This window comes from Oreochromis niloticus, linkage group LG19 (assembly GCF_001858045.2).
Source record: "Oreochromis niloticus isolate F11D_XX linkage group LG19, O_niloticus_UMD_NMBU, whole genome shotgun sequence".
NCBI classification, from domain to species: domain Eukaryota; kingdom Metazoa; phylum Chordata; class Actinopteri; order Cichliformes; family Cichlidae; genus Oreochromis; species Oreochromis niloticus.
This window is the reverse complement of record NC_031983.2, coordinates 12,446,562-12,566,699: the sequence shown is the minus strand read 5'-3', so window position 1 is coordinate 12,566,699 and position 120,138 is coordinate 12,446,562. Positions and strand designations below refer to the sequence as shown.

The 120,138-nt window shown below is 40.4% G+C and overlaps 6 protein-coding genes and 2 long non-coding RNA genes across 13 annotated transcripts; 4 read left to right on the top strand and 4 right to left on the bottom strand.

Annotated features, from left to right (window-relative positions):
• The first annotated feature begins 825 nt into the window (after positions 1-825).
• Positions 826-5,991, top strand: lrr1 (leucine rich repeat protein 1). Of its 2 annotated transcripts, XM_003453240.5 has the most exons (5): positions 827-1,387; positions 2,798-2,896; positions 4,098-4,350; positions 4,565-5,039; positions 5,140-5,991. In XM_003453240.5, exons 1-5 carry the CDS (start codon positions 1,205-1,207, stop codon positions 5,393-5,395), a joined length of 1,266 nt encoding a protein of 421 aa, XP_003453288.1. In that variant the 5' UTR covers positions 827-1,204; the 3' UTR covers positions 5,396-5,991. The 2 variants fall into 2 exon arrangements, with proteins under 2 accessions (XP_025756867.1, XP_003453288.1); XM_025901082.1 differs by lacking the exon at positions 2,798-2,896 and having other exon boundaries at positions 826-1,387.
• dnaaf2 (dynein axonemal assembly factor 2) lies at positions 5,990-8,625 on the bottom strand. Its single transcript, XM_003453271.5, has 2 exons — positions 6,607-8,625; positions 5,990-6,510 (listed from the first exon to the last, which is right to left on the bottom strand). The coding sequence occupies exons 1-2, from the start codon at positions 8,368-8,370 to the stop codon at positions 6,130-6,132; spliced, it is 2,145 nt and encodes a 714-aa protein (XP_003453319.1). The 5' UTR covers positions 8,371-8,625; the 3' UTR covers positions 5,990-6,129.
• Positions 8,626-11,118: 2,493 nt separating this feature from the next.
• LOC100700125 (Krueppel-like factor 11) lies at positions 11,119-14,756 on the bottom strand. The gene is made up of 4 exons (XM_003453272.5): positions 14,573-14,756; positions 13,443-13,739; positions 12,139-13,078; positions 11,119-11,909 (listed from the first exon to the last, which is right to left on the bottom strand). Exons 1-4 carry the CDS (start codon positions 14,609-14,611, stop codon positions 11,608-11,610), a joined length of 1,578 nt encoding a protein of 525 aa, XP_003453320.2. The 5' UTR covers positions 14,612-14,756; the 3' UTR covers positions 11,119-11,607.
• A 494-nt stretch (positions 14,757-15,250) lies between these two features.
• Positions 15,251-19,531, top strand: LOC112843132 (uncharacterized). Its single transcript, XR_003215277.1, has 2 exons — positions 15,251-17,562; positions 18,597-19,531. It is a non-coding gene; the product is annotated as an uncharacterized LOC112843132 (long non-coding RNA).
• Positions 19,532-24,975: 5,444 nt separating this feature from the next.
• On the bottom strand, positions 24,976-40,976 carry grhl1 (grainyhead-like transcription factor 1). 3 transcript variants are annotated; one of them, XM_005477078.4, is made up of 16 exons: positions 40,789-40,975; positions 38,525-38,717; positions 38,179-38,252; positions 37,514-37,647; positions 37,177-37,409; positions 36,473-36,555; positions 36,034-36,187; positions 35,610-35,721; positions 35,104-35,198; positions 32,167-32,410; positions 31,570-31,697; positions 29,887-29,915; positions 29,597-29,682; positions 28,059-28,144; positions 27,145-27,209; positions 24,976-26,258 (listed from the first exon to the last, which is right to left on the bottom strand). In XM_005477078.4, exons 1-16 carry the CDS (start codon positions 40,806-40,808, stop codon positions 26,144-26,146), a joined length of 1,851 nt encoding a protein of 616 aa, XP_005477135.1. In that variant the 5' UTR covers positions 40,809-40,975; the 3' UTR covers positions 24,976-26,143. The 3 variants fall into 3 exon arrangements, with proteins under 3 accessions (XP_005477135.1, XP_005477136.1, XP_005477137.1); XM_005477079.4 differs by having other exon boundaries at positions 26,144-26,258; positions 38,525-38,714; positions 40,789-40,976; XM_005477080.3 differs by lacking the exon at positions 40,789-40,975 and adding an exon at positions 40,513-40,765 and having other exon boundaries at positions 26,144-26,258.
• A 22,299-nt stretch (positions 40,977-63,275) lies between these two features.
• LOC109195927 (uncharacterized) lies at positions 63,276-67,978 on the bottom strand. Its single transcript, XR_002057366.2, has 4 exons — positions 67,570-67,978; positions 67,033-67,133; positions 66,791-66,842; positions 63,276-64,532 (listed from the first exon to the last, which is right to left on the bottom strand). It is a non-coding gene; the product is annotated as an uncharacterized LOC109195927 (long non-coding RNA).
• A 9,342-nt stretch (positions 67,979-77,320) lies between these two features.
• Positions 77,321-85,753, top strand: LOC100700668 (14-3-3 protein beta/alpha-1). Of its 2 annotated transcripts, none has more exons than XM_013276391.3 (6): positions 77,321-77,466; positions 77,965-78,372; positions 82,188-82,311; positions 82,499-82,662; positions 82,766-82,861; positions 84,184-85,753. In XM_013276391.3, exons 2-6 carry the CDS (start codon positions 78,079-78,081, stop codon positions 84,247-84,249), a joined length of 744 nt encoding a protein of 247 aa, XP_013131845.1. In that variant the 5' UTR covers positions 77,321-77,466; positions 77,965-78,078; the 3' UTR covers positions 84,250-85,753. The 2 variants fall into 2 exon arrangements, with proteins under 2 accessions (XP_013131845.1, XP_005477134.2); XM_005477077.4 differs by having other exon boundaries at positions 77,321-77,476.
• A 939-nt stretch (positions 85,754-86,692) lies between these two features.
• adam17a (ADAM metallopeptidase domain 17a) lies at positions 86,693-102,370 on the top strand. Of its 2 annotated transcripts, XM_025900769.1 has the most exons (20): positions 86,693-86,930; positions 87,206-87,338; positions 89,090-89,223; positions 89,381-89,469; positions 90,020-90,209; positions 92,521-92,651; positions 92,827-92,913; positions 93,492-93,611; positions 93,987-94,131; positions 94,420-94,511; positions 94,911-95,063; positions 97,020-97,219; positions 97,318-97,421; positions 97,545-97,679; positions 97,992-98,119; positions 98,291-98,369; positions 98,547-98,635; positions 98,759-98,818; positions 99,646-99,682; positions 100,661-102,370. In XM_025900769.1, the coding sequence occupies exons 1-20, from the start codon at positions 86,825-86,827 to the stop codon at positions 101,074-101,076; spliced, it is 2,628 nt and encodes an 875-aa protein (XP_025756554.1). In that variant the 5' UTR covers positions 86,693-86,824; the 3' UTR covers positions 101,077-102,370. The 2 variants fall into 2 exon arrangements, with proteins under 2 accessions (XP_025756554.1, XP_003453323.2); XM_003453275.5 differs by lacking the exon at positions 99,646-99,682 and having other exon boundaries at positions 86,694-86,930.
• The last annotated feature ends 17,768 nt before the right edge of the window (positions 102,371-120,138 follow it).

The following is a 120,138-nucleotide window of genomic DNA, read 5'->3' as shown; positions in this document are numbered from 1 at the left end:
TCTACGGAAGCGTAGAGCTGCCACCCAGGCAAAAGAAAAATAGAAGTATATCACGTTAACAAGATACTTTTCATGTTTGTGCAAATTTATACAATATTGTACAAATAAATATTTGTACAATATTTATATTGTACGAACGTGATAATTATGCATATTGTAATAACGTCATATTATATTGTTCAAACGTCAAAAGTATATTGTACAAACATGAAAAGTATCTTGTTAGAACAATAAACTTTTCACGTTATAACGTGATATACTTCTATTTTTCTTTTGCCTGGGTGGCAGCTCTACGCTTCCGTAGTAATCTGTTTATGTTTAGTGTGTCTAAACACTGGCTGATCGCTTTTTAAAATCCCGAAAATATCAATTAGTCTTAAAAATCCTGTACCAGTCAGGCTCTAGAAATTATAGGAATTCTGCGTTATACTTTGGCCAGAGTAATACAATAAATAAATGGGCATTCATACCAAATCTGTTAAAATAATAAGTATTCATTTCAAAGTACAAAATATTTCTAAAAAACCAAGTAAAACTAAACATTTTCAAACAATAAAAACTACAAACTCCCCCCAAAAAGTCAAAACAAAATAAAAACTAGTAAGATAATATAAAAGTATAATAAGTCTCAATGGAAGATTAGAAAAAACTTTGGATGGTCTTAATTTTTACTTTTATATTCTGATCATAGGGTTGGAATTTGTTGTAAAAAAAAAAAAACCCCACTAAAAAATCAAGAATTAAATCACTTCTGAAGTCAAACTGAAGTACCTAATGAAGTGGCCGGTGAGTGTACATGTGTACATGTTTATCGCGGGCTTGGTCTCGCGCCTCCCTGACGTCACTTCCCTATGCAGGAGAGGTTTGTGCTAACGGCAGCTAACAAACCAAGTGACAGCCGAGAACGTTCCCTGAGCTCTGTAGCTTAGTCAAAGTAATGCGAGGAAAACCCAAGTGACTATCCCCGCGGTAGATGCCGGCTCTTTTTTTCGACAGCGGTTTAAATGCAGCTGCGGCTCCTTGAAGAAGGCTGGTCTGTTGTTGACATCCATAACGAGCACGGATGTGTCGCCAGCCTAACCACAAACGCTTCGAGCTAGCCTAACTTTCTCACGGAAGTTTTCCACCTGGTATGCTTTTCAAGCATTTGCTCACTGTGACGCGGCGTTAGGCCGGACTTAAGTCTGTTACTTAAGAGATTGCGATGAAGCTCCAGTGTGATGTCGAGGTGGTGAATCGGATGCTGCCGACGTTTGGGATGAAAAGTCGAGGCAAGGGGACGAGAGCAGTGCTCTCCATTGGGAAGCATTTGGACAAGACGACTCAGCGCAGCAACATCTACTTGATGATCTGCACAGCCAAAGACAGAGCCGGATCAAAGTACAAGGTATTTACTCTTTACTTTAAAAGCTATTGTACACCAAGTACTATCTGTTCAGTCTGGAGCTAATGTTTATCTCCGGGTGTGGTGCGTCTGTTTTTATTTGGTCTCCAAAGTAAGCAAACTACAAGATGATTAAAGCTAATTATTTTATTTAATTTACTCAATTTTTCAAAGTACATTTCAAGGCCAGAAACGTGTAATTTACTTCTTCTGGCATCCGTTTGTTATGTCATGGATGGCATGAGAAGTGAAGTGACGCTATCCCATCATGCCTTGCTTTTCAGACACTCAGGAGGAAAAAAGTAAATAAATAAATAAAGAAACCCAACGGCACGGCTCTAAAAAGTTAATAACTTAATAAATCGTGAAAACTATCAGTTGATCCGGCGACTCAGCATTGTTTAGACTATTTAATAAAGTAAAATATACTTGAAATGTTACGGTGTTGTGCCAAAAAGTGATCGCTGATGTTTATATGTGTTTTTAAAATCTAATGTCTTTCCTTAAGTTGATGAGTAGACTATAGTCAACTTTATTTAGTAAAGGGGTATATATAAAATAAAGAAACTACCTGTTTTGCTGCTCTCTTTATGACTCTGTTCTGTATTATAGTGGCCACCTACGATATCTTTATAGAGCTAGTATGTTATATTTGTTACAATTTCTGCTCTCCTCTTGTTTAGACCTGTCTTGGTAAAAGGCATTTTTAATGTCAGTGACACTTTTTACCTGGATAAATAAAAGACACTTTACCAAAAACTTATGACATTATTTTTGTCTCAAAATGTATTTATATCATTCATGAGAGATATGTTTTAGATGTGTTTGACAGATTACATCCTAACAAGTCATTTAAGACAGTTTTACTACCAGCAATCTTTTTTTTTTGGCAAATAGTAGAAAACCACTGCCTGTGCTGTTTATTGGTCAATGAGAACATCCAGACCGTTTCTTTTCATTTTCAAGCTCCAGCAGCTAATATATTAACCATTTAGTTTATTGATCTATGGCCAGTTTTCATAGTGACTTAAAGATTGGATCATTTTTCAAATAGAAATTCACTAGTTCCTGGGTGTATACACACCAAATGATATTTAAGAAAAAGAAAAAAAAATCCCAAATTTACCTAAAGAACAAACATCAGGAAAATCTCACTGGAAAGTACTGCTGGAGTTGATCAGATCTGCCTTTTAAAATATTCATTATTTTTTCAATAGTGACCTAAACTGGAAACCCTCGTCATATTGTTTTCATTTTGTCAGCCTCTGATGTAAACGTTTGCAGCTGTTGTCACCTAGCTGTTGAATGTTGAAATTCAGTATTCCAGTCTTAACTTGCTTGAGGCACCACCGCCCTGAAGTTGTGTAATGTGTTTTTACATCGCTGAAATTTGCCCGTTTATTTCTCTTCTAGCTAAAAGGCAACATAGAGAAGTTCTTCACTTGGTTTGTGGAGGAAGGCAAGGCCACTGTGAGATTAAAGGAACCTGCTGTTGACATTTGCTTGAGCAAGGTATGACATAGAGCACACCGTGACTGCAGTCTTAGTAAGGAGTATACAACTGAAGACCCTGAATTAAATTAGAAGATGTGTGTACATTACGTGAGTGAAACAAATTGTTTTGCATTAACTAACTGTCCAATTCCACTGTTACATGGTTGTTTATTGAGCTTTTAGTCAACTAGTTAATAAAAGTTTGACTGTGACATGTCATTTTTACATTGCTTTTACATTTGTCACAGCAGAGTGATGTATTTTATGAGGATGTTTAAACTGTAATATTAGAAAAATACACATAACATGCTTCTGCCGCCTAACCAGTCTTGTTTGAGTCTGTGTAATAGGAAAACTCAGAGAACAGAAGACACTTTGTTAGATTAACAGGCTGTTGTTTGATGTGCCTGGGATAGTCTTAGCCTTATTCTTTTAGCTGGTGTTCAGATTTCTGAGAACACTGAAGAATGAATATAAACACAGAATTCAAGCCAGCAAGTAGGCTTAGCTTACTTCCCTGTCATAGGATCATGTCACTGTATTAAAGTACCCCCCCCCCCCCCCCTCCCTCACTAAGTACCTCGCTAAGAGTCTAATTTTGCATTGTAGCGCAGGCCCTTGGAATGGTTGTTCTTTGTCTGTCCTGGAAAAAGAACTTTATGTTCTCTGACTCATTTGTCAACCACACACACACACACACACACACACACACACACTTCAGTTTCAACCCCAGTTCATGCCACAGCAGAGAGCTTAGATGACTTATTGTTTGTTTTTCTTATGTTGCACAGCCCTCCGAGGTGTTTAATGCATCGCACTCTTAGAAAGCACACACCTTCTCACAGGCTTTTCAATTGAGCAGGTAAACATGGAGAAATGTGTAAATCAAACCTCGGTTAACCTGCTTGGCCACAGTTTTGTAAACATTCTACTTCTGCTACAGTAAATGGATTAAATTACCTGTCAGTGTACTGTACAGGTGCACAAACCTGTCTCCAACTCCTCTGTTTTCTATCCAACTGACAATCTCTCACTCCCAGCTGCATACAGTCCATCCTGTTCATTCAAAAGAAGTATGTCAGAGTATTCTAGGTCAGGGAATCTGGGTTAGATATTTCAGTGAATCTAGTCATGCACCACAGCGACCTTTGAGGACCCGTGAAACTGCTGTTTCCTGTTAATCTACTGATCCAGCGTAACTGTATTTATCTATCTCTAGGCTGACTCCAACAGCTTGAAGAACTTTCTCTCGGCAGCTCGTCTAGCAGACACAGGGAGTGACACGAGCAGCCTTCCTCTGTCCACACTGACTCCTGTTCGCGCCAGAGACGTAGAGCAGCCCAAGAAGAAGCTCACCATCGTCTCCAAGAAGGATTACCCACTCACCTCCAACTTCCCTCACTCCCTGGAGCAGCTGCAGGTGTCGTACTGCAAACTGTCACGCGTGGACATGCGAATGCTCTCACTTAAAGGTAAATAAATAAATAAAATAAGTGAGTCAAGTTGGTTAAAGGTACCATGTCTCCTTGTCTATGCAAATCCAATAATAAATAGTTGGGTGTAGCTCCAAGTCACGCATGGGGGAAAAAGCCATTTCAAGACCCCAGACTCCTAAAAAGTGAAAATTTGTATGTCAGAGTAGACTCTGCTCTCTAAGCTGAGGTGTTTCTGTTTGATTTTTTTCAGCTCTGCGCAAGCTAGACCTCAGTAACAACCATATCAAGAAACTTCCCGCCACCATCGGTGACCTCAGCTGTCTTTCCGAACTCATCCTCCACAATAACCACCTGGAAGCCTTCAGTGAGGCACTCTGTCTGTCCACCCTCCAGCGGACCCTCCAACACCTGGACCTCAGCCAGAATCGCTTGCAGAAGCTCCCTGCTCAGTTCTGCCAGCTCAGAGAACTCGTGAACCTCAAACTGGACGATAACGCACTCCTGTGTTTGCCGTTCCACATCGGCCGACTCTCGAAGCTGAGGTTCCTGTCCGCGGCACACAACCAGCTGGCTGTACTGCCCGGTGACTTCCGCAAGCTGAGTCTAGAGAACCTGGACTTGTTCGGAAATCCATTCATCCAGCCCAACCCTCTGGACCACAAAATGCAGCTTACATTCCCACTTCCACTTCAGGAGTTGGCCTCCAGAGCCGTGGCCAATCTCAGGTTAGATTTACATGCTGCTCTACATCCAATTTAGACCTCGTTGTGGTTCTCTAGCAAGTATAAAACTCATTAATCCTTTATTCTTTCTGTCACTTTACAGAATCCCATATGGACCTCACCTTATCCCTGCTCACTTGTGTCAGGACCTCGAAATAGCCAAGACCTGTGACTGCGGTCGCATCTGCATTAGTTTCTACATCAAGACTGCAGTGAGCATGAACCTCCACCAAGTCTCTCACACAGTTGTACTGGTGGATGACATGGGAGGCACAGACGCACCGGTGGAGCAGCACTTCTGCTCGCTTTCCTGCTACTCCGAATTCTTAGACAACTCCCTCCAGAGAGGAACCAGATGAGGACAGAAACTTATTTGATCGAAAAACGTTGCCGCCTAGAAACCTCTGTGTGTTTGTGTGTGTGCGCTGCAGTAGGTAGCATTGTGGGATACAGTCTTAGAGTCTGTGAAGAGGAAGCTGCAGCGGTAAATGGCTCCGCCATAGTTTCCTTATGCTGCCTTTGAGTGAAAGGACAATATTGAGTTTGTTGTTTTTAAAAAGAGCTTCAAGCTGTTTGTTATATGCTTAAATTTATGTTCTGAGGCAGTTTCCGTTTATCAAAATGGGGTCGGAGACGAGCATGAATATGTTACCTCTTGCTCCATCTGAAACAGAGTGGCACTTACTGTACGTTATGATTGCAGGCAGCACAAAACCTTGTGCTGCTGGCAAGTCTCTTAACAGTATTTATTTTCCCTTCCTTGTGTTTAAAGAGACTGCAAGTTCACCCACTGACCTACTTCCATCAGACAGGGGAATTACAAAATTAGATAAATTTCCTGAAAACAGTGCCTCAGGGTCAATGACTAACAGCCAAAGGGAGGTGGTTTTTACTGTGCAAATGACCCACAATTTTTACATATATGTGAAAGATTAAATAAAAGTATTCATTGCCATGTCTTAAGTACTTTATTTTGTTGGATCCAAATTATTTATTCTCCATTTTTTTTCACAAGTTTGCATGAAATCAACAAAAAAGGAACGTCAGGTTTTTTTAAATTACAAGCAATGTTTCTGCATCCTTCACAGCACCATCAGTCCAGCTCGTACATTAGAGTGTTTACGAAGGTGAACCCAGCTGATGATGTGTGATCACTGATCACTATCTCATTTCCATCCTTATCAATTTCCCTCAGTAATACAGGTAGAGGCTTGTTACGTTGTAAGACTGGTGAGATTTGCTCCGTCTGCAGGTCATCTTCATCCATTTCCTGCTTTGCTGAGCCTACAGTGACGTCTTCAGAGCAGAAGGTGACCCGCTGGCCCGATTCTCCTCCGCTTGACATCTTCACGTTACATGTTGGACGCGTATCCCTGGACTTCACAACCCTCTCAGAAGTGTCGCAGTCATCCATAGCTGTATTTCTGGCTTCGTCACTGGATGTCTGGTTTTGAAATGCTGCATCTTGTTCCATCTGGCACAAAAGTGATGAAAGAAGAGGAGGGAAAAGGAAAAATCAGTAGTTTGTAGAAACTTGTACCAACAAACTGACTTTTACAATTGATCTCACCTGCGCCTTTCCTCCTACATTTGATTTTTTCTTTTCAGTCTTCTCTTGGATATCTGAAGGCTTCATTTTGGATGTCTCCTCCAAACTAGAGGCCAGATTTACACCTTCCTCTCTTATTGCACCATGGGATTGTTCAGCGGAGATTAAAATGTGCTGATTTTCAGTCACAAGGCCCTTATCATCAGCCACTGGGCCTCTTTTCGGGGCAGAAGCTTCACACAGAGTATCATCATCCTCTGCTGCTCTGTTGCATCCACCTTCACTTGACTTCTCATCTTCATTCTGATTACCTTGTTTTGCCCATTGCTTCTCCTCTTTTAATTTATCCTCCTCCTCCTCCTGCACTTTTCTGCCTTCGTGACCTTCAGTTACTGTTTCCTCCTCCACATGTTCCTGGCCCTTCTTCCATTTTGCCTCATCTGCACCGATCGCCTCTTCCCTAATTTGTTCTTCTCCTTTCTCTTGAACTTCCTCTTTTTCACTATTTTCTCCCCCTTTCTCCTGCATGGGATTTTCAGTTTGTCTTTCTTCCTTTTCTTCAGCCCCTTTCTGTAGCTCCTGCTCCCTTTTCTCCCCTTCCCTCTCTTTCTGTTTGTCTTCTTCTTCAACCTCACTTTTGTCCTCCTCGCTCTCATCACAACTTGCACTCTTATTGTTGGCCATTGCGGGCCCTTCAAATAAATCACAAGGCAAATTATGTGGAAGAACAGGCAGGGTGATGATGAGCTGCCCTCTTTGTTTGTTGAACTTGGCCTCTCCTTTGTCTTCATCCACGGGGTAGGCTAAATGTAATTCCAGTCTGTAGGCTGGTTTCTTGGTCTCCAGCAGCAGTTGCTTCTCTTTTACTTCAAGGCTTGTGTCTTTGACAGATTTTAGAAGAGGCAAATCAACAGTCACCACAATCTCTTTGGGCCTGGGGCTTTGGGCTGAGTCTCTAGAGCATCTAAAGTCCTGGAGATCAATAAGTGATCGATACTTTACTGTATAGTTCGGCTTGGTTGGCTCTCTGATTTTCAGTAAGCTTTGAGGTTTAGAATCAATACTGTTTTCTGTTGTTCTAGGTGCCTCTGTGGGCTTTGATTGTGTGCTAGGTCTTTTTTCATCTGGGTATGGAAAGGCAAGGGGGTCTGGAGGGTCTGAAGACTCCTTGGCTTTGAATCCAGGTATGGCTTTTCTTATAACACAGGGCTGTGGGGTGCCTTTGTATTTTGTTTTCATTTCTCTCGTGTTCTTTTTGTCCAGAGTCACTTTAAAAGTGTCCTGGATTCCCTGGATAGCTATGCTGTCCACCATTTCCAGAAAGCTCTTGTTTTTGCTTGCCATGCGGGTAGTGTCAGGGTGGAAAACAACATCATAAATCATCATTTTGTTACCTTTAGGATCTGTGTCCTGCCTCCCAGGGTGCAGACTGTGAGGCAAGGACCAACACTGCCCTCTGCGGCCATCCTCCGATGCAACCCAGTTAGATGAAGGCTTCCCAACTTTATCACTGGCGCAGATGTTGATGAAACATTTCTGCTTGCCGTCCACGCTGGTTTTGATGGCCCTAAACGGTTCCGGGTGGATAAACTCGACGGTGTTGCCTCTCTCCTGCTCCAGGATTTTGATCTCTTCTTCGTACTTTTTCCTGTTCTCGGGGTCTGATATTTCTTGGGTGTAATCCCGGAACATTTCCCGGAATTTCTCGTCTTTGAAAGCTTTCGTAAACCTGTCGACTTCATACGCTGTCAAGTTGAGCTCTTTGAGCTTCTCCCCGAGCTCCATGCTGACACTGAGAGAACAGAAGCGCTAAGCTGAACGTAGCTAGGAGGACAGATAATGGCCACAAACTTTCGTGACTTTAAATCTTTGGAAAAATAAAGAGGTGAAATTCAAAACACATTTACCACCTGGTCTTACTAATGTGAAAGATACGCGATATATTTTTCTTCTTTAGGTCCAATAATAGACGGTCCAGCTTCAGTGACAGTGTAGCGGAAGCAACAGTTGTGTTGATGTAACTATAGCAACGATAGACCGGCGCAACCAAAAATACCGCCTGATACGTTTTTTCCCCTTTCTTTTAACGGATTAAAGGTTAAAATACAGTAATAAACAATAATAAATGTCGTCATTTAACGAATAAATACAAAAAAATGAAAAATGAATGAGAATATGAGACACTTTTAAATGCCATATTTAGGAAATTCTTTTGTTAGAGCAGGTGAAATGATGATGAAATATGCTAATAATATTAATATCATTATTATTTTATGATCTTTTTATTACTGTGTTACAAAGTGTGACAGCATGCGGTATCAAAGGCTCTCTACATCTGTCTTAATCAGTGTATTCAGTCTGTTGATGCCACAAGTTCCAACTATGGCAAAGTGCACTGCCTTCCCTGAGTGTTAGAAAATCGTCATCATTTTGCTTCATGTGCACATGTTGAAGGACCTCAGCTTCCTTAGGAAACTGAATGTGCACATTACTCTTCTTATAACAGCCTCTGTGCTGTTCTTTCAGTTCAGCCTGTTGTCAATGTGGACATCCTGGTACTCATCCACATGCAGGCCATGTAGATGTCCTTGTGCTGAAATGTGCACCATCTCTCTGATGTTATTCGCATTCAGAAGCTAATGATTCCTGCCAGACCACTCCACAAAAACCTCCCCTTATGCTCGGTACTCTTCCTCCTGGCCATCACTATCCAACCACTGTGGAAGTCTAAGAGTACATGGCATGACTTGGAGTTGTCCTGGAAGTCTCAGCTGTAGAAGGTGAACATGGATGGAGACAGCACACGCTCCCTGTAGAGTCCCTGTACTGCACATCACCAAATCAGACCGAGCAGGTAGTCAGAGATGGTAGATATGTTTTCTGATATTACTACCAATTCGCTCCCAAATCACTTAAAATCAGGTTTGTAAAAATAATGCGTTCAAGTGAGTGACTCTGAATAGGGTTCATAGGCACAGGGTGTTACCTAAAAACACACTGGAAGAGACTTCATCAAAGAAACGCCAGATGGACTTTAGTATTAGAGCATTGCAGAAAATATTTTCAAAGTTACATTAAAAATTTCCACTAACAACTGCTGACCTTAAATGTGTAACAACGTAAAGAAATTGATAAATTTTATTTTAGGTTACAAAACAACATTTACGTGTGTCAAGGTTTGTCTTCCTATTTTCTTCTACAATGAAAAATTCCATAAACATGCCACTGCTACAGTTTTTTAAAACTGTTTTTCCTGACCTTTAATAGTTTCGTTTTTACTGTCATTTCAGAAAACTCTTAATTAACATTTTGATCATTTTTTAAAATATGATCTGTTAAGAACTGTGATGAAGGAGACATTGTATTGTAGATGCAATTGATCCCAACAATAACTCCCAGTAATACCTAAAATCTCGTCATTAGAGCATGCCACCTAATCACAACCTATGAATTAAACAAATTCTATTAAAGCTTTAAGCAACCAAATTTGAATAAAATGGATAGTACAAATAATTAATTTGCTACCCTTGAACTCTATACAGTATACTTTTTAATTTCTACATTTATTTGATGTTGAAATGTTAATGGTGACATAATGGGTAGACCGCTATTTGTGAAATATCCTTTTTTATCCCGGCGTGTTTTCTTCCATCGTTGCAAGCAATAACATTACACAGTCCCACCAGCAGGTGTCTCTGTAGACCACAGTTCAGGTGGAACTCAGCCAGTTAGTATATCGGTCAGTAAGGCAAATGGGCGGGTGTGCGAGCAAGAGAGGTGATTGGTCGCACCCCCAGCAGTTCCTGTTCCTCACTGTGTGATTGGAAGGGGTGGACTGTTACTAGGTATGGGACCACTGCTTATGAAACTACGTGTGTGTGAGAGAGAAAGCGGCATCACAAAGAGACAGTACATCTTGTTTTTTTGTTTATGATTCATAAAAAATAAAGTTCTAACAGTTTCTCGGAGCTATGCACGAAAAAAGGTCAGGCATGTGACTTTATTCGGAACACCAGTCCACATATGCTAAATACACCAGGGACATTATAATTAACTTAGTAGAGTATTATGCAAGAGCTGTAACTCGTGCCCTCCTTGCTCCCATGTGACAGATCTGAATGTGCTCAAATATGCTTCTAATGAACTCCAGTACAGAACAACCAACTTGCCTGCCTGTTCTGACTCATCTGGCTCTGTCTCTGAGTTAATGAACAGGACGTGATGTCCCCAGATGGATTCGCCAAAAGAGCTTTTATAACACCCAGAAAAAACAGGAAAAAAATCATTCAACCAGCAGGAAGCTACCCACAGGCCAGTCAGCACATTTGAAAGAACATGAGTGAGCTTCAGCTGACCAAAGAGGGCGGTGGCGGTGGTGGGAGTCAGCGTGACACACATGCACACAGGATGTGGGCAGGCACCACTTTTCTGTATTTGTGCATGAGTTGACTGGGAAAGATTGCTGACTTCATCTTGATCCCACACACGATTTCTTTCATTTTTAGAATAAGGGAAAGGTCACAAGACTCATGATCACGACTCATTTACCCTTGTTTTTATTACAAATATGTATTAAATAATATGAAAAGGTAGACAGGGAGATACAATCAAGGTATAATTATGGTACTGATGATTACTATTCATATGTACATTTCTTTTCAACCCCCCCCCCAAAAAAACCAAAAAAACCAAATTAATTTCATAGTACAACAAACAACACATTCACATACACGTACATGAATATCAACACAAACAAAGGAGAGGTGCAGAAGGTGAAATGTATAAGACAAAACTTCATACAAAGGCTTTGGCAAGAGTGCATACATATCATCAATTATATAAACAAAGAATCTTTTAGAGAAAATATGTGTACAAATGAGCAGTAGAGCAGGAAGAGAGTCCAGTGCATGATTTCTTTTTCATTCCCATGATTCAAAAGAACAGCAGTCCCATGTGCTTGACTGCTTCCTGTGTGTCCCTCTGGTATCTTGGGAGTGGGTCGGGTGGCAGGTTGTTCATTGTTTACTTTGAGCCGACAGGTACCAGCATGCTTAGCGCTGCAATGCCAGATTTTGAGGGAGGGATTTTTCCAGCAGCCATTTTGTTCAAACTCCTGACGTCAGCCTGCCAGGAAGGAATTTTCTTTGTGGTCATGTGGCGGCGGGCGTGTTTGGTCAGGTGATCGCTGCGCATGAACCGCCGGTCGCACACGGGACACACAAACTTCTTCTCGCCAGTGTGCGTACGCCTGTGACGGGAGAGCTCGTCAGAGCGGGCGAACCTCTTATCACACCCGTCCCAGCTGCAGCTGAAGGGCTTCTCACCTAAGGGAGGACCAAGTGAAGAAAACAAGTGAGTCACATTGTAGTCATAAAAACTTGACACATAACTGAGTTTGGCTTACACTAAAACAATGAGCTCACTCTCTTTCCCGACAAGAATAACAAGGTCGGAGAAGGAATGTTTTACAAACAGGATGCAACACTCATCATCGACAGGCACATTTTCATTCCACATTCTCACAAGCAACTCTGAAGGCAGTAAACCCCCCACCTGTGTGTGTTCGAAGATGAGCTTTGAGGTGTGAGCTCTTGAAGTATGTCTTCCTGCAGCCTGGGAAGTTGCAGACATAGTTCCTCCTGCGGGAAAAATCCATCTTTGTGGCTGTGGTGCTGCTGCTGGGTCCTGTTGACACGTACACAGGGGCTGGGGCCAGAGGTAGTAGCTTGGTGTTGCCCAGGGTCATGACAGTCTGAGGGCAGTGGGGGGCCTGAGAGACGGATGACTGAGGGAGGACCAGCATCACTGTGCCTTGGGGCACTGAGGAGCCCACAATCAGGGACTGCTGGACAGGGGGGTTGTTAGCTGAGGTGGGTTGGGGGAGGATGGGTGTGGCGGCAGTCCGAATGCCAGAATTGGATGTCCGAACCGCACTGGGGATGAAGGCTGAGATTATACCCGATTGGCTGCTGACAGGGAACATCTGGCAGATGATTTGAGGGCTTGCAACTGGAGGAGGGGACACAGTTGTGGGAACAGGGGGAGAGGGTGGGCTATTTTGCGGTTGGCTGTTGACAGGAGTTAGGGTGGGGACATTGTCCAAACAGGATTTGGGGGGACTGGGTGGCTGCTCTGTTTTTGAAGGTATGAGAGAAGCAGGAGGGGATGGAGGTGTGGTTATCTGCTCTGTGTTTGTGATGCACTGCTGCTCCCGCTGCTGGGAGACCATTGTAGTAGCTGTTGCCATGTCCCTAACTTTCTCTGGATTGGGGGCCACTGGAATGTGGTGCTGGCAGAGGGTTCTGTCCGCAGTGTGGCGGATCACACTTGTCGCCATTGCTCTGCAGGGCTGTGTGAGGGGGAGAGAGGGGGTCTTTTCAGCAACGGTTGCCAGGACAGGTTGCTGAGTGGATGCGACCGAGCCAGAACCTGACTGCGACGCAGTGCCTGATGATGTTTCAACAAAGCTGGGACTGTGGGGCGGGGTCATACACTGCAAAGAGACAGTCAGAGAGTTAAAAAGTGCATCTACTGTCTCTTGTTGCATAAGAACCTACATTTGCAGTGATAAGCATCACAGGTGGCAAGCAGATAAGACATAAGAATAACCATCATAATGAGCTATAAAACAGTGATTTTTATGACCCTGCCTCTGCAAGAAGGAACTCTGCCTGAGGGTCAAACACCTTACTGTAACAAGGTTTTTCTTGTTCTAGAAATTGTCAGCTGCCCCAACCTCATATCATTAACACATATGCATCACAAGGTCAAACCTTTCAGTCCTTTTAGTTAAAACTATGATGAAGAAATGCTGCAGTAGTGGTGCCCATATGTTGGTGCTATATGATATGTCTTACCAGGGAGGAGAAGGACACAAAGTCCTTTGGGGGGTCTGGAAGTTCTGATGGTGGGAGGGAGTCACCGGAGTCTGAAGCTGGGGTTAGGGGTCTTGGTTTGCAGGTCTTTGGCTTTGGCTTTTTGCGGTTATAGAAAAGATCTGTGCCCCAACAGCTCATGCACACCAGAGCCTCCGCTGCTTCCAGGTCAGTGTACTCCAGACCAGAGCAGTCGAAACCCAATCCACTAGAGTCAGAGTGCTCGCTGTCATGCCTCCTTCTCTTTACGTTAACCTCACAGGCATCCATATACTCAGTCTGGAGGGGAGGGGGGGGGGGGGGGGGTGAAATTAAATTACATTTGTGTATTCAGGTCACTGACAACGCGCGCACAAACACACAAAGCTACTTTCCCCGCCTATTCCACATTATGTTTATTCAACTTTTCTCCGATCGCGCTGAGTAGGAGACATTTTTTTATTCTATGAACCCGAATGGAACAAAAAAAAAAAAATTCTATTTCCAGTTATCATCTGCTCAGTCACTCTTCCTGTATCTGAAGTTCCCGGGCCAAACTCTGCACCGCTGCCAATAAGGGAGCGGGGGTGCTGGTGACTACACCCCACCCCATGCACTGCCTCTGGCCCAAAGCCAGGACACCTCCCATTACCAAATATAGACCAAACAGTGACGTGCTGCCGAGATGAGCCATGTGAAATCCCCATAAAGCGGGTTTGCATCAGGAAGTAGGCTTGTCACGTTCCAACTTTTATTATATATTTTTAACAGTAAACAAAGCATATTAGTGCTTCTCCACAGAAATACACCCGGACTAAAAAAAATTGACAGCGACAGAGTTCCGCGTGTCGTTGCGTGATATTTTTTATTTATCTTATTTTATTTAAGGTTGAATAAAATGCTAAAAAATAGTGCTCATGTTAAATATGTTTTTTGTAGCACTATTGCAAAGTTAATTAGACAAAAAAATATAATTGATATACTTTTAAATAAATGTCAAATTAAGCTTATATTTATGCAAGTGCTGAAATGTCAAAGTAAACAAGTGGACGTTAAAAGGATTGAAGTGAAAACAAACAAACAAAAAAAATGTTGCGTAAAGCTAAAGTGACAGTTTAATAAAATTGTCTTACCTCGAGTGAGTCCATTTCGTTGAATTTTCGCGATGGCATTGAGGAATAAAATATTTAGATATCGCGTTTTTGTTTTTGAAGCCAGTTTAGAACAAAGAGACGGCGGTTGCCAGAGCTGCTGCCTGTTCCGATAGGGTTGAGGTCGTCTTTTCTCTGACTGGCTCCCTTTTCTCTCAGCTGTGTGTGTAAAACGTGGGGGGGTGGGGGGGTAGCAAGGAGGAGGGGGAAGGGGAAAAAAAAGAATAACAAAACTCACAACACGCAAAGGCGGGTGGCAACACTCCACCAATCGCGAGCGTGCGTGTGAAGAGCTTCAGCCAATGGGAGAGCAAAAAGCGCGTGAACAGTGCGTGCTCGCTGGGCGGTTGGAGGAAACAGGGTGCGTGGTCGTTGGTGGGCGTGGTCACAGAAGTCAGCAGTGTCAGGGTAAACCCGATGAACTGCCATCCGCCAAACTAGGCAAAAGGTCGTTTCAGTGTATGCTGCATTCACGGGCTGTAGGAATAATCTCTCGGAAATCACACATAACATTAATTTGGAGGTTAAACACAATGTATATTCTAGAGAATGATAAATCCAATATATGGCCAATATATGTTGATAAGTGATGACTAGTGATTAAAAATTATTATTTTTATTAGATCTACCTTTCACAGTCTAAAAATTTCCTCAGACATTTTAAAATATTCAAATAATAGCCGCTCTCTCTCTCTTCTTTTTGATATTAAATAAGAAATTGCAGTGAACCCTCTTATATGAAATTTCAACTGTATTTTTTCTGTTTTTTTGTGATGCTGCACGATATTTTTTTATAATCTAAAATAGAATAATTAATTCTACAGAAAAAAGTCCATGTCTAGTTGATTATTTTGAAAAGCATTTGCAATAGCTCATAAGCAAGCAAACATTTGAATTTGCAGTTGACTATCTAGAAAAAACATTTCAGTAGGCATATTAAAAAAAGCTTAAAAAACAACGACTTATTTGTGCTTTATACTTAGCTGATTTGACTGCATTTATGGAAATTGGTCTATCTGAGAAAGGTAGCGAGGTCATTTTTACCAGTTTTTCCCACAATACCTGAATGCAACACGACTGCCTGCCGAAGCGCGGGTTTCTGTCTCCCGCGCGCGTGTGTGTTTTGTTTTGTTTTGCGGTGTTTTTAAAGGTGTTTATGTCGTTTTCTTGCACAACGAGCTGTTAAACAATGGATTACGTGTTAAATTCACGTTTTATAACACAATGATACTCAGCCACAAAGCTTTGTTTCCTAAAGCTTGTTGTTGCGATCTTTAACTTTGTTGCCAGAAATAATGTATCACTCCCATGTTTCAGTTTCCCCCCCTCCGCTTACTGTAAACTAGGCCATCCAGGAAAACACACCAATTCACTGTCAGTCATGTTTTCCTGTTTTTTTTTATCATAATCCCGAGTCTTCTTTTGTCTTATTGGGTGTTTTATTTTTATTGAACGTCTTCATATATATGAAGACATGCTAGAGCTTAAAATAATTCAAGTCTCCACAGGGCAGTGCATGCTTATTTGTCCTGTATGTAGGCCAAAGGGCTTTCTGTGTTATGCATTGTGCTTCTGACTCTAAATATGTTCTGAAAGCTTTATGTAAGTGTGCGCTGCGTGTTTTTCCTGCGTCCTATTGTCTGACCATTTGTATGAGCACATCTACATGTAAGAGAAACCAAACTGGTCCTGACCTACATGTGCTAGTTACGTCATCACCAACTGTATTTGGAAAAAAGGGGGAAAAATGTGTCAGAACTTCTAACAAACTTCTGGAAACCACAATATGAAAAAAAAAGTAAATTCAGTGCTTTAAAAGCATTTTTTTGTTGTTGTTGTTGCTGTTGTTGTTGTTTTTATTTTTAGTTTAATCACAAACTTTGAAGGTAATAGCAGGTCTACTGTGACTGTTATGATCACCATTGTATTTTATATTTTATTTCTACTCATTGGTGCTTACACAATAAGAATCTGAGCAAAGTTTACCTAACTGTTAAGGTGCTGCTTGCTTGCAGCAGGGAGGGGAGTAGCAGGTGTGTCGGCTCAGCCTTGGCAGCGCATGGCTGCTAAGGAGGGCCTGGTCTCAGTATGACTCACATAAGCATGACCTCAGGGAGCATTGAGGGCTTTGGAGCTGTGGCAATGCAGTTTCAGTGCCAGCTGTTAGAGAGAAGAGAGGGGAAGAGGGAGGAGCTGCTAGGAAAACCAGTTAGCATGCAGGCATGACAAGCAGCCGGGCCTTAGTACAGCAGCCTGTTTTGTGGGCCAGTTCACTTCGTCTTACTTAAGGGAATCTGGAGGAAAGGTTATGCTGGCCCTATCTGGGCCTCTGCATGCACAACTCCCCTGTCCGGTCAACTCCCCCAACTCAGCAACTCCTGGACCGAAGTCAGAAAATGGGGGAGTTGCCCCAGTGAGGTTAAATATATCACCAGGGGCCACATTTCACTAAGAGCCCCCGAACTCTGACACCCATCCACGGAGAAGGGTTTCTTGTCTAAAAATGTAAAATATCATTTTTACATTATTTTGATTTTGTTTTGTACTCACATTAATCCAAAAATATTCATCTGATTGCTAAAATATGAGGGCGTGTGCATTCATAACTTCACTATAAACAAACTTAGCACGATCTCAATTCATTTTAATGGACCTGAATTCAAAGTGAAGCCTGCAAATATGTGGCAAGATTGTTTACCTCCCAGTTAAAGCAGACGTGCACAGCCAGTTTGTAGTTCTTGCTGTCCTTTGCAGAGCTACGTTGTTGTTTGCAGATCACTGTTGCAGCTCGAATGTTGCAACACTTGGCAACACTTGCATGGTTTCCTGATAGTCACACATGCTAATGCTAATATTAAACTACTCAGAATGCTTTGCGGGCTCATAGAAGCACTGTCCAGCAGTTGCTCCTTTTCACCATAACTACAAACTGGCATCTGGGTGAAAGGACACAATACATAACTCCATGGCTGGTAAGGAACATTTGTAGTATGTGTTGAAAATGATGAATTACACACTGAAATAAAGACACTATTTTACTTTATTATATGTGAAGCTGAGATTTGCAAAGTTATGTGAAAAATGTGCATTAAAAAAACAAACCAAAACACATAGAATGGATGTTTCTTTTAGAAAAAATTATTAAAGTGTGTTTTTGTATATTTTAGAGTCTCTATTTAGTTCCTAAATGTATGGGTTTTGTTTTGTTTTTTAGCTTAAATATTATTTTGAATGGGCCTTCCAATGGACTCTGACCTGTTTAGGGTGTACACCACCTTTTGCCCTATGACAGCTGGGGCAGGCTCCAGCCCCCCTGCCCCCACAACCCTGAACAGGATAAGCGGCTAAGAAGCAGCTGTACAGTGCTTAACAGATACATTAGACCACACATCATAAAAACAAGAAAACACAAATATTTTAGAAATCTGTCAAAAATTTATTTAAAACTAAATCCCACTGAATTCACTGAACAAAATTCAGGTTTTTGTGCACAGATTTGAGCAACTGTACATTTTTGAGAAGTGAGAAATGAATCATGTAGAACATTCAACCACTAAAATATTTTTTTTCTGTTCAGGAATGCAACTAAATAAATTTAATTTGGCATTTTAATTAAAAAAGCCAAATTATTATTTTTTCTGCTTTTTTGTAAAGCATTACATATGAAAGCTCATGGATAACAACAATTATTATATTTTTAGTATTAAATATATCATTTCAATTGAAGAGGTCTAATAAATTGTTCTAATAATTTTTACAATTACCAGTTATTGTGTCAATTACTGGCACAATTACTAGTTCTAAAGGAACTTCACTAAAAGAATCCTTTGAGCGTGCATGAATGTAAAAAACAAAAACAAAACAAAGCAAAAGCACTGAAATATGACTGAAATCTTCATCTTAATAATCACAGTTGGTATGCAATCGCTCTCAACTTTATTGGAAAAAGAGGAAAAACCAATTTTATTTCCTGCTCCTGATGAAATTTTTTGGTGTTTATTTCCAGCCACAGATGACCTGTAGTGGTCCGCAGTGAAGGATGTTTTGTGTACCTCACACCATGTGACTCCTCCCCCTCTCCTCCTACACATAAGAGTGGAGCAACAACAGGGAGTTCTTATCCAGCAGCCGACTCCTGATTGGTCGGAATGGGATTCTGAAGACAATCTGTTGCTATGAGAGACTGACTTGTGTGCTGCAAGCTTGCTGTCTGTTGTCCTGGCAACATGAGGAACAGGAGGCAGGTTTGAGGGCTCCCTGGAGGAGCTTTCCTAGAGGAGACGATCTAATGATGTGTGGTGCCTAATGATGTGCGCTCCATGTTGTTATTAAATATTACACTTTGAATTTTGCTCTGTGCGGCTGTCGGGCCACTCAGTTCTCTGTGCTGCTCTATTCATCATCCCCACTTTCTAACACCTACATTAGTTACATTACAAACTATTTCTGTGCTCCATTGTAAGTCTGAAAATAGCTCAGGTCTACTCAGTGTATGCTCTGAAATGTTTTCAATATTAATTCACAGTGGCTGCTTATGTCTTTATTGTTTTGATCTGAGTATGGAATAAACATTTAATGAACATGTTCAACGACACTTCAAGTCAGCTGGAAAAAAAAATAATTATCTTGAACCTCACTATCCTATGTGCTATCTGTGTTTTTAAGATATGGACTCCAGCCAATCATCTTTCTAATTCTGGGCATTCGATGGAACTTAAAAGATACGGCATCAAAAAAATAATGAATAGAAAACAACTGGCACATTTTCAGGCTGACGTGCAAACCCGAGACCTGGCCAAGTGGGCAGCACAAGTTACAACAAATACAACACATAACAATATAACAAGTAAAAATAAAAAACAATATTCCATACAGACAAGTGAACATAAATGAAAGATAAATGAAGTGAATAATATGCGATAAAAGTGTGCAATAATCACACTGACCAAAAAGGCTATTCGCTCACTCCTTTAAAATGGACTAAACTCCCCCATTGTAACCATTTCTGACAATTTCAGCTCCTTCTGGAAATTTGTATGCTGTTGTGAGAGCTTAGGCTATATTGGTTGTGGCTTTTACACAAAGAAACACACAGATAAGAAGGAACCAGCCAAAGTGGAGATTTATAGATAAAAGCCAACCAATGGGAAAGTCTGCGGATATGAAGAGCTGGCCAGTGATGTACACAATTTCCACGGGCAATAATAAACCGTAAAGAACAAAAGCACAGTATCACTACTGCACAAGAGCCTTAAATTTATTGCCTTGTGGTGTGGTGAAATTATTTGGAACCTTTACTTAAGGAAAAATCATAATCCTACTTAGGTAACTGTTAAGATGCTTTTGTGCAGAGTAGTCGTTTTCACAATATTAAACATTAGACTGTATCACTGGATCATAATTATTGATTCATTAATGTACATATTACTTTAACACTGCAGCAGGAGGTAATTGTAATTAGTTTCCTACTACTGGGCATCCTTCCTTGTGGTAATAAAGCATCCATTTATCACTGCACCTGGGTTATTGACTGAATTTTAAATTTTGTGGGTTTATGAGTTCTGCTGGTTTTGAGAAGGGACACCCACTTTGGATCTTATCAGTCCATTGAAAGGGTTTTATTAGAGGTAAACAGACAGATAAGAGCCAGAATGGGCCCTCTATCATCCATTCAGATGGATGGCCACTAACAGAAGTATTATAACAGAAGACTCCAGAATGAAGGGATTATGTTCTATTTATAGTCTTCTTTTAGTGATGCAATTTCACATTCCCTGATGTTTTTAAGTTTCTTTGCTTGTTTATACATGAATTTGGATTTATTAGTTCCTGTTTGTGATTCCAGTCTCGTTTTACTGGTTGTCTTTCTGTGTCTAGTTCGTATGTTTGAGTCCTTGCCTCTGTGTGTCTGTGTTAGGTTTTTGGTCTCATGTGTTTTATATTTCATTTGACTTCCCCTTGTTTGATTATTCCTGATTTATTCCGGCTGTGTTTCCGACCTGCTTTCCCCTGTCCTCGTTACCTTGCGTATATATTGTCCGAGTCTCCCTTTGCCCTTTGTCGTGTCCTCCCTCTTCGTAGTGTGCCTCCTTAGTTCCTGTGGAGTGATTTGGAGCTTTTGGTTATTCCTGTCAATGTTCAGCCTTAAAGCTGAAAACAGTTGTTTTCTAATATTATTAGTAGAATTATATCACAAAATCTGCAAAAAAATACAAATGTAATCAGAACTTTAAAAAATGGCATGGAGTGTAACGTATAGTAAAGTAGAAGTAAAAAATAGTATAAAGTATAACAAATGTACTACAGAGTAGTAGTAAATTAAGAAGAATACGGTGCAAATATATTAAAACTGCTCTTCAGTAAAGCTCTTGAGTTCCTGTAGTACAGTTTCTGTACTGTAGCAGGAACTCCGAGGATCTCTGCAGCAACAGCCAGAGCAGGCTCGCTTTGGTTCTCCACTATATGTGGTAGCAACTCTTTGTACCTAAGAGTATTTTGTAAGTCTGTTGAAATTACATTTACTAAGCTGTAGTCTGTTGGGTGAAAAGAAAAAGGATGGTGTTAAAAATGCAATGAACTCATCAGGAGCGGACACGGATAATGTTCATGCAGCAGGGAGAGGAGGGTCTTCTGAAAACTCCTCTTCATTCGCACGTTTCACAAGAGATGACTCAGCTTTCCTATGCAATATCTCTTTACAACTCTACACAGCAGTACTTTAAACCCTTCATTTTAACCCTGAACTGCTTGTTGTACTTTACACTTTGTTTACTCAGTCACTTTAGTTGTCATTTTCTGCTACATTTAATAACCTGTTGTTATCTGCTGTTGTAACAATGCCTTATGTAACTATAGAAATTTGAAACCCAGTGCCAAAGCCTCACCTACTCATTTCTCTAAAATCAATTTCTTTAAATCATATAACAGAAGAGTTGTGATCAGGAACCGCTTTCCTGATCAGTCATCCATACTTACAACAGAAGCTCCTTCGTGACACCAGCAGTCGGTTTAATGCAAGACGCTATGCTAATTCAAACTAGTTGAAAGAAAATGTCCAAAACACACATTTTTATTTGTCTTTACAGGATATATCCATTATCATTTATGCAAATTAGTGCATTTTAATGAGAATAAAAATCTCATTGTGGCTTCATAATGTGGTGGTTTTTGCCTAACAAGCAAAAGATCCCTGTTTTGCTCCCAGGAAGAGACAAAAATCCCTTTGGGGTTGTGTCAGAAAGAGCATCTGCTGTAAAAAAAAAAAAACTCTGATAAATCAAACATGTGGAGCTACCTGCTGTGGTGACTTCCTGTGAATAAGGGAACAATTGAAAGTAGCTTTCAGGGCATTTTAATGAGATAATTTGCATATTCAGCATTTTAGAATACAAAAAAATTGCACATAATAACAAACAGTTTTATTCAGTAAGTAAATAATTCAAGTTTATTTATATAGGGCTTCCACAGCCATAAAAAAGTTTCATCATGTGTAATAGTAGATTTTTTTCTAATCTATTCTCCTGCAGAATGAGAGAGTAAAAAGACAACAGATGGTGGAAGGCACTTGAAGGCATCGCAGTGTGGCAACATGGCAACAGTGGCGTGGCTGGTTGGTTAAATTCTAACTAAATGAGGGCTTTCTCCTCTTTATAACTGCACAACTGAACCATAAGAGAGCACCCTCTTTTATGATTATATGTTTAAAGAGATCAGATTGCTTCTGTAGCCACAAACGGTAGTAATGCATGAGTCTACCTACTTACTGACAGCAATAAGCAGGGCCGGGTGGGTAACTATGGTGGGACAAAACTGGAGGTTAGAGCAGGCAGCTACTAATTTGCAGGGTTTTGCTTTGGATCCCTGTTTAGATGCTGAAATGTCTGCTTTTGTACATGACCACTAATAAAAATAGACAGACTAAACAACTAAGTTCAATAAGCATGACCTGCATTCGCTCATCTGTCTGCTTTCCCAGGTGTTTGGCTATTCTTTGCATAACTTTCCCACACTGTAAAACTCAATGCTGACATCATGGCTCTAGTCCAATCATCTTTCTGACCTCCTTCTTTAAGCCTTCACTCTCAACCTAAATCACACTGCTAATCTCTCATTCTCTCTTGCAGATTCCTTCGTGCAACTCGCCTCCTCTCCATCTCCGCCTTACCCAAATCACTCCATCCAAGCTTCCATGTTATCTTCTCCACCACCAGCTTCTAGACTCTGGGGAGCGGGGTGAGGGGGTTGTTTGCCCTAATTTCTATTAATGCTGGGTTTCTATTCAGTAGTGATGGACCATCCAAGCTTAATCACCAGATAATACATTCTGTATATCAATAAATCATGTTCAGCTCCTTCTTATGATCTCTCCTTATTGAGCTAATATTAAGAACATTAATTTGCTCCTGTAAGTGTCTCCACAGGCCGAGGAACAGCAGGAATCAACATCTGCATCTCTTGATAACAGTAACATAGAGAAAGACTTTCTCCAAAAGCTGTGCAGCCTTTAGTCCTACAATATACTGATTATAAATACAGTTATAATTAATGCTGTTATAGCAAGCTGTAGGCTGTTCGCCCAGTGAGACGTTAGAAAGGGTATTTCTGTTTTCTGTGATGTTTTTTTTTAATTGGCTGAAGAAAAAGAAAAATATTCCTGTTTGGTTTTGGTTGGGATGGGTGGGCCAGACAACTTGCTTGCCTGGCAAGATTCAGTAGAACAACCTCCAGGGCTGAAAAACGAAGCAAATGCAAAAGTACTAAAACAAAAAAACTGCCATTAATCTGACCAAGGCAGCTTGAGGTCTATGGACTCAGTGGTCTCTATCGAGAAACGACTAAAAACTATTTTTTTAGACTTGTGTTTAGTTAACTCTTTTTTCCCCCATTTTAAAAAAATACTCTGGTATTTTGTGGGGAAGCATTTTGTGATCTTAGTCTTTAAAAGTGATATATTTCAATAAGGACAGATCATTAGAAGGAAATGAACATGATTTATTGATGTACAGAATTCAATTTGAGGTATTTGGCCCAGCATAGTGGTGAGAGGGTTTAGAGCAGGACCCTCCCAGAGTCTAGACGCTGATGGTGTAGATGAAGATGGAGGCTTGAATGGAGTGAAGAGAGGCAGTGATGGAGAGAAGGTGGGTTGCACGAAGTCGACTGCAAGGAAGAATGACAGCTGCGCAAGGAAGCTTAGATTAGCTGCCCCCAAAGGTTGATTCTGTTAATCTGGACGTAGCGTTTTTTAGTGGGAGAAACGTTTCGTCACTCATCCAAGTGACTTCTTCAGTCTCAGCTGACTGCAGGTTTCTCCAATCTGATAAACAGTATATTTGCATAATGAATGAAACTAGCACCACTGAGGGAACAATGGGCTGGGAGGTCAGTTCCTTGATCATTAATATGCAAATTCTCATGACCATTGATTAACAACCACTGATCAAAGATCATTAATCAAGGACCGCTGATTAATGGCCATGAGTACCATTCACAGAGAGTTGGGGAATGGCTGCAATAACCTGCAATAACCAGACTCTGCAGTCTATTTACACCTACAGGCCAGTGGACACTCTTTCAAGGATGAGGATGTACACATCCTGGACAGGGAGGAACGCTGGTTTGAGTGCGGAGTCAAGGAGGCAATTTACATGAAAAGGGAAAGACCATCTCTGAATTGAGGAGGGGGCCTAAGGGTACATCTTTCGCCATCTTACAATTCCGCATTTATACACTTTCTAAATCACCGAGTTAATACATGCAGATTTCTGTGACAGTGTGATGCACACTTTGTACTTAATTCAGTGGTTTTAGTAATTTACAACTTGACAAGTTGCACATATAAAACATATTCTCACTTACACTTAAAACATGCTTGAAATAAAAGAATCAGTGAAAATGAATCAGTGAAACGTAATGTTTCCAAATGATTTTAAACCGAAACACGAAGGATAACCTGCTCCCGATCAGGTTTGATATAGCTCATTGAGTCATTATTATCGCTTTGTAGTACACCGCTCTGGGTAGTAAACTTTATTTTAAAAGCGTGGGTACTGTATTTTTCTACATTTAAAAAAAAATGAGTAATTTAAATGTTAATTGTAGCATTAATGTGTCAAATTGTAGGACCTGGCGCAATCAAAGCATGCCAGCTACTGTATGTGGAAATTTGTGGCCAGGTTTCCGACAGAGAAGCTTCTCTGCACCAGGCTATCCTGTCATGCCCACTTCCTGCCTGCAGGGTTGGAGTTGATGCCCAGACATCTGCTCCTGTGGACCGACGGTTAATCTCTGCCACAGCCCAACAGATCAACCACCATCATATCTGATATTTAATAAAACACATCTTATTAGAAGAAGCAGAAAGAAAAAAGCCTTACACAACCGAAACAGCAGCTATAGCAGAGCTTTTATTAGGGAACTTTGTGGATTAAATCCTTAACAAACAACAAAAACAACAAAAACATGTTAACTTTGTGTCCCTGGACATGTAATTTTTGAATAACTTCATATAAAAAGAAAACAAAAACATTATATTATGATGAAATAGAAATCTATATATGGTTAAAAAACAATGACCCACATCCATTCTCTTAATAAATATATACACAATAAGTACTGAGATACAAAAGAGAGATAATTTAGATCCCTTTTTTCTTTTTGCTATGTACAATAAAAAAAAAACATGATTTCTATACTATATGTTATGGCAATTGATGAGATTTGTTTTCTGAATGTGACTCAATCTAATCATCATATTGCACTTCCAGGACAGCCATTACAGACTGTGCTAGATATTAATTGACCTATTTTTATAGCATTTCTGAATCTACTCTATAGGAAAAGGGTAGTTCTGTTTTCGCAATATTATCAACATATTTAGTGACCATTTAATACTTGCAAGGAGACCATTATTTAAATTGATCTGAGGAAAAGCATTTTTTAATGGCACCTAAAAAAATATGATGGTTTTACACACTAAATACTGCCACGTTTTGTTAAGTATTAATACACTGAACCTCTGGAGCTTCATCAACAATTTAAGGGCATTTTACTATAAATTTCTGTGTGCTAAACTTTGCAGATCATCAGCGCTGTAGCTTTAGGATGGGAAAGATAATCTCTTTCTTCTGATGAATGAATGAACTCTGCTGCTTTGTATAGCATGAGGTATAGCAGCACTTCAACTGCTCTGCAAGCCTGAAGAAAATATACAACAGCAGGCACTGACATTTGAGGCGCAGCTCATATTCTCACTAAATGCAAAAGTGTCATGTCAGTGTCAAACATGTCCTCACTTGTTAATTCTTATGCACAAACAAACAGCTTTATAATGATGAAAATGTATAACTTACATCTCTAACCAGTATCCGTTAAGAACTATGGCTTTTTAAAAAAAGGAAACAAACAGACAAAAAAAAACATCTGTTGGACGCTAATACAACACACAGACAACATGAATGACAGGTCCATAATCACTGCATAGCCAGAAGTGTAAACTTGACGGCTCCATTTGTCCTCTGCCCCTCTTTTCAGGGTAATCTACGACATCTCCGATCAGATTTCAGTGAGGGTGAGTTTGTACAAGCCGCCCAACTCCTCCATGGAGATCTGGAAGGTGTCTTCGTTGGAGTAGTGTTTGATGATGTTGTCGTCCATGTTGACTAGAATGCTGTCAATAGAGAAAATAGTGTGTTGAAGTGAAATATTTTACAATGTTTTTTAATATTATTAATTATTGTGACATATATGTAATTTTGCAGTGGTACATGTTCATATGAATCATAGCCAAAGTTTTAAATAAGACAGTGTATCCACAACAGATCCATATGAGCCAAAAACTTGGGCTTCAGTATGATCCAAACAAATAATTGTTTTTCTACTCTTAGCTCTGTATGACATCAGTGACAGGGGAAATACTTAATATGGTCATTTAGGCTCAGTAACCCCTCCCACCTACTTTCTTTCAAAAAGAAGACAGCTGTTTTATAAGGGGAGGTGAAAAGACTGATTTTTTGCTTCACATAATGGGCTAGTATACAATAAATGCACTTATTTTGAACTGTGACTCACGCAAAGCTACTCTAATGGAGTTCAAGAAAAAAGCAAATTGCTTTCTAATAGGGGCATATTGATTGATTGATTGATTGATTGATTGATTGATATACCTTTATTAATCCCACAAGGGGAGTATTAGGATTAGAAAGCATTAACGTTTGGGTGCGTGCAGGACTAACCATGTCAGAGCCAACAGCTGGTTAGCTTAGCATAAACACTTTCTCCCATTATGTGGCATGTGGGTCTTTCCTCCCAGGTCATGATTACCTCATCTGAATGTGTTAATTGCTGATTGGTCAATTAATCCCCAAGTTATATATATATATATGGTTATAACTAAATGATCTGTTTCATCTGCAGGTGAAACAGTTCAGTAAAGCACCAAGAAATATAGAAATACATTTTATGAATTTTGTATTAATTTGTTCATGGTATCAGATTTCCTCCTTCACAAAGTTTCAGACATAGTGTGGGAATGTGATAAACATGTATACACTCACCCTTTCTTGCACTTCTTGTAGACCTTTCCAACCTTATCATAAGGCAGTTCATACTTCTCTGAAATCTGGTTGGAAAAAAACAAAAACAAACACAAATTTGTGTTAAGAGAAATACAGTAGCTCTAGGACGCACGATCTGATATCGTCATGTTGGTGTTGTTCCCAGATCATCATGAAAATGTTGTTCCAGGATCAACATTGCAAGTGACCAATCAGAATGTTGTGACTTCGGGAAAAACCGCCGTAAAACAAAAAACTGTACTTAAGCTGCAAGAAACCGCCTCTCTCCGCCGATCAACGGACCCTGACCCTAATCCTAACCCTAACCTTTTAATAAACGGTAAGCAGAATTGATATTGTCCTTGCAACATTGGAATTTCATAAATGCACGAATGGCTTGGCGCGCAAAAGAATAACGTCACAACATTCTGATTGGTCACTTGCAATGCTGACCCTGGAACAACATTTTCATGATGATCTGGGAACAACACCAACACGACGATATCAGATCATCCCTCTAGGACTGTCAAGAAAATCAGTTTTGAATCTTATCTTTCCAAAACACCTTGATTACCTGTTATCTCACCCACTCCACATAAGTACTCCATAACTAATATCCATGACCTTCGCACTGTTTTTCTTCTTTTTAAACTCGATGACCCCTGAAGTACCCATTCCACTTTTTTTCCCAGGACATTTCCGCTTTCCATGTCTTTTCTAAATCTTTTCCCCTAACCCTCCCTTCCATTAGCACCTTTTGTCCCCTGTGCAATTCTAAAAAACCCATTTTTCTTTTCTCCCCAATCACTACTTTGCATGATTCCTGTGTTAGCGGCCCATCAAAGCTTAGATGATGCAAGAAACTGTTCTCTAGTACAATCCATAGCTAGTTCGGTGAACTGAGGACAACTTACAGCTTCCACCAGGCCTTTCAGCGTGGGATTCTTCAGCATGAGGGCATCGAACACCTCGTCTGTTTCCTTGCGCACGTACAGCAGGACTGTGTGGTGAAAAAAGCGAGAGGAGGCAAGCAGGCGTCAAAGAAAAGCATGCACGCTCACGGACTGAACACAAACACAAATTCAACCTCAGACAAATGTCAGCAACAGTCATAAAAGAGTTTATCTGCGTCAGACCAGACAGCTTAACTGATGCATTGGTACATTTTTTGTGTGGGTTTGAGGATTTGGGGTTTTACCACATCTCCAAATGACTTTCAGAGTGGTGAAGCTCAAGCACATATGTACACATATGTCTTGAGCCATTAATACATTTGCAGCTATACTATATATAACACTGCAAGCCATCTCTCTGCTAGACTGCAGAAGAACATGCACAGATCTCAGACAGAGCACCCCTTGAAGGTTCACTGATACTACACTAGATCAGGTTCCAACAGATTTTTAATACAATTAAAAAATAATACAGTCTGCTGCTGTAATCTGAGTATGTGGCTAATTTATCTACTTCGTTATGTGGACTAAAAACAAACAAGACAGGGGAAACTGAGAGATGCTTTTATGATGATATTTGGCAAGCCAGATTTACACATTGTGGTCTGAAGTAGCCAAACATAATAACAGATTTCAGTTTAAGGAGCCTGCACAGGAGCTGACTGACTACTCTCTACGTCACTGAGACGTCAACAAGTCCCCAAAGCTTCCAGTTTACAACAAGGAAAAACATGACTGCTGTGGAAAGGTTATAAACCTTGCCACAACAGTAAGCCAGTACAGTAGGGCTTGTACCACTTGCAGTGTTACACCACCTTCTAAGTGTAGTTACTTCCACTTTTCTGCCTCGTGTCCCCTTGAAATGAAGCAGCGTGTTTAAAAACCACAGAAGAGAAAAAAAGTGTCCAGTTATTGATGAAATTATTTTGAAAAAACATGCAATCGGTGACTCCTTCCACCCCTCTCTGTGGTTAACATCCTTCCGCAAGAATGTATTTAACAAGGTCGAGCGTGGCTTTGTGAAGGTACAAGAGGTGCATTTGTGCAGAAGCACTTTGAAGGAGGCCTGAAAATTTAAAACATTCCTCCCTAAGCTACAAAATATTTCAAAACATGCATTTACAGATTTTTAATGTATTAAAAATGCCCGTTCTTAAGTCTATGAATGGGAATTGCGGTGAAGGGCAAATGCTTGTTTGCATGTATGTCTGCATGCACGTAGTGATCTGTGGTATTTCGTTGGGTCAGTGGAGGGCTGGGGCACGTGTATATGTTGAAAGACCTGGAATTATCACATGGCCCAGAGAGAGAGCGCAGGAGAGTGTGTGTGTCTGTGTGTTTGTGTGTATGTATGTGTGGAGCTACAGGCGCTGACCACAGCAAACACACATGGACACGCATGTGCACACGCAGCCGCACAGGGGAGCATCACTCAAAGGCTGCTGATTAGAACATGAGCAGTGTGGACATAGCACTACAGCAGCAAACACACGTAGTACCTTTCTTTGGTTCCTCCACTCTTGGCAGCTTATTTGGGGGTGAACCGAACTCGTCGTCGCTGAAGGGTAATCTCTTCATGCCCGAGCTGTGGTTGAAACACACACGCACACAAACAGCTGCTTAAATGGTCTCAACAACCGGCTGACAGACTCGACAAAAAAGCTCACGTACATTTCCTAGGAAACGCAACCCTGTATGCATTTTACTGGGAAGAGTCAAAGGTCACGGCAGTTCAAAGCTACCATGAAGCAAATGTGAAATTAGGGTGGGGGGGCTTAAGTGAACTCACCTGTCTTCTCCATCTTCTGCGGAGAAGGGCTGCAAAACAGAGAGAAAAAAAGAATTTCACTCAAATGCAACATAAAGGTTACAAACTATATACAGGATCTCACAATACATTTATTTGCATTATAGTTAATTGTCATCAAATATTTATGATGATTTGTGAAGTTAAAATATATCCAAACACGTTTTTAACCAATTTCCTGCCTTCCGCAGGCTGCAGTTGTAACTTTTCACGTAACTCTTCATGGTAGTGGCTAAAACAGTCAACTAGGCCAAAGGTAAAGTCAACAGCCGAGTCCAAATAGTTTACTGTATTGCCCCATTTATTCTTCCTTTATCACTGAGAACTGGAACTGGTCAACATAAACCAGTCTGTACAGCTGTGGATGGTGAAGTGCAGGTGAAATGGACTGACAGCACTCACTGGTATCTTGTGGCTCACGCAAACTGCACTCCTTGTTATCTTGTTACCAAATATCGATAACTGTCATTATTTATCTATCAGCCAATTGAATAAATTTGACAGCAAAACGTGAGAATAAAGTAGAACTTGTCCATTTAGTCTCAAACACATCAACTTGATGCCTTCAGATTGCAGGCTTTTAATAAATATTAGAGGTTTTTTATCATATAAAACAAAGTAAAGAAGCAGACCCTCTGATTTAAAATGATCCATCTCTTTTTTTTTGTAATTCCTGGAAGGCTGTTGTTTTTCTAGCCTTTTGCCCTTTGACTGTATCGATTACAGGCGTTGCTGTGAATAGATTTTCTATTCTGAGAGGAAAATCAGTAAACCCGTTGGTTATCAAAAACTGATAGCGAGGCTGCAGAGAGTTCAGTCAGGCTCAGTGTCAATGGCATCCCCAAAAATAACCAACCTCCTGTCTCTTCCCCTGCTTTCCTGGTATTAATGTAAACTTCACATGCACGAGAGAAGGGGGAGGGGTTGGGGGTGTTGGTGTCCTATTTGTATCATTTTACCAACAGGGGGCAGTCAAAGCTCACACCTAGTGGAATTTCTCAAAAACAGTATTCTTTGCCCGGTAAACTCATGTGAGCACGTCAGGTGTGCATGCTTCGCCGTGTGACATGCTCATCTTGAAAGTGCCATGTGACGTGTTCACTGTGGCAGAGCTCAGAGTCCAGTTCTAAAGAAGAGGCGCTCCTTCCGTTTAAAACTCATAAAAAAAAGCCAGATAACCTGCATGCAGACTTCATGTAAACTCCTATATCTCTCCTCATCCTCTGCAACATGTTTCCACAAAACGACAGGAAAACCACACTCCTCTCTCCTGTGCACCAAGTCTATTTTTTGCTCTGAGCATATGAACGCATAAATCAAGGTGGTTGTACGCCGGTTTGTTTTGAGTCACTGATAAATGAATCATGGTGTGAGTAACCAGTTTGAAAGCTAGCCATCAGTATGTAGGACTTGTATCAAAGCTCAAAACCAGAACTCTCTGTTCTTGCCAACTAGCAAGCAGGCAGGTCACCTCGACCCAGCTGGCAGCCGAGTGGGCGGAAGCTGAAAAACAAACTGTTTATGGACCACCTAAGATGCTACGAATGTTGCAACAGACACATTCGTGCTTTGGGAATGGCAGAGAAACATACAGTTTTCAGTGGTGGCCTAAAAGAAAAAAAAAGTAGGTGTTGTTACAGTTTTGCGGCTTTGATCGGCACTCACATGACGCTGGAAGGTGGAGAAGTGAATGTCGGGAATGAAGAGGACAGGCTGGGTCTCGAGATCAGTCATCATCTTAAAGATGGTCACATCGTTACGTTTCTGGAGCATCGGTACTTTCACGTCTCCAACTTTGAGGAGAGGACAGCAGGAAGTAATTTAATATTCATGCAGTAGGATTAAGTCAAACATAACACGACATGAGTGAAACAAGGTTTGATTGAATACATGTTTGCTGAAAGTTATCCAGCAAACACAGAGGAAAACCTCCTGGACACATGAGAACCACATTTACTCTTGTCTTTGCTCTATTCTGGTTTCCAGTATTAGAGCGTAGTTATAGTGAAGTTGTAGCATAGGTCTTAAAAATAAAAATGTTTAGTTGAAGCAAGCTGAAACATGCTGCAGAGCTCAGAGGAACTACAGCTTCAGGGGGTAAACACACTAAGGGGTTGTTTTCATCTACATACTGGAAATAATTTTAACAAATACACGTGTCAGGGCGACTTGAAGGGGAAATTGATCGTACTGTGGAAGCCTCTGGTCATTTTAGTAATGATACATTGTAGCTGATTATCCTAAAACTTAAAAGCAACTTACAAGCCAGCCCAGTGTTGAGTTCGACAACTTTCCCTTTCCTGCGGGACTGTTTCCTCTCCTCATCTCGGATCTTCCTCTCGGCGCCTTTGTCACAGAAGACTTTGATCTGGCAGTAGGCACGGTGGATGGGCTTGTTGCTGCGGTTGTTGTAGCTGTAAGTGTCGATCTGCAGATTCAGGGGAAGACCCTTCACCCCTTTCTGAGAGGAGAAGTCTGTGCTCAGACAGTTGACGGAGATGAAGATCTGTGAGGGGAGGAGAGAGGAAGAAAGTTGAGGACCGACGCAGACTAATGTACAACTTTAAACTTAAAAATTTGTTTATTAAAGTAGAAACTGCTTCTTATTCATGAAGCCAATGTGATGACGTTTAACTTTCAGGAAGGCCTTTTTGCAGCAGGTACCTCATAGGCAGGCCTCAGATGCTTTCAGTGTCTTTTGCTGGCCTCTTTTGGTGGGCTTTAGTAATTACATGCTCATTTTACTTTCCTTTGTCCTGGTTATTTGCTTTGAAAACACACTCTAACTGTGTTAACACAACACACAATCAAGACAGAATGTTTAAAAATACCATATAGAAAAGTCTCAAGGGGAAAGTGCTTAACAAATTTATTAGATCACCACCAAATGTAAGGTTTCTGCCACACGTGTGCGTTTTCTTGTCTATGTATATAATTTACTGTTTTACAAAAGAGCAGAAACAAAAGTAAAGTAAATCATTATTTTTATTAATATGTTAAATTTCATTATTTACTTGCATTTCTTTAACAGAAAAATAAATAGTTTTAGTGGTTGAATGTTATGCTCGGTTTATTTCTGACTTCTCAGAGAAGTCCAGTGTTGAAATTTGGCTCTAACCACCTGAACTGATAGATTTTAGTTTGAATTGATTTAATTAATTTGTTAAGAAGTGTACAAATAAATATAGTCTTTGTCATTCATTTGGTGTATTCCACAAATGAAGACATTTAACTGTCTTTAATGGGCCTGAATGGTCAACAACTATATTTTAAATGTTAAGGAAAAAGTCTGTTTGGAGTAGAAACATTTTATACAACATTTTATATCCATAAAACTTAATTTGGGACAATAATTAATAATTAATTTAAAAAATCACACACACACACTAAAGAAATACCAGGTGTTACTTTGAATCCAAATCATTCAGTATAATGTCTTATAGGTTACAGTATTTAAAATGTAACCAGTTAGCATTACTAGTAATGGAAGTCATGGAAATCATATGATAAAACTGCGCTTATAAATCGATGAACTCGACTTGATAACAAAAGTACTTTTAAGGAGAACTGATGCAGTGTCACAAGCTTTTCCATAGAGTATGTGACTGTGGATGATCTAATACCCTTTCTTCCTTTTTTGAGGTGTTTCAATCAATAACAACCACACATGCAGACAGTTTTGATGTTGGTGCTGTTTTGATGTAAATATACTAAAACTATATGATTTGCAACCTTGATTTGATATAGTAAAGTCATGACATATATAACCTTTGCCTTTGTTCTTCATCTTATGACTTTTATTACCCCCATCATCACAGCACTATATAAGGGTTACATATACAGTACAATTTGATATATGCACATATACTGCTATGCATTCAGCCCAAGGGCAAACCACACACATGCAGGTACTTCCTCTAACTGACTTCTCACCTTAACACACTCCAAGTTTAATTAATACAACCAAATGATTAAACTCCTAATTGTATCCTGAAATCCCATCAGCATGTAAAATGACCTCACTTCCCAAGGTCAGAAACCCAAACTGATCCTCTCAGACATCCATCCAAAGACACACACGCCAAACACCTTCATCTGTAACCAAACACTTCGCTGATCAGATGCTCAAACAATGTGGCTGGGCGGTTATACAAATGGTGAAGTAACAAAAACACACAAGGATGAACATCCTATGAATGCATGCCACCAGTCATGAGACAGTTAGACCCACATCCTGGTATGCAAGCGTGAGTGTGTGTACAAGTGTGTGTATGCTTAGGAAGGTCTGTTCATGTGACTTTATTTATCCAAAGTGTAGCCTAAAGAAAAGTACGCCGGTGATGAGCGGCAGCGCCGTGTTTCTTTGTCTGTTTGCCAGCTTGTCAGTAGTCTTCCATCTCAGGCCGAGAGCGGAGCAGAGCCACAGGGCAGCACGAGGGTTAGGAACAAAGAAAGACACAATCACAAGTGGAGATGAGGACAGGAGCTCCACCTTTCTGCCGGATTTTACTTGACAACTGTCCCATCTGGTCACCTCCCCTCCCAATGAATTTCCTCATTCCTGCACTCTTTGTCCAAAAATACCTAAACATGCGACATCACAATAAGGGTGACAGGCAGGTTGGACCAGTCAAGAATATAAGAACAGAGTGCAGGAATAACTCTCTCTTTCACACACACACACACACCTACAACACCTACACCTGTGTGTTTTTACACAACCTGAGTAACCACACAGGAGAGGAGTGACTGCGACATGACCGCATCCTCACTCTTCTTTATTAAAACCACTAATTATATTTAACAACTGTTTTTGGGGGGATCAAAGTGAGCAAAGGGGATGACGATCACCCATAAAGGGGACTCGGCACCTGACGCTGTCATTCAGGCACAGGGCATCAACAAACAAACAAGAAAAAGGAGGACTATTTTTAGGTGTCTAGGTTTGTTGCTGTTAAAAGGTCAAGCCTCATATTTAAACGTTCAAGACCAGGAAGTACGCGGAAGCCTCGGATCACCGGTGATCCTGAGAATCAAACAATGTTCTTGTTTTGACAGGAACGCTGAAGTGCAAACAGTGAACCGTCATGTTTGGACTTGGTCCAAGGGACAACCTGAGATGTCAGCGGGGGTGTCAGGCAGCCGTATACCTGTGAAGGTGTGGATGTGGGTGTGGATGCGTTCAGTCCATTGACTTACTTTGGCCTCCTCGTTTGTGTCCCAGGTGAAGGAAATGGCGTTATATGAAATCTCCTCAATGTTACCGATGGTGTTGAAGCTCTCCTTGTAGTCAGCTGGAGCAACAGATGTTGGTTATTAATAAATGATGTATTGAAGGCATATTAACTGCTTTATGCTGAGCCTAAAAAGGAATTAGCCCATTTAAATAAATATAAATAAATGATAAAAAAAAAAAAAAACCCAGAAAAAGTAAGAAAGGTAAGGTAACTTCAACATATGCTGAGATTTATGAAAGTTACAGATTAACAGTAATCCATCAAAAGCAAAATGAGCTGTCACAATCAAACAACACACCTTTTCCTGCTAAGCTGTGCTTACAAACAGCTGCTTGAGTGTGCATACAGATGAGGATTAGCGTGTCCGCTACGTCTCAGCACTCAAACTGGTAGCGTGACTTCTTTTTTGGGGGGTTGTTTTATTTCATGATGTGGTTTATTATGGAAATATCTGTTTTCAGATCTTACCGATGTCAAGGCACCTCTGTTTAGCCGTGTGCTGTCTGGAGTGCCAGTACTTCCAGTGTTTTAGCTGGTCGTCTCTGCACTTCTCCTCTCCAAACACCACCATCACCACGCTCTGGGGACAAAAAAGAAAGCACAGTGATGACTGTAAATAATCATATTTCACAATACATTTTATCCCTTCACCCCCAACCTGTCATGACAGATGGTTACCCCACACTGAGGTTTCTTCCTGTTAAAACTGAGTTTTTCCTTCCCACTGTCGCCAAGTTGTTTGGTGTTTCTCTGTATTATTGTAGGGTCTTTACTTTACAATATAAAGCACTTAAGACAACCGTTGTTGTCATTTGGCGCTATATGAATAAAACTGAATTGAACTGAAATGAATTATATGTCATTTCCTGTTTTTTTAAGTGCTCTTTCTTACCCTGACTTTGGTGATGGGTTGCTGCAGGCCTTTGTTGTCAATCTCCCTGAGGGTGATGGGGTAAAACTGGCCCTTGTTGAGGTACGTCATTGTCCCGTCACCTGTCTTCTGACGCAGAGATTTGGATGCCTCGAGAGTGTACTCAAAGTTATTCCTGAGACACACAAAAATAAGGGTCAAATCTAGTGAATACCATAAACAACAAGATGCTGCGTTTTAAAAAAAAAAATCCCTTCTGTAAACAAATCCGAGGAGACGAATGAAACAGCAGAGTAACACCTAGCGGGCTTTAAATATGTGCAGACTCTTGTGAGACACACAGACAGGAGTCTGGTGTCTCCCCTGTGACTGCGATGAATGAAGCCATTCTGCTGTGCCGTGTCAAAAGCTGAATGGCGGTGTGGAAGTTGGACGGTGGGCCGGCGGCAGGGCGACTTACCCCGGCACGGTGTCAAACTGAGTGTAGTGCTCGGGCGTCATGGAGGTCATTCGAAACTGGAGATCTCCTGGGAGGGAAAACACCTGAAGCGCAAAAAAGGAAAACAGAATCAAGCAAAGCAGGAACAGAAAATAAAACAGCTGCTTTGCATAAATTTTAGATGATTTTCTTCAATTAGCAAATTGTGTAAGCAACTAGATGAGCACTGTATTTCATTCTAGTCATTTATTAGGCTAGGCTTTCTCTCATCACGTATAACAGTTTGTTTTGGTGTTATTTATTCCCCTTCTACTCCATTTTGGTTTTTGTTTAAAAAATGGCTCTGTGGCCACCTCCACCCCCTCCTGTACAGGGGTTTTGTTGGCTTTTCTGAGGTAATTCCCCTCCAGGTTAAAAAGAGAAAGAGGAGAGAGAAAGGGCTTTGGCTATTGTAGGAGAAAAGTACAGCACTTTATTGTGTTGGTGAGACAATGGCATAATAACACACTGGCCACTATTTTGGCATGTTCAAATAAAACCAGGGAAGGTTGAGCCCACCGCTGGCTCCATGGGATCGGGTGAATATCCTATTGTCTGATGGGAGAGATCTGAGAGGGGAGAGGAGAGGAACGTGAAGGAGAAGGAGGAGGGGGGTGGGGGTGCTGGGAGAGCATTAGCAGGGTTTAGACAGAGGGGGGGGGGGGGGCGGGAATCGAAACACTCACTTCCTGGGAACCATCCTTAAAGCTCTCGGGAAAGGTGGAGTCAGGGGGCGTACGAGCCTGGGTGCCAGGGCTGAAATGGACCGCGTTGTGGGTGAGCTGGCGGTCAAAGACGCCCACGTGGCTCTCCGTTTCGCTGCAGTTGTTTGGCACAGTCACCGAGAAGCCGTGGGTGGGCACCTCTGTCTTGATAGTCTGGTTTGGCACGGTGGCAATGGAAACTGTGACAGTAGTGTCTGAACAAACAAAACAAAGCAAAAGAACCCAAAACAGTTAACTCATCATCAGGTTTCTAGATTTTTCCGGGTTTTTTTGTTTGTGTTGCTGAATCAGAGCAGACCTGGTGAAGAAAAGTGGGCTCTCTTGTCCGGGCCCAGCTGAAGAATATTGAAGGCAGGCTTGAGTACTGGGATCCTGTTTTCCATACTGGCTTCCTGGAGTTGGACTATGGAGTGTCCGGCCTGGATCTGGTGCCTGTGACGAAGAAGAAGTGCACATAATACGGCACATCATTGCTTTGATAAACCTTGACACAAAGGGTTATTTATATGGTATGTTTTTGTGCTTCTCCCTTTTCTCAGTCCTGGGTTTCACCTTTGGTGTTGCAATGCCTGAGAACTGATTAACAATCTATTGATAACACAAAGGAATTTGTACATCAGACATTTTCCTTCCTTTTTTGAGATTTTAAAGATGTCTTCTATGACAACCGGAGCAGCTGTTTTAGTACACCTGACTAAAGCAGCAAAAGAAATCCTAATGTCAGTGAAGCTACCTGATTAAATTAGATGAGTAAAACCCTGCTTCAGCTGAATAACCATTTTTCCTTGCTACTCTGGAGAAAACAGGTGCACCCCTGAGGATAAATGTGCATACAGTTTTTAAACAGAATTTCAAAATCATATCACAAGAGCTTGAATCGCTCTCTGGTTTTCCTGCTGTTGCCCTCTGCTGTGCTTTTATTTTTAAAGGGGGAGGTGGTACGTGGAGAGGACTGCTGCTTACCTTTTGTTGGGATCCACATCAGAGACCAGTGTGTCTGTCTTGGGCTGGTGTATTGTTCTCTTTTCCCTGGGCACCTGTATACGAGAGTAAACACAGCCGCTCAGCGTCTGACCACATCACATCTAACAGACTGGGTCATCCTGCTGTTTGTAGGCATAGTTAGATCAGTTACATGACATAATGTAGGCTCTGTCTCACAGATGTTACTTAATGATCAGATGTCACTAAGGGTGAGGATCACAGAGGGAAAGTTTGCAAGAATCTGGCTATTCCTCCAGTATGTGATTTTGCACTACTCCTCATAGAAGGATGGGAGAAACTATTCCCGCTGAGCTTTTCCTGATACCTTATAGTAGTCGTAGAGCAGGCCCAGAGCTGCGGCACTATCCTCGTCTCCATTTATGCTCATCATCGCCTTGGTGGCAGCTGTCAGCGGGTTCTCCAGAAAAGATTTCCAGGCTTCATCCTCTGTGGTGAAAGAGCGTCGCTGGCCGCCATAACCCGGCTCGTTCTGGAGAACCAGGACCGCACGTTTACTGCTAAAAGGGAGGAGAGTGTGTGCTTTAGTTACTGCATACAAAACAGTTAATGACATGAAAAAGGGAAGCGCCGTCCATACTAGAAGGGATTCATCTCCTGTTATGGACTTATTCTCCACAGTGACTCCACATAAGCTCGCCAAACCGAGACCTGAAATCTCAGCGCCGCTCAAAACAGACAAACAGGTTATAAGAGCGAGAGATCACCCATGTAGATGTTTTTTTTCATCTGCAGGACCAGTTGGTCAGGCTTTTCGAGGATTGTGCAACAAATCTCTGCCGCTGAACCACAGAGGCAGAAGGTGTATCGAGAAAAAGATGCTCTACAGGATCGTCCAGTGTAACGACTCTAGTTCGGGGATCACTCATTGGTTGAGAAGCCGCCCGCATGTGACGCATCTGACCCGGCTGCATTCCTGCGCTGTGCTTGCAAACGAACTTGTTTGTGACAAATAATCATGAGATTTTAACGCTCAGTGGCCGCCTGCCTCGCGCTCCTTCTCTTCCTCTTCAAAATTCTACATCGCCTTGGTATGCTGTGCACAGTGTGCAAGCTTAACCTATTTGAACCTGGGTGCATTACATTTAAAGTAAAACAAAAACACCTCTGTGTGTACGAAACGGCCGATGATGAGCCTGCGACGTTTGCACTGAAGTCACCTGTTTACAGTAAATTTTAATGTTTGCACAGCTTCTGTTTGCTGAGACGCGTTAAGCCCCAGTCAAAGTAAAGTCATTAATGGAGCTCTTGTTATTAAAGTTTCTTCCACAAATTTCGGAAACCGCATATATCCCCTCTTCAGCCATCCTGCCACCACATCCAACAAAGTAATTATTATAAAGTGTGAACGGACTGGATCAGTTTCCATGTTGAGTATCTACAACAAATACAACTTTTTTGTCTCCCAGTGGTCAGAGAAAGTGATAATTAGTAACCCTATATCTAAACGCAACCTGATATAATCCATTATGTGTTGGCTATAAAAGAATATATCTAAGGTAAGGTAATATAAGCCATTATTTACTAAAACAATGAAGAGTCTGATTGCTGATCAGGCAGAAATTACACTTAGATATCAAGAAATAAAGTGAGTAAGGCAGCATGAGTCCAGACTTCTGTCACTTTAATGTACAGGAGCAGTAACCCCCCCCCCAACTTTTTTGGACATTTAGAGAAAAGAGCTTTAATCCCTCATTTTAATTTATGACCCTATAAATTAAAAAAACAACAACAACAACAACACACACAGCAGTGTAGAGTAAAATCCATGAAAACCTCAGATAGCCCTGTGCTCGCTTGTCTATGTTAGTCGTGGGGCCAACGCCTAGCAGGTGTACGATTTCACTCCCCTCAAATGTCTCCTTGTCACTGCCCTCAAACAGAATACAGAATATATCTCACACTAAACATTCATAAATCAGAAAAATACTGATTTATTTTTAATTTTTTAATTTTTTTAAGCTTTATCTTCCATTAAAACTCTTTTACACCTGTGCAGAGGCAGTTTTCCTTGGCTGACACCTTGCTGCCGGAGACTTGTGCCTATTCCTGAGCAAACATCATTTCCACTATCCACATAACAGTTAAAGCTTAAGGCAAAATCAAACAACCGCCCATCTCTACTCCGGGACGGCTCTTATTCCAACAGTCGCCTCCAGCTCGCACGACAGGTGGAGGTACACCTGTACAGGCTCGAACATGACAGGTGAAACGAGCGGAGTTACAACACCATGGGAAACTATGAGACTACGCCAACTCCCCGCTTGGCAACCCGCTGTAACAGAGCACACTTACCCTTTTAAAAGGAGCTATAATGATCGTAGAATAGGCTCATGCTTATATGCGACACGAACATCAGGATTTGAGAAAAAATACAGAAGGCTGCAGCTCCAGGTCACAGTGTGACCCTCGGCTTTTGAAAAATCCGTCAGTGCAATGAATTTATTTGTTTTAAAAAATAAAGTGCAAAAATAATCAGAAAATCCGCAAAAGCAATTAAAGTCAGTATTACAAGCTTATAGTGTCAACATGCTCGTTGTGCGGGCTAACAGAGGAGTCAGGACAACTTACTTGTCATGCTCCTGTGACATCTCGGTCGGTCGAACTGGACTTTCTAGTTGGTACTGAAAATCCGATCCGTCTTCTTTACCACCCTGGAAAACTCCGCTGCTAACACTGGATAAGGGCCACGGCAACAAACAAGGTGTCCCCTCCTGAGAGAACGGGTTTTGTCGGCTTTTCTCGCTTTTTGGGGCAATGCTTAGAAATTAAGGCCGGTTTTACCTGTGACAAGGACGCGGATTGGATTACAGGTGGACGGGAGGCGGGGTCTTACTGTCAATTGCCCTTGCCGGGCTTGTGATTGGCTCACCTGATGGCCTACCTGCAGCTGTAGGGTGAGTTTGGAGAAAGCAGTGGTAAAACTGGGTTTTAAAAGCTGTGATTTTATGATATTGGAATATTAAATGAGAAATATATCCCCTCTACCCCTAAAAAAAAAGGCCAGTGCAAAATTTATTGGGATGACTTAAAAATTAAAATGATTTACAAAAAAAAGAAAGAATTTTTTTGTAGGTTTCATCTTATTACAGTCACTAAGGAAATATTCCCTTATTTGTACAAACCTGCAGGCTTCATACTTGTCGCTGTGTGGGAGTTACGATACTGGAGATTATTGTGGCAGAAAGACCTGATTCACTTCATAAAGACATGAACAAACGCGCTTTTTTAAAGTCTACACCGATAACTCCTGTATAACACGGTAATAAGACGTTTAGTAAACTAATAACTTTGCTCACTGATAATCAGCATTATCCACTGCATGCTGATCATCAGATCAGCATGCAGTGGATAAGTGGAGACCTGTTTTTATGAGCATGAAGTCAATTCAAAGGTGACAAATTTAAGGAGAAGCCTCTGTCTCTGTATGGTGGCTCTGTGAGAGTTTTTTGATAACTTGGGTCTTCCTGGAAATCCTTTGCTATCCTACATGATGCTGTGGGAATTCTTTGTCATTGTTATTTATTTATTTCCTCAGTGTTTTGTGTTAAGCTGTTGGCCAACATGCTGTTGGCTGTTGTCTGTGTTTGCATTGAAAATGTGCATTTGAGTATGACTCAGTAATGCAGCTCAAATCTATCTATGGGTGCAAATAAAATAATCTAACCTGATCTAACCTAACTTGTGCCCTTAGAGCAGGGGTGGGCCATTCATTCACTAACTGTAAACACTTCTTTTATTAGTGGCAGTTTATAAAGACTTAAAATTGATGTTAAGCAGAAGTGAGTTCAGATTATAGGTGCGACCCTCCACAACAGTCCCAGATTCTCATGCAGCCCCTTGGGAAATTTAATTGCCCACACCCGCCACCTCTTCTTCTTTCATTCATGTTGAACTATTTCTGTCCTGATGGGATTCACCTCTTCCAGTATGACCTCTATCCATAAGGCGAAAGCACTCCTTGAATGGTTTGGAAATTATCTGAATTGTGTGTTATGGCCTGTATGAAAATTTGGACCAACCTTTTAGCCAGCTGGCTCCAAGAAAGATGTTTGAGTATCAGATTATTACAATTTTGCAGCAACGATGCCAAGTCACACAGAAGCTCCTGTGACAACATCGTAAGAAGATAGTTTACACTAATTTTTTGGGGATGCACAGATATAATAGTGAAACATGGGTATCGCCAGTATCGGACCTGCTATTGAATGATATCAACAAAAAAGATGCCATCTACTGACATCAGTGGCCAATATTTACCTGTGCTGTCAGATTTATGAATAAGTGACATGACAAATATCACAAGTGGTGTATCAGTGTTCCTGAAATAAAACCATGTGTATCAGTATTTACTACATGAAACATCTTTGATGATTACAAAAGCTCACAGCAATCTGTCTTAATGCAATAAAACAAGATGATAAAACTGTAAAGCAAGTAAAGAGTTATGCTTTGGGCTTTTTTTGTGTCAGTTTCTGGGTATCTTGAAGGCAACAGGAAACCGAATTTAAAAAGTTCCAGTCATGGGACCCCTCACTCACCTAAACGGATTCCCTCACATAGCTGGGGGCAATTTTTCCATTCTGTTTAACTGTAAGTACACCTTTCGTCCCACCTGTGTCTCTACTACTAGATGATGATACAGAAGCTTGTTTACCTTCTTCCAGAGGACAGATAAGCATCAGTCTGCACAGCTGCAGGTAAGAAACAGGCAAATTAGTCCTGAAAGCCACATCAAGAGTGCAAATAAAGTGATGACACCACTGAACCAAGAGCTTGGAATAGATGCACACTAGCACTGGCAGTCACGCATAAAAGTTTGAATAAATTACTGGTCATGTGTATATACAGCGCATTTAGGATTGTTTGATTGCCAAATGCTCTGCAATTAGCTGTGAGCTATGAGATGACTCTAAAACAAGCAAGATGAAAAGCAAGTCTGAGCGAAAACAAACAGCTTTGTTAGCGATAGAAGGGTCTTAAGAGATGCTATCAGTTATATTCAAAGTTTCCCCCTCACACAAACACTTACATAGAAACTCTCCAACGACCCCACCCCACCCCACCTAGCCTAACTACCTACCCATCCCCCTACATCCCTGACACACTCCCATGCAGACACAACCTCCTGCTCCTGGATCCTGGTGTACTGTTTATTTATCCCAGTGCAAGGACACCTGCTTCTGCTGGTGCTTATTTGTGTTTGCATTGAAGACATGGGATAGTAGAATAAGGGAGGGATGTGAGGATGTGTGTGTGGTGCTTTGTGTGTGTGAGAGGGGAGGCTGGGAACATGTAGCTGCGCTGTTGATGGTAGCTGCCACTTGATGCTGACTCGACAGAGCACATATAGGGAAAACAGACCAAAGACAGCAGAATGTGGATGAAAGCACGGGTTCAGACCTGAGAAAAGACCTGCTGAATCACTTTTGGGACGTAGAAGACACATTTCATCTGGATAGTGGTGAAAGAACAACAGTGTAAAAGAACAAGCTTAAAAATGTGTTGTTAAGAACTGCTGAAAGGTTTAAAGTGAACTGAATGTCTTTAAAACTTCTTTTCGTTTTAATTTGGGGATGTCCAAATAAGCCTCTCCCACTTTACAATTCTCCTTTGATGCATCTTTTTTGTCTCTCAGACTGCCTGAAGGACAGTCAAAGGGGACTTTCTATAGCTTAATGCTTTGATTCAGAGCTGTTTGGTTTGTTCTTCTTTCTATCCAGACTTTTGAAAGTCCCTCTTTGTTTGAAAAAGAGATCTATGTCCACGCCACCAAAAAGCATCTCATATAACTTAAAGTTAATCACCTTCAAATAATGAGATTTAAATCAAATTTAACATTCCTGGGAGGACTTTAAGAGATCTGTTTGGTGACATTTGTGCAATTATTTAAATTATCAATAGGTCTCTGTTCTCAGTGTGGTCCAGACAGGAAGGCGTGGGCTTAGTCACTACGTAGTTCGATTCTTTTACTACATGACAACATCTGATGACGTGAGCCGAGTATTACATGGCAAAATCTTTTCATGAATGGTGCATTTATTTTCTTATGTTTACAACAAGAGCAGGAGTAACAAATCCTGTCCTCCCGCCTCCAAATAAAGCAGAAATTATTCTTGAAAAACATCTGATGTCTTCAGTTTTTTTGCTTCAAATGAAGTGTTTACCTCCAAGTGATGCATATTTCCATTCAAAATTGTTCAGCCACCCCTCATTTCTTTGTATTTTGCTTCCAAGGAGCCAAACTTTCTTGTAATTTTTATGTAGTGGGCTTGAGCAACAGTTCTCCAGGCTTTGTGAAGGTCTTTTAAAGGTTTTCTTTGGACATTGCCTGTTTTGTTTGTTTATTGAGTCACTTAACACTGACCTATAGGTCATTCAAGCATAAAAAAGACGCCTAACCTAAGGGATGAGCCAGTGTTGTGTCGACACATAACAGAGAATTTAGCAAAGAAGCAATTTTGAATTATATCTTCAGGCACTTTGTTACTAGCAGCCTGTCTCGCAATTTGTGTCATTTTCTTTAGTAGAAATTCCAGTTAAACTGGCATAAAATTGTATTTTTCCATCAACAAGGTGATTCCTAAACAGCTGCAAACTTGTGCATCCTTAAAAAAATTGAAGAAACTGGACAAGCAGGGAAGGTAGGCCTAAAATGATCCACAGCGGATGAACAGTATCTGAAAGTCCTTAAGAAATATTAAAAAACAAAGACATGACACAGGACCTGAAGGCCTCAGCAGAAATGTTCTCAGTGAAAGGGTGGCTGCCAAGAAGTCATTCTTCAGAAAGGGAAACAGGGGAGAGGCTGAGGTATGTCAAATTACACAAGAACTGGACTGAAAATAAGCGTCTTATCGAGTGAGTTTGACACTTTTGGTTCAAATTGTCATCAGTATGAACGGAGGAGGACAGCAGAGAGGCTGTAGAGGATTGTCTACAGCCATCTGTAAAACACTGTGGAAGCTCTTTATTGGTTTGGGCCTCATTTCAGCCAGTGGTGTTGTTGATCTCGTCAAAACTGATGGAATTATGAACACAGAAAAGTACAGTCATATTTCAATTAACCAGTTGGAAAGAATCTGATTGGTAATGGCTTCATTTTGCAGCATGACAATGATCCAGACCTCAGCGTTATTGATGCATTTAAAGCAAAAAACTGAAGACATCAGATGTTTTTCAGGAATCATTTCTGCTTTTTTGGAGGACAGGATTTGTTACTCCTACTCTTGCTGTAAACTCAAAAAAATAAATGACTAAGAATGGATTAAAAAGCAGCCAACAGCTAAAAAAGAGCTTTGAACGTCCTTCAGGAAGCCTGGAAAACTATTCCTGAAGACTGCTTAAAGACATGAGAAAAAAACTTGCCTAAGAGAGTTCAGGCTGTGTTAAAGAATAAAAGTGGTCGCACCAAATACAGACAGTCAAGCTCTTTTAGAATTGCACAAACTCTGTTTTTATCTTGTGTGTACTGTATTTCCATGTATGTTTGCACATGTTTAACTGAATCACTATGTCTATTTCCAGTTTTCCTAACAACATCAAACTGTAATGATTGTAGTGCATCTATCTCTGTTTGTATGTTCCCCATCGCCTCCTAGGCAAGTGGAACACTCTTGATGAGATTTTGCATAAACACTGCCTAGGGTACCGTGAGTGCCGACATCTGTACGGCACATACAAATATTTTATAAAGAGCCCGCGATTGTATGTATTTGTGCACTTCACAGCTCAAATGAGCAGCGAATGAAATTTAGTAGTATGAAACACTCTTTGCCCTACATGTAGCTTCTTAGAGTCTCGTCACTTTGCGTCTCATAATTATGACTTGTTATGAAATACTGAGGAAGCATTTCAAATTTCTCCTATTTGGAATAGCACAAAAACTGAGCACTATCTTTGAACAGAAGATACATAAGAGAACATATGGGCACGGGGGGTTTATTTTACACTTATTAAGCAGAATGAAGTAGAAATTGCAGGAAAGCCAAAAAGGAATTTCGCCATACCAGGATAGGGGCTCAGGGTGTGAAGTTCTAATAGCTTAGATATCATATTTATGGCTTTGTGTCCCATAAAAAATGGTACAGTCCCATATTAATGAATTTTAATGGCTTGATGATCTAATGACATTTTCTCATAATGATGAGTTTATATTCATGTGCCTAAAAATGAGGAAATATAGTGTCCTCATTTTGACTGGCTTTCTTATTTTGATCACAAACTGTTTGACTCGATTTTATTTATTTATTTTTTAATAACTTTTTGCAGAAAAGAGCTTCCATAGAACCCACACCCAGGCCAGTCTCCTTGTACTTGTTCAACAGCCTGAGGCAAAGTGATGATGTCATGAGTGTTTGGGAGAGACAGAAACATAGAAAGAGTAGAAAACAAGACGGCCTAAATGCACCTTTAGTTTATTTTTCGGTGCAGTTTTCCAACAGTTTCCAACGACTTCAACTTGTCAGCATGCTCGTATCACCTGCCTCATGTGCCCACTTTTTCCATCTTCCTCCCCTGTCATACCTCTCATCTTCGAAGTCGGTTGGTGTTTAACGCTATCCCTAGCACACTCCAGGCACATAACTGGGATGGAAATCAGATGCAAATCCTCACCCCGTTTGTCCAGCATGTGAGCACTTGTCTGAGCAGGCGGCATTTCTAACTGTAGTGAGGTCCTACGGTAGAGGGTGTTATTATTGGTTAAACAGGTGGGCGACCCTTTGCGAACAATGAAACAGTGTTGTAATGTGTCTGAAGATCATTATCATTTTTTCTGGCTAAATGTTAACGGACGTATGCGTGCACAGAGCCTTTCGGCACGGAAAGTGATGCGAGCCGCGTAAATCTATTTACATGTATTAAACTGGCGACACATTAGTTTGAGCTACAAATGTTATATTGACATTGTGGGATGGTCACCCTGCCTATAAAACTGCAATCAGTCATTATTCAATGAGTTCTTGATTTAGGAGCTTTAAGTGAAGGACAGTTGGAGAGTCTGATGGAAACAGCACAGTAATCTTTTATGCTGAGGTCGGGGTTAGATGGTATCACGATGTTTCCCACTGATTACAGTAAAAACAGCCACGAGGAGTGAGGGCACAGCAGACCCGCATGCTGCTCCGTGGCAACTAAAACACTTGCACTAATACTAATAACACGCACACACAGAGAAAGAGGGAAAGGAGCCGGTGTTTTTTCCAGGTGTTATGGGATTCTGGGATTCTTGATGATGTGTTCGTGTGTCTGTGTTTTGCTTCACAACACTGCGGATGTTTTAGCCCCGAGCTGCAGATATTACTGACCATTTTGACCTGTTAAAGAGACCCTTTTTTTTAACAACATTTGAATGCAGAGCACTTCACTGAGCTATACTTGTCATGAGAGGAGTTTGATCAGTACACATATATGATATATTATATACATATATAAATATATATATATATATATATATATATATATATATATATAAGATTGATTTAATATACGCATACATTATGTACAGCTGTAAAGCTCAATCAGATCCCTTCACTTTTGCCAACTTTATTGCTCTTTAACTTTGATTTTATCAGACTAATCTGAGTAATCCAAAGTAACAAAAATATTTGTTAAAAAACTCTTAAGGACACTTCATGTAATCCGTTTATAGAAGCTCTGTTATCAGCAGTTGCAGCTTTGAGTGTGTTTGTCTTTACAAGATTTGCACGCATGGATTTGGAGAGATTATCCCTTTTTTTTTCTTTTCCATATCGTCTCAGTTTCTCTCAGAGTGAAAACAGCACAGTGACATCTTCAGGAATTTGGATTAATTTGTCTGTTTAAGGTTCCTCCAGTGTGTAGTGGTTAGCGTAGTTACTTGGCAAGTGAAAGGTTGCTGGTTTGATTCCAGCCAGTGAGACAAAAATCAATTTTTTTGGCATAAAACTGCTAAATCAAACATGTGGAGCTGCACAGTTTGTCTGAAGTCCAAAGACCTCCTGGGTTGTCAGAGGTGAACCATCTCCCATATCTCACAGCGATGAGTTTCCTAAAAAACGAACTGTATATAACTGCATTTAATTCTGTGCTGAAAAGCAACGCAATAACACAACCCTACCACCACCACAGTCATCAGATCACATGATCAGAGATCCCTGCTGCTCTCAGTCTTTTTATTAATGTTTCACAAACTCTGAGATAGCTCATTTAAATAATTACTAAACAATAAAAACTGAAGCCAAATCCTGATTTTTATCCGTTTAAAACTGCATTTACACCATTATGAAGCATCCAGATATAAGATTCAAGATTCTTTATTGTCATTATAAAGAAATATACAATGAAATTAAGTTGATCACACTTAATGAATATATAAAAATAAGAATAAAAAATAAGTTATGCTATAAATAGAAATAATAACACTTAATTTAATTCATGCATACACAGCATACATCACAATCTCCCAGTGTTTCCATCATGCAATACATTCACTGACCCTGTCTGTATTGATAAAAAAGTCCATTATTGTACATTTAAAGTCCCTCAAAGTGCACACTGTGATTTACTCCTGTACCTGTATGTTTTGTATATGGGGGGCTGTGGTGTTTACTGTCCATGAAAAGTACCCAAGAATTTAAATGTCAACACTTTCTCCATCTTCTCCCCATTGATACAGTTAGGTCAGTACATATTTGGACTGTTTTTATAATTTTGGTTCTGCTCATTACCTCAATGAATAAATGAATATGAATGAATTTTAAATGAAACAACTCAGATGCAGTTGAAGTGCAGACTTTCAGCTTTAATTCAGTGGGCTGAACAAAAAGGTTGCATAAAAATGTGAGCGACTAAAGCATTTTTAACACAAGCCTTTTATTTCAGGGCCGCAAAAGTAACTGGACAAATTAATTAACTGGCAATACAATATTCATTTCTAATACTTGGTTGAAAATCCTGTTATCAGCAGATTTCAGTTGCTGTTTGTTTGTGGGCCTTTCTGTCTGAAGTTCAGCAAGTGAAATGCATGTTCAGTTGGGTTAAGATTTGGTGACTGACTCAGCCATTCAAGAATATTCCACTGCTTTGCTTTAATAAACTGCTTGGTTGCTTTGGCTGTATGTTTTTGGCCATTGTCCATCTTTATTATGAAACGCATCCCAATCAATGAGTAGACAGCATGTCTCTGAACACCTCAGAAATCATTTGGCTGCTTCTGTCCTGAGTCACGTCATCAATAAACATTAGTGTCTCAGTGCCACTGGCAGTCATGCATGCCCAAACCATCACACTGCCTCCGCCCTGTTTTACAGATGATGTCGTATGCTTTGGATCGTGAGCTGTTCCACGCCTTCTCCATATTTGCCATCCTTCTGGATTGTTTTTCAGGACCTGTGCTGGCTCTTTTAGAGGTCCTTTAACAAAGTTCAATCTAGCCTTTCTATACTTGAAACTTATGAGTGACTTTCACCTTGCGGGTGAGCCCTCTGTATTGACTTTCATGCAGTCTACTCTTTATGGTAGACTTGGTAGACCTCCTGGAGAGTGGTGTTCATGGTTGGCTATTGTTCAGGTGTTTCTCTTCACCATGGAGATGATTCTGTGATCATCCACCGCTGTTGTCTTCTGTGGACGTCCAGGTCTTTTTACTTTGCTGAGTTCACCAGTGCTTTTTTCCCCTTCTCAGGATGTACCAAACTGTAGATTTTGCCACTCCTTCTATTGCAGCAATTTCTCAGCTGGGTTTTTTCTATTTTCGCAACTTAAGGATGTCTTGTTTCACCTGAATCAAGACTCCTTTGACTGTATGTTGTCTTTTAAGAGCAAAATCTTTCAGATGCAAGCACCACACCTCAAATCAACCCCAGGCCTTTTATCTGCTTAATTGATAATGACATAATGAAGGAATTGCCGACACCTGCCCATGAGTTAACCTTTGAGTTAATTGTCCAATTACTTTTTGGTTCCTTTAAAAACTGGGTGGCACATATCTGAAACTCATAAACCCTGCATCCAGTTTCAATGTGGAAACCCTCAAATGAAAGCTGAGAGTCTACACATTATATCCATGTCCATTATATAACTATAATTAGAATATGTTTCAATGGACAGGTTAAAAAAAACAAAACTTGTTCAGCATCCAAATATATATGGACCTAACTGTATATATTGGTGCATGGACATCCAGCTTCCTCCTAAAGTCAATAATAATTTATTTTGTCTTTTTGAAGTGTAAGATTATTGACAGTACACCACTCTGTGAAACCTCAGTATCTTCTCTCTATATGCAGACTCATCACTTTTGGTGGTGAGCGCCACCACGGTTGTGTCATCTACATATCAAACTATAGTGTTGTATCTTTTGCTGCTACTAAAAGAAATAAACAGATTGTCAGAATACCGTGAAATAAACCTCAGGCTTAAACTAAAGTGTTGCAATACAGTGGAAATTATGAGACTTACGTAATGAGTTTTTTCACAGTAGAGAAGTCATGAAATATTTTCTGGGATATTAAAGAAGAATTGTTGTGCATGACAGCTGCACAGCTCGAGATTCAAACGGCCATCAGCTCAATTAACAAAATATGTATAAAATATGAGGAACAATGACCGTCGTCAAGATGAGGTGATAATCTGTGAACAGCTGCACAATCAGTAGTATCAACAGTATCAATCAGTAGTAACCTGATCACTTTTCCATCATCAAATGGATGCTTCAGAGCTGCATGCTGTTTACCCAAGCTGCACTCAAATCTTGAACACGAGGACATTATTTTGTACACTTCCTCCCCTTCATCGCTGCTCGCTCTGCGCAGCCTCTTCCATTTCCTTTTGATGCTTGTTTATCCCCTAAAAAGTGACAAGTTGCAACTGTTTTGTATTCACAGTAGCGCGAGGCCTTTATAAACAGCCGAGTCCACTTAATGTTGGCTGTTTGAGGAATGCTGGTAAACAGAAGTCGCAGCATTCCTGTGCGATCTTGACCTCGGCAGCGTGCTGCTTTAATAACATGTACAGAAATTTTTCCCAACTCCACTTAAAACATATACAGACATGTATTCCATAAGCAGAGCAGGCGTTACTCTTGAGATAAGATGAAATCTTAAAATTCACCCACTGAAAAGATAAAGAAATCTCCTTTTCAGTTTAGTGTTTTGAGATATTATCTGTCCAAAACTGCTTTTTTCTCTGTTGTCAGGCTCTGCGCTTTTTGAGAACGTTTATAGTTAAGATGTGAGTTCAACTATCATTTTCTGCTGATCTAAAATCCTGATCAGATGAGCTCTCAGTGAAAATGTCTTGATCTTATCATGTAGCTTAGGTGAAAAGTGAATCTGTCTTGTTATGTCAAATTTAAAGCATGAGGTTCAATCCAACTGAATGAAGTCCTTTTTTCTTGTCTTTTTTGTTCGTCTTGATAACACTTTAACCTTACTCGCAGTCTTGTGACTTACAGGTGCCTACAGAAACGCACAAACAACAATGCGAGGATTATTTCTCTCTATGGGGAAGACGTGCATAGATGGGACAGGCCTGTTGACTTCAGTGAAGGCGGTTATTGTTGAAGAAAGCGTGAGAGACTGCCAAACAAGCTCTGCCACTTGTCACCTAGTTCAACCTCCCATTCTGCCCAGTCCAGTTTTGTTTCTGCTGTGATTGATTTTACTTCACCTGCACAAGCAGCAATCACGGCCAGTGATTTTCCTTTTTTTAAAAAGTCAGAGTACATATAAATATGAACTAAATGCAGATTATTTTTGTATTGTAACTGATCAAGACGGCGCTAATTTCAATCATTCTGTATATTGTCAGGAAATTAAACGTAGCAAATGTATCAGTCACAAGTCATTCTGCTTCTTTTCCCACTTTCTCTCATAGCTATAATTTATTTTGTGTAACTTGTCACCAACTGGCCCTCCAAGTGCACACCATGAACTGACTGAATACTGAGTTAATGTCCCTGCTGTGAAACCACTCACATGATCTCAAGCGAAGCCTCAACAACTGGGTTAAAGAGGCCGAATGTGTACAGAACACACGTACACCAAACATAATGCAAAAATACAGTTATTATGAATAACACACATACAGTTAGGTGCAACTACACTAATTAGATTGAGCATTGCTAAAGTCGACTGACAGATGCATCACTAAATGCAGGGCGTCTTATTACTGAGCTGAGCCAAAAGACCTGGCTCACTGAAAAATGCCAGTATTCCCATCTAATCTCATCTCCCTTCATTATATCAGTGTAGTATATCTTTATAGACTGCCACAAATAACAAGTAATTTAAGCTGTCGAAATGTTGCAAAGTGCCTCTAATTTGCACTTCTTCGTCTTTTGTCCTTCCTATTGTCTTCAGAAGTGCTTTTTGGTCCAGATTAACATGATAGCACCACACAGTCGCTGCAGATTTGTCAGCTATGCAAATCTCCAGATCCACCATATCCCAAAGGAGCTCTATTGGATTGAAATTGCTCATTATGCCATTGGAAGCAATCATCATTAAAAGGCTGGACATGATCATCAACAATGCCTAAGTGGGCTGTGCCATTTAAATGTTGCTAAGTTGGTTATAAGGGACCCAAAGTGTGCTAAGAAAATATCCCCTACACCACCAGCAGCCTGAACCGCTGATATAAGGCAGGATAGATCGAAGCTTTCATGTCGTTTACGCTACATTCAGAAATCAAGTCTCATTGGACCAGGAAACATTTTTCCAGTTTTCTCCTTTTTGTTTTGGTTAGCCTGGGAGCGTTGCACTGCAATTTCCTGCTCTTAGCTGAGAGGAGTGGCACATAGTGTGGTTTTCTGCAGCTGCAGACTACCTGCTTCAATGTTCAACCTGTTCAGCCCTTGTGCTATTCTGCATACCTTTGTTGTAATGAGAGATTATTTGAGCTACTGTTGCCTATCAAACACCTCTGCGCAGTCTGGCAACTGTCCTAACTCTAACCTTTGAAAACAACAAGGGATTGTCTTCTGGAATTTTTTTCTTTTTCGGGTTGTTTTCTGTAAACCTGAGATGTTGTGCAGGAAAATCCCAGCAGATCAGCAGTTTCTGAAAAAGATCAACAACCATGGCACATTCAAACTCACAAATCACCTTTTTGTGCCATTTGGATGCTTGTTTTGAACTTCGACAGGTGATCTATAGCCTGTCTTATGCCTTGAGCTCCACTGAGCTGCTGCCATGTGATTGGCTGATATTTCCATTAATGAGCGGTTAAAAAGATGTCCTTAATAAAGTGGCTAGTGAATGTATGTTACAAATGAATGCAACCACAATGCCCAAAACAACCCTGCCACTGTTGTATTTTGCAATTAGTAACGCAAAAACAGCATATTATTGTTACAGGCGGCAAAAGTGGTGTTATTTTAGCTTTTAGCTATTAATTAGCAGAGGAATAATTTAATGATACGATAACTTTTATTTACAAAAAAAACTTTGGCTAATGTTAGTCATTTCCACTTAAAAATCAGATTTTGGTACCTGCTGCAAAAAATACGAGACATACTGTAGGAAGCAGATTACTTTAATCAATTATGAAACAAATATCTTAGAAGTGTGCATGGCTAAGCGTGTTGCAGTACATTTCCTGGGTTACTTTCCATCAAAGCACTGGCTAAATGCTCTTGCACATTATGTACGTGCTCTGAGATCTGTCGCTCGCATTCAGGTACACATTTATGCTCACCCCCACACACCCGACCTGTGTGAGACACTCAGCAGACAGGAATCCTTTCTGACAAGATTAGCTGCCAAACCTGAAATGTGCCTTAAGAGGAAGCAGGAAACTGAAGCAACATCTAAAATGTTTTCTGGAAAATTCATTTAGTAAAAAAACAACAGGCTCACACTGACAGTAATTATGGATTTAGCTTCATGTTTTGCTAAAATGCGTCAAACTAATTTTAGTTCATAGGTCACATACAACCTAGCTTGTGGCAGGTAAACCGAAATTTAAAAACTACTGTTCAAATACTGAAAATGTAATGAAGTGTACAATGTAAGCATATAATGTAGGATCAGTTTTCCCACATTCAGTCAGCCTGTTCTCACTGCATGCACATTAAGGTTTACAAATGACACAGCGGATCTGCAGTCATGGTAAAACAAAAGTAAACCCTCTCTCATAGCCATGATAAAATATCAGCTGGACCCTAGCAGGTCTCAAAATTAGGTAAATATAACCTGAGACAAACAGCAGCACATGATATATCACATTATACCATTTTTTATTTATCACAAACTGAGCCAAAATGCAGACACAGTGTGTGAAAAACACCGATTCAGCATCTTTTATGTTCTCTAATATGTGCCTTTCTCTTCTGATTGTATATATTTCTCCTGTTTGCTATCTATTCCTGCTTTCTACGATTTATATTTTATTCCGCCACAGTTAGTGTGTATATATACAATGACAATAAAGGGCTATGCTACTCTGTTCTATTCTATTTTAGAGCCATCTTTAGCAGCAATAACTTGGATCAATTGTTTTCTGTATAACTTTTTGAGTCTTGCATCACTGTGGAGGATTTTGGCCCCCTCTTCCTTACAACATTGCTTCATTTCTTTGGGGTTCACTTATGCACAGCTCTCCGAAGGTCCTGCTACATCGTTTCAGTCAGGTTTAGGTCTGTTTCATGACTTGATTTCAGTCAAGCTTTATCCATCAGACTTGACTCTAGAATACTTTGGTATACAGAGGAGCGCATGATTCACTCAAAGACTGTAAGGTTGCCCAGTAACTGTGCTGCAAAACAGGCCCGAATCATAACCACCACCATGCCTGAAAGTTGGTACAAGAGCCCTTTGATTTATCTGTCCAAAGGGAATTGTTCCAGAAGACCAGATGGAATAAATCACGCTGCCAGAGAAAAGACTTTCTCCATGCAACCCTTTCAAACAAGCCATACTTGTTCAGTCTTTTTCTAAATGAACTGTCATAAACTTTAATATTTAACATGCTAACTGAGACTTGTAGCGTTTGAGATGTCTTAGATTTTTTTGCATTTTCTATGAGCAAAAAAGCCTGAAACAGGACTGCCAGTAACTCTGTTTGTTTTTATGTGTGCTGTGAGCCTTGATCGCCCAATCATTACTTAATCAGAGAAGTGAGACAGCAGGTTAATGCGAGTGACAAGAGAATAATAAGATGATGAATGAGGAAAGACACTGAGGGCATGCGTAACAGATGGACTTTAAATTGCTTGGAAATGGCCTCATAACCCTTCCTGGATTGATGGAAAGGCACAATTGCATCTCTAAGGTCAATGCTGATGTCTTTCCTACTTAGCATTGTGTTAACATGCACCTGAATGCACCTGAACACACTTCACTTGCTGAAAACCAATTAATCAAATGCATTTGATTAAAAGCACCTTGGTGCTACTTACCCTCATATAAAATCAAAAAGGCTTCAACACTGCTTCTGCATTTCGGCTTTAATTTTTGACACATGTATTATGTCTTACTTTGTAGTGCATCTGAATTTATAAGCTGTTAAGATCACTGTACAATCCAGTGTAGGGGTTCTCCAATGTAAACATTCATATGTTGTAATTTGAGCGTCACTGCATTAGAAATAGCAGATCATTGTCTTAAAAGCCATAATCAGTGACTTCTCTGCAATCCAGGGGGCTGGACTGGTCCCTTTGGTGGACTGGTTCAAGCATGTGGGCCAATGTGTGGGAACCCTGACATCGATGGACTCTTAACCTGTTATTGTTTGTTTTACACTTTCACAACTGTCAGCATGACACAGTGAAGCCTTCATACATAAATGGCTAAAATCATATATCAGTAGTACCGTTCAAGTTCACTGACAGGGCGAGATGTTGGTTGAGATGTCGCAACACTGGTCAAAAGTGTCATCAGACCTGCTTTCTGTTTCACCTAATTCTGATTTCACTGTGATCCTTATTTATGCTGCAATTTAAACAGCCCCCTTTTAAAATCAAATCTATAATAAAATATAAAGAGGTTTTTTTTTCATTCATATAACTCAAAAGAGATCGTTTCCCATGTTTATGGCTAAAATAATAAGCCTGAGAGAATATATGGACAACAGTGGGGACTGATGTTACACACAGGAAGTGAAAATAAAAGCTCTTCAGCTGCATCTGCTCATACCGTGATTGATGAACGAGATGGTGGGAGCAGAGCAGCAGAGAGCCAGTGATATTAGGAGACGTTTCAGTCAGGGATAATCCATTTATAACAACACATTCACACATGCATGCACATACAGTCTCATATTTGACTCCTCTGTGGTGACACAGCGAGCGGGATCTCAGTGGGGCATGTATGTACCTGCTTGAGTTTCTGTTGTCTTCAAGCCAACCGTTGCTGCTTGGCGTTTACGACTGCCTTCATGCCGTCAACTAGCTGTTGCACTGAAACCCATCTGTTCTCTCCTCTATCCCCTGTTTAACTCTGTATATGCAAAGTGGCTGACATTCACGGGGGGAGACGAGAAGGGCCTTTTTCTGCATTCTGGATCATGCACGAGTCACTGAGGCTCATCATGTTAGTGAAAAGTAAGTCATGAACTCCCCAAAAAAAGGCGATGGGGGTTGGCGGCAAGTGACAAGTCAACCAGAAAATAAAAGGGTAACGTCATGCCTGGACAGAGAGCAGGAGAAGGAGGTTTCACTTGAACAAGGGCCAAGACTTTTAGCCCAGGGGGAGGTAACAGACAGGAATAAATGATAGTGATGACACTCCTAGATAAATTTCATGTTCGTGTGATATTTGGAAATATTTGTTCTGACACAGAGTCTGACACTTACATGGAAATGTTTCCAACATCTAGCTATACCAATTCTTAATGGTTTTATAACTGCCATTCAATTAAACTTGGCTTCTCAGTGAAAGGCTAAAGATTCTTAAACACTCTTTTGCTAAAACAACCAGATCCTGCTTTAAAATCTGTCCATGAGCTACTAGCTGCGTTTTTAATTTCTTGATACGAAATTTCATTTTATTTTGTTTGCTTTATGCACTCACCTTTTCTGAATACAGCTACATTTATCAGTGTATAGACTTTGCTGGACTTTTTTTTATCACTATATATAAGTTGTAACGGGTGTTTGTGCAGTGCTGTGATTTAATAGTTTGTAGAAGCAGCTTCTGTTGCAATAACTTGAAGTAATGGTTTCCTGCATGACTTTATTAGTCTCTCACATTGGTGTGGAGGCATTTTGGCCCACTCTTCTTTACAATGTTACAGGTATTTGTTTTGCACAGCTCTCTGAGAGTCCAATTACAGCATTTCAAACTCCTTGATCCTCCTTTTTCCAGCCATTAGGCTGTAGATTTGCTGCTGGGTTTGGGATCATTGTCTTGTTTCAGCCAAGCATTAGCCATCGAACAGATGGCCTCACATCTGACTCTAGAATACTTTGGTTTGCAGAGACCAGCTTAATGACTGTAAAGCTCCCAGGTTCTGTAGCTACATAAAAAACAGCCCAAATCATCATCCCTCCACCACCGTGCTTCACAAATGATATGAGGTGTTTGTGCAACTGAGGAGTTTGTTTTTGTCTAAATGTGGTGCTGTTCATTATGGCCAAAAATCTCAGTTTGGTTTCTTTGGTTTGTTTCAGACATCCTGTCTTTTAAGTCAGACACAAATACTTTCTCCTTGGTTTTTTCGTTTTTGTTTTTTTTACCTGAACCTTTCCGTTATTTACGCTCTCAAATGTTATGAAAGCAGAATGGGTGTATTCAGTGAGCGCTGTCAACAACTTTCTTTTTCACACTGCGGTACACACAGTTGTACTGCATCTGGTGCAGCCTTTGCAACTTTTTCCGTACCGTACAAATAAAGTTTTTTAAAAAACACATATGCAAGATAGATTTTTAAATCATCTTTTTCAAATTGATTCCAGGATAGTTTCTCATGCTGCTTTTAAATCCAACTAAATGAGGCATGTATGAAAAAGTTTAATTTATAAAGCATATAGAATGTAACACTTGGTGTTTACTAAGTCATATCTTGTCATATATCAATGTTATGTTATTGGAGTGTTTACAGTCAATCAGCAGCATCTGTGAGGCTTTAATCTAAACTTTAGCTGATAGTTTATGAGACCATGTGTGGAGCGCGGGGTTAGAGAGCGATTGAAACTGCTGCTAAAACAACACCTTTACATGCGTGCCTTTTGTTAACTGAACCACAGACCAGTCAAACCAGCAACACCTCCATCCTTAGTCCACGCCAGGGTGGAGCAGAGAAATCACTGCAGTTGACAAGCTGGATTAGGCCAACCGTCACCTTTGGTTTTTGTTTCTGTGTTGCTGTAAGGTTTCAGTCAGTTTATGTGATTGGATCTGTGACACAAGACACACAATGGCATGTTTCCACAGAAAATCGCGGGAGTATGTATTGACCAACTTTTTTTCCCCGTTCATTCATTCATGTTTGTTTTTACTTGTCTGATTTGTAAAAATATGAATATCTTTTATGATTTGTTCTGAAGCAAAAAAGATAAATACAATGAATTTACTATTAAAGACACTTTATTGAGGCCTTTTTAGTTTGCTCTGCATCTGTTTTGGTACAAACAGCAAAAAAGCAGCAAAATCAGAGAAGCTTATAATATAAGCTAATAAATAAATAAGACTGAGCAAGTAAGTAATATCCAACAACGAAGTGACTGATGTAGAATAAGAACCTGGAGTTTTAATTAAAAAAAAATAAAATCTTTCCATTCTCCAAGTTTTACCCGTTTGGCATTTGTAAGCAGCTATGTTCAAACTGCTGTAACACACTCCAATTTATCCACTTGGGGACTTTTCTGTACCACATGCTTTTATGCTTTTGTACACCATCATTTGTGATTTTGTTTCTTCATAAGTAGTTTGCTTTTGTTGACCCCTGCTGGAAACATAGAGACATTTTCTAATGCGCAGATTTGAATTATGAAATATGGCCACCACTGGTATCCACATATGAAAGTAAATACCCTCCCAAGCCCCTCAACATGCATTAAAAAAAATAAATAAATACATAAATGAGAATTTAGAAAGAATGACTAATCCTGGGTTCAAATCCAACATGTGATCTGGCCGGGGCCTTTCTGTGTGGAGTTTGCATGTTCTCTCCAGCTTCCTCCCACAATCCAAAAACATACAGTTAGTGGGTTTAGGTTAACTGGTGATTCAAAATTGGCTATAGGTGTGAATGTGAGTGCAACCCTGACTGGATAAGTGGAAGAAAATGAACAACTGGCTTTTTGTGTGCAGTACTGTAAGAAGCCAGAAGAGGCCACCACATGATAGCATTTAATTATGTGTAATCAATTTCCAGTAAAACTGTCTCCTATTCTGCGGTAAAAGGAGTAGGTTGCACAATATTTTCCCCTTCCAAAAATGTATTTTTCCTAATTATTCAGAGCTCTTCTTGTGTTCAGGCAACACACACACACACACACACATACATACACATGTGCACACTTTAACCACCTAAAGAAGGTTATTTATACTCTCAACTTTTCTGGACCCCATCATTTGTATGCAAATGTCTTGCTGTAGGGTGCTCTTATCTATGGAAATTAACCGCAGGCTTCAACTGACGCTGCAGATAAAAGAGCAGGTTTGATATGAGGCCTCCTAGCTGGGAGACCCTATTATTAGGGCTAATACTCGCTGTTTCACACACGCACGCTCAAGCAGAGCTGCACTGGGTCTGACTCTTTGTCTCTTTCCTTTCTGCTCTCCTGTCTCTCGCTCATGAATATTTCACCAGTTTCATTCCCCTGTTGAGTTTTGCTCTTGCCGGCTGCTTCTCTCTAAAGCACCCTTTCATCTCTCATCTTCTTCTCCTTTCGGTTCCTAACTCTTTTATCATGATGATGAGTGAATGAGAGGAGGGGGTGGATTGGTATCGATCTGTGCGAGTCCCAGTTAAAGCAAGCAAAAAAAGAAGGTGGGTATTTATTATCATGGACTGCATGGGTAAACAAAAAGGTGCGGGTAATGAGCTGTCAGAGGTGCTCGCTGGATTCATCATCCTCGTCTTTTTATTTGTCTATAACCTGGAGTCTCATTCCACCCTGTGCTCCAGATGTGCACAGAAAATGTGCGGAGATTTGTGAAAATAAGTCACAGATGAGAAGAGCAGACAGTCACTCCACTCCACTCCACCGCACTGCACACATGGCAGGAAACAGGAAACAGGACAACATGGAGGGAAGTGCAGCAACAACACGATGCCTTCCCCCTGCTGTCCCTCCTCCTCATCGCCACACACGTTCGCTCACCGCAGATGTTCCCATGTAATTCTCCGCCCTCCCTCCTCAATCCTCTGCAAAATCGCAAAACGTCGGCGTGATACTGGTAACCATGGAAACCGCTGCACGACTTGCTGCTTGAAATGCATTCGCATCAATCCCACTGAAAACTGGGACTATTCCACCCACTAGAGGGAAGGAGGCTGGGTTCATCACCGTGAACAGAAGCAGTAGACGTTAGAGTACACACACATACGCAGCCACCCACCCACAGACACACACACACACACACACACACACACACACACACACACACACACACACACACACACACATCTTATCTGGGTTTTTTATGATTTGACACCCTACTGTACATGGAAGTGGAGCAAAACAGATGCAAGTGTCTCAGTTGATCACCTACATTATTATCATTATTTGATCACTACTACTGACCTCTAAAAATATATACAGCATAAACGGTTTCTTCTTTTCTTTTAAAACAGGGGTGTCCCGCGTGAGGCTCGGAGGCCAGAATTTCTTTCTTTAATGTTTGTTTTTTGAGAATTTTAGAGGAAACACATGATAACATTCATTATCTCCCACCTGCTGTTCCAATTATCCAGTCAGGAGCCATGAGTGAATGAATGCAGAACAGGATCAGACTCAGTTATTATTTCCTGATCTAAACCTTATGCTGTTTTCACAAACAAACTACACAACCACTAAAGGCTTTAAACTCTACAGTACTGTTTTCCCCTCTACAGCCAAGTCTAACAGTTTCTGTTCACATGCAGCTTACTTGTCTTCAAATCTAGGGTAACATTGTAACAGTAACAATGGCTTTCAAAATGTATATCTTTAGTATTGGCAGTCTATGTCACCATCTATCTACACACTGGAGGTGGGTGAGGCGATCCAAATATCAATAGTATCGATAGAAACGTTGGTATTGATCGATACTAACGCTATACGATTGATACTTTGTTTCTGTCTTCTAAACTCATTGAATACCTCAAACATGCACCATGAACAGTAGTGCAATTTTATAGCCTATAAAGCATTTAAAAAACTGAAGTTGTCACATTCACATTCCAGGTTTCCAAAAAAGCCAATTTCATAATACATGCTAACCTAAAAGGTGGGTTTTGTTGTGTTAACTAATTATTGTGGAAAGTAAAACTCACAGTGATTTAGTGGTTATTAAGTGGCCCTGTATTTACTTGGTATTGAATTGATATCAACCAAGTTAACCAAGTAAAAACACGCACTCACATACTTCTTGCTGTCTTGGCTGTAGCTTGGTTTTTGTTATTGTGCCTGCTGGTGCACACGGCAGTCCAGTTATCAGCCCAGTTTACGCCCTGGGACAGCTGTCATGCTGGTATGTAAACAGCTGACTGAGTCCCATCGAGAAAAACTGTAGCTGAAGACACAATAGAGATGCAGACTTGCTCTTCATTCTATCACACTATGAGTAGTGTGTGTGCATGTGTGTGTGTGTGTAGTACCAGGTGTCAGCCAGATTAGTGACCAGTCGGCAGTGACACACTCCCCTGGAATCCTCCCTCTGTCTGTCTCCTCCCAAATCCTGTCTGACTCTGTCTGTGCTTGACTGCCTGTCTCTCATGCGCACCACATGACCTCACAGTCCAAAGATCAAGGATGCCTGCGAGTGTGTCAGTCTGCAGTTGGTCTCCATGGCAACAGTCAAAGTCAGACAGGAGGAGAAAAGAACGGTGACACAAAGAGAAGCTGGTTTGAAGCGATCAGTCGCACCAGGATGCAGACCATTTATGGCCCTGGGTAGACTTCACCGGGGAATGCTGACATCACCTTCATGAGCTCACTCAGATAAGATATGATAGAAAACTCTTAAATATACCTCCCAGTAAAGAATAAGAATGACGCATGAAACCTAATGCAGACTGGATTTACTGCAGCACCACTGTTGAGGTAGGGATACCTGATACTGGATGTTTATATATAAATAATGTCAAATCTTTCAATTTTTGGATCTGTATGGCATTAAACAGAGGAACACACATCTCTGACTGTGACTGTGCCCTTTTGTTTGCAAGCAGCAACCAATCAGAAGAAACTGCCTTAAGGAGGGATAGGCTATTGGTTCTAATTCTGTGTTTCTTTTACCTCAGAAGTCAGATGCTGGGGCAGGGAGTGACATACCGTGTTCCAGTCTTAGTAGTCAGAAAACCAAAGAAAAAAAAACAGGTTTTATTTTGTTTCAATAGCACAGTAGAGCAGTTCATGCATCACTGGCAGTACAACACAATGGGTATTATTCTGTGCTTCAAAAGACTGCTGCAGCATTTCAGAGCTCTATGTAAGGCGTATTTAACCAACCACAAACATGCAGCAGTGTTAGCATAGGTTAAGAGTTTTAGATGTTTTCCTCCGCTGAGGAGGTGCGTCATCATTTTGTCTGGAAACATGAAAACTTTGTAGAGAGGTAGCAGTCGGGTCATAATCAGTTAAAATTTGGCTTATATCCGCCAAAGTCTTTATGGTTAAACTATGATTCTTACAAGCGTGCTGTGTACTGTCAACGTACAGAACATGCCTTATACTATGGATTTAAAAGATCATAAAATAACATTTGACCTTTGACCTCTCCTTCAAGATCAATAGGTTGATCTGAAGGTCAAAGCAAAATATTCTTTTTTGTCTATATTTGTTACTAAACATTTAAACAAACCTACAAATTGATGATAAAAAAATTAAATACACACTATATCTTTAAAAGTAACTACTGCTCAAAGAGTGAGCTGGCTTGGTTGACGTTCGTGTTCTTCAAACGCTTCTTATTAGTGTTTACGTGCAGTGTTATCATGTTGGGTTTGTGAAATCAGGATTGGTGGGACTTCTCTGACTTGCAAAGTAGGAAATCCAACTTTCGGCATTCCACCCGGAAATTCTGACTCAGAAGTTGGGATTTCTGGCATCCCACTTCAAATGGAACACAGCATTAAAGGGACAGTGGCCAAAACAGTTCTTTCAGACAGAGGCTGAACTTAAGAGACTGCACTAAAACCCAGCGTTACATAAATAAGCAATTTGATTGAACTGGGTGAAACAAAGCTACTTAGAGAATAAAAACAAGGAGCGTCATTCCTTACAAGGAATGCTTAGCAGCTTTACACTAACACGTTCTAATAAACATTAAACACACAGCACAGTTTGGACTAATGCTTGTTTGTTTGGAGTCCTTTTGCAGATATTTTAATGGTTCAAACATCTGGAAAGTAGCCCTCCAGGAAATCTCCTGGGTGAGGTGTTTTGACCGTGTTCAACTGGAAGGAGACAATCATGCCTGCCCAGGACGAGAGAGATTTGGTCTCTACGACCTTAGGAGCTTGTTATTGTTCCCCTGTAGATGACTCAGGGAGGGGAGGTCTGGGCATCTCTGGTTAGACTGCTGTTCATAAGCAGTAGAAAATGGATGGATGGATATTTTGTGGCAATAAATGGTCAAAATAGAGATTTGAGGTTAAGGTGAGGCTAAATGCAAATGCAGCTGGGGCATTCATCTACACTAAGACATTAATCTCCAGTAATTTGTTTAGTAGTTAACAAAAAAGAGGTGGACTAACCAAAAGACCATAAACACGAATGCAGACACCACTGTAGACAAATAAATAGTAAATATCCCTCAGTAGATTAAACTGGCAAAACATCTGAAATCTATAACTGCTGCAGCCTGGCATCAAAATGTAGATTAGTTCCCCGTGGAAGTTTCTAGAATATGAAACCATTAGAGGCTAGTACTGCTAAAGTTGGGACAGTTTATGACTGGGGGTGGGGGTCTCACAGCAGGAAGGCTTTGGAGTTCTTCATTCTTCCCGTCACTGCGTGGGTTTTCTTCTGGTACTCTGGCTTCCACCCACACCTCATAGTCAAGTTAGGTTAATTAGGGATTCTTAACTGGCTGCGGGGATGACTGGTTGTCTGTTTGTACTCTATGTGATTAATTGACAACTTGTCCAAGGTGTTGCCTGCCCTGATGTCTTATGTCGGCTTGGAGAAACAAAATGTAGATGGTTGTGGGATGGGATGGTAAAACTTCAGCTCACTTTGTTCCCTTAACAAGCAGGACAGACATAAAGAAATGAAGACTGTTAATGTTCAGATTTTTATAAAATCCTGTTATGCAAACCAGTTGTGATGGTAAGAAAATAAAAGCATTTAAAGTTATGCAATTAAGTCAACAAGTACAGTCATCACAGAGCAGGGTCACCTTGGGAGGAGAGGAGAGGAAAAAATAGAAACGAGAGCAGAGAGCTCGTCATCAGAGCAGAACATGTCCTGAGGCCTGGACACAGATTGAAGCTTCTCTCTGTCTCTGTACTCGTCTGCCGTCTGTGCTTCTCAGACACATAGCCAGATTACCTTGGTGAAACAAAGGCATTTTGTTTTGTGCCTGCTGAGGAAAGCTTTTATCACAAGTGCAAAAAAGAAGAAGCGAAAAGACCAAGCTGATCTCTGTCTGGGCAAGTCTTGCATAATCATCTCAGGGGACCAAAAAAAAGGGGGAAAAAAGTAACAATTCTCCATAAAATCACTCTTGTTGTTACATCCAATGGGTGAAAACTTTTCAAAACACACGTGTGACAAAGTTTCAAGCACCTTATCAGATTTTCCATATTTGGGCAAAACATAATTTCCTGAAGCATTGTTTCCAGGAAGACACCGTAGCAGCACTTCCTGCAGGGATATCCTTGTATATTTCTGTCCACAGGATATTTGTACTAGTTCTGGCCCTATTCATGTCCCTAATATAGTATTTAGCAAAGTGAATTAACTAAAATACTGAATGACAGGGAACATTCGGCCCACGTCTTCATCAGCCTCAGCCGCAGAGAAAACATTTTACTGATTGACAGTTTACTTCAGATACTCATCACAACTTCTCTGTTTTAATTGAAGACATTGTTTCCAAATGATAATAGAGAGTGTGTGCATGCCGACTTTACCACGGAAGGAAGAAATTAGAGCAGGAATTTGAACCATTAGAGAAAAAGAGAGTTGACCCTTGGATGGAAATAAAAGTACAGACTGAGAAATAAAAATACTTAAAATAATAATAGTTAGATGAGATGATTAATACCAATTTCATCTTTGTTTGCAAAGTTTAATGAGCATTAGTTTGGCAAAAAACAGGGAAAGGCCAAACATGGCTCACAAACTGTACATAAAAGATGGGTAGAGTCCCTGTGATGTCATTCACTGTCTTTTTTACTTTGCATTTTGAAACCTCAACAGCTTTTTAATGGCTGCCTATGTTGGTTTTTTTAGAGCCTGAAGTGATCATATTTGATTCAGAGTGCAGCGTGCTAAACTATCAGCTAAACCTAGCAAGCTTGTGAAGCAAGATGTAGCCATAACGTGTAAAGTAGCCTGAAGCACAAACCTCTTGGACATCTTTACTGTACAGCCGGCTGATAATTTGATGAAAAATGGACCAAATGGTACCAGCAGCAAAAAACATGGAAGGATAGTGAAGCCTTCACATTAACTTGGCAAGCCAAAAGTTGCTGGTTCAATTCCAGCTGGATATAAAAATCCCCTTTGGGGGAATCTGGTGGAAAACTCAAACCAAACATGGCGCTGCCTGCTATAGTCTTGCAAGGGAGCAGCTGAAAACAGCTACAGTTGTTATGAAGTGAGTAAAACTTCATTTACTACAAGTCATAATTTAGGCATCTAACTGGTTTCAGTCGCCTCAATATCATAAGATTATCCATCCATCCATTCTCTTACGCTTATCCAATTTAGGGTCGTGGGGGGCTGGAGCATATCCCAGCTGTCTTAGGGTGAGTGGCAGGGTGCACCCTGGATAGGCTGATCTCAAGATTTATTACACTGGATCCAGGGGAGAGTCTAGTTCAGAGATTTAGGAGTGCTCAGCTCCCAGTCATGATGTCATGCATACAGTGCTTTCCAATTAATATTAAAGGAATATGCCACTGGTGCTCAACTGTTTTCACATTTGCAAACCTCATTTCAGTTGGGTACATACTGTAATGTTACCTTCAAAAGCAATTTAAATTGGTAGACGACCTATTGTGTCCAAGAATAATTCAGAATGAATAATCGTAGATTTATATATATATATATATATATATATATATATATATATTTTTTTTTTTTTTTTTTTTTTTTTACCAGTTTTAGGGTGGAGCCTTTCACACAAAGTCACACAAATCCTCCCTTTATTGTGCAGACTGAGCACAGAAAGGCTGTGCTAATAAAACATAATTTTTTTTTTTTTTTACAATTTTTTGGTGAAAAATATTTATTGCTTTTCCAGCTAACTTCATTATCTGCCAGCTTACTCACCTGGTTGTTCCTGCTCTTGTACAATCGTTCTGTCCTCCCCTTCTTCTTTCCACTGACAATCACACACAAACACATTAAAACACATAACATAATAATATCATTTGATTAACATTATTATAAAAACAAGTTGGGAATCCATATCTGATATCAGTATAACACACTGCTTAGTTATCTGAAATCATCATCTGTGACTATGGGCAAAACAGAAGCTACACTCCCTTGTCATACATGTCCACTCTTACCTGTTTATTTTTCACTCTTTCTTTTTGCTGAATACAAACTGCTGCTGGACATAGACGGTTAGCATCCTTTTGACTAGCTCTCACCTGGATGTGGAGCTGTACTGTAAACAAACAAGCAGACCAGTTGCACAGAAAGCTAAAATTAGCTAATAATAGCTAGTGATTTAGCTAATTTTTAACGCTATTTAGAGAACAAATAAAAACAAATAAACATAAAAATAAGCATACAAGCCCCAACTCAGATCATCCCCCCGCATCTTCAGAAAGGTTTACACTTTTGCTATATTTCAGTTAAATTGTTTTAAGTGTTCATCAGTGATTTTTGCCACGAAATGACCTCTTTGTCTTCATTCTGCCACAAAATCGCGTTTAATGACAAGCCACGATGTTGAAGCAGCAGAGCATCAGTGTGAGCATATTAGCACCACTGGACAGTTTTCACTCTATCAAAACTCTATCAAAGGTTCTTACTATAACTATTTGCAATCAGTCACCAAAAACATTTTTGTGCAATAATCTAGGAAATACCTATTTTACCTAATCGTAAAGAGGCTGAAGTCATATTTTTACTCTGGTGTGACATTAGAGGAAGTCCAGATTTTGACACATTCATGATGGCTTCGCACGGCAGCCTCAGAGGTTCCCTTTGGGTCTGCATCAGTCTAAAGATAACATAAAGCATAACATAAACTCATAAATGACCGTATCATTACTTCTATAGTACACAATCTGTCAAGTAAAAACATTATATTGTATCAGTGGTTATGAGGCAGACTATTTCCTGCTCATTCACAGTAACTTCCTGGAATTTATAAGAAAATTTACTGCACCTATCCAAGAAATAGTCTCAGACAAAAAGCTGTCCACTGCTGACTTTAAGACCATGAACAGTAAAGGATCTATTCTCATGTCTCTAGTATTTATATCAAGTAAAAAATAAAAAGTAATGCCCTTGAATGACTAACTTGTCCTTGTTTATATATGTTTTTCTTTATTCCCTTTATCTCTTCTTTAGCATCCTGGTATAATGCTAAATAAGCCATGAGAACTATAGTATGAGTGCCTAGTTACAATTGCAGTGTTGATTGCACAGCAGTGTTGCACAGTGACCTGTTTAACCTGCTCTGTTTCACATATTTAGGCTCAAGCAGTAAAACTGTATCCCTTACTTGCTCTTCTTCATTCTCTCTATCAGGGTCTGCAGGCTGACCCGGCTAGCTGTTGCTAAGTTTATCTCAATAATCTGTGCCTCAGAGGCATGCAGAGGCAACCCAGAAAAGACAGAGTGCACTGTCAGAAAAATCAGCAAAGGGAGGAGGTGGGAATGGGAAGAAGGGAGGAGGAGGAGGATGGGATGAAAACTCATGATGGCCTGTTCTGTTTTGCAGGAGGTGCAAGCTGTAATCTCCTGCAAATGGCTTTGTCAGCACGTGGGTGTGTGCAATGGTTAAGCGTGACAGACCATTTGCATCACATAACAATAGACAATATCAGCTTCAAATGATTGTAGGGTGTTTTTAAATTCATTAGAAATGAGCCCCATGCCATGCTCCCTGTAACCTTTTCTGCTGCTGTTTTCCTGCAAGGCTCTGGACCTGACTCAGCCACTTAATAATTAACAGCAAGCCCCCAAACCATTTCATGTGGTCCATACTAATTTGGTGATGAAGCACTGGACTGTGCGTATGTGTCTCTTACAAGTTCACTGGCTTTCACACCAGCCACACTGAATTTTTGTTATGTATACCACAAAAAGAGGTTACAGCCATTTGTTCTTTTGTCATTGAAAGAATAACTGCTCCACTGAAAGCTCTCATGCTTGTGGCTAAAATATACACATTTATAGAAATGTATACTTTCAGAGAATATCAGGACACCACCAGAATTATGATTCAGTACCACAAAACAAATGCTTTAAAGAATTATACATAGTTTCAGACTGTGCAAAGGTGCCCTGAAGACATTCCAGCAGTTAGTAGCAAGATGTAAGATGCAAGCATGGACTGCATACTCTGAGAGGTAGAACTGAGTGCTGGGATAGTGTACAGGAACATCTGTACAACATGTGGACTAAGGGCCCCAACTCCACTGACAAAGGTGATTGACAACGGCAGGGCAAAGGTCCTGTGGGATTTTTGAGGTTCAGACATACAAGCAGCTGCTAACCAACCAACCAGATGCAGTGGTTGACAGAAAACCGCAATTGTGATGGATAAAGCAGACAAAGCAACTTCAGAAAGAAGGACCATGAGCAGCGAAGTAGTAGGGGCTAAAGGAACAGCTGGATCTGATGTGAAAGGTAAAGTCCACAGAGGTTTGAGGGGTAAGAAGAGCTTTTGGAGATGTAACCCTGAAAACTGTAACAGTGGCTTCAGCAGATTCAACATCAGAGGTCTCTGTCCAGACGAGTGCGGTCCTGGGAACAGCTAAGATACTGCGCAGAACTATCAAACTCCCAGGCCTGTGGTAGAGGACCGAGCTTGACTGGCATTTTCTCCCTTTTCCCCTTAATTAAGAATGGCCTCTTGATAGCTACCCTTCCACTGGAATATGTCTGTGAGGATTCAGTGACCAGTACATGGCTCAACTGAAGGCCCACATGCCTATCTGGGGCCCTGTGTAAAGTCTTTGTTGTATTTTATGCCCATTTCTTAGGGACATGACTTTCTGTTACTGTTCATCTGATGTAGGCAGTGTTTTAATCCTGCCATGTTCTTCTTTTGTCCTCTTGTCTCGTTTCCCCAGTTTTCAGCAAATAGCTCTTTGGGAATCACCTTGTTGGTGGAAAAATACATGATTTTGTTGCTGTTGTTGTGATTTTATGTTTCGTAGGTTTTTGAAATTTTGTGTTGTGTCACAGGTTATAAAGATGATGAAGTGTGTGGGAGAAAACCCATTTCTGAATTCTTTGCCCACATCATCATAATTACATCATCTTGTGATGCCATGCCTATAATGTCAACTGTAAACATACCAAATTAGTTCACAGATTCAGCAACCATGCCAAGATATGCGTAGTTACTGCCTAAACATTTGGACCTGCAGATCTAAGTACAAGTGTACAAGTGTACAAGTGTTGCACTGAAGTTGAGTGAACAAGCAGCTGACCTGAGAGAGACAGGATCATGGCTAAGCTGGAAAGCTGGACCCTCCGTGGCCAATTACCAAGACTACGTGAAGCACCCTCTGAAACCAACCAGCTGCAGCACCACGGCAGGAGTGATCACTGAGATACTTGGCTACAAGATGAACACTCACAAGGAGCAGTACCCTCCATGAAGAAGGAGACTAGAGAAGAAGATCAAGGCAGCAAAGAGGGACGCTGACCAACTCTTCATACTGGAGACCCTTTCGTGGACGTCTGCCACTATGATGGTTACTGGATCCTATTCAGGGAGGTTGCTGTGGTCTGCACTTAGATCCACTATCCACTGAGAATTGCTCTTATGAGCTGCATCCTTCTCCCAGATGCTCTTCCAGTATTGCTCCATCACTGTTTATGTTTCTTACATGTGGTTGTGCATTTTAGTAAACCATTTTTTCACCTGCAGAATTGAAAAGGGAATCATTCTAATCAAAAGTGGTCATCATGATCATCTAGTTTAATCAATTACCAAAGCAAATAACAAACAAGTATTTTTCAATGTTTTCTCAAACCTTGTCATCCCCGTTACTTCCCTTTGATTCAGCAGCAGCTTTCTCTGCAGGCATGTTGTGGCACAGTCTGGGCAGTGTCTGTTTGCTTACTGTCCCAGTGGTTGTGCGGTGCCCTCTGATGACTCATAAAAAAAACTCAAGAGAAAAAAAAGAAGAATGTGCATGCTTCTGCATTTTGCATTTGTCTCTTGGTCAAAGTTTTGCTATAGTGTTTGCCACAAACAAACAATAATATTCATCCTCAGTCGCATTGTGGCCACATAGGATACAGACTCTGTCACACTTTACAATTCATGCCTGGGGCACACAGCAGCGGGCCACTCATCTCACCTTTGGGTAAACCACAGGGAGTGGCCAGAATCAAACCAGCTTTAGTAAGTTTCCATTTTAGTTCATTACAGACGAAGAAGAAAAAGGCCTGTTTGATGTCTGTGCAAGTGTATTTCTTGAACTTTGAATGCGTTTAAAAATTTACTTTCATAACATTAATTATGCATACCTAACATTTCTGCTCAACATTTTTGATGAACAAATACAGAACAGCTTATTTTTACTTTTTCTTTTAATGACAGTTTTCTATCAATCCTTTAACTGCATAAAAGCGGTTTAACAATCACAAGAATACAGACTTGATGCTTATTGTGTTGAACTACAAATCTCTAGCAAGATTCAAGCAGGATGTGATTGGCATGCTTGACAAAAATTCCCAGAATGACACATCCAATGCATCCAAACGAATAATACGCTTATACAGGAAGCATATCGTTCCAAGGATTAAACAGAAGGTGGATGTGTACAGAAAATACTTTCATGCAGAGGCTTTGGTTTGTGGTATAACTGAAAAATACACTCCTACTAGGACACCAACGCCTCTCCCCTAAGGAGACACGCGTCCTCATAATCGCACTTCCTGGGAGAAAGCATTCACTCTCTCCTCTGCTTTCACTCTTGGCTGCATTCCTGTGCAGAGTTGGTCACGTTTCAACTCAGCAAGTCGACACAGAAGCCCATCAGCCCTTCTGTCTCCTCTCCTAAGAATATGCATGCAGGGTGTTGGTAGTTGGGTGTGTACCTTGCAAATACAGAGCAACAATGCTTTTTACACAGATAAGGAGATGTTTGCGCTAATTGTTAATACCATGTGCGTGTTTCCAACTTTCCATGCAGCAACAAAGCAAAAATAAACGGATGAAAAAGAGCCCATGAAGATGAAACAATGAAAAAGAGACAGATGGCAACTGGGAGAGAAAGAGGAGCACTTCAGCCTACTCTTATCTCTGTTTCATTTGGCTGAGTCTTCGGTACTGTAGCACCCTGGGTGGGAGTATTTGGAAGCCCGCTTGTTGTGTAACACCATTTGCTTCCTCCACACAATCTATGCTACAGCACGGTTGAATTACACCAGCTTTAATCTTTATGGGGAAGGGTATTTAAAATGTTTTGCTGGCTTCATGCTACCCCTTCCGACTTCCTCTTTAATACAGTGTAAAAGGGAATCTACAAAATTCAATGAATGTATTAGTTAGATGGCCCAGTGTGTGAAATTCTTCCCTTTTCAGTCCATCTACTCTGCTGAATACGCTGACTGACTGACTGACTGGGCATTCTGATGTGAAATTACAGGTTCTCAATTTAAAAATACAATCTGTCCAATAAGTGCTGTGGGAGGACTGACAATTAGCCAATCAGCGCCATGGACAGTATCAATGTTGTTGTCAAGCTGAGTGCCAGACTGAGTTGACAATTCTGTGTGATATCAAACAAAGTCAGCCTGAATTCAAAATCAAAAATTGCATTTTTTACTTCAGTATGTCCGGGGAAGGTCTTTGTGCTTAAGAAGCACTGCAGACTGGGAGCGCTATGATCTCATTCTGAAATCTGGGCTTGGATTCCCTTTGGCTGCTAGTCAAGGTCAAGACACCAGTTATCCTCTTTTTCATAACAGTCAGCACAACTTTGTATATATTTCACTTGGAGGGATGATTTTTTCCTGCATCACATAAGGTTTTGAGAGGAAAAGAAGTCTGAGGAAAATAAGTGTCTCTGTGGGATTTGAATCATAGTCTCTTGCGTGAATGACACAGATCACAGATCAAAGATGAACTTTGACCACCGTTTCAAGAAATAATCAACAGGAGGTGTCATACTATTTCTTGACTCACACAGCTTGGTGTGAACACGGCTGCTCAGGTGCTATATCCTGTCATCGCATAGCAACAGTCAGCTCTAAATCTAAGCTAAAACCTTATCGGGGATTCACTACACTAAAAGCCTGTTTGGACTAAAAAGACTTGATTAGATTTAAAAATTGCAGAAGTGACATATTAGCCTTGTAGTTAAGTCGCACTCACAGCACCTCGAATATATTACTTGTTTTCTGAAGATAACTGAAGCTGAGGTCTAGTATAAGGGTTGGGTTTAAGTCTCAGTTTTTGGGCCAGGTTTTAGAGTGATGAAACATTTCTCTTCCACTACAGTATCTGGGCATATGTTTTTCTAACTTCACATTGTGGCTGCTCATTATATCGGATATAGCAACAGGAAATGGAACCTGAGCAAGAGAAGCCGCCACACTGCAGGGTAGAGGCAGCTCAAAACTAGAGCTGAAGCTATGGGAATTCCCAACCTTTTAACCAGTGCTTTTTATAGCATCTGGTCTATTGTGAACAAGAGACACTTCATCTAACGATGGCATCTCTAAAGACAAACATAGCCACCTTATTTGTCACCTACAGAGGCAATGTGCAAGTGTTAAATCAAATATGGACTTTCTAATTCAGGGCCGTGTTTGAAGGTCCATATTTATCTTCTTTAAAGGGGACCAGTTGGGCTTTTTGTTTCCTGTCATGTGACAGAGTGCTCATATTAACAAAGCGAGCATGTGTACAAGTAATCCTGGTGATTTAAATGATCAGTTTCAAGCAATTCATTTCCACTCTTGCCTCTATATGATGTCAATGAGGGCAGATATGCACACAGCCCATCTCCACAGTTCAAGCCAAAGGCAGCCAATCAGAAGACAGCTGGCTTAAAAAAAAAGGAGGGGGGGGTTGTGGCACACTGTAGCGAGATAATGCTTTGAGGTCAGAGATTCATGACTGTGGTTACTATAGCATTTTGTATGTGCGTGCATCTATGTATGGATTGGACTGCTTGGGAAAACACAGTTAATAAATATTTTAACTCATGCACACTTGGTGAGCAAAGAGTGATGAACCAGCAGTGTGATTGTTTTAGTCAGTGCATATGTATGTGTCTGAGCATGTTTGACTGCTGGGCATCCCTGGAAAGGCTGAGTCAGTCGAGAACCACAGGGTGAGTGAAAACAGGGTTGGGAGGGAGAACAGGTACTGAGCGTTATGAAAGCAGAGTACGTGGGAAAGGGAAAAGAAACTCGAGGACACTGTGTGAAGGGTATGCTGCAACCTAAAAAAAGCCCTTCTCTTTTCTATCACGCAAATGAGAAGGACAAAAGCCATCAGTACATATCCCAAACTCATCTTTAGCTCTTAATACAACCCAAAGAGGTGTTTTACATTTTTTATCCGCATAGCATGCTTATCTTGAAAGACATTTGCTCTTCTTTTTCTTTCCCATCTGCTGATGGTTCTAAGAACAGCGGGCCTGTACAGTAAAACAGATTAGCTGACCTTAATTGGGTGCATTTTCTACCAATAGGCTACCTTAGCACGCATGCTGTGTTTAAAGAGAACAGATGAAGGGCGAAGGAAGCTCTGATTGTCCAAAATCTGTGATTTTGGAGAACTAGAATTACTGTCATGTCCATCGTAAAGCACTAGCTGAAGAGCGTGAGTGACTAAATTTAAAACTGAAATCCTAGGGCCATCTGTTTGCTTAGCCCGTGTTCACACCAGCAGGCATGTTTGTGCAAATTATTTTGTTTTTAAGCTTTTGATTTTAATAAGAACCAGAAACTTTAAAAATTACCCCGTGAGGCATGCTGAAAATGCAAAAAAAAGTATGAACAGTTATTACAGTTCAAATATAATAAGAACATATGGATAAATTTGAGTTTAAATATCATATTCACTATGTTTGCATATATGTTGATATTTTACATTAGCTGTAATAACATCTAGACCTGAAATATTCAGAGATTCAGCTATCTGTGACACATCCCAGATAGTGCATTATGTTTTTATGAATGATAAATCGTGATCTTAAATCTTCCTTTAATCGCCTATGACTCTATAAACAAGACCTCTAAAAGCTGGCTTTATCAGAAACTAAGATTCTGAAAGAAAGTGTCTGTTGCTCAATTGTTGTTCTGACCTTTTCCAGTTATGTCTTGGATTAAAAGGCCCCGTTAGCTTGCTTTAGGTCTGTTAGGAGTGGTAGCTAAAGCATCTACATTATCCCACTCATATATATGACTAAGGATCACGGACTATATGTAAAACATTTTTTAAAGCAGGATGTGACCATACTTGGATGAAAGGGTAGACCTGTGCAGGGTTACATAACTATCTTGTTGAATAAGGTGCATCAGTGCAGTAGGTGTGGTGAGGAAAATCCCAAATATTTGGCCAATAGAGGGGATTTAATTAGTGTCTTTTACCAGAACAAATAAACAATGTTACCAGACTTTCATTCAAAACACCCAATTGCTTAACAATGGAAAACTTTAAACCCTGGGGGTTCTCAAAGTTTAAATGACCCAGTGCAAGTTTAGGATGTCGGACTGAGGACTGCAGCAAAATATTCACACATAAGTGTTTGTAATGTGTCACTCTGACACATTAAACTAAGCTGTCATGTAGTTTTGTAGTCGTCTATAGTTAAAGTGAGGTAGCATTTCTTCACACCAGCAGCAACATGAAAATGATGAAGGAAAAGCAAAGCAGTACACTGTTTTCTTGAAGCCCCTGTCGGTGATGCAACAGGCTACCAATTTTAATTTTTATTCCTATAGCGCCAAATCACAACAACAGGCACTCCAAGGCACATTATATTAAAAGGTAAAGACCCTCCAATAATACAGATAAAACCTCAACAACCAGACCCCCACTTGGTGACAGTGAGTAGGAAAAACTCCTATTTAACTGGCAGAACCAGGATCAGGGAGGGGCAGTCATCTGCCGCAACCTGTTGGGGGGTGGGGGTGAGCGGGGGCAGGACAAGGGTTACTGCTGGCATACAGTTCACCCTGGCTTAAAAGCTCAGTTATCTAGAAGCTGGAAATTAATTAAAAAAAAAGAAAATTTTTTGTTGAAGGCTTCTAACACCTTTAATTTTGCTGTTTAGTTCGGCATTGTAAAATGGAGGTTCATGAGATTTTGACTATAATTTGGAGCTGGTCTCAAGTGGTCAATTGGGAAACTGACGTTTTGAGATGTTACTGCTTGTCAAACATACAAGAAATCAAATCAACTGATACAAAGTAAGTAAGGAAAGTCATTTTCAATAGACAATTTGTACTGCAAGCCCAGCCCAGATAAAAAAAGGAGTATCAGGTAAACTACAGATCATAGTCATCTTTTAGGTGTCAGGGAAACAGAGAGAGAGAGAGAGAGAGAGCGAGAGAGCTGTTATCTGTTGTTATCAGCTGTCATACAGGTTTTAGATGAGAGCAGCCTCACAAGGGTTTCAACACATTACGTAAGCCCACTCAGCCTACTCTGCATTGTCCTCGCCATCAAAAGCAAAGACACCTTTGCACTGTATCTTTGTATTATTGTATAATAATTAATGTGGTCATAAAAGTGTAATCTCATTTACTTCAGTCAATAGCTGATCACTTTCTTTTACCATGTGAAAGCAACAACTTTATTTAGTTGCTGCAGAATAATTTCCTTTGGGATTAATAAAGTATTTCTGATTCTGATTCTGATAATCCCTTCCATTGTTAGAGGGCATTACTGGTAGTTTTAAAGATGATATTTAAATCATTTAAATCAATCCTGGTGACAGTTGAAGTCGCTTAAATCCAGGCAAAAAAAGCAGAATAAAAAAAAAAACAAAAAAACAAGTTTGCTGACTTGTCTTCATGTGTGAAAGTGGATTCAGCATTGCTATTTGATTAACTGACATGCTTATGCCTGGATTTAAAGCCTACTGGATTTAAACCCAAATAAGTCCTCCAGTGACCAATGAAAGCTACTTTTTGTTGCTGCTTTTCTTCTTTAAATGTAAAGCAACAATCAACATTCAACCTGTCAGCAATTTTGCATATAGATAGACATAAGGCTACTGCCCAGCAGCTGGATAAATTTCAACACAGAAATTAGCCACAGTAATTAAAATGTGCAGATATCGATTCAAGTTTTCAAGTGATTTCTTTAAATTAAGAAAGAAACCATGAAATATCTAACCAAAACACTTAAAAAGGCACATTTCTAGCCATGAAAAAAAGCCAGAGCCACACCCGCCTACAGTGCCCACAGCTTGTGGAAGGCAAGGGCGTGATTGGATAAGCATCACCATGGCAATACGATGACGTCTTCATCCCTTGCTCTCATTGGAGGAAACCCCGTGGGCCTCAGTCTCTGCAGCGTTCCGCTCAACCAAACTACCACCATAAGTCCGCCTCTTTTCCCCGCGCTAAACAGCCACAGGTTTACAGCGCTTACTATTCCTGTCAATCAAATGTGAGACGGACTTCTGATTGGAGAGTCAACACTCAGATGACTCTCCCCCCACACCCCCCTTTATTTTAGCAGTTCAGTTCGGTTTTTGCTGCTGCCGCCGCCGTTCTTCTCCTTTCTAGCCAGTATCGCATAACGGAGCATTTTGGGGAGCAAATTTAGACTTCCTTAGGTCAGCAACAGTGAGTATTTATTTATTTTTCCTGGCAAATATACGGTTACTGGTTGATTGCTTAAGTGACACGTTGTGGGTTCGTTTAGGCTTTTCTGGAACTAGTGTGACATTTTTTTCTTAATGAAAGGAGTGGCCGTTGTAGCCAGCTACTTCTTTTGCTAACTCGCTAGCTAGGTGCAGCAGACAGCTTTGTGGCGGGTTCAATTGTGAGACGGGCTTGCCAGTAGATCTCCTACTTCCGATGCTCGCAGCAAACCGCAGCTTTAAAAGAACCGTATAGCGAGATGAAGTTTCTTTACTGTTAACACTACAGGTTACTTATTCTTTTGGATAGGAAATTTTCTGTACGCTAAAGCGATTTAACGCGTTCAGTTTGGAAAAATTGTGCTATTTTAAACCATTTTTACGCCCCGTTATGATTATCTTTGGGATATCTTGCCCTCCAGCTGCATATTGATATGTCCCATCGTACTAATTGTTAACGTCTTTTCGCAGCTTGTGGGGATTGCCACCGTCCATCCCATCCTACGGCCATTCTAAAGCGTAACAGTCCTCGACTGTCACCCTCCCGGGATTTCTCATTTCTCGCTTCCAATAAATATATAAACTATGGCTAGAACGGATCTTATCCAGAAAGCCAAGCTGGCAGAGCAGGCTGAGCGCTACGACGACATGGCAGAATGTATGAAGGCTGTTACAGAGATGGGAGAGGAGCTGTCAAACGAGGAGAGGAACCTGCTGTCCGTCGCCTACAAAAACGTGGTTGGGGCGAGGCGGTCCTCATGGAGGGTGATATCCAGCATCGGACTGAAGACCGAGGGTTGCGAAAAGAAGCAGCAGATGGTCAAAGAATATCGCGAGAAAGTGGAATCAGAACTGGATGAAATCTGCAAATGTGTTTTGGTAAAGTATATATATTTTTAATTGTACTTAATTTTTTTTTTTTTTTTAATCGCGCAGCATAGCCCATGTTGCTTATATGTGAGATGGAGACCACCGTCTTGGAATATGTACTCTGGAAGCTAAGCTGTAATGTCTTACTGCTGACTAAATTATAATTATTGTAACCAACTTCAGTCAGTGGTGACTAAAACTGCAGTGTTTCTTTTTTTAGAATCTACGTTTGCTCTTGAGGGGAGTGGCAAATGCTTGATGCATTTTATTGTAAGGAGAGATTTCTACCAGATTTTTTTTTTTTTTTTTAAGAATGCACTTAATTAAGCAAATAGACTTAACTTTTTACCTTAGATCTAAATATTACACACACGCACACACACTTTAATTTTGCTGATGAATTTGTGTGCATTTTTTTTTTTTTTTTTTTTTTTTTTTTTTTTTAAATATTGAACAGTTTAGTCAATGCTCTTTCCTGTAAGTTGTCCTGTAAATATGGAGTCTAAAACCAGTGGGGACAAGGAAGTATTATGTTGTCCTCCCACTGTTCCTGTCTTTTGGGAATCTGGATTTCAAACAATGGGTTTAAACTTGTGAGGGTGTGCTGTAACTGAGGAAAGGTCAGATTAGCTGCACCAAAAAGGTGTGTCTAAATGGGTAAAGGCTTAACCTAGGAAATGCACTGAATGTATGCTGTAGATGATAGTCAGTGTAGTCTATAATGTTATCGGTGCCATTTATACATGCAGAAATGCCTGTCTTAAGTCCAGCTTGTATAGATTGGTTTAAAAAAACAAACAGACAAAGAAAATGTCATCCTCTGTTGTGCAGGTCCACCTATTAAAACCAGTCCAACTAAATACCTTCTCAGACTTTACTTGCTGCATTTCAGGGCTTATCATTACAGAATTGCTGGAGTATGCTTTACTGCTTAACCCAGTACTACATCACAGATTGGTCCTTTACATTGTTTCTAGCTGGCCTTGATAATGGACTAGAGGGGTCAAAGTGAAACCTTAGTTATAAGATTGAAATAATTTTCCTGAGCTGATGCCTTTTTCAAATGTGTTGCAAAGCAGCAGGAGGCATTCATTTTCCACCATCTTCCATGCGTGTTCATGAGGATGTGCGCTTGCATGGCAGTGACTCAGCTTTCAGCTTTCTCCCTACTCAGTCTTGACTGAGGGTCTGTCAGCAGAGAAGGGCGTGTCAATGCTCATGCCTTAACTTGTCTGCAGAAGCCTCACAAGTTGGTAATGCAGCCACAAAGAAGAGCAAAGACGGCAATAGACGAGTAAGCTGCTTATGTGCCGCCTTACTTGATTTCCTGCACAGTGACAAGTGCCAGACTTTTCACTGTGCAGACAGCAGAGGTGTGGAGATGCTTTGCTCCAGTTTTTACACATGTGCATTTAGAACTTTAAGACACAACTATAGGCTTGTCAGCTGAGGAGATGCAGACTATTGAAAAGTTTTAAACATGAAATTGTACATAGTCTAAAAAAATTAAACCCTTCAGCAGAACTCTTGATTTCCAGCGTAGGCATCTTTGACACATTGCGTTATTTTGCCTGATTATAACCTTTAAAAGTAAAGGAAACACCCTGCAGCTAATAGTGAATTGATAAGGGATCCGCCCATACTCTGAAAGCACATCAATTCCCATTAAAAATGTGAAGGCACTGGCACAGCTGGGATTAAATGTAACAACAGTGTGTGTGTGTGTGTGTGTGTGTGTGTGTGTGTGTGTGTGTGTGTGTGTGTGTGTGTGTGTGTGTGTGTGTGTGTGTGTGTGTGAGCACTGGTGACTGAAATCAGAGCTTTGTGTGAAAGCTCTGAAGGGAAATGCACTCCTCTTGTCTATTGTGTAGAATATGCAATGAAAGAGGAATGCTTAGCACTTGTGTGTTTCAGCTGAGCTTGTGTTTGTAAATGGCGGGAGAGTGGTGTCTGGACCGTTTTGTTTGAAAACGGTTTAAATTTGTAAAACTGAAGTTGTAGGTAAAATTGATGTTTGTCTGCAGAGTATCAAGCTTTTCATTTAGTCAAACAGTTAATTTGCACTTTCAATCGGTTAAGCCATGTGAGTTTCACCGACAGATTAGCCAAAGTAATCCTCTATGCATATCCACTCAAAGATGAATGACTTGGCCTAGTTTAATCATCACAAAGTTGGGGAAAATGCTGTTAGGTGGCCGAAACGCAACAGTTGATAGTAATTTAACTTGGAAATAGAAGCTAGTAGCTAAATGCAATATTTACACAAAGCAAGGAAATTGGTAAATGGAAAAATATGCAAATACAAATTTAAAACTAACAGTTTAAAAAGCTAAAAATAATTAAGGTTTTAAGTAAAATGTAAGCACAATGGCTAGATGTGGTAGGTAAGAATTTCTACATCGGTCTTTGTTGCAGATGAAGGAGGGTAAAAAGGAGTCATTTATGTCTTAAGTAACTAGTTATTTACTCAAAACTGCAAAAAGTAGTTTGTAAGTACAGTTTTTAAAGCTTGACATGTTTTTACAACCAAAGCTTATTGCTCTAGACAAGTAGTAAGTTAAAAAAAACCTTTTGGCTTTATTAAAAAAAAAAAAGTAATTAGAAAGGAGAAGGTAGCTGTAAACTAGCCATTGAGCATCTGGGCTCACATTCCCTTCTCTCGCAAACTTTATTCAATTCCAGGCAGATTCTCAGCTTGCCAACTAGAGATGGACTGCATTTGGGTTTTTTTTTTTTTTTTTTTATAATTTAAATGAGTATGCACATGGAGCAAGTATGGGTCTTTTCTGAACTGTGTGGTTTCAAGTAGTAATTATGGGAATGATGCAATGCAGCCAGAGCTTGTATGTTTCCCTAGACTTTGCTCATGGAATTTCTGTGGGGATTGTGGCATATGAAAAAATCAAAAATTTTATACCGTTAAACCAATATACCTCTCAGCAATAGTCAGGATGGAGTTTGTTTAGGCATCACATACAGGTGGAGAAATGATCAGCTTGTAGTTTCTGCTGTTACCCCAGTATGTTATGTATAGCCCACACAAATGGTTAACTTGTGTTAATGTGGGTTGTATGTAGATTTTTTTTTTTTTTAAATTTATTTTTATTAAAAGAAATAAACTTTGGGCACCTGATTTGTATATCTAAACTACATCTGATATAGTTATGGTATCATCTAAACATCAGATGAGGTGGATTTAATTTGTTTGCTTTGTTATCCTGGCAAATATGCTCATTGTTAGTCTTTAGCATGTGTGTTAAAATGGGGGGATTTGGGGGGGCGCGCGCAAATGGACCCAAATGGACCATTGTAATGGGAGTATTGTAAAAACATATTACCATGTAAAATATCTGAGGAAATCTCTAGCCTATAAGCAATGCCATGGCTGTTTCAAAATGGCAATAACGGCAGTGTCAGCAATAAGACGTGAAACCATGCTGCACAGTCCTTGCACAAAATATAAGTATCTGGGGCAGAAGACAGCTGGGGACACACCAGAGGCCTGGCCTGGTTCTGTGCAATTTGGAGCAACTTCAGCTGAAATTACCACAAAGTAAAATGATCCTTCAAAATGACAGTGTGAGCATATGCACTTGACTCCTGATGGATGCAGAATGTACTTGTAAAGAGCAAAGGGAGGAGAGCTTTCTAATGGATGTAGGCCAGCATGACACTTGGATGAACCATCGCTCATCCAGTGGTGTTGAATGTTGCGGTCCTCATACCTTTTAACTTGGGGCTCAATAAATGACATTCGTACTTAAGTTTTGCTGTTCAGTATTTGGTCTGTAAACTTGAAATTGATCTCACATTTATCTTCACAGAAACTGCTGGATGACCATCTAATTAAAAATGCTTCAAATTCAGAGAGCAAAGTCTTCTATCTAAAGATGAAGGGTGACTACTATAGATACCTTGCTGAAGTTGCCAGTGGAGAGAACAAAACAAGTGAGTTAACATCAGTACTACAGTTATTTTATTTTCACACTAGCGTTTGTAAGTTTTCATTTATTTAAGTTTACAGTTTTGCCTCCTGCTGAAAGTGGAGTGTAGTCTTTAAGTTGAACAATTTCTGTTCAATGGATTTGTTTGGGAACCTTGATAATTATACAAATGATTTTATTTTTTCCTTTAGATACCATTGAAAGCTCACAGCAAGCATACCAGGAAGCATTTGACATCAGCAAGGCTGAAATGGAACCCACACATCCCATTCGTTTGGGCTTGGCACTTAACTTCTCGGTCTTCTTCTATGAGATCCTGAACTCTCCAGAAAAAGCCTGTGAATTGGCCAAACAGGTACAGACCTTAATAGTAATCTGACAACTAATTGAGGTCTTAAGTTGTAAACAGCTGAAAATGGATCTGTTCTAAGTGTTGCTGTTTATCTTTGCACTTGCAGGCATTTGATGATGCTATTGCAGAGCTCGACAATCTACAAGAGGAGTCCTACAAAGACAGCACTCTTATCATGCAGCTCCTCAGAGATAACCTGACAGTGAGTGCTTTACTCTTTTGGCATAAAACAGTTTTCACTGAACTGAATGCATCATGGTTGCTTCAGTGTCATGAACCTGATGTTCAGCCATACCTAAAATATCGCTGGGCAGTATTTTGAGTTTGTAATTCAAGTTTCAAGCAAGAAGAAGGCAATCATTTTTGTGTATCACTGTGGTTGTTGGTCTTTGTGACTTTGGTGCTGAAGTAACACTTTATAAACCACAACACTGATGTGTTAAACACTAAGTCACACTAAGGCAAGGTAACAGCTTAACACTGGTTAAGCTCCTCCTACTACAGTAGTAGTAGTTTTTTATTTATTTTATTTTATTCCCCCCCCCCCCCCCCTCTTCCTCCTTCCCTGTACAGGAGACATCTCATATGTCGCTTAAAGATATATATCATATATTGCCATTGAATGGTGTGCACTGACTCTTACAAAGACTCTTATCCTTCAGGCACACATTTATCGGTGGCCACACAAATATAGAAACGTCTCTTTAGGAAAAGTTACAAACATCTGAAGAAAAGACACACAACCTGCAAAAATTAGACATTTAAACGTTTCCTTTAAAGAAAATTGACAAAGTATGATCACGACTATTAAGGATGTCTTAAAGCAGTGCTGTCACTCAATTTGCAGTTTCAGTGATAACCCAGACTGTTAATTTGCATTGAGATACCTATACAACTGAACTTTGCTTGGTCACCTGCCTTATTTTTTTCCAGTGTCCCATCCCAATGTATGACAAGGAGTGTTGTAATTAAACTTTTTTTTTTTTTTTAAGGTTTGTTTGGAAAAAACAATCCCTAGCCACAAATATTTAAATACCATTGCTCTTTATCCCGAGTGACAAATCTGCAGTGTACAGATCCTTTTCGATGAAAGATGCAAGCATAAGCATGAATCAGCTATTTTTGCACATGCACAGACTTCCTGTGGTTATCCAACCAGTCTGTGTGCTGAGGGGAAGAAGGCTTTCTGTCACTTGACAAGTCAATGTAGCAAAGGCCAGAGCATGACTTGTCTTTGGCGTATGCATGTCGTGTGACATTGCGGTTATAAAGTCACGATTACTTTTAATTGGCTTAAAAGAAACATGTCATTCTTCAAAACTGTATCCCTTCATGGGAAAATGGCTGAGACTGTCAGGTTGCATGTTCGGTTAAGTGTTGGACACCACCCCACCCAATCTATTAAAAATGCATTTTAACAGTGTCTGTTTTGTAGTGTGTACGGTACATTTTCGTTAAATAGATCATAATCTGTGAGTGAATCTGGATGTTTGCCTGTCTTAAAACACTCTTTCTCTCCCATAGTTATGGACATCGGACAATGCCACTGAGGAGGGAGAGGGAGAAGAGGGCTCCAAGCCATCGAACTAAGAAGCCCAAGCCCATGCTGCTGGGGTTGACTCCAAAAAAACTAAAAGGAAAAAAACAACTTTTTATACATCCTTCATTCCTTAAAATGCTCCACTTAAACATTCTACCATGAAAACATTGCTGAAAACGGTTGTGTAATAATAGGGGGGGGAGAAACGACAAAAACACACACTTGATTTGGGCACAAAAGAGAGAACCCTCCATTCCTTTACTTTGTGATCTCAGCCATCCCCTTTGTGTGCAGTTTTCTGTGATTGCTAGCTCAACATGATATCAGATTCCCTACCTCAATTAGAGGCAAAACAACTGGAAAGCTAAACTTCATAAAATGGAAATGGTTGGATTTTGTTCCAATAACAAATATTACACGCATACTAATTTCCTTGTATATCTTACTGTAGTACACCTGTCTCTACACAGCAGTTTTTATTTTTTTGGCCTTTAATTTTGATAGACGCAGTGAAGAAAGGACAGGAAAGCGGGGGCAGAGAGAAGGGAAGACATGCGGGAAAGGGCTGTGGGTCGGACTCGAACCCGGGCCAGCCGTTCTCAGACTTGCAGCATGTGGTCGCCTGCTCAAGACACTGAGCTAAACTGGCGCCCAGCAACAGAGGTTTAACTTAAAGTATAAGTTTTATACTGCAGGGAAATCCAGTGCGATTTACATGTTGGTTGGTTAAACCCTCACTTTATCCTGGGTCTGATGAAGCATGTATACCTAGTGGGTAAAGGTGGGCCTTGTGTAATCATATTCAGGGACAATAGTCATGCTTGTCTCTTAAACCTTGTGGTGTTGACACACTTCCTGAACATCATAAGCAAGTTGTTAATGTGCATCACTTCCTTTAAACCTCTCTGGTGTGGCGAGAGAGAACAGCGCTCAGAGGCAGCCAGCTTGTGGATGTCGAGGACTCTGACGTCCACTCACTAGACCCCAATGGACAGCTGGTTGAATTTCAGTGAACTTGTGTTTTGTTTTTTTTTTCATCGCTCATACACCGTGATGAAGCTTGAAGGAGTTTCCCGTAATGTTCTTAATGCGTCACTGTCTTGATACTTGATGTCCACTGGGAACTAGTTGGACTTTATTTTCTCTCGTTGTAAATTTCACGTCACAGAAGGAAAACCAGACTGAGAAGTGGATGTTGAAGTAGATGTCCACACTCCAGTCTGTTATATTCTGATTTATTTATAATGTCAGTCCTCCTCATCCTCCAGCAGAGAGGCCACCTTGATCTTCTGGGTCTTGTGCATCTTCAGACTGACATGGAAATGGCTGCTGTAACACAAACCTGTCCAAATGTCAAGTTTATCCATTTCTAATGCAAGTTTGTACGCATCCTACAAAGGGTGATTTGTTAGTCTGTCCAGTGATTGTCACTAGAGATTTGGACCACTATTTTGCTATTCATTCAGTTGTAGACCCCCAGAAGCCTTGTTGAACAGTCTGTTGAATCTGTATGTATCAGCTATGTTAACATAAATAAAACATTTTATAAACCAAGTCCAGCCTTTGCCTTTTTATTTTTTTTTTTTTTTTAACTTGGTGCTTAAAAATTCCTCATTTTTCCTTTTGTTTATAACTGTACTTTAATCCTACAGGGAGTTTTGTTTAAATCAATGAAAAGCAAACTTGACGTAACTCAAACAGTAAATTATGATGTTAAATTTGTATTCACAATTTACATTTTCCACATTTGATATGGGTTAAGTCTTTACCTTTGCTGTGATAAAAACTTAAGCTAGCAATATTGATCCCAATATTAGGACAGCTTGAGGTAAAATGCTTTAACAAACACTGGTGGAAAATACAGATGAAACATTTGAATGAAATGAAAATGTTTTGTCCCAGTGAGTTAAGTGCAATACATGACAACATAAAACACATTGGCAAAGAGGAAAAGCTGAGAATAGTGGATGTAATGGAGGACACGGAGAGAGGGTTGGCATGTCAGAAGAGGATGCTAGGGATCGAGTGAGATGGAGGCAGATCTTCTGTGGCGACCCCTAAAGGAAGCAGCAGTATGTACTTTTGTTCATACTCCAATTTGAAGGTAAACTGGGGATGACCTGGGCTTGTAATTTGGTGTGTTCAGTTTTATTTTGGTTATAGTTTCACTATTGGTTTTAGTATTTAGTCACGTGGAGGATTTTTTTTTCTCGGATGAAAGGTGTACGTTGCTCAAGTGGTATAAATACACACTGAAGAATATGATAAGAAGATGATCTCAGTCATACATCAACAACTCCTCATGCTTATGTTTACAGAATTTAGATTTTAGGTGTATTTAAAATTTTAAATGCAAAATGGCATTTACATTATTTCTATAGGTTTATTTATAAACTATAGATTTTATTTTTTTTATATCTAACAAAACTAAACGTTTTATCTAATGTCGTACATCAGTTTTGCTCTTCATGTGTCTGACGTCATTCGTCACTCCTTTCCAACTGCACATTAGCTTTTAGCGGATGTTTTCCATTCGGTGGACTTCCGGGTAGCTTAGCTAGCTGTCGAAACAAACGGATTATTTACCCCCGACAATGACAGCACATCTTGTGAGCTCTGCTTAAAATGGGGAGCATACTGTTATTTACCCTTCTGGCTCCTTGCTGGGTAAACGCTGCAATTAAGCCAATGACTGCTACCGATGGGGACCACGAAGACCACCCCGAGTTTGGTAAGAAGCTAATTTAGCAATTCAGCCTAAGCAGAAGTTAGCTTTAATGTTACCGTAAACTATCTTCGGGATAATTTTGGTAAATAATAAATACTTTAAAGCAATGCCACTTCTATTTTCTCGACCTTAAATATGTTATAACTTTTTAACTCACGAAATCCCGAATAGTTGTTAAATGAGAGCACAGGGGCGTTTTCACATGTGCAGACTTTTATAAATGAACGAACTCAGTATCTGCTCGGTCTTATGTGACAGTTGTCCCCTTCCTATTCCAGATTCTCTGAACTCAGTCCTGTCAGATTATGAGGTGCTGCCTTTGTCAGGCCTCCAGTTGCACTCTCTGAGGAAGAGGGACGTCCACGCCCAGTCCCACCTGGAGCGTCTGGTGAGCTTCAGAGCCCTGCACAGGTACAACAGTGAGCTCTTTTAAGCGATGTTGTAGAGTCGCTTCACTTTTCCTTTAGGTTTGTGTTAAAACAAAGACCTCTATAGCTGTGCACATGATGAACGAGGTAAAAATCTTGATCAAATCTATGAGCAGATTTCCACTGTGACATTATACATTGGTTTTGGAGTAATGAGGACCTGGTAAAACATCTCTGACGTGTTTGACATGTTTCTTATCAGTCTCTTTAGAAACACAAATTTGTGTTTGTGGATTATAATGCTGAATCTGCTGTTGGCTCACTAGTCACTATATTCTAATAATAATAATGATCATAATCAGTGGCACAATCAGGTCTCCAAGTGTCACAGAGAGGGTAAAAGTTAATCTCATAGGAATTTTGTTCTCTTTAAGCCATTTTTCTAGCACTTTCCTGATAATTCTTTCATGATTTTCTTATAGCATGCTTTGTTTTTCTTTCGTTTCGTCTTAGCTGGGCTGCTTTTCCCCCCCGAAGCACTCAGAACACTTTCTTTTATTGGTGAATCCTACATTTGCATTACTGCCATCATTGCCAAATAGCAGTAATGGCAGAAACTGTTTAAGTCTTGGAAAAAGCTAAATGTTTTGCGTTCTACCTTTTAAAAACTGTTAAAAATCCACACAGCCATGGCTCAGTACAAACCTAATAGACTGCTGTGGCTGTTATAGACTGTTTTGTAAGAAGTGTCATTTGTAACAAGAAAAGGCTCAGTTGAAGCGGTGAGTTCGTGCCTAGTTCCCTTTGTCTTGAAAGGGGAACAAGAATGGTTTCAGTTTTGTTATAGATCCTCTCACTTCAAAAATAATTGAGATCACAATTCTAAATTTACACAAACTGTAAAATCTAAATATGCCCAAAGACTGTTTTTTTGCCTACTCTATTTAATAATTGCAATTTATATTTACTAGCAAACTGCTGTGCTAGGTGTTTGGTGCTCAATTGAACTGTCAAATGTACAAATATATACGATTGTGGGATTTGTATAGAATATTTGTATATGCCATATAGATGTTGGCCCTCACACTGGATGTTCTACGGTGATCCAATCTAGGAGGAGATAGGAAACATACAAACATGCATATGCTAAAATCATAGGATTGTAGCACTGAGGGTGTGTGTGAATTGTGCCGATTTAAAATAGATTTATCCGAATATTCAGGAATCTTAGTTTTGATTTACTTCTACTTATTCTAAGTTTCTGAAGAAGCTTTTGTATTTCATGCATTCGTTATTTGTGCTCTGTATGCGTTTCATTCTTAGGATTCTCTTAGAATTTCTTGGAAACTGTTAAACTGTTAAACCCTTTATCACCAAAGTATCATACGAGCTGCCTGGACTTACTTTGTGATTTTTGACTGTAAAATTACAAAATAATTTTCATCTTTTAAGGAATAATTAGAATTTTCTCTTTAGCCCAAAGTAGTTGAGTAGCTACTGTAATGTAAAGCAAAGGAAGTACTGCCAGTGAAAACAGAAAATGTCTAGTTTAAGCTGCTGAAGAGTCACACTGGCAAGATCGGTGCATGTTGATCTCTGTTTCCTTAAACTAGTCATACCAAGATTAGGTCACCTCATTAATAACAGATGCACAGCTACAGCTCTTTTAGTATATATCTACACATATGGCCATGTGAATACTATGTCTGCTAAACCCAGTTTGATGTCTCACACAGGACCAATCAGCCATTTACTGGTTAAGTTAAAATATGTTATCTTCTTTTCCAAATCCAGACATTTCAAACTTTACTTGACCACAAACACAGACCTTTTCACGGACAACTTCCAAGCTGTGTTTGTTGACAAACATGGGAAGAAGGAGAATTATGATGTTCACCCCCAAAACTATTTCACTGGCCATGTTGTTGGTGAGTGGATGAAAAAACATATTTTCAGAATATAGTTTTCCCAGTCCTTCATTTTAGAAGAGTTATAGTTTATATGTGGAAAACAAGCAAATTTGTGTATATCTGAAGTAAATCCATATTTATTAAATGTTACTAATAATTTGTTTTATGTTCGCAGGGGAGGAGAATTCGCGTGTGCAGGCACACATAGACGGAGACGAGTTTTCTGCTCACATTCTGACTGGCGAAGCAGAGTACAATGTAGAGGTATGCATCTGTATATCTGCAGTCTCTGTGCCAAAATAGAGGGAGAATTTAAATTCAGTATTTTCTTTGTAAGACGCTTAACCATAGCTGTTTCACATCATCAAGCCCGCACTCCTGAAGCATTTAAAGGCAGAAATATCAAAGCCAATACAAAACCCCAAAATCTATATGTATACAATAACTGAGTACAATGTGCTGGGCTTGCTTGCTGAGATATCATAAAATATTACCAGTATAGAGCTTACCTATAGTGTCAGTTCAAAAAGATGCTAGATTAGTAGAAAGTGAGGCAGCTATTTTTGTGTGATTAAAAATGCCCAATATCTGTTCTAATTATCCACAATTAACATATGAAACTACACAGAAGTAAACGATACAGTGCATTTGTCATGTTGTGTAAATCTGACACACCTGCCAGTCCATTCCCACCACACCACTACCCTTACTGTCTGTTTTTTCTCCAGCTATCAATACTCACGCTCAGTGATTTTTCTCTCTAATACCAGCCCTCTCTTTCTCTCTTCAAAAAAAATGTTAAAAAAAAATGCAGCCCCTGTGGAGATTTACCGATTCCCCAACTGATGGCAGGTTGCTGGTTTATCGCTCAGAAGATATCAAGAATCTGAGCCGCATTGCTTCTCCAAAAGTGTGTGGCTATGTCAATGCAGAGCCCAAGGACCTTTTGCCACAGAATACCAGAGGGGATTGGGAAGGACAGGAGAGGGTGGACCAGGAAGAGGGTGAGCTGTGCTTTTTAACTCTCTTGAAGTGGAGAATCTCGCAAATCTGTGCAGATATTTGTGCTGTTACAGCGTGGGCTCTGTGCTGGTGTGGATTATAGGAGTAGGTGAAAAAGAGTAGGAGGATAGCAAATGTTTAAGGTGGAGAGAAGGAAAGAGGAGCCTGTAGTGAGACAAAGGAGGTGGGTGTTGGATTCAGTCACTTTAATACAAGCCTTTCTATCTCCATCCTGTGTTATGCACATACACACTGCTGACAAGTAGGCATTATGTAAAAACCAAATGCCTCTTCATTCTTTTGTGCTGCTTTGGAAATGTAAAGAATATAACAGCGCCGATGTGCCAGAGGAGATGTATGCAACAGCTCTCACTGGTTCCTGGTTGAAAATGCTCTTTGGGGAAATGAGTTGAGGTGAAGGTTCGTATGGAGGAGGAGGCATTAAAATTCATGGAGGCTCCTCTGCCCAATGAGCGGACTCTGAGTCGTCACTGGTCTCCCACTGCTTGTTGTGGAGGACAGTGAAGCGCACACCCACACTTTTGAATAGTGTTGAGTGTACTGTGTGATGTAATGCCCCAAAGGATGTCTTCCTGTTTTCCTTTTCTGTAATGCATTATTTAGGGTGTGTGAATCTCACTTAAACATTTCTAGGTAGAATATTCAGATTTTTATGACAAACATACTGTGACCGTTACACAGTAAAATGACATTGCACATACATTTGAATAATTTAGTTTAAATCGTATTAATTGTCATTCTTTCCTAAAGGATTTGCTGTTGATTTTCTCTTGGTTAGTAGGTTGTGGATCTTTAGTCTATTAAAAACACACAATTATAATGAAGGATCATCTTAGTATATGTGGAGGGCCGCAAGAGCCAAAATTAGTTAAATAAATTATATATTAATATGAATTGTAACATTTAATGTGTAAGTAATTAAATATAATTTTATTTTAAAAATGTAAAAGATTGTTTATGTATTTATTTTAAATTTTAATTAATTATTGACTCATATTTAATTAATTGTCTAATGATGTGTGTTGTTGCCAACTCAGTCATTCAGGTGAGGAAATCCCCAAAAGCTGATTTTGTGCATCTGGATTTTATCAAAGTGACGAAACGTTCGTTCCACTGAAAGCGCTACGTCCAGGTGAACAGAACCAACTTTTGGGTGTTTAATGATGTGCTTATGTAATTCATTTTTGCACTCATGGCCTCAGAAAATGCACTTTTTCACTTTTTTCCCTTTATAGAAGAGGTTTTTTTTAAGCTGGGAGATGTAGGGCTCTTACAATAGGAGGAATTCTGAAAACTAAAAAAAACCAACCCTAAAAATAACCCCAAAAATAAAACGAATAAATGAATAAAATAAAGCCATCTTCTGTTTAGGTTGATAATCCTTGCAGCAAGGAAACTTTGTTTCCTTCGTGTCTAAACACATATTTGGCTTGCATTTGAAGGACCCTACTGAGGAACGTGATTAATTGAATATTGACAATGAATGCAGGGGCAGCAGAATGGTACAGCAGTTAGCACTGTTACCTCACAGCATGAAGGTTCTGGTTCTGTGCCCGTGTGGGTCATCTGTCTTCTTCACACAGTCCAAAACATGCATATTAGTTTAGCTGTTGATTCTAAATTGTCTGTAGTTGTGAGTGTGAGCGCGAATGGTTGTTTGTGTGTCTGTGTTAATGTTGTTGTAAACCGCCAACCTGTCAGGGGTGTACATCGTGATGGCTAGGTTGCGACCTTAAATTGGAAAAGTTAGTGGGTAGATGGATTAATGCTAGACTTTTAATGAAGGAAGGACTTGTTTGTATTCATTTTTTGAACAAAGCAACTTAAGAGGGCTAAAAATAAATTACTGAGTATATCATGAATCCCTACGCTTAACGTGGTTGATGGAGCCTAACACTGTATGATCTGCGCATTAAATTACCTTATGTTTACAGTGGCTTTGTTCCTCCCTGTAAAGTACACCTCATCCACATTTATTGTGCTCTTAAACCTCTATAATAAGGCTAAATCTGCTATTTAAATCTGGCCTGAACAGAGGCAGAGCTTAATCAGATCACAGCCAAGCAAAAAAAGAGAAGTCATGTTACTAAATCTGAAAATGAGGACAATTAACAATGGGATATTGGAGCGTGGCCTCATTGTCCAGCATCTTTATGTACTTTGTACTTAATCTGTCTTACCTGAGACTTATCTGTTTAAATGAGGCAATGCTACAAAAAAAGATTCTACTTTTCTGAATCTTTCTGCTTGTCCTTATTCTGTCTCTGTGCTTCTGTTGCTTCGTCCTGGCAGAATACCACCACAGAGAGAAGAGACAAGTTCACGATCACAGGAAGAATACCTGTCCCCTGTTGCTGGTTGCAGACTACCGCTTCTACAGACACATGGGCCGCAAAGAAGAGAGCATTACTCTGAACTACCTGGTCTGATTTTCTAATGTGTTATTGTACATGTATATTTCAGCAGAATAACTTTTGTCACATTTTGTTTCCCGTTGAAAGAGTAATTGCAAATAAAGCCAGCAGGAATTGTGTTGTTTGCATATTCAGGTGTGTCAAAATGGTTTATTTTGTATGTCTGATTATTTTCTTTTCCCAGATTGAGCTAATTGATCGAGTTGACGATATTTATAGAAACACAACATGGAGTAATGAATTTAAAAACTATGGGGTCCAGATCCATCAGGTGTGTATGTGGCTGTGTGTCATACCTTACAGTACTGTCAAATGTTGACATTTTGATCCACTTGTGGCGATTTAGTGTCAGTCGGTGCTGCTCCCAGCCTCACGATGGCTGATGTTTTATATTGCGTCACTCCGGAAATGAGGCTGAGAATAACGCTACCCCCTCAGCGGCTTTCAGAAGTGCATTTTTAGGAGAAACTGGAAGCTTTTGTGCATTCCTCGTTGGGTAATTTAATTTGTTCCACTGGCTTTGGGAATGAATAGAAACACTGTTTGTCACACTGTGAACTCAGTGCGTTCTCACTGAAAAGATATGCATTCATTTAGCTGCTTAATGTCCAATTTTCTTCACAATAAATGTCAAGAGGAACTTGAACTGTGTCACATTTAACCCCCTGTAAGAGTCTGAAAGAGAGCGCCCAACACATATTGCTCTTATTACTTTAATAGCTTTTCAAATAAAATGTTCCACATAGCACTAATTATTAGCATTACACTTAGGGGCATTGCTTTAATTTCAATTTTGTATTAATCTAAAATGACACTTACTGAAATTGTGTCTTTGGTTACTATTCGCAGATCATTATTAACAAGGAGCCTACAAAGCCTCCCCCTGACCAGCCCAACTGGGTCCATTACAACATGGAGAACAGCCCTGTAAAAGGAAAGGAGGTTTGGGACGTGAAGAGACTTCTGGAGGTACAAAACAAGAAAACCAAAGTGTATAGATACACAAAGCTCAAAGGGGCCTTTTCAGGCAAAACTGACTGGATTCATATTTCCAAGATTAGTTTTGGAAATCATTTAGTTAAACTCAATCAGGTTGTTTAATCCATTTACACAAATGCATAAAAATAGTGAGTTCAAGTAGCTGAGCACAGGTTTGTTTGAGGTAATATGGTAAATAAGTTGAGTGCATCGTTTATAATGTCCTGGTACAAGATAAATATTGTTCCAAATCATAGAGTTTTACAAAGAGCCCAGTTTCTGAATGTCCAGTATTTTTGTATTGTCAGTGAAAAATAATTAGGATGTACAGAAATGGTGAGAAATAATAATCCTCTTGTCCTGCAGCAATTCAGCTCGGACATAGCTGACAATGCCTCCAGTGTGTGTCTGGCCCACCTGTTTACATACCAGGACTTTGATGAGGGGACACTGGGTCTGGCGTATGTGGCCCCCTCCAAACCTCAGGCTCTAGGTGGACTCTGCCCAAAACGTAAGATCACCTTTTGATTATTTGCATGGAGGATTTTTCTAATGTCTTTTTGAAAGCCTAACTTTTAGCGTTTCCCTGTTAGGACAATTAGTTCCATTAAAATTTACTTCACTGGCACATCTCTTGACCAGATGGACAAACTATGATTTCTACTCTGTGAAGCTAAAAAGAAAAACGCGCCATAATATTGAAAAGAAACCAATCAAAAAGCCATGTGTTGGAGGCTTTTTTTTTTTTCAAAGAAAAAACAAAAAAAAGGTACTGACACTTTACTTTGTAATTTTCTAGCTTACTATCCATCTCATTCTTCAAAGAAGCCGAGTTATCTCAACACAGGCCTGACCAGCACCAAGAACTACGGCAAAACCATCCTCACAAAGGTCTGTTTCGTCTCATTTCTTTAGTCATAATTTCAGAATAAAACGAGTTGCTGGGTGCAGTTCAGCCAAGATGTTACGCAACGTGTCAGCCTGCCAAGTTGAGGTTCTAGGTAGAGCAGACACACCTTTTTGTGTGGGTGTGATGAGTATCGATGTCAAGTCAGGCTGCATTTTGACACCCCAAGTAGCGTTATGCTCCACACTCCTCTGCAAAACGCTTACTGTTATAAACTCTGTGATAATGTCCAAAACTTAAGTATTTAATTATTCCTTTTACCTGAAAACTTCCTTTATTTTAAACAGAATGGATTTTAGATTCTAGATTTATTCTTAGGTAGCTTAAAAATTAAGCATTAAAAATGAATGTTGTGTGTTTTTTGTTTTTTTTTGTCTCATCAGGAGGCAGATTTGGTAACCACTCATGAGCTGGGCCATAACTTCGGAGCAGAGCATGATCCTGATAATATACCGTACTGTGCCCCCAGTGATGACCACGGAGGGAAGTTTGTCATGTACCCTATTGCTGTGAGTGGAGATCATGTCAACAACAAGGTAACTATCCATTCATGTAATATAAAAACATATATGCTTGGTAAGCCTGACATCATTACCTATTTCCAGTGTTCAGATGCTTCTTCAGTTCCCAAAGTAAACACACACTGAAGCAACACTGAGAGTTAAATAGTCCAGATTCTTTCAGCCACAGTATAATGATCAATGTGTGTCGTCCAAGGTGTTACAATAAACTTTAACATCCAGGTATCCATGAAAAAGCAGCCTTAGAAATGATCGGGAAGCTAGTTAGCTAGTTTCCACCTAAAGGAGAGCTGCCATGTTATGACTAAAGAGAAAAAACCCCCAAACTACACTGTACATCTTTGCACACTGAACATAAAAAACTAAATGTCAACAACCTTTGGAGGATTAGTGAAATTGTGCTACTTGAAAGAAAGTTGAGACCTTAACACCAGGAAGATGTAGGAGGAGGGTTAAACTGTTCTTAGTGAAAGTCCATGTTGGTGGTCCCTCTGCACAGAGACAAATACAGTCACATGCCAGGAAGAGAGAACGTCTGCGATCACCCACAATGTTAGTCACTAATACGTAGCTGTGTGAATTAGCATTACTCACTATGAATAAGTCCTGATCCTAAGCTTTATGAAATCTTAGTCCTTCTTATGTTGAGCTCATGGGCTGCCGTGTACAGTGAGTTCTTGATTTAGCTTAATTATGTGCGGCACAGGAGTAGTGCTGATAAAAGGCCAGGTAGGCCTGAGAATGACCACTGATTATTTTTGGCAGGATTAAAGAAAAGACAACATGTTAAGAAGAAAACAGCCATATTAGACGCAGTAGACACTTGGTCCTGGAGACAGGGCTGGCATGTCATAACTAGACAAGGGGGGTCAGACCCAACAATACTTCAGCTGTGCTCGTAGTCCAACTATTACTTGATTCGCTGTGATCGAGAAGTTGTGGGAATGGACAAACTATTGGTTATAAGTGATCGGCATCATCTTTTTGTGCAACTCTGTAGTGAAATCAAAGGGTGTACAGTGTGAGAGGTCAGACCAGGAAGTCCACAACAGAAACAGAATTATTGTAGTTTTGATTACTTTCATTTGGACTTTTTGTTTTTCATTTGGTTAAGTTTCAGTAAGTTTCCAGAGTGAGTTTACTCGTTTTAGTTATCGTTGAAAATGTTTTATTTCCATTTAGTTTTTATTTGTTTCGGTTTTAGTCTGTAATGTTATTATTGTATCGAGGGATTATGCCAGAGGCAGCGTTTAGGAAAATCAGTTTCGGCATTACAGTATAAACACAGAACTTGTAGAAAGCAGTCGACTTAAAGTCCCCTTTTGTTACAGCCAAACAAATACAAATCTGATCAGTTTTAATTATTTTCGAAAGTCTAGTTTTTATTTTAGTTAGCTAAAATGTCACATTTAGTTTTAGTTAACCATAATAACCTTGCAACAAGTTGTCCTTGAGGGGCAGATCAATCAAATTTACATCAGGTAGCGTTGTTTATTTAGTTTTTCAAATAGGCTGTGATGCCGTTTAGTTTGAATATATCCTGGTATGCAGCAGTCTATGCCTGCAAGATGAGCTGAGATGATACAGAATGTGATGGGCAGAATGGATGGCAGCTTCTGGTTGTGCAGAAGGTGGGATAACTGAGTCACAGTTGTTCCTGTGAAATTAACAACACACGCAAAATCTAATGCGCTTCCTCCATCATTGGCCTTATGATTTCTGCAGCTTCACATCAACCACGTTTTTGAGAAGCATTAAAACGAGGTAAATGCATAAACTGTTAAACCTTTTGAGATTCAGGTTTGGAAAATTTAGAGGGAAGTGATTTGCGTATGCCATTATTTCAGCGTTAAAGCTTCATGACTATTCTTTGTCACATCACCTTTAATCACACACAAAAAAATAACAGTAAAAATTCAGTCCTCGTTAACCTGTTACCGATTAATTCTTATCTCCTTGTTTTTCCTGAAGCATTTCTCCAACTGCAGCAAGGCTTCTGTAGAGAGGACATTAAGTCACAAGGCACCGCTGTGCTTCAAAGAGAGGAACAGTAAAGTCTGTGGAAACTCCAGAGTGGAGACTGGGGAAGATTGCGACCCTGGGCTTCTCCACCTCAATGATGACCCCTGCTGCACCTCCAGTTGCAAGTTCAAAAGTCACGCAAAGTGCAGGTATGAAATCCAAAAGATAGATCTATAATGAAATTGTTTGGAAAAAAAACCAACAACCACAAACTAATCAAATGTTGGATTAATTGATTTCTTTACAGTGACAGAAACAGCCCTTGCTGCAAGAACTGCACTTATGCAAAGAGAGGAACAACGTGCCAGGAGCCCATCAATGCCACCTGTAAAGGCAAATCCGTCTGCACAGGTGATCGCCTCCTGGTGTTGTAATATGAGAACTGCAGCAGTCATTCAAGCCTGCCTGTTTATTTGGTTTTAGTGTAAAAATGATTAAAAAACTAGAAAATTAACCCTTTTCTTCACATAACAGGTAACAGCAGTGAATGCCCACCTCCTGAAAATGCTGCTGACAACACAGTGTGTGTCGACAAAGGCCTGTGTCGCAATGGAGAGTGTGTGCCCTTCTGTGAGGTTGAGCAGAACCTTCAGCCTTGCGCTTGCAATGGTGATTTTTATTTCTTTAAACAACACGCGAGAATGTCTGAGATTTGCTGAATAAGACAGGAGACTCTCATTGATTACAGAGGTCTGGGGAAGGGGTATCTAGACAAGCAAAAATCAATGAGTTTGGAAAGAAATGACAAGATCACAGCTGGATTTTTCTTTTTTGATTTACAGCTGGAAGTAACATATTAAGAATAAAAGGGACTGTTTGAATAAGCTTGGATATTCTTTCAATATATCCAGGATATAAATGAATAACCGTTCTAAATCTTTTTTAAATGCTTCTTGTGTTGATCGTCTCTTCTGCTTCCAGATACTGAGCACTCCTGTAAAGTGTGCTGCAGGAGTAAAAATGGCACCTGTTCTCCCTACGTAAAAAGTGGCAATTTTCTATTCCTTCGCAAAGGAAAACCCTGCACCGTGGGCTTCTGTGACGAAGGCGTGAGTTACCAAACCTTTATACTTCTCTGCTCTGCAGTCAGGAAACCTGCTGATCCTATCATATTTGCGTGTTTCTGAACTACACTAGTGCTGACAAAACTGTGTCAGCGTCACAACATTTTGTAGATATTATTTTTCATTTCATTGTCAACTTTGTTTTCGGTCATAAAGGGAAAGTGCATGAAGCAGGTACAGGATGTGATTGAGAGGCTGTGGGACTTTATTGACAAGCTGGACATAAACACATTTGGTAAGTCGGCGTTAAAAAGTGTGTGAAAATGCTTCCAGATACAATAAAACTGAATAATTAGGATATTGTTTTAATGTTTATGACTGTAGTAGCTTAGCTGAGACAAATTCAAAGTTTTTCTTCTTCTTCTCCTCTTTTGTGTGTTTATCACTATCCTCCACCTCATCACCACATCAGGGAAGTTCTTGGCTGATAACATAGTGGGCTCAGTCGTGGTGTTTTCCCTCATCTTCTGGATTCCTCTCAGTATCCTGGTTCACTGTGTGGTAAGAAGCTGCTGAATATCCATTTGCACTGATCCCCATTGTCTTCAGTGTACAATGAGAAGCTGATATTTGCATCATTAGCACTATGCTTATGCTGTCCTTTTCTGTTACCTCTATCTTTAGGACAAGCAACTCGACCAGCAGTACGAGGAGAACACAAAGTCATTTTATTATCCTCCAAATGTAAGTTCTTCAACTTTCCATTGCTCACACATGCTGATCCTGTGCACCACCTTTGCTCTCTTGCTACCAGACTAACCAAACTAATCCAGTTCCATACTGCTTCTTAAAAATTGACCTCTTTAATCAAGCAGGGAGAAGAAACATGAAGGACTGTAATTGAGGATGAGAATGAGAAATTAAGACATAAATTCAAAACTGCAGTGTAACATTTAAAGTTCAAAATATTGCTTATATCTTATGCTGGACCATACGGCAACCCCCTCATTGCCAGAAAAAAAGATCTATTTGTAGCTTTTTTTTTTCCAGCTGACTTTCCTCTGATTGGCTGAGCCTTTTAAACAGAAGGTTTAACCAAAAGTCTTGTGTGTCTGCTGCTGTGTTAAAGATATTCCTTCTCTGATCATCCTGCAGCACCAAGAGTAAAAGGAAACATGATGAAAGTAGCATTTAGAGCATCTTAAGCCTGAGCTTTTAGTTCATAGGGAGCCTGGCCATGTTTTATATGTGCTTCCCGCATTGAAACAGTATATGTGTGACAAAAGATGAGAAAAATCAAAACAGGCCAACTTTAAAATTTGCTAACAGTCATGGTTTTTGTTGCTGAGCTGGGAAATTGTGCTTTTACTTTTAATATCATTATTTGATGTTGTAAAAGGCTAATGGTAAACCAGCCCAGACCTGGAAAAATAAAAGGGTAAGAATGAGAATCAGAAGACTCTCTTTAAATTGTATCAACCAGTGGTCAGATAATCCACAAGCAATGGCCTCACTGTCACTGCTGGGTTTTCTGAATGACCTGTCCATCACTCTTTGCCTTGGAACTGCAGCAGATGGTGGAAATTTGTAGTAGAGCTCCCGCCATAGGTGAGTGTGTGTGCGACGGCTTGGTGTTGCGATGCGTTGCCATTGAGTCCATGACGGTGCATGGTCAGTGGCCCACGTTTGGGATACTCTTGCAGTCACTTACTCCTTGATGGTAATCACTGATCAGCTGCACATTTCCAGCCCCTCTAACTCGTCTTCATCTGACAAATAAAGCGAGGGAGGCTCGCACAGCTTCATGCGACTGAACAGCTGTGGAGCAGCAGATCAGGAATTGCCTCAAGTAAGCAAGATTGCACTTTTGGAGTATTCAAACATCGAGACGACCAAACGGGTTGCACATTGTTGTCGTTCGTGAAATTGGATGCAGTGTGTGTTGACATTTTTCAGTTTTTAGTTGCTCTTCAAAGCCAAAACAAGAATCATTTAGGTGACTGTTTTTATTTTTTGTTTAGTGGCTGTCTGCACTGTGTGAGGTCCTTCTTTGGGTTTGATTGGAGGGAGGAGAAAAAGACTGGGGGGTACATTCCTCTTAAGACCTTTCTTGCAGACATTTTGACTTGTTAGAGCATTTTAAGCACTCGCACAAATGATCAAATTAATGATGGCTTAGTTCCATTTAGGTTTGCTTTTAAATCCTGCAGCTGAACCAGTGTGTTTAATATCAGGGTGCTGGTAACCCTAAATGGATTGCAGCCATAATTAATAAATCACATTTGTCTGACACTTCAAAATGGTCAAAGGCAGAAAGGTTTTGTTTTTTTTACTCATTCCCACCTTAAGATATTGGGTGTGTTTTAAGAGTGTAGATAAGAGTAGATAGGAGCTACTTAAAGGTAGCGCAATCAGTAACATGAGGTTATTATTATAAAAGATATGTTGGGGAGTTAAACTGTAAAGTTCTGGGATACATGTGATGCTCTGAATTAAACAGAATGTAGTAAAAAGGGAATGGGTGCCACCTCAGTCACACACAGCTGTGACGTGCCTCCGTCCTCACATGCTGTTCTCCCTCTTCAGAATCAAGACGTGCTGAGCAACCTCGAGTCAGCACCCGTGCGCATCGTCAAGCCTCCTCAGCCTCCCTCCTCCTCCGGCGGCCGGACCGCGCCCTTCATCCATCAACAACAGCCTCAGCCGCAGAGCCAGGTCCGAGCCACACTCGCAACCAACACCAGTACCCCGGCCCCCGATCTGAACTCCGGCCCCACCCCGGACAGCGCAGGGGGCTGCGGATGGCCACCATCCAGGAGGACACCAGCAGCGGCTCTCACCTGGGAGAGGAGGGCCTGCTGGAAGATTTCACAACCGCAGGAGCCTGCTCGTCGGCTACGAAATCCTCCTTCGAGGATCTGACCGAACAGAACCAACCAGCCAAGGACCGACGGCGCCTTAAGAGGCAGGAACGCATTGATACTAAAGAGACGGAGTGCTGAGAGAGAGGAAAAACAAAAAACAAGTGTGTTTGCACAAGCATCCTGATATTTGTTTTTGTTTGTTTTGTTTTTTTAGGGAACACGAACAAATGTGCAGCATCATATGCTTTTTTTTTCTTATTGCAACCGGTATTAAAGCGTAGCATATCTTTCTCAGATCTTGGTGCTCTAAAAGTGTTTATTCAGTCACATGAAATTAGATTGAGACACTGAACAGATACAACACAGGAAGTCTCAAAGCCCTCTAACACTAAATCCAAATAAATTCATGTTTTTGTGCCTTTTTCACTAAGGTATCTATTTCTATGGCCATTTGAAGCTTTTGAGTGTCTGTGGAAATAAATCTGCCAGTTCTTTAAACACAATGTTCATTTTGTTTAACCTAATGGCTAAATGTGTTTCTGACAATGCAAATATTGGTCAGGAACAAAAAGAGATTATATTAAATATTTAACTGTAATCCCTATGGATTGAAAATGATTACACAAATCCTTATTCCCAGGTTTATTATGTGTTATACTGTAAGTAACCTCGAGTTGTGACAAAAGCTCACACAACATTTCTTGCTCCAAACAGCGCCTAGAAGCAGAACAAACCTTAGCAGTATGATGCAGAATTCTCTATATTAATGTTGTAAGTGTAACTATTTTTCAGTTTGGGAAACATTTCCTGGAAGTTCAAATAACACATAAAGGAGGAGTCGGTCTAGAAGTATTTTAACATCACTGGAGAATTGAAGTTTACAACATGCTTACACATGTTCTGTCTCATCAGCTGTTTCTTTAAGGTACTGTGTAAGTAGCATTATTGTGTTTTTTGGTAGGTGGAGCTTAAAGTGGGGAGAAGTAATATCAGCTTTGCTAAAGCTTCAGTATTGTGATGTTTGAACCTGTAGAAAACAATATGGTGCCTTTTTGGATTTTGTGATCAACTATCCCACGGTGACTCATCTATATACAATTCCCAGCAGCGGACATTCTTTATTTAATATTTGAATATATATTTTTTAATTTTCTGTCTGTGTGCCAAGGTGAGCTATGCACCTGTTTATTGTTACCTGCTGTGTCTCATGTTAAGAAAACATGTATGGTCAAAATAAAAACACTAGCTTTTAGTGTACAGGATGGATGTGAATGCTAGTGAACAAAACAAGCCTGCTGTATATCAGATGATGTGTATATTCTTAATGTTTTTATGCTTACAAAACTCTACTCAAGTTTCTTTTAAAGTTTTTGCTTGCATTTCCTACACAAATGTCAAAATAAAAAATTAAAAAAATCTTTGTGCACTGATACATGGTCTCACATTTATATCTATTCAGCTGCTGTGTGGTGCACCCAAATGGTCCTCGCTGCACAATGTTAAAAGAAAAGCTTCATTTTTATCAGCTGGTTTTCACATACACCAAACATCTCTAAGGATATTTCTCCATGGTCTATAAATACATGTCAACAACATGTAGCAACAACTACTACTGATTCATACATGTCCATCATTTTGTATGAGTGCATCTTTTTCGCACACTGTCATCCTGTGCACTGTCCCAGCATGATTAGACCTTAGCGATGAACCTTGTTGCCAAAAAGCAAAGCCAGTGGGAGTAACATCTTTCAGAGCTAAAGCTCGGTTCACCAGCACTACAGGTGAGCCTTGTCTATAACAATGCCACGTTTACATCACATACCAAATTTAGTCATTTTTTAAATTAATAGAATGATATATAGGATGTGATCCTGATTACATAGTACTGATGCTCACCTGAGTACATTTTTTAAATAGATATCCTGAGGTCCAGAACATCTCCATCACAATGATCATATCTTGTTTGGGGATGCTGCCCTGCCATGCAGTTTGTAGGCCTCAGAAACCTGTTGATCTCAGTACACCTGCAGATTCAAGGAGACATATTTTTACAGGTGACAGTATGTACTAAAGTATATGTAATTTAAACTTTTTTCATAACATGAAGTTGTGGGATTTGCGAGTAAGAGATTATAATAAACATCCAGAAAAGTCTTGTGATCATGCAGTCATGTCTGAAACTTCTCCCAAACCGAGTGCAAGACAGGGTGGAAAAACCCTTTAATTCATAGTGTTCTTGTTGCAGCAGTGAGACGCTAAAAGATTTAAAACAAAAGTTATGGGCACATAAAGTGACACTGCTTGCTTTTTGCAAACTACTTTCACAAAAAGCCCATTATGGATTACCCTCAAGTACAGTGTTGTGTAAAATTTACTTTAGTAAATTTACTTGTTTCGTGCATGGTCATGCAAGTTCTGTAAATGAGTGAAAATAATTCCACAAATATTTTTAGACATTTTTAGACACACTAAGCTTTTTGAAAAGGAAAATTATCAAATTGTAACATAGAGTGTGGTCAGACTGCTTGTATTTGTGTGTGAGTTTGTTACACACAAATACCTGTTGGCCTCTCCCTTAGAGGGGCTCAGAGTAGAGACGCTGCTCCTCCACATGGAAAGAAGCCACTTGAGGTGGTTCGGGCATCTGAGAAGAACACCTCCTGGGGTGAGGTGTTCCGGGCATGTCCCACTGAGAGGAGGCCCCCGTGCCTTGGTGTTCCCCCAAAGAAGATGGAGGAGGTAGGTGGGGAGAGGGATCTGCGATCCAGTAGAGTTGAGTATGTGGGTTACGCCCATTAAAAACTTGCCAAATTTTCTAATGCAATACCAAACAGCACATTCTGCTATTCACTCTTGCTTTGAGCTTTGATACCCCAGGTGCTCCAGTCATGTTCCTGATTGATACAAGTTTGATTCACTGAATACTAGCTAAGCAATCTACGGAATCTACAGAATCTACAGAAGAGGATTAGGGCCACTGGAAATTTTTTAAGTCAGAATTCTCAGTTAAAAAAACCTCCACCGGCCCCACTCCTGCTAAACAAGTGAAAATAGATTTAAGAGTGACAAGACTTAGTGCTGCTGAATCTTTGGTTTTATTGATTTTTTGCTGTGTGTTACTTGCATCTATTTGAAAGAGTGTAAACACAAAAAATATTTTATTTTATATACTGGAATATACAGAAAGTAGGTTTAAATGTTAAACAAATTTCTTCCAGTCAGAGAATGCTGCATATAATTTTATTTTTTGCTTGTTACAATGTGCATAAAATTAAAAGGTTAAGACTAATGAAACTAGTTTTTAAAATATTCTTTTTATTTGATTCAATTTTATATCATGAAATATGCAGAAAAAATAGAATTGGGCTGAAAGGTCTAATGCTTCATAACGTATTCAGGTTGTGTATCATATTTTTTAAAAGTAACTAAGTAAGAAAGTAACTAATTACTTTCGAAAATAAGCAATCAGTAAAGTAATGGGATTACTTTCTTGGAGCAGTAATCAGTAATTAGTAAATAATTACTATTTTCAAGTAACTTGACCAACACAGGGTATTACCGTATGAAGTGGCAGATGTTAAGGAAACTGTTCAGCTACATGTCCAGTAGGTGGTGCAGAAGACTGTCAGCATCCACTAATTCACCACAGTCAGTCTTTTGAATTACCTCTGCATCAGCTGAAGGAGTTAGTTTATTTAGTTTTTTGGTTATGTCATAGAATAAAAAGGCCCACATTTTGGAAGGATTTAAGCCCATAAATAAACAGCAGAAATATCCATGTATAGAAAACATTTTTCTATTAGAAAAACTTCTAATAATGTATAGATACATATCAATACTCAATAACTCATTGTTCCACTTACAATAGCTGTAAGTGCAGCTTACCATGACTTGAGTGTTATCTCACACATCAACCACGGTAAAGCGTGTTATAGACGAGCCAGCCCACCGTGACCATTTCATGCTTTGCCTCTTTCAAAGTGTGAAATATACAAGCATGCAAAAATTGCAGTAAGCTGTGGTTACAGCAGAGGGAGACATTTTATTTCAAAACAAAAAGAGAAAATAATCACAGGAAAGCATTTAAGAATGAAATTATTAACACATTTACAATGAAATATACATCAGCTGCCTAGCACTGCTCTGCTCACTACTGTGATATGGAGTTGCACACAAGTGTTTCTGTTTGCAACACTTTGCAAGATGTTGAAAGAGATGGAAGGAAAGATCTTACTGTAAACTAAATAATCACAATAAATAATAAACAAGGGCAGCAAATACATTGGCATCTCTATATATTTGTGCTTTTACTGATGTATATTCTTCTGCATATTTCTACTGTAAAACCTCCATAACATGTAGCATTGAGCTAAAAGCACCAAAGAATACAATCTCAATAATAAATATTAGGATCTAGAATAAAATTACTGTATTTAAATGCATTTAACACTAAGACTCTTGCAGCTTAGTATTTGCCCCCCCCCCCCCCCCCCCCCCCACCACCCCCCCCACACACACACACACGCACACGCACACACTCTTTGGACTAAATTTCAATCCTTAATCAATTCAGGTTTTGATCACATAGTTATAATTACACATGGTTGTTGTGTTACTACAACCAATAATCTTGAACTTAAGGAAAGGAAATCGGCCTGTTTCGTTGTTGTTGTTATGCAATGCCTGTCAGCTTCTCGTCGAGACAATGTTGTAACTTAAAGTCTATTTACAGAGCTCATCTTGGAAAAGCAAATGTGTTTGGCACAACATTACATTCAGATCACAAATGCTGCCGGTTAGGACAGGCTAAAAAAGGAGGAGAAAAAAAGTACAGGCAGAAAAGAGTACATTTTTTTTTTCAAATCATGTATTGGGATTCTCCTCTTCTCTCCATCCTCCATCAAGTTCAAGTCTGTTAAGTTTCAATAAAAAAACAGCATTTCCCCTGATGTACCTATAAGCATTCATAATAAGGACTATGAAGAGATACCAGACACAACCATTTTGAGCCAGCTACCAGTGCTGATAAAATCGGACCCTCTCATTACATTTTTTTTAAAGATTAGGGTTTAAAATGTTTAATTTAAATAGGTCATAACTAGTGATGGTAAATTTGATTCTTTTTACTGAATCGAGTTTTAATGAGTCACTCACCAAAGTGAATCAGGTTTTTTGAGTCATTTGAGTCACTGAGTCAGTTGACCAGAGTGCAAAAAATGTACATTTTCACTCAAACTTAATTTGTTTCTCTTTTAATGTAAATCCTACTGCTAAGATGAGTGATTCTTAAAGAAAACAACTATTTTATATAGCAAAAAAGAGCAAAAGAATTTCTAAAGGGAACATTTATTTTGTTTATTTTTATTTTATTAGTATTTTCCTTACATGTGTCAAATATATATTTTCTCATCTAAATGTCCACTGAGCTGTGAGCCAGGGGGCGGTAGTGCGCCTTAACATTGGTTGCCAACCAAGAAGAAGAAGAAGTAGCTGCGAGCCAGGAGGGAGGGGGTGAGTGAGTGAGTGAGTGAGTGATTCGTTCGCTCTATGATTCAGCACAGGAGGGAGGGGGTTAGCGAGTCATGAGTGATTCGCTCGCTCTATGATTCAGCACAGGAGGGAGGGGGTGAGCGAGTCATGAGTGATTCGCGCGCTTTATGATTCAGCACAGGAGGGAGGGGGTGAGCGAGTCATGAGTGATTCGCGCGCTTTATGATTCAGCACAGGAGGGAGGGGGTTAGTGAGTCCTGAGTGATTTGCTTACACTACGATTCAGCACAGGAGGGAGGGGGTTAGTGAGTCCTGAGTGATTTGCTTCCCCTACGATTCAGCACAGGAAGGGAGGGGGTGAGTAGCTCAAATGTGCTGTTAGCATGTTAGCAGAGCGATACTACTGTGAACCGAGGAGCTATTGTCTTGATGTGAGCTTCTACTCAGGGTTTTTTCTTCCAGTTCAGAGCAGAAATGTTTTTGTTAAGATACTGGATGTTGTGTTTTTCTTCACAATTTGATTTATAAGCTAGATATATTTCTACTAATGAAATTAGTTTGCTAACAGCAACAGGGATGAGTCAGTGAGTCAGTTGCGCTTGTGAATCATGATTCACGAGTCAGTAAAGTGATTCTCGAGTATTGAACGATTCGTTCATGATTCGCGCATCACTAGTCATAACTGTTTTCAGCTGTTACATATATGTGCTTTACAGTATATTCCCCATTACCAAGGTTAACCATACACCCAAATTTGCTTATTTTTCAAATACCTTCTCAAAGGGAAATTCCTGCACGTAGGCCTCACACATATGCAACAAGCACAGCCACACAACTGACACACTTACCAGGTCTTTGTAGGTGTTGCCTTGACCCAGAGTGCTCTGTGTCATATGTATCCTCTATTATTAACATTCAGCAAAGTCTACTCTGCCTCTCCAGAGATATGCACTTCTAGTACTTGTCAAGATTCTTTTTAAGAGAATGGCAGAAAATCAGCAGCCGGCTACTGATGGACGGTAATTATCTGTTAACTATTTGATTGATCTTTCTGTCAAATACATTATGGACTTATCACTTACCTCCTGAAAAACAAACTAATTGCAGGGTAAAGGGTCTACTTCAACAATTTCTAGATTTTTATTGTAATAGGTCAATAGTCGCTCACCTATAGAGGTTTAATCATGCTGCATTAACACTACCTTACCCTTACCTCAATCTTCCAAGTTTGCCCCATACCAATGAAATCTTCTTCTCTTTCCTTTTGGTTGCCAAGTGCCCAGTCAGACTGTATGTCCCTCCTCAGTGCTTCAAACTCTACCTCTGCACACTGTAACTAGAATAGAGTCATTTAGTCCTCCAGTTTTTGCTAGAGTATGCATTTGAGTAATTTAAACAGTGTTGGTCAAGTTACTTGAAAAAAGTAATCAGTTACTAATTACTGATTACTTCCCCCAAAAAGTAATCCCGTTACTTTACTGATTACTTATTTTCAAAAGTAATCAATTACTTAGTTACTTAGTTACTTTTTAAAAACACGATTTACAACCTGAATAGGTGATAAAGCGATAGATCTTTCAGCCCAATTCTACTTTTTCTGCATAATTCATCATACAAAATGTAATCAAATGGAAAAGTCTCTTTTTAAAACTTGTTTTATTAGTTTTAATCTTTTAACTTTATGCATCAAGCAAAAATTAAATTATATGCAACATTCTCTGACTGGAAGAAATTTGTTTAACATTTAAACCTATTTTCTGCACATTCCAGCACATAAAATAAAATATTTTTTTGTGTTTACACTCACTCTTTCAAATAGATGCAAGTAAAACACAGCAGAAAATAAATAAAATCAAAGACTAGCGGTCCTGTTGCTCTATTTTCACCTGTAAAGCAGGACTGGGGTAGGCGGAGGTTTACCCTGGTGCAGGTGTGCCGCAGCGGTCAGTGGAAGAATCCGCGAGTTTCTCTGTGAATTTCACATTACGTCGTAGTACACTCGGTGCTTATGGAACGCCAGGACTGCCATAATGAATTACTTAAATACACCATTAAATAATTAATTAAATGTGGCAATAATTAATTAAAATTGGAATTAATTAATTAATTAAATAGTTATGACACATGTAATTAATTAATTATTGACACATTTAATTAATTATTTATGAATTTCACATTTTAATTATTGACACATTTAATTAATTAATTATTGACACATTTAATTAATTATGTATTTCACATTTTAATTAATTATTGACACATTTAATTAATTAATTATTGACACATTTAATTAATTATTTATGTATTTCACATTTTAATTAATTATTGACACATTTAATTAATTATTTAATGATATATTTATTTCATTTTGGCAGTCCTGGCGCCTGGCTCTCACCATGAATTAATTTTATCTGTCAGCTTCACCCATCAAACTCAGAGGGTGGGGTCATGTGGGGTCAACAAGAAAGAGTCATGGTGATACTGGCACAATAGGTCTTTATTGTTTTAACTACTATTCGACAGTCTTATAACAAATATGAACAACGAGAGTAGACATACTAAACCTGTAGGCATTAATTATTCCATCGTGATGCCATCACCAGTGTGTGAATGGGTGAATGACTGGATATGTAAAGCGCTTTGGGGTCCTTAGGGACCAGAATGGCGCTATATAAATACAGGCCATTTAGAATCACTTTTTGGCAGGTTGAAAATGACATATTATCGGTATTAATGTTATTTTAAAAGTTTTTCAGCAGTTCTAATGGACTGTTTGAGATATAATGTGTCACACAGGACCCTTTTGAATGACAACCACCAAGTTTGAAGCAGAAACATTGTTTCAGTGACAAGATATAGGCCACAATCACTTTTTGGCAGGTCGAAAATGGGTATTAATGGTCCTTTAAAAGTTATTCAACAGTCCTTAGAGACTGTTTGAGATACAATGTGTCACATATAACCCTTAGAGTTCCATAAATGCATACCTTTGCCTAATAACAAAGGAAAGCAGATGTGTCATTGGATAATGGCAGGTCATGTATCCTGAAACAATCAAAGAGACAATTGTGTATGATCTAAAAAAAAAAAACCCCCGAAATCATTATCTGTTAAACATTATGTTACAATTTAACATGTCCGTAAAAATAGCCCTATAATATTAAACATCAGGCTTTATGGAATTTAAAAACTGACAATAGATATCTTTGCATCAATTAAGAAAATGTCACGACTGGGGCAGCAGCCGTGTGATGTGTGGAAAGGAGGACTCAAATGCAGCACTTACTAAGATGTGAGGGTGGTTTATTAAGAATACAGAAGACAAAGTGGGGATGGCAAAACAGAACTAAGGATAAACTAAACTGGGAGAAACTAAACCATAGAATAGCAAACCTGAACACGAAGGGAGGTGTTGTGGAAGTTTATGCAAATGGCAACAACAATGATACAGAGGAAAGGTCTTCTCCAGAGTGTCAAAGTACTTTGCATGGCAAAGTGAAAAAGCATTAGATGGTCATTCTCAGTTCCCGATCATGGCTCCTGGTGTCTGTGCCATTGACAGAGTTGTAATTCCAACGCTGATCTCCCTCTGTGCTGTCACCTTTGGAGCTTGGCATGCTCTCTCCATCCCTCGATTTCTGTTCCAACGCAGCTGTAGATTTAAGGCAGAGCACGTCGTACACCTTAGTTGTCTTCCTCAACGTCAACGGCGACACTCTTTCATTTTATTTTAAGATTTTGCTGTTCAAAATCTCCTCATGACAATCATTTGGAAGCCCAGTGGTGCAGTCCACTGTCGTTTGTCTGCTGTCCTGCAGATGGTCCCTGCTTCTCAGTGGTCCTCTTGAAGCCTTCTCTCCCGGTCGTGGTCTGGATCTGCACTTCAGTCTCTTCTTCCATATCTCTCATGTCACGGTCTCTGCAATTTAAAAATGAAAACTTCCCCGGAAAACCCTCTTTTGCCCTATGTCAGCTTAGCACAATTAGACATGCACAATGAAGTTGTGCATTGTCTCTTAAAAATTCCCAGGGATTCTCCTCTGGAGTAGCATCACTCCAGGCCCTGTCATAAGAAAACATTAGCCAGTGGTGTGTCCTGCTGTAAATCATGTGATTAGATCATATGATTAGCCCTCTGCTGTGGAAGAATAGATGTTAGCGTAGCGCATCTGTATGCACACTTTCTCACAGTGACCTCTGCACTGTAAACAATACAAGGTCATGAATAACACACCGCTGGTAAATTCAAACACACAGAAAGTGACAATTAAAAGGTTAAGTCAGCACGGCCCAAAAGCCCCTACAACCTGTTGCTGTCACCTTTCTGCTCCTGTAAAAGAAACATACATACATCCACCCTTTTGTCAGGTCAAGGTGGAGGTGCAATCTTGCATACTGGTGTCAAGTCAGCCAAAGCTTTTGTCAGTCCAGTCAGTCCCCATTTTTATTTGCTGACAGTAGAACCTCGTGACGCAATAAGTTTCTACTGCCAGCAATGACGTCATTTCAAAAAAGAAAAAATTATTTAGACAGGATTACCTCGCTGAATCCTTTTTGACAGGGACTTGTTTTCTGATTGTCCCAAATAAGTGGCTTTCTCCCGAGCCCATTCTAATTTTTGGAGAAACTCACTTGCGATTGTTCAACATGTTGTGTAGCGCTTTCGATCCCGATCTTGCAGGCCTGCTTCAAAAGAGAAAGTTGCCAAACAAAAATCTCAGTGCACTGTTAAAAATCAAAAAATATGAAGGCCTCTTTTTTGAAGTTGTCTAAGCATACTTTCTTAGAATGATAGATCAAAACACAACTAACTGGTAGGTTAAAAGTGGTACCAAAAGAAAATGCATAATCCCCAAAACTTTCATCCACCAGTCACACCTTACACAACAACAATATTCTATTAGATAATGAGTTTTGTTTTCCCCACATGTACCCAGATGTGTGTCATGATAAGACCTCCCCCACACATCAGAAACAAGAAACTCAATAATCTATTAGTCTCCACTCATCTGACCCCCCTGCAGCATTCTGTTCACCCCTGCAATAATTCAATCATCCTTCCCCAAAATAATACTAGTTCACTAGTCTATGTATCACTTCTTAACCCACTAAGTGAACCGGACAAGATGATGGTAACAGCAATGCATGCTTAAAATACTATTTGGTCTTCATGAGCTTCATTGTATGTGTGTTTGTGTTAGTAGGATTAATGCATTTTTCTGTTTGTGTAATTTTGTGTACCTCTCCTCTTTGCGGTGCTCCAGACACTTTTCAATTCTCCACGCAAGGCAGTCATTTTTCTTCCCAGTTTCCTAAACCCAAATTTCAGTTCCCACACTAAAAACAGCCATGTTCTCCCCTGCTCCTTCCACTGTGGTCTCATCTCATCTCTCCCCCTTGCAGCAGTCCAGTGAGAGTCAGTTGTCTTTCAGCTTTGTCCTGTGTTTTCGACTGTCTAATCTTGCCATTTTGCTCCAAAAGTGGCAAATGTCCAACTCAGACAGTCTTTTCAAAGGTCCATTTACACACAGTGAAGTTGCAGCTCGTTGGAAATGCACATCCATCTATCCAGTCATGATGATGCCATTTTTCTTCTTGCTGTCGCTGTCTTGCACAGCTGCTGCTGCTGGACCTTTTCTTCACTGCTCAGGATACTGCTGTGAGCTCCTGATATCCATCTCGTTGTTCTGGAACTGCTTTTCTTGTCTTCAGGGAGAGATTCTTTGAGCTTGTGTTCTCAGGGTGACAAACACATGGAAGTTAAGCTGTAAAACAATTCAGCCAAAACTTGGCTTGAGTGTTTCTAATGATGTTAACCTATAATTTTCTTCCGACTGCTGCACGTGAAAAATTGATCAGGGTCTGCTCTTCACCTGCAAGTGACACACTGAGACATTTTGATCATTCTTATCACTGTTTAAAACAACACATCTCCTCTCTCTTGATTCTGAACTCCCCTTTCTTAAAAACCCAGAGAGATTGTAGTTGTTCTACTCTCTTCCTATTTTATTGCTTATTTTCATCAACAATTCTGCTAAAAAAATAAATAAATTTTTGTGTGTCCACCCTAGGGGAGCTGGTGGCCTGCAGTACCACCCTCTCCTGCTAGTTGGAAACAATTTTTACACACATTTCTACACTCCTCTCTTTTTTTTTTCTTTTCCTGTTTTTGTTCCCATTTTTCACTGTTTTTTTTTTTTTTCACACACATCAACTTTTCCCACACAACCATTCTCTGCAATCTTACACACCACACATTTACTCAGTTCTTACCATACAGTCAAACATTGAGTTTTGTCCCTGGCCGCCTGGTGGAACGTCTGCCGCAGTCGCCTCTCGAGCCACTAATCCGGCTCCGCTGACTGCCCCTGGAATCTAGATTCTCTTCCTACTACACGAGGCGTCCCCCGTGAGGTTCCTTGCCTTCTACGGACCAAGGAACGAACACCGCCACCCCCAGTCTCCTTTGAAGAAGTTAGGATCTTTTAGAAGACGCTAGAGATGTCACTCCGTGATTCTACACGAAGACTCCCTCGGAGCTCTTGCCCTGGAAGGTCGTAACACACCTTCTTGGGCTCCCCGAAGGCTGCAACACGCTCACCTCTTGCCAGACACAAAACTCTCGTGACTTGTTACAAGTTAGCTATCACTCACCCATCTGCAGGAGTCCCCTCAAAATCGATGGTCTCGGTGGCCGCTGAAACACACGGCTCCGTGACTCCTCCATTTCCTTTGCTTCAACAGCCGGTAGGACAAAGGTACCTTTTCCCTCAGGGGTGATCAGCCCGTCCACGGAACCGTTGTTCAGCGACCACACGGACCACCCTGCTCGCAGCGCCATTCTGTTGTGGAAGTTTTTCCACTTAAATAAAGCCTGCAGATGAGCGGTGAGCGGTAGCCAACATTCTTTAATCAAAGCACACAAAGAACAGACAACGAAGCTTGGTGGAGAGCCTGCATGACCACGGGGCAGGGTCAGCAGAGTCTCCCTGAGCCTAGTGTGGCTCTCAGTTAAATACCTTTCTACCTCCCAGAGTCCTTGAAGAGACAAAAGACTCTCCCTCCTGTGGAGTTGTCTGCTTCCCCCAACTTCCTAAATAGACCCCCACCATTTGTCTTACTGTATGGGTGTCAGACATGTTAAAATCAGTGGCACCAAGGCATTATACAATAAAATAATGTGATTAGTACATAAGTGAAAGAAATTCCATTACAGAGGACAGCAGGGAGAGCACGCAGAGGATTCACGGAGTAATGCAGGGGAACGAACACAGAGGATGAATACAGACGACGCGATGAGGAACAGAGGCAGACACACACTATAAATACACAGAGGGACACTGGGAAATCACACACAGGTGGGAGACACAGCTGGACCTGATTAACCTGACGAGACAGGGGAACACTAACACCAGGGACCAACATAGGGAGCACAAACCCAGAAACCCAGTATCCAAACCCCAAAACACAAACCATCCCAAAATAGCCCACAAATAATAATAATAACAACAACAACAACAATAAATACACCAAACAGAAAATCACTGAGTCACGGACTCAGGACCATGACAGAAAACAGTTTATTTTCTAAAAACATTTTTGTTAAATCTATTATTCGCTGTTTTTAGTTTACTCCGTGACGGGGCTGGATATCGGGCGTCTTGCACCAGCCATCCGGTCTGGAGCATAGCGAATGACTTCACAAAGGTACTCTGTGGCAGGTCACAAAGCTGACACACTGCTAACAACTTTACAGCACCTTTGCTAATATAGCTTTATGCAAGCTTTATAACAGAAAGAACATTATGACATGAAAATGTCATGTTTGTGCAGATTTCGCGTTTTCTAAGAAATACATAAAGACAGACAACATTTTAACTGCTACTATTACTAAAGTTATTATTATGGGAGGCTCGGAGTGGGTGGGGCTTAAGACGTGTATGACGTTCAAAGACGTCATACACTTCAAAGGATTTAAGTTAAAACCGAACCCATAAATACCCCTCTGCAAGAACGGATTTTCAAACGCCAGCTTTAACAAAGCGAAAACAAATTATCTGCAAATAGATATTAAAACGCAATGGGCAACAAACCATCAACTGTTACCAACCCAACACAGGAGACACCACCTGAACTGGAATCTAGGCCAAAGAATCGAAAATGCAAAAACCTGCTTGCGTGCTTGTGTGCATGCTGTATGGGGAGCTCAGATGACTCAGACACAGAAGATTCAAACCAGGGGCAATCTGCTATTTCACAGCAAAAATCGGTTGTGAACATAGTAAACAGTTCCTTTGGTCCCAGTAATACTATTAATATCAGGAATACAAATACTGCCCGGAATATTCAAGTTGATATCTTTAGCAAACTGCAGCTAGAGCTCCCTCCGGGTACAATGGAGTTTGTGTGAATCCTCTTTTTTAAATAACTTTTAAATTAACATCAATAAAAGTTTTGAAATTTTACTCTCTGATTTCTGTTTGTTTTCATTGTGTGTACGTTGTGTTATGTGTTATTCAGTTCAAACTGTGGGTAGAAAATGCAGAGAAAATGCTGTGCTGTCATGTGACCTGTTCTCTTGTGCTCTTCTCTCCTCAGCCTCTCTCTGCTGCCTCTCTGATGAGGTCTAGCAGCTCATCATTTCGGTCTCTTTTCCTCTTTGACGGAATTTGTCCTTCCGTTTTTGGTTATGCCACTGCACCCAATGCTGTCATGATCCCACGGGCCCTGTTGAAACTGTCATTATATACCCCTGAATTAGAGGATGACTGCGGTATACTCATAGCTCACCTGGACTTGCATTTATGCCAAGTTGAATTAGTTAAATCAGTTATTTTGGTCAATTATTTTGTGCCTATTTTAAAAATCCTGCCTTTTTGGAGTAGTTACTGCCATGATAGCAACAAAATTCAAATATTTTTAGAAATCCGTTTTTAATAATTTGATGTTGTGCTTCCATTAACCTTATCAGTGGTCAGATATTTATTTGCCTGCTCTAGTCTCTTATATGTGGGTGCACTTGATGTGTGTCTTTGTATAACTGGAGTGGCCTTATTAACATGCACATAGTTGATCACCTCACTTGATTTGATGCCTTCATGGGCCTTCAGCTTCAGCTGAAACAGCTCACATTTTCTTCTTCTTTTGGCTGTTCCCTTTATGGGTCACCACAGAGGATTATCTCACCCTGTCCCCAACACCCTCTTCTGTCACACCAACCCTCTGCATGTCCTCCTTCGCTCCATCATTCTTCTCCATTGTCCTCCTCTTTTCCTTACTTCGAGGCAGATCCATCTTCAGCATTCTTTGTCCAACATGTCCAAATGATCTCAACCTTGCCTCTCTGACTTTGTCTTCAAAGTGCTCAACCTGCGCTGTCCCTATGATAGACCCATTTCTAATCCTGTCCATTCTGATCACTTCCAGCAACCATCTTAACATCTCCAACCATCCCACCTCCAAGTCCTCTCAAAGGGCACAACTGAATCAAGTAACTAATGCTTCCAGTGAAGAGCCACAGTGGGGAAATAATGGACCCTGAGGTGTCTGTGCTGCTGCACTGTGCACACTGGCAAGGGCTGCTCAGGTCTCAAGTACAAGTGGAGCTTTCTGAAAGGTCCAAACATTACAGTGCAGTACATCCTTTAAATATTTGACATCACATGTCATGTAAAATCAATTCCTCCTCTCTCAGGTTTAACAGGCAGACAGATCTGGCTCTGGAGCGTCACATAGATGAGGTGTGGATGAAGCGGGTGTCCAAGGAGCCGTGGCTTTTCAACAGGGCCAAATTCAGGCTGCATTCTTTCTGCTTAGCAGATCTACAAAATCCCCCTTCCACTCCTTTGTCCCATGGCACCATTTTCCACCACACAGAGGACCAAAACAGTCAAGGACAGAGGCATTTGGGTGACATACATAACAGGTGTATAAGTCAGATTAAAAAATGTTGAGGGTGCCTCCAATCATGACTACAGAGAATTTAATGGCATTGCAGACAAACTTCCTCCACACTCTGAGGCTAGGCCTCACATGTGTAGCCAGGTGGAAGGTCAATATTATGGGACATGCCACTGGAGGGCGCTGTTTCTTTTGGGGTACCTCTTGGGGCGCAAGGGATGATGGGGATCTACGGAGGCATTCACAGAAGTGCTAGCTTGCATTGGTGTTATGTCGGTGTGCAATGCCGTTTTCCGCTGCGTGGTCTGTGTCGTGGTTTTTGGCAAGGATTCAAGCGACACTCTGTAGAGCTCTCAACCTCCGACCTTTATCGTTTACTTCCTGGTCTCGAACCCCCTTTCACAATAAAACAGGTTATACTCAAAACAGATTACACCACATCCTCCTTTCGCTGAAAACATCAAACTTACAAGAACATTTACTGCATATATGAAAACTGTACTTTTTTTTCCTTGAACCTTTCATAGAAACTTTTCTTTCACTTCAACCTCTTTTTTGTTTTGTTTGTTTTCACAAGTCCAGTCGTTGTGGTTTTATGACGACCCTGCCAGCCCTAGTTCTGACAGGACCAGGGTTGTAGCCGCCGATAGGTTTGAAGCAGGCAGGGCGTTCTCTGATGGACTGACTGGCGTACTTGGGGTTTGTAACTTTGGTGTGGCATCTGGCAATGGCTGGAGGTGATGCCTGTTTCTCCTGATGGCTCCTGAAGGGGTCTCTACAATGTAAGAGCGGGGTGTGGAGTGAGAGGAGATGACAGTCCCTTCACGCCTAGTGTCTGTAATCCATACTGGTTGTCCCGGTGAGAGTGGAGGAAGTCCTGTCACACGATGTCTCCTGTTGTACGCAACACTGTCCTTCATCACTCTCTCTGTCGCTTTTGTCAACACTGTAGTCTTGTTGGGCAGGCTGGGATTGAGTAAAGAAGGAAGCTGGGGAACTGGCGTGCGCAGTCTTCGTCCCATTAGTAGTTGCGCTGGGCTATATCCATTAGCCAATGGGGTTGCTCTGTAAGCTAGAAGTGCAAGATATGGGTCTTTTGCTTTCTTTAGTAGACTTTTCACAGTTTGGACATGACGCTCAGCCTCTCCATTGCTTTGTGCAAATCTTGGACTGCTCGTTACATGCATGAACCCATAAGCTGCTGCGAAGTCTTTGAACTGTTGGCTTGAAAACTGAGGTCCATTGTCACTGTAGAGAAGCTCTGGAATCCCATGTCTGGAAAAGATTGATTTTAGATGCACTATAACATCATCCGATCTTGTGGGAGTAAGTTTGGCTATTTCCACAAATTTAGAGTAGTAGTCCACCAGAAGCACATAGTTGCTGTTGTTAAAAGTAAAAAGGTCTGCTCCAACTTTTTGCCATGGTCTCTCCGGGAGTTGGCTTGGCATTAAAGGTTCCACTGGGTTGGTACGCTCTTTGATGCATATGGAGCAGTTTTTCACAAGTTCATTTATTTGCCCACTCAGACCAGGCCACCATACTGTCTCCCTGGCTCTCTCTCTGCATCTAGACATTCCTTGATGTCCCTCGTGTAGGGCAATGAGGACAGAGTGGCGCATAGCAGTAGGTATCACTAGTCTGGTGCCTTTCAGTAGCAGATTGTCGTGTACCGTTAAGGTGTCTCTGTGTGGCCAATATGCTTTAATTGGGCCTGTGAGATGGCTGTATTCTGGCCAGCTGCTCTGACAAAAAGCCATGACATCTGAGCATGTGCTGTCGGTTTTAAGCTGTACCTTTAACTGTGTGATGTATGTCGAGGTAGCAGGCATGCACTTGACTATTTCATCCACATATATATTTGTGTCATCCAGTAGTTCAGCTGTAGCCTTAGAATCAGGGTCTTGGTTAACGGGTGCACGTGACAGTGCATCTGCTGTGAGGAGTGCTTTGCCTGGAATGGGTGAGATGGTGTAACTGTACCTCATGAGCCTTAGGCGGAACCGTTGGATTCTGGGTGGAAGCTCGGTTAGAGCTTGCTGTCCTAGCAGGCTGATGAGTGGCTTGTGGTCAGTCTCTAAGGAGAAGTGTCTCCCGATGAGAAAATCTTTGAATCTTTCACAACCCCACGTTAGTCCAAGCGCCTCCTTCTCCACCTGAGCATACCTCTGTTCTGTTTCCGTTAAAGAACGAGACGCATATGCAACAGGTCTCCATTACTCTCCCTCTTTTTAAAATAGGACTGCTCCCAGTCCATAGGAGGAAGCATCTGCAGACAGTTTTAACTCTTTGTTTGGGTCATAGAGTGCAAGAATGGGAGTTGACGTCAGATCGCCTTTCAGCTGATTGAATGCTTTTTGCTGTGCGCAGCTCCAAACCCACTGATTTTTCTTCGAGAGCAGATCTCTTAGGGGCTTGTCTTTTTCGGCCAGTCCTGGGATGAATTTGCCTAATTGGTTAACCATCCCGAGAAAGCTGCGCACTTCACTGACGTTTGACGGCTCTTTCATTGCTGTGACCGCTCTAATTTTGTCTGGGTCTGGCTGTACTCCTGCCACAGACAAAACGTGTCCGAGGAACTTCACTTCCTGTTTACTCAGGTCACATTTCTCCAGGTTTAGTGTGACACCGGCCTCTTGCAGTTTATTGAGCACTGTGTGCAGCCTGGCGTTGTGCTCCTGCTGATCCTGTCCCCAAATGAGGATGTCATCCATGTGACAAACCACACCTGGCAGCCCATTAAGGATCACTGACATTCTACGCTGAAAATGTTCTGGGGCTGACGCTATTCCAAAGGGAAGTCTGTTGAAGTGGAAGCGCCCAAAGGGTGTAATAAATGTTGTGTAGTGTGCTGACTCTGGTGACAATGGAACCTGCCAGAAGCCTCTGTTTGCGTCTAACTTACTGAAGACTTTTGCTCCCGCCAGGGATCCAAGTGTCTGTTCAACCGAAGGCAGGATGTACTTTTCTCTGCACACTGCTTCGTTGAGGTGGGTGAGGTCAACACAAATACGCACAGAGTCATTTTTTGTTGGCACTGGGACCATACCTGCACACCATTCTGTTGGTTCTTCAACTCTGCTGATTACTCCCATGGACTCCATTCTTTCCAGTTCCCTTTTCACCTTTCCTAACAAAGGGATGGGGACCCGTCTTGGTGTGGCCAGGGAAAAAGGCACAGCATTGGGTTTCAGCTTAATAGTATAAGGTTGTTGCATTAAACCTAATCCCTGACACAGCTTTGGGTAGTTCTCGTTCAACACATTCATGTCAATGCTGTCAGCTCTACACACAAGGTTCAGCTTGACACTTGCTGGCCTGCTTAACAGTGCTATATGCAAATCTTTGATAATGTACACATTTTCCTGTATTTCCTGTTCACCTTTGCAAATTGTTTCTCTGCTCATACCCAACACATCAAGTGGAGTACCACCTGGACCAAACAATGGTCTATCTGGTTTACATAACTCTGTCTCATTTTGGTTTATGCAGTAATACATTTGGGCTGGGATAACAGAGACGTCAGCTCCTGTGTCTATCTTAAATCTAACTTTGTGGTTTCTGATAGTAAGATCTGCATACCAAGGATCTGAACCTGCGTCTACAGACCCAAGGAACACGGGTGTATCATCACTTTTCTCTGTTTCTATCACATGCACAGATTTAACAGATTTACACACTTTACTGAAGTGTCCTCTTTTACCACATGAGTGACATGTTGCATCTTTTGCTGGGCATTGTCCTTTACCATGCGCAGGGGTTTTCCCACACCTGTAGCATGATCTCCCATTTGGTGTTTTGTCCAATGTT

Bases quoted from the DNA above. Each gene is read 5' to 3' on its own strand.
- LOC100700125 (XM_003453272.5), bottom strand. From the start codon at position 14,611: ATGCCATCGCGAAAATTCAACGAAATGGACTCACTCGAG. The intron at 13,740-14,572 runs GTAAGACAATTT...CCTCCCCTCCAG, and splicing joins ACGAAATGGACTCACTCGAG to ACTGAGTATATGGATGCCTG. The intron at 13,079-13,442 runs GTAAGACATATC...GTCTCTTTGCAG, and splicing joins TTGTGTCCTTCTCCTCCCTG to TGTATGACCCCGCCCCACAG.
- adam17a (XM_025900769.1), top strand. From the start codon at position 86,825: ATGGGGAGCATACTGTTATTTACCCTTCTGGCTCCTTGCTGGGTAAAC. The intron at 92,914-93,491 runs GTGTGTATGTGG...TACTATTCGCAG, and splicing joins ATGGGGTCCAGATCCATCAG to ATCATTATTAACAAGGAGCC. The intron at 98,636-98,758 runs GTAAGAAGCTGC...CTCTATCTTTAG, and splicing joins GTATCCTGGTTCACTGTGTG to GACAAGCAACTCGACCAGCA.
- lrr1 (XM_003453240.5), top strand. From the start codon at position 1,205: ATGAAGCTCCAGTGTGATGTCGAGGTGGTGAATCGGATGCTGCCGACG. The intron at 1,388-2,797 runs GTATTTACTCTT...TTTCTCTTCTAG, and splicing joins GAGCCGGATCAAAGTACAAG to CTAAAAGGCAACATAGAGAA. The intron at 4,351-4,564 runs GTAAATAAATAA...GATTTTTTTCAG, and splicing joins GCGAATGCTCTCACTTAAAG to CTCTGCGCAAGCTAGACCTC.
- grhl1 (XM_005477078.4), bottom strand. From the start codon at position 40,808: ATGTCACAGGAGCATGACAA. The intron at 37,410-37,513 runs GTCTGCTCTGAT...TTGTTTGTTCAG, and splicing joins AGCCCACTTTTCTTCACCAG to ACACTACTGTCACAGTTTCC. The intron at 27,210-28,058 runs GTAAGTTGTCCT...TTTTCCAACCAG, and splicing joins TGAAAGGCCTGGTGGAAGCT to ATTTCAGAGAAGTATGAACT.
- LOC100700668 (XM_013276391.3), top strand. From the start codon at position 78,079: ATGGCTAGAACGGATCTTATCCAGAAAGCCAAGCTGGCAGAGCAGGCT. The intron at 78,373-82,187 runs GTAAAGTATATA...TTATCTTCACAG, and splicing joins AAATCTGCAAATGTGTTTTG to AAACTGCTGGATGACCATCT. The intron at 82,663-82,765 runs GTACAGACCTTA...TTGCACTTGCAG, and splicing joins CCTGTGAATTGGCCAAACAG to GCATTTGATGATGCTATTGC.
- dnaaf2 (XM_003453271.5), bottom strand. From the start codon at position 8,370: ATGGAGCTCGGGGAGAAGCTCAAAGAGCTCAACTTGACAGCGTATGAA. The intron at 6,511-6,606 runs GTGAGATCAATT...CTTTTGTGCCAG, and splicing joins ATGTAGGAGGAAAGGCGCAG to ATGGAACAAGATGCAGCATT.